The 110,572-nt window shown below is 35.1% G+C and overlaps 10 protein-coding genes and 2 pseudogenes across 10 annotated transcripts; 3 read left to right on the top strand and 9 right to left on the bottom strand.

The window, feature by feature from the left end:
- Nucleotides 1–6,834: 6,834 nt before the first annotated feature.
- LOC120596730 (olfactory receptor 1052-like) lies at nucleotides 6,835–7,773 on the top strand. Its single transcript, XM_039855196.1, has one exon. The coding sequence runs from the start codon at nucleotides 6,835–6,837 to the stop codon at nucleotides 7,771–7,773; it is 939 nt and encodes a 312-aa protein (XP_039711130.1).
- Nucleotides 7,774–12,056: 4,283 nt separating this feature from the next.
- On the top strand, nucleotides 12,057–12,999 carry LOC120596729 (olfactory receptor 5W2-like; annotated as a pseudogene).
- An 11,042-nt stretch (nucleotides 13,000–24,041) lies between these two features.
- LOC120596728 (olfactory receptor-like protein OLF2) lies at nucleotides 24,042–24,980 on the top strand (annotated as a pseudogene).
- Nucleotides 24,981–33,750: 8,770 nt separating this feature from the next.
- On the bottom strand, nucleotides 33,751–34,701 carry LOC120596727 (olfactory receptor 5L1-like). Its single transcript, XM_039855194.1, has one exon. The coding sequence runs from the start codon at nucleotides 34,699–34,701 to the stop codon at nucleotides 33,751–33,753; it is 951 nt and encodes a 316-aa protein (XP_039711128.1).
- Nucleotides 34,702–40,773: 6,072 nt separating this feature from the next.
- Nucleotides 40,774–41,714, bottom strand: LOC120596703 (olfactory receptor 5D16-like). Its single transcript, XM_039855177.1, is given in 2 exon segments — nucleotides 40,774–40,946; nucleotides 40,949–41,714. Coding segments are annotated over 2 exon segments (939 nt in total).
- A 4,828-nt stretch (nucleotides 41,715–46,542) lies between these two features.
- Nucleotides 46,543–54,344, bottom strand: LOC120596726 (olfactory receptor 5L1-like). Its single transcript, XM_039855193.1, has 3 exons — nucleotides 54,339–54,344; nucleotides 49,106–49,110; nucleotides 46,543–47,481 (listed from the first exon to the last, which is right to left on the bottom strand). The coding sequence occupies exons 2-3, from the start codon at nucleotides 49,106–49,108 to the stop codon at nucleotides 46,543–46,545; spliced, it is 942 nt and encodes a 313-aa protein (XP_039711127.1). The 5' UTR covers nucleotides 49,109–49,110; nucleotides 54,339–54,344.
- Nucleotides 54,345–55,459: 1,115 nt separating this feature from the next.
- On the bottom strand, nucleotides 55,460–56,419 carry LOC120596724 (olfactory receptor 5L2-like). The gene has a single exon (XM_039855192.1). The coding sequence runs from the start codon at nucleotides 56,417–56,419 to the stop codon at nucleotides 55,460–55,462; it is 960 nt and encodes a 319-aa protein (XP_039711126.1).
- Nucleotides 56,420–56,422: 3 nt separating this feature from the next.
- On the bottom strand, nucleotides 56,423–64,904 carry LOC120596723 (olfactory receptor 5L1). The gene is made up of 3 exons (XM_039855191.1): nucleotides 63,980–64,904; nucleotides 62,132–62,232; nucleotides 56,423–56,461 (listed from the first exon to the last, which is right to left on the bottom strand). Exons 1-3 carry the CDS (start codon nucleotides 64,902–64,904, stop codon nucleotides 56,423–56,425), a joined length of 1,065 nt encoding a protein of 354 aa, XP_039711125.1.
- A 6,895-nt stretch (nucleotides 64,905–71,799) lies between these two features.
- Nucleotides 71,800–72,750, bottom strand: LOC120596722 (olfactory receptor 5L1). Its single transcript, XM_039855190.1, has one exon. It carries the CDS (start codon nucleotides 72,748–72,750, stop codon nucleotides 71,800–71,802), a length of 951 nt encoding a protein of 316 aa, XP_039711124.1.
- A 13,750-nt stretch (nucleotides 72,751–86,500) lies between these two features.
- On the bottom strand, nucleotides 86,501–87,442 carry LOC120596687 (olfactory receptor 5D18). Its single transcript, XM_039855162.1, has one exon. The coding sequence runs from the start codon at nucleotides 87,440–87,442 to the stop codon at nucleotides 86,501–86,503; it is 942 nt and encodes a 313-aa protein (XP_039711096.1).
- An 8,204-nt stretch (nucleotides 87,443–95,646) lies between these two features.
- OR5D14 (olfactory receptor family 5 subfamily D member 14) lies at nucleotides 95,647–96,585 on the bottom strand. The gene has a single exon (XM_039855175.1). The coding sequence runs from the start codon at nucleotides 96,583–96,585 to the stop codon at nucleotides 95,647–95,649; it is 939 nt and encodes a 312-aa protein (XP_039711109.1).
- A 2,648-nt stretch (nucleotides 96,586–99,233) lies between these two features.
- Nucleotides 99,234–100,165, bottom strand: LOC120596721 (olfactory receptor 5D13-like). The gene is given in 2 exon segments (XM_039855189.1): nucleotides 99,234–99,805; nucleotides 99,808–100,165. Coding segments are annotated over 2 exon segments (930 nt in total).
- Between the last annotated feature and the right edge of the window lie 10,407 nt (nucleotides 100,166–110,572).

The following is a 110,572-nucleotide window of genomic DNA, read 5'->3' as shown; positions in this document are numbered from 1 at the left end:
TAGATAGATAGATACATAGATAGATAGATAGATAGATTGGTGATACATAGATAGATGATAGATAGATAGATAGATAGATAGATAGATAGATAGATAGATAATGTATATAGATAGATTTAAAATACACAAATATTGATAAAGAGTCATGGATGTTATATAGTTGAAAAACAGTTATGCCATATTAATTATTTGAAATAAAGTAACTTTTAAAAATAGGTACAAGGAGGACATGCTGAACTTCTTTTGTTATCCCTAAAATCGGGGAATAAATCTCCCATGAATAAGGTACCATTTCATGTAAAACGTACCACAGGGGCAGAAGGCATCCTTAATACAGAGATAGAGAATTCAGAGCAGGGAAGGCTGTATAAACAAACTTTGTCACTTCACTAATTCATTATTCCAAGTCCAAACACTTTTGTCATGTCAACTCACAAATCTAAAAAGTAGGAAAACTTCTTGCTTTACTCGCTTCTTTAAGTTTCACATTTTTTTTATGGAGTTACCATAGATGCAAAATTAAATTTATTCTTCTCCTGTTAATTTGTCTTATGTCAGGTTAATTAAGTTGTCTTATGTCTTATGTCAGGCAGCCAAAGAACTTAGAAAGGCAGAAGGACAAAGTTTGCCCCCAACACATACAGTTAAAAAAATATCGTAATGAAGGTGGTTCCCATGTACTTGTGGGAAAGGAATCAGACACAACTAATGAAAAAAGCAATGTGTAAGATTGGCATATTTCTGAAAAAGAGATGAAGGAGATGTATCAGAGGTGGAAGAAACAGGTGAATGTTGAAAAGGAGATGAAAATCATTAAGTAGAGGATCTATTTGAATTTCGTTAGACATTTGGTTTCACTGGAGGAGGATGTAGATTCAGATAGCCATAAAGCATAGCATTAAAAGAAATTCTGGTAAATTTTTGACACTGATCATCATTTCAGTAAAAAAAAAGTGAAGAATTAAAAGTTCAGACTTTGCTAGAGTCATTGCAGCGTTCACAGGGGAGAATTCAGAACCAGAAATCCAATTAATTCTGTTTTCAAAATACAGAAGAGTGAAGGCAGAGGCTTTAGAGATTTAAGTCCCAGCTGTCACTAGGAAAGAATAAAATGCAATCTGCCTGTTGTTCATGTACAAGAGATAATGACAGAAAGACTTGCTCATTTCAGGTAAGTTTCTAAATGGGCACAATTTAAAAATATAGGGGGAAGAAAAATCTTGCCTTTTGGACAAATGAACCAAGTCTTGAGAATTCTGTAAGTGAAGCGTTTTCTATCTGCTTACTCAGTTAAATAAACTCTTCAATCTAATTGCCAAACAATGACATTTCTTTGTTAGACCTGCGTGAATTTGTCTGACTTTATTTGTCATTGGTATAAGGATATTAAAGATCTAACTTATTTATATTTTAATCAAGGTTAATAAGTCAACCATTCCTTTTGTATTACTGTGCTAATGATATCATTGAATATGTGAATTTCGAGTTTACTCTTGTATTTTTCAAATAATAATAGAAATAACACATTACAGATACTAATGTATGTTAATCCAAGTCCATATGGACCACATGCCATAGTATATAACCAATAAAAAATGTGAACATCATTTCGCTCAGAGTTTCAAATGTCAACAGACACACAAACACAATGCGTACACAAAGAAAAGACAGAATAGTGTACAGCTCAGGAATATTTATTTTTCCTCTTCCCATTTTCATTTTAATGGCAAAAGCAACTTAAAATACAAACATGTGAAAATGAAGCATTGCAGTATGTTGTTTTCACTTCTTTTTATCACTTCTCATTGGATTTCCAGAAATGTGTCCTTTGGCAACATTCGGTCACGTGAAGTGTTGTCAATGCTGTGGCAAGCCAGTGAGGAAGAGCCATAGAATAGCTCCATAGAGAGTGTTTCAGGTTTCGGTAAACAGTAAAGATGCCACACAAAAAGAAATTACCACGATAATTTTCGTTGAACTTCTAAGAAGTATCATTGTCAGTGACAAAACCAACTTGTTTTCTTTTATAAAATCCTACAAAATTATATATCACATGGGAAGTCTATTTCTGTTAGGAGTCACAGTCTCTGAAATGCTCATTATGTTCTGTCTTGGGGTTGTTTGTTTTTTTCAGGGTTTGTGGCTGGGACGTTTTTGTTTCTGCAAATTAACTGGCTTTATTTTAAAAATAACAAATATATGTATATGCCATCAAAAATTTATCTAGTACATATATATGTTTTTCTAATATATATGTATAACTAAAACTTTTAAATGTTTCTAAAAACAAAAACTATTTACTATCAGATTGTAGACAACTGCAGAATTTTATTATTAATTTATAAATCTCCAACAGTTTATTATATGCAAGACATTTTCAAGATATTCTTGTGAAATTAATAAAGCATACAACTTTCATAGAATATTTACTTAAATGATTAGCCTTTATTTTACTAAAATTCCACCATGCTTATAGAACAGATATTTTTAGCAACCCACAGTCCCTACTTTTCTTCTTTCCTGCAGCAGGGAGACTTACTAAACCTGGTTTTCCCTAATAGTATTAGCATGGCCCTGAATTTGGATGATAATGGTTCAGGCTTCAGGGCCAGGTGACCACTGTTTGGAAGAAGGAGTTTCTGAGTAGACAGTTCTTTGCTTAGTATTATGTTCAGGGGCAGCAATAATATCAGGAAAGCCATGAACATACAAAATTTTTCTCACTCGTTTGTCTCTTATGTCTTAAATTCTACCTGAAGACTTCTTTTTCAATCCATAATTAATGAAAGCCATTTTGTTAAAATGCAAACCCTTGGAAGAAGAATTTAGATTACCTAGTTTTCAGCAATATATTGCTACCCATGCTCCAGTTAGACTGTATGGCTTGAAAGGGATTCCATGTTTATAGAACTGAAGTCGGGATCCTGCCTAAAGGAAGTGTGGCCTCAGGAAATCGGCATCTGTGGGGACAGGGAGCACCTGAGGGGAAAATTAGTATGGAGAGGAATTAGAAGGTGGCAAGGATGCCTCCTCCTCCTCCGAACATGAACCAGAGAAGCAGAGGAAGGCAGTAGAGGTCTTAGATGCCACGATTATAGCATTTTTTTGAGTTTAACTGGTGGAAAATTACTAACAATTTCTCAGATGATTTGAGATTTGACTTAATAATCTCTCCCACGGGAGTACATTTGGTGTCTTAGTATTGCAATCAGCACACTAAACAAGAGCAATACATTATGAAAAGCCATTAAAACTGGTCACTAAAATCACTTTTCTGTAAATTAAAAATATATTAATTATACTGAATTTTGCCTGAGATGATTCTATGTTTAGCAACTAGAAGAAACTTCATAGTATCACATGAGAAAAACAAATAAGCAACAATAGCAGCAAACCCATATTTCTGTTTACTACAGGTGAGGTTTCAGAAGACTTTTAAACTTCCCGATACACTGTAATGCATAAACTGCTATATGCCTTACACATGTCATATTCCTTGTTGGTTACACAAATTTGTAAAGACTTAACAAGTCTTTACAAATCTCTGGCAATTAAATTAACTCAAATAAGACTCAAGATATAGAGCTAGTGCACATGATTATTACACATTTTCTTGGAATTTCAGTCAACACTAAGTATTAAAGAACACAACCAACCTATGTTTGTAATTGTAGTGAAATGATTGATTCACATGATGAAATATTGTTCAATAAATGAGCAATTCAGAGATTATCCCCAAAGCTGCCAGGTTGCATAACAGCAAGGGACACCAATTTCTTCATTTTCCATTTGATTCCTGGAACCGTGCGATGCAGCTTCCCTCTACATCACTCTCTTCACACCAACATTAATTATATTCAATTACCCAGCTAATATAAACAAAGCATATGCTCTCCCAATGTGGCAACCTTTCCCGTTTGCTGCCTTTGCCCTCAATCAGTGTTAGGATCCTGCCTCGGCTATGAAGCAGGACTTGGATGGTCTCAGTTCTCTCAGAAATCTGGGGGTCTATGGGACATTAATTTTGTGAAATTTCAAATGTCACTTAACATAAACACACTTTCACATTCTATGAGACTATTTAAGACCATTATCTTTTGAAACAAATTTGTTTCATTGTACTGTATTCAGGAATGAATTGTGAGCAATTTCTATGAACACAATGAAAATATCTAAGAGACTCTAGGAGTTAACTTATTACCTTTGGTTTTCCAGTTCTGTTTCATGTCATGAGGTTGTTAGAACAAGTCAGAACATGGGAAATATATGAAATATATCATAATATGTGTAGATAATTAGAGAATTTAAACATCTGACTACAGTAAAAAAAGCCAAAATTGCCTTTCTTTTAGGTCAATCTCTTTGCTCTTAAACACCATTTATATAATGTGTTTTAAAGAAACACATGGACATGATAAATTATGTATGTGTAATTGTACTAACATTTTTATGATATGAAAATATTGCATGCATACCAAATAGCCATTAACAGCAGATAGATTGAATAAATTAGTGTACATCAATAGAAATAAATATTACCTGTATTCATAATACGTACACACATATCTAGTATCTTAATTTTGACACCATTTGTGTTTAACAATTAAAAATTCAATGATATAGACAGCAAAATATTTCTATCCATTGACAGTGTGATTTTGATTATTTTTGTTGTTTTTTTTTCAGAAATCTTTATTTTGTGAATATGCTTATTAGAATAATGTTTGTGTATGTGTGTCTGTGCAAATATATCAGCCTTAGTGGGTGTGTATTTGTTTTGTAACAGATGGTGTAAGGGTTGGCGAGCTGAAAATAGAAAATACCTGTTGATTGGAGTCGTTTTAGTCTTTTTAGTAAATAAAATATTAGACAGTAGAGAGGGGCAAGAGAAAAATAATTTTTAAAGGTCTGTATTCCTTTCTAAATTACCTTATATGTATGAAATATCAGATGATGAACCACATTATTATATCTGTCATTTATTCCTGAAAGTCCAATGTTCGATACCCAGGGACCAGACACAGGGTGGTTGTATAATGCAGGTCATTCAGGAGACAGTGAAGTGCTGCCCCCTCCTGCAGGTAGAGCTGCCTGCAAAAAAAGGTCAGGAGGCATGGACAGGTACTAATATTTTTTGCTGTTCTAAAAATTTCATTTTAGATTGTTTAGTTCTTTTATCCTTTTTCAACTGAAAAAATGTTATAAAACAAGATGTATGTATAAAATATTATACAAATTTTTAATTACTTTTATCAATCTATTTATCTAGAATACATATATACATAAATGACAAGAATACAAGAGAAGACAAGCATGGATGGTGAAGGCGGCTAAACATTTTTTGTTCATGTGTTTTTAATCTCTTACTTGTACTTTCATACATTCTTTAAACTCTTTATATTTTTAAGGAAGGTATTTTTTTAGAAGTTGTGTTTCTGAGACTAACATCATAATGAGTTTACGCCAAGGGTTTGGTGACCTGCATATTGATCACCAAATCAATATTCAGATATTCTTTATCTTTATTTCATCTATCTTTACCTTCACTTTTCTTATATTCTCACAGAATAGAGACGGTGATGTATGATATTATATACAACATAATTGGTTTGGGTAAAATAAAACTGTGGGACATAATTCAACTGGCCTCTCAAAGACTAATAGCTTTAAAGCTAAGGGAGGCAGAGTTCAGAGATATTCAAGGGAAATAAAGACTAAAGAAATAAATGAATAAAACAATTATTAAAAATTCTAGGGAATTGGGAGGGGGCACAGTTCAGACAGGAATCACTCTGAGTTTATGGGGCTTAAACATGGGGATTTTCATAATTTGTCTTACACATCTGATTTGTTGGTGAATAGATCATATGGATCCTGGCAGATTAGGATGGAGGGACTCACTCTCTAAACTGTAGTCCCTTTCTTGTCCCTCTGCCACCTCTGCTACTAGTATCCTTGGGCTGATTAGGTCCCAGATGTTATTTAGAATCTCCTCGAAGTAAAAGCAGCTGACAAAGGAAGTGTTTTTGACCCTGGCATATTCTTGACTGCGCGCACTGGCATATCGCTCATGAAGACCCTTGCACCCTATTCTACAGCAAACATCACCCTCCCTGCTTCAGTGGGTCCAGAATCACAGACTGTCTCCATCCCTTATTTCTTGAGGCTGGATAGGATGAGGGGATAATGGGAAACAGCAATATACATCCACGGTATACATTGGTATACCATGGAGCTATATCAAAGATATATCCATGAAGCTGCCATAGTTTTGCCTGCTCCATAATTTTGAATAATGAGAGAAAACAAGAGAATATATTATTCGAACTTCTCGCTTAACTATGCTTCTCTGTTACAGGATATGACAATATTTCTACTAAATTTTAAAAAAACGGGAAGAACTATTTTATCTGAAGACGTTGTTATCTGGAAGAACTAATCATAAGAAGTACTTTCTCAACTCTTGAGGACATTAGTGTCTTTATCTATAAGATAAAAGTAGGAAAAATTATCATATTTGGTAATAACGTAAATCTAGGTATGGAAATAGCATAATTTAATTCCGATGAAAGTGTGTTGTAACTCTATACAATACTATACAATTTTTGGCAGTATTATTATCATTATCATTTTATCAACTTATTGATATATTTGTTAAATTAGATATATTTCCAGGGAAGTCAATTTAAATTTTTTTAAAAGACAGTGTTGTTTATCTCTTTTTCTAATTACTGAGAACGGGAAAGGACCAGTAGTTTAACTATTAAGACAGTAAGACGGTGTTAACCCGCCACTTCCGTTTCTTTCACAACCAGGGGCTTCCAGAACTCAGTGATGGCTGTTGAGAACTGCACCATGTTTACTGACTTCATATTCGTAGGACTTTCTGGCAGACGGGACGTGCAGCTGGGCCTCTTTGTGCTCTTTCTGCTGGTTTATGGCATCACTGTGATTGCCAACGTGGGGATGATCCTGCTGATCAGCTCAGACCCCAGACTCCACACGCCCATGTATTATTTCCTGAGCAATCTGTCTTTCTGCGATGTCTGCTACTCCTCCACGGTCTCTCCCAAGATGCTGGTCGATTTCTTATCTGAGCAAAAGAGAATTTCATATAATTTCTGTGCAATGCAGATGTATTCTTTTGGTGCCTTTGCAGATGTGGAAGGTGTCATGTTGTCTGTCATGGCATATGATCGCTACGTAGCCATTTGCAATCCACTTCTTTATACAATTACCATGTCCAGGAGTGTCTGCACACAGCTGGTGGCCATTGTGTACATCCAAGGTTTGGTAGATTCAGCAATCCACACCTGTTGCACATTCCGATTGTCATTCTGCAATTCCAATGTCATCAATCACTTTTTCTGTGACTTCCCACCCTTACTAGCCCTCTCCTCCTCAGATACAACTATCAATGAGATAGTGTTGTTCACTTACGGTGGCTGTATTCTTGGGTTCAGTATTGTCACTGTGCTCCTCTCCTACAGCTACATCATAACTACCATCCTTAGAATGAAATCAGCAGACGGGAGACACAAGGCCTTCTCTACCTGTGCCTCCCACTTAACCGCTGTGGCTATGTTTTATGGGACAGTCTTGTTCATGTATTTCCGACCCAGCTCCAGTTACTCCATGGACACGGACAAAATAGCCTCTGTTTTCTACACAGTTGTCATCCCCATGTTAAACCCACTGATCTACAGCTTAAGGAATAAAGATGTGAAGGGTGCCCTGAAAAAATCAATTAGCACTAAATTATGTTCTGGGTGAAACTGTGTTTTTACCCCAAAGTGTGTATTGATAGATTCTGAGAGCTCACGTTCAGGTACTTTGACATAGCTTCTTGTAGCATCCCCATACAAACTTCTGGATATTTCGCCTTTGCGCCTAAACTGAGTGCAAGAAGGAGTAACTATTGGTCTTAGTTTTCTCTCCAAACTAAGCGAAAGTAATAATATTTTCTTTCTGCTCTTTTGTAGAGAGGATCTTTTTATGCCGACCTTCTCTGTTCATGAGTAAGGCCCAGTGAGATATCAAAGAAATAGCAACCACGACCTCCCCCACGCCCACCCCTTATCAATTCAAAGTTCCCTCTTTAAGGTTCCTTTAAATATGTATACATATAATGAGGTTAATAAACTTCCTCGGAGGGTTAGTGGGTTAAATTAGGCTACTTGTCTCCTTTCTGTGTACCAATATCACCCTACTTAGAAGTATGTAAGCAATAAATCAATAAATAGAAATATATTGAAAATCTCTTGCCCTAACTCAAAGTTTCATGAAGGCACATTCCTTTTCTGTCTTGTTCACTATCCTTTCTGCTTTGCTATTTACAATTGCCTAGCTCCAGGGTGCCATTTAAAACTATTTTTAATAAATTAATGAATGTAACCTGAAATATGATAAGAAAAGGAATTATCTTTTTAACTTTCTTCTAGAATGTTTATCTTAGATGATATATCTATCTGTACTTCTTGCCATTTGGCTTTGGCTGTGATAAAATTAAGGGAAAATAATCATTTGATATGAAAATCTTCTTAGATCCAATATTCACTAACATGATGGCCCATTTATATCAGCAGTCGACCCATGATAAAAAGTTCTAGATTTGTATTACACCTCACAGTGCACATTAGTCTGTGGATTTCCTTTCTGGTCTTCACTCTGGAGAACAAATATAGTGCTCTAGACAATTGTAAAGAAACTGCATAAATGGAATTTTGGGATAAAGGACCTGGATCTTCTACTAAGGCCAATGGAAAAGAGGACTTTATTTTACTTCGTGTAATCATCCATTCTACTAGTTAAAAGTTAAATGAATTTAAAAGCTGAAAGATCCAACTAATGTAATTTAAGTTAGAAGGAAGATTTATTACTTTAATAATGTTTTCAATAGAAAAAAAAGAAAAAAAAGACCAAATAGTATTTACGTTAGTATTACATTTGTAATGTTCTATATTTGCTCTCCAGGTATCTGTGAAATAAATGCACTATATCGTAAAAAAAATTTTAATAGTAGTCATTGCTCTATAGATAGATACTAGATAAACCTATAACTTATTCCAAAAACCAGATGAAGTGCATATGTTGTTGGCACTCTAATCAATTAAGAATTTATCCACTTATGAAGAGCATAACACAATTTCAGGTTCACAAGAGCATTCATTTTATTTTAGGTTGTTTTCAAGGAAAGAGCACAGAGGAACTCTTCTAGGTTCAAGCGGGCAGTGATGGGATATAGAAAGTTTTTTTTTAAAATCCTCTTCCCTAACTTTATAGATTCCTGTTGTGCAAAAAATGAACTGTTATGTACTTCAAAACATCCTAAGAATCAAACAACACATTAAAAACGTAATTTTCAGCAGGTTCCTAGTATTGAATTACTATTTGAAGAGAGTTTTAAACAAATAAAAATATTTCATTATCTCTTAGACATTTTCTAAAGACTTTGATTTAATAGATTTCACATATGATTAGGATACCAGGATTTTTTATATATTCATTTTAAGAAAATGATCATGATGAAAAAGGTTTAAGATAAAACATAGACTTTGAAGTGACTCTGACCTGAGTTCCCATCTGTATATATCTTTTACTTGTCAGTTCTCTGACCTTAACCAATTAACTCCCTATCAGGGACTACATTCCTAGTGCTGACAGAAAAAACTGGTATTGCTCATGGCATCATGCCTTATTCTGTGGTCGAGGCCTCATTACTCACAGATTTGGGCAACATCATATTAAACTGACTTTTCCAATCAAGAACTAAAGGCCAAAAAATAGACATTGTTGAAAAGTTTTCAGGCTCAGTTTCATCCTTTCTTAGGAAAGCAGTTTTTGACTAATTCCTTTTCTAAAGGCATGTTTGACATCTTTGTTCCTTAGACTATAAATTATGGGGTTTAACATAGGTATAATCAATTTATAGAACACAGTTGTCAATATCCAGCGAATGACTAGTGCTGGGACACAAATAAATGAAGATGAGAGTATCATGGTAAATAGTGACCACAGTCAGATGGGAAGCACAAGTAGAGAATCCTTTTCTTCTTCCCTTGGCAGAACCCATTTTAAGAATAGCTGCTATGATGCAGACGTAAGAGAGAAGAACTGTTAGAAAACAGATACCCTCTACCAAACTAGCAAACACTACCAGAACAATGTCATGCTTGTAAGTGTCAGTGCAGGACAGAGAGAAGAGTGGGGAGATGTCACAAAAGAAATGGTTAATTTCTTTGGAGCAAAAAGACAGATGGAACGTATTGGCAGTGTGAATTACTGAGCTCATGGTGCCCCCCAAAAATGCTCCAATAGCAAGCAGGCAACAAATCCTCTTGGACATAATAGCAGTATAAAGCAGTGGATTACAGATTGCTATAAATCGATCATAGGCCATGGCAGCCAGGAGGAAAGATTCCGTGTCAACCAAAGAGCAGAAAAATACAACTGTGCAGCACAGCCATTGTAAGAAATACTCTCCTTATCAGAAACCAAGTCCACAAGTAACTTGGGGGCAATGACAGAAGAGTAGCATGCATCTACAAAGGACAATATGCAGAGGAAGAAGTACATAGGAGTGTGCAAGTGGGGGTTGGTTGTGATTAACAATATCATCCTAAGGTTCCCCATCAGGGTAACAGAGTAGATGGAAAAAAATACAGCAAAAAGAACACTCTGGCATTCTGGATGGCCGCTAAATCCCAAGAGAAAGAATTCGATTTTCACAGTGCCGTTCTCCGACACCATTCTCTGAAGTTCTCCTGGACTTCTGCAGTTTTGACAGAGTAATAATGGCAATATTAAAAATAACCTCAACATAAACCAAAAAAAAAAAAGAAAACAAAATGAACAAAAGAAATAGAAGAGTAATTCTAAATCTACTTGAGCATCTTAATAACTCTTAGGCATGTCTACAGTTAATGGAGAAAATATATAGATTTGTAATTTTTAGCTATAGTGATAAATTATCACCGATTTCTTAAAGCTATTGTAGTCCACATTAAACGGTGACACCATCAAATCAGTAGTTGAACCGTAAATGTGGGCTTCGGTCTTTCTTCAATTATTTCATCTTTCACCAATATCAAGTAATAGTTAACCAAAGTGTCATATAGCAAACTCTGAATAAATAGCCCCTGTTCCCATTTGTGTTGTTTTTATTTCTACAACAGATAAAGTACTCTGTTCCAAGTGAAGCCTTGTATGGGCAGAGGAACAGAAGTTCTATATTTCTCACCTTGAGATGTGACTTCACCTCTGAGGAACAAAAGAACTCCTTAGAATTGTTTGACATCCACTGAAAAATAGAAAGAAGATTCAGAAGTAGTTATAAATGTGACCGAGTCCTAGCTTTGTCACACAGCACTTGTGAAACCTTGCCAGGCCAATTAATCACTGAGTTTCAGTTTTATCATTTATTACACAAGAACAATAGTTCCTTTCTTATCACATTATGTGTTAAATGAAATTCCTTCTCCAGCCTCCATATCCTCACCGACGTTTGACTTTTATGTTCACAAGCGGGAAACGTGGCAATTCTATTGTAAGTGTCAGTGCAGGACAGAGAGAAGTGTGGGGAGATGTCACAAAAGAAATGGTTAATTCCATCTGTCTTTTTGCTCCAATATAAATAAACTATTTTATTTTATCTGGAATCCAAGCTATAGAATACAATTAGAGAAATCCTCAAGCTTATAATTTATTCAATTCAACCCAGGCAATATGATAATGATAACCAGGAATGTTTCCATATCCTAGTAGTGAAAAATAGTAAAAGATGTAGACTAAGGCTCATCTATCTACGTCTCTGATCTACCTCTGCCTTTTCTTGTCTTTGCCTCACAGTGCAAATCCATAAATTATAGATAACTGATAGCATTTTATGTGACATGTGTCTATAGCTATTCACATTTTTAAAAGACAGTGTTGCTTATCTCTTTTTGTAATTACTGTGAAAGAGAAAGGATCAGCAATTTACTGTTAAGACAGTAAGATGGTGTTAACCCCCTACTTCCGTTTCTTCTTTCACAACCAGGGGCTTCCAGACCTGAGTGATGGCTGTTGAGAACTGCACTGTGTTTACTGACTTCATATTCGTAGAACTTTCTGGCAGACGGGATGTGCAGCTGGGGCTCTTTGTGCTCTTTCTGCTGGTTTATGGCATCACTGTGATTGCCAACGTGGGGATGATCCTGCTGATCAGCATGGACCTTAGACTCCACATGCCCATGTATTATTTCCTGAGCAATCTGTCTTTCTGCGATGTCTGCTACTCCTTCACGGTTTCTCCGAAGATGCTGGTCGATTTCTTATCTGAGCAAAAAAGGATTCCATATAATTTGTTTTCTTCAGATGGTTTTTTTTGGGTTCTTTGCAGACGTGGAGTGTCTCATGTTGGCTGTCATGGCATATGATCACTACGTAGCCATTTGCAATCCACTTCTTTATACAGTTGCCATGTCCACGAATGTCCACAATTTGTATCCAGCTTGTGGTCATTGTATACATCGAAGCTTTGGTGGATATGACAATCTTCACCTCTTGACAATTCGATCGTCATTCTGCAGTTCAAATATCATCAATCTCTTTTTCTGTGATGTCCCACCGTTACTAGCCCTTTCCTCCTCAGACACATCCCTCCCTGAGATAGCATTGCTCATTTCCAGTATCTATATCGTGGGGTGCAGCATCATCACTGTGCTCCTCTCCTACAGCTACATCATAACTACCATTATTAGAATGAAATCAGCAGAGGGGAGACGCAAAGCCTTCACTACCTGTGCCTCTCACTTAACCACTGTGGCTATATTTCATGAGACACTCATTTTCATGTATATCCGTTCCAGTTCAACTTACTCCATGGACACAGACAAAATGGCTTCTGTATTCTACACAGTTGTCATCCCCACATTAAACTCACTGATCTACAGCTTAAGAAATAAAGATGTGAAAGGTGCCTTGAAAAAAGCAATCAGCACTAAATTATGTTCTGGGTAAAACTCTATTGTTACCCCAAAGTATTTACTGGAAGATTCTGAGAGTTGCAGTTCAGATACTATGACAGAGTTTGCTGTAGTCTCACCAATACACCTCCGATGTCTTTCCAATTACTTATCATTATGCCTAAATTGAATGTAGGGAACAGTCATTATTGATCTTAATCTGCTCCCAACTAGGAAGAGTGTTAATAAATTCACTCGTAAAAAAGGCATTTTTATACATCTCTGTTTGTGGGTGTGCCCCAGTGAGATACCATGAGCAGAGCAACCCCTCTAACCCTTCAGTTCCACTTGTCTTTCTCATGTTTCCATTTTTTTAAATGAGTTTAATAAACTTGTTCAGCCCAAAGGTAGTGTTAATGGATTCATTTAGGTTTGTTCTATCCCTCCTATGAAACAGTGTTAGCCTATGAATGTTCCATCATAATACTTAGAAGTATATAAGTGGTAAATTAATGAGAAAAATTAAAAAGCTCCTGTCCTCCCTCAAAGTTCCATTAATGCAAGTCCCCTTTCTCTCTTGTTTACCAATGTTTCTATATTACTATTTATTATGCTCATCTCCAGCATACCATTTAAAAACATTTCTTGAATAAATGAAAGACTGTTCCCTACAAAATTAATGCATTCAAGACTTTGTAAATTTTTTTTAAAACTTCATTTGTTTTATTGTGTTCTAGTATGTTCATCCTAAACTAAACCCTTCTATAATTCTTGTCTTTCAGCCTAGGCTGAATAAGTATCAGAGACAAGATTCATTTGATGTAGAGAACTTCTCAGATCCTCTCTTTCTCATCATTCTGCCTTAATTATATCAGCAAACATCCCCTGGATCAGCAGCTCTAAATTTACATTACACTTTACAGTCTTCACATTAGCCTACAAATTGCCCTTCTCGTCCTCACTCTGATGGCCAGGTATGACGCTGTTGATAGCCGTACAGAAACTGCCTGAATGGAAGTTGGGAGTAAAATACCAGCACCTTCTCTAAAAGTCACTGGAACAGAGGACTCCATCTGCCTTGAGGTGTTTATAGTATTGTATTAGTTAAAATTATGTTTTTTAAAAAACCGAAATTCTCAATTTATATAATCTAAGTTGTAAAAGAATAGTTATTAATAAAAGCATATGTTTAATAGAAAATGAAGAACAAAGTAATATTCACATTAGTACATTGGCTCTCTATCTGTAAAATAAACTGGAATCTTATTTTAATGCAATTTTAATAGTGGTCATTGCTGAGTAAATAGGTGTCAGGTTATCTTAACATTTAGTTGAATAACATAATTGCTGACATTGTTCTCACAGTAATCAATTAACAAATATTCCAATTATGAAAAATGTAATAAAATTTCAGTTTCTCAAGAGTATTCATTTTATTTGAGATTGTTCTCAAGAAAGGAACACAGAGGCACTCTTTCCTGATTCTGGAATGACAGAGTAATGGGTTCTATGGGATTTTCATCTGGATCCTCTTCTCTAATTTAATATCCCCCTTCAGTGTGTAAAAAGCACTAAGTGTTACATAAGTCAGGACATCATAAGGATCAAATAGCGCATTAAAAACATGTAATTTTCAGAAGGTTACTAGACTTTAATTACTGAAGAGAGTTTTAAGACAAATAAAAATATTTTGTTACTCTAAATATTTTCTTTTATAAAACTAAATAATTTATTTGTTGTTCATAGACCACTTCACATTTCAGGACCTCTCACTCATTATCCAAACCACGTCCATGCTAAATGTACTTTATTAAAAACATTAACATGTTCATATCTACAAAAATAAAACCTATTTATGTTATGTAAAATTGAATTCAATGGCCATCTTTCATATCTATGTTTATGGAAAAAACATATCCCTTACATTTTTTTCGTACTTTTTTTTTAAAGACACTTTAATAGCCATTATACATGGTCAGAGAACCAGGATTTTGTGTTTTATTTTCATATTCAAGAAAATGATCAAGATGGGAGACAGTTTAAGATAAAAACTTGATTTTGAAACGAGACGGATGTGAGTTCAAATCATTGTACTGTCTTTTACTTGTCATCTGTGTGACCCTAGATTACTTAATCATTTTCAGCCTCAGTTTCCTTATCTCTTTTGTTGTGTTTAATATGTACATTACCCAGAGACATATAAAAACATGCATATATGATTGTTCAAGAGAGTTTCTAAGATTATACAGAGCCAACTAACTCCCCATCAAGGGCTAAAAGGTGGTTTCCTTTACAGCATCATGTCTCAAAGCAGAGTCTGCAGGATCCATTTTCATCTACATTAGACTCTTCTCACCCAAGGGTCAGATTCCAGTTGCTGATCCTAGCCTCAGCTCATGTTTGGAGCTCTCTGCCACCCAACTTAGGACTTATTTTTCCTGAGCCTACTTCCACTCTTGGTTATAGCTGAGTAGAGGTTTCTTGACATCTACCCATGCTGACCACACCATTCCCATGTCCAGGCCAGATGCCTGAATCCACTCTACTAATCTAAGTTCCAGATCTCACATTGCCAAGAAATGAATTTAGGTAATTAGTCCCAGAGCACCACATTTCATGTTATACTGTTTGTCCCCATCTCAAGAACTGTGGTGCAATGGCATACTTAGCTGCAAAGGAACCAATATTTATCTGTTTTAATGAACTCATGAACTTTGGACACTTCTCGCTCAGTATGAAAGCAAGTATGAAACGTTTGCTTCTTATCACCTTCAGGCTCCTACTCCATTCTTTCCTTTGAAAGCCTACATTGACCAGAGACCTACCTCCCCATGGATCTGGTAGACAAAACCCTTCTCGTAAGAATAGTTTCATTCCAGTAAATGGGACTGTGATCTAGATTTATAACCCAATGCATATTTTCACTATCAGAAGGCTTTTCTCACTGGCTCAACTCTCCCACTATTCATCCTTACCTTAGCATTTTCTTAACCTTTCCAGCCATACCTTCTCTATGGGTGATTCCACAGAAGCTGGTCAAACTATCATAGCATCATCTGTAGGTTCCAGTTCCATCTCTGTTTCCCAGAACATAGCCTCCTTCAATAACTGTTGTAATGAGTCAGTATTATAAGTCCATTTCTTCATCAGTCTTTCTTATTTCTGCTCAGGTATTGGTATCTGTAATAATAAGTGTAGCCATTGATGACAGTTAAGGTCTATGTATAATGATATAAGCAATAAGCTCCATACTAGTGAAAAGCTCATTAGGAAAATTTGTTAAATGAAAACTGTAATAATTATCATTATATCAATAAGTGTGTAGCTCTTGCTTAAGAGGTAGCAAATATCCTAGCTAGAAGTCCTGTGTACAACCATGCTATGAAAAATATAAACATTGACAACAAAACTGAGTCTGAATCTCTTTTTTCAACTCACTATAACTGTGACCTTGAACTACTTTTTCTTCTTGGGACACAGTTTCCACTCTGTCAAAAGAATTCTTAATCTTGGTGGTCTTTATTGCACATCTGGTTACCATATTCTATATCTGTATTGATATGAATCAATACATATACCCATTTCTACTTGAGACGACTGAAATAGTGGGAGATGGTTGAGAATACATTCATACCAATGGAATATATTACATCTATAGGCCAGTTGTACTTGAAATGGAAGTGGCAATAATGACAGGTAGATAGCTAGAATGGGTTTATAATTTCTATGACCATCAAGTTGTACTCATTTAACCGGCCTTCTATTCTGCATTTTTACTTCAAGAAACACTTCATAAAAGTGGCTATCCAATTTTTTAGTCATTGGCGAAATAGTGTTATCTACATATTGGATAAAATTAAAATGAAAGACTACATTAAGTATCAGTAATGATTTAACAGCGAAGACTCACACAATGGTAGTGTGTTGTGGAAATGTGAATTGGCACATGTCATAGAAAACTGTGTAAATTAGTGTATATCTTCTACCAAAAGACATTATGAAAGTGTCCATATTAACATTATTGATAATAGAAAAGGGAAAACAACTCAACCGCCTATCCACATTAAAGAAGACAAGTAAATAATAATATATTTCTATAGAAGAATGCTGGACAATGATGAGAATGAATGTACTGAAATTGAATGCAAAAATATGTATTATTGCACAAGTAACTAGTTGACTGAATGAGTAAATGCTTTAGATGTCTACTTATCATCTAAAGTTCAAAAAAAACATGAAAGCAATCTACTATGATAAAAGCCAAGAATGCATTTATTCCTTTGGGGTTAGAAATTAGTTACTCAATAGGAGGAATCAGAAGGCTTTGATTCTGGCAATGTTCTGTTTCTTGGTCTGGGTCCTGATTACAGGGGTACTTTTTAAAATTTTATCTAGTGTAATTTAAGTATTTTTATAGTACTTTTCACATCATAAAGGTATTCCAAAAGCAAGTCTATGCACTGTTAGATTGTAAGAAACTTCAGAATTTTATTATAAATGTTTTATCTCTAGTCATGCCTTATATAGAATAAAGTTCAGTATATTTTTGGTAAAATAAAGAAGCAACTTTCATAAAACATTCCATGAAAAACTATCTCTTTCATTGTAAATGATTACTTCTTTTTTTTTTAAATAAGAAATATCTTTTTCAACTCATGAACACTTTTGATATTATTTCCAAGAATAAGGAGACTTAGTGAACCTGGTTTTCCTTGGTACCATTATCAAGCACTGAATTTATTCAAAATAGCCCATTCAGGGCCATTCAACTATTTTATGAAGAAAAGGGCTTATAAGTAGAGAGTTGCCTACCTAATAGCACCAGGGCAGTCTTTTATATATAGATTTTTTTTCCTCATCTCTGATGTCTTAAATTTTAAAACATCGTTTTCTTCCATGATTTAACAAAGATCTTTAATTAAATACAATTCCTTTGGAAGTTTAATTATCCAATTTTATCCAATTTTTAATGATAATATAGCCACTAAAGCTCAGGTTTTAATCAAATTAGTTGGAGGGATGTTAGACTACTGCCTAGATGGACAGTCATGCGTAGGAAGTTAAATTTAAGTTCTGCCTCAACTGTGTAACCTAAAGAGTTTGCCATCCCTCGAGACAGGGAAGCACCTGATGGAAAAATGAGTTTGGAAAAGTATTTGAAAACATGACCAAGGACAAATCCCATTCCATTTATATGCTCCAGGGAAGTAGATGTTACTAGTAAAGCTCTTGGGTAATGCAAATACCTCCATGTCTTCTGTTTTTTGGTAGTAAATTATTACAATGATTTAGTTTGAGTCAACCTCCAATATATCTCTTATAGCAGTAAATCTATTTGTATCACCATCGTCCCACAAATAATGACAATAAAATATGCAAAGGTGTCTCTTTTTCCCAAAATCAAGAACAGTTTGTTTTCATGATTTTAGCCTAAGACGTGGTCTAGCTTTCTAGAACCCTGAAAAAAAGGCTATACCTCTTCGTAGCTCCCAGTGAGGTTTCAGAAAAAAATCAAATTGGCTGGAATATTTGTGTACATACAGTGGCTTCTACTTACTACTTCATAAGTTACTTTGTTTATATGCAAATTTTTCATTTATCTGTTTTTAATTAAAAAAATAAATTAACTGCAATAAGTAAACTTCATAGCAGGAATACATTATAATATATTACAATCAGCAACATCATTTAATGAACATAAAGAAATTTGTGCATGTCAACCTCCTGAGATGATTTACATAGCTTAAAATATCACTCAGAACATGGCCAATGCAGTAAGGATCCCCTAAGTTTGTCACATTAAACAAGTTCAGAAACACCATTTTATGTATTTCCTTTTGCTTCCTGGAATTGTGTGATACAGTGTTTACTTGACATATTTATATATTGTAGTATGATTGCTACCATATCATTTACTAACACCTGCATTATGTCACATAATGTTTTTGTGGTGTCAATATTTAAGATCTCTTCTTTTAATAATTTTGAAATATGTCGTACAGTATCGTAACTATAATCATTATGCTGTTAGCTCTTAAGAATTAATCATCTTATAACTGTAAGTTTGTACCCTTTTACCAGTTCTCCCTAAATCCCTCCACCCTCAGCCCTTGGTAAACATTCTACACTGTTTCTACAAGATCAGCTTTTAAAGATTCCTCATGTAAGTGATATATATAGTACTTATCTTTTCCTGTCTGACATCTCATTTATCATCATTCTCTGAAGTTTATTAAACTGTAGTCAAGAGCCATGAAGACCAAATTCTTTCAATTATAAAATAATCATGCCTATGATACTCCAGAAATTTACTGATTATTTCTGGATCTCACTTTAAATACCTGTATAATGAGTTTGCTAGAGAAAGATCATGAAATACGTGATAACAATTGAAATATGTGATCATATATGCAGAGATAAATTAAATAATACATGGAAAGCACAAAACATTTAGTAAGATCTTCAAAATATCCTGTTTAGATCCATACCTTTTGCTTCACAAATTTAGTACTGAATGAAAGGTGTTTAAGAAGCATATTGATAGAAGGATAGTAGAGACATTTTATGGGGTAGAATAACAAGAACACAGGATTGTGTCCTCTGTCCCATTGAAAGATCCTATCAAGTCATCGACCAATGTGGTTGACAAAGATACAAGAAGTTGGAACATTACTTTGGTAGCTGTATGGGAGGAATTTGGGCAGATGACAAATTCATATTTCTAGTACTTGCCAACTTTCAAAATGATAGCACACAAAAGATACATTGGAAATAAACAGACCTTGGCTTTCTTTTTCTGAAAGCATTATTCCAGCACATTTTTTTAAATGAAAGCTCTTCCTTGTGCATTTGAATTTTGTTAGTATAAACAGGTTCCAAATGCTATTTAAACTCTTTGTTGAATATTCACCAGTCTAACCAACAACTAGAAAGTACTTAACACACTATTAATGGGTCATTAATTATGCAAATTGCATACTAAGGATGCTGGGAATGTAGAAAGACATATCTATCTATCTATATATATATAACTAGATAAAATATGTAACTTGATAAAAAGTATACTACTGCAGTGGATGCTATACAGTTGAAGGAGAGCAGAATATGACATCCAAAAGTATGCCACTTTGGAATATTACTTTGAATTTAAGTTTCTTAAGAAAGAACCAACAAAAGGACACTTTCACCTTCCTTTGTCCTCCTGAATGTAGGAAATATATCTCTCATATGAAAAGTACCTTCCCTGTACCAAGAAGGTCTTTTTTATCGCCAGAGATAGGAAATTTAGGGCTGATAAGGCTCTATAAACAAAACTTGTTACTTGTTCACTAATTTCCTCCTCAAGCCAAACCCTGTCTTGTCAAGTCTTCAATTCTTCACAAATTTATTGTTTTCTTGTCTAAAAGGTATAAAAACTGTCTCCGTTGGTCACTTCTTAGAGTATCACATTCATTACGAGGCTCCCACATGTGCAAAATTCAATTTGTTTTTCTTCCGTTAATCTGTCTTATGTAAATTTATTAAGCCAGTCAAAGAAAATAAAACGGAAAAAGGGAAAATTTTCCCACCATACATGTCAAAAAATCATCGCAATGAGAATGCTTGACATGTACCTGTACGAAAGGAATCAGACGTGGTTCATGAAAAAAAGCAATGTGTAAGATTTGCATACTTCTAAATAAGAGGTGAAAGAGATGTTTCCAAAGTGGAAGAAACAGGTGAACAATGAAAAGCAGATGATAATCATTAAGTAGAGGATCTATTTGAATTTCATTAGACATCTGGTTTCACTGGAGGAGGATATAGATTCAGGTAGCCATAAAGCATAGCATTAAAAGAAATTCTGGTAAATTATTGACATTGATCATCAATTCAGTAAAAAAAAGTGAAGAATTAAAAGTTCAGCCTTTGCTAGTGTCATTGCAGCATTCACAGGGGAAAATTCACAATCAGAAATCTAATTAATTCTGTTTTCAAAATACAGAAGAGTGAAGACAGAGGCTTTAGAGATTTAAGTCCCAGCTGTCACTAGGAGGAATAAAATGCAATCTGCCCGTTGTTCATGTACAAGAGATAATGACAGAAAGACTTGCTCATTTCAGGTAGGTTTCTAAATGGCCAAAATTGAAAAATATAGGGGGAAGAAAAACCTTACTTTTTGGACAAATGAACCAAGTCTTGAGAATTCTGTAAGTGAAGCGTTTTCTATTTGCTTACTCAGTTAAATAAACTCTTCAATCTAATTGCCAAACAATGACATTTCTTTGTTGGACCTGTGTGAATTTGTCTGACTTCGTTTGTCATTAGTGTAAAGATATAAAAGATCTAACTTATTTATATTTTAATCAAGGTTAATAAGTAAAGCATTCCTTTTTTTATTACTGTGCAAATGATATCATTATACATGTTAATTTAAGGTTTGTATTTTTCAAATGATACTAAAGATAAAATGTTGCAAATACCAATATATGTTAATCCAAATCCAAATGGACCACATGCCATAATATATTTTTCTAAAAAAATAAAGATTGGAGCACTTCCCAATTCAAATTTTCATATGTCAACAGACATACACATAATATCATGCAGACATAGAAACAAGAGAGAATTCATTTATATTTCCTATATGCATTCTCATTTTAATGGAATAGACAGCTTAAAGTAAAAAGATATGCAAATTGAGGCAATGTAGTCTGTTTTCCATTCTTTTTTTCATGCTCTATTTGGCTTGAAAAAGGATTTATCCTCAGCAACTGTCACTTATACAAATGGGTTATAAATGGGCCCACAAACCAGTGAGGATGATTGAGAGAATAGTTCTATAAAACATGTTTCATGTTTCAGGAAATGCTAAAGACACCATACACTGAAACAGCACCATAAAATCTTGCATTAACTAACATACACATTACCACTACCAGTGAAAAAAATCAATATTTTGCTTTAGTAAAAACATACAAAACTATCATATTGAATATCTATTCACTTAAGGCTCAAGGACTGTCTCTGAAATGTTTGTTATATTGCTTTTGTTCAAGATTTTAGTGCAGTGTTTTCGCTCTGAGATTTTACTAGTTTTTTTTTAAAAAAATGAAAAATATATGTGTATATCTTTGAAAAGTTTTCATATAATAAAACTTTAAGAGGTTTTCTAAAATCAAAAATTATTTACTATCCGATTATAAAGAACTACAGAATTTCATTATTAATTTTTAAAGCTTTAGCAGTTTATTTTATACAAAGTTTTTAAGATATGCTTATAAAATTAATAAAGCTTTTTTAGCTTTATTATTTAAAATTAATACAACTTTCATAGAATATTCAGTTGAATGATCTTTTATATTGCTAAATTTCTACCTTGCTTTTAGACTAGAGATATTTTTAGCAGCCAACATTCCATTCTTTTCTCGTTTCCTACAACTGGGAGACTTACTAAATATGGTTTTCTTAGGTAGCACTGTCATGCCCTTATATGATAATGGTCCAGGCCTCAAGGTCAGACAACTATTGTCTGGAAGAAGGAGAGTATAAGTACACAGTTGTTTACTTTGCATTGTGCTAGAGGCACCAGTGATACCAGGAAAGCCACGTAGATGCAGGTATTTTTATTTATTTAATTTAAACACATATACATAGATATCAGGAATTCAATGAAGTGGAAGTATGGATTGTGGATGTGGTTAGACATTTTTTATTATTTTAAAATATAAACTGTACTCTTTCTAGTTTTTTAAAAATGTATTAATTTTTAGAGAAAAACATATCTTTTGATGATGTGTCTTCAGGAACAGATATCTAAATGAGTTTAGACCAAGGCTTTGGAAACCTGTATATTGATCACTAGGTCATTATATATATACGATCTTTCTGTCTTCATCTACCGTCTACTCCACTTTCCCTGTGTTCTCACAGAAAGAAGGAGGTCACGTATGATTTTATGTACAACATAACTGGTTGGGTAAAATATGGCAGTGGGACATAGAATTTCATTCACCTCCCAAGACCAGCATCACCACCAAAGGGAGGTGAATTCAGCGATATTCAAGTAAAACAGGGATCAGTGAAAACAATCAAGCAATATTATAATTTCAAGGGTCTTGGGATGAGAGCATAGTTTAGACATGAACCTTTCTGTGGTAATGAGACTGTTGGCGCATGAGAACTTTTACATGTGTCTCACAGATCGCTTTTGTTGTTATAGATCATGTGGATCATGGTAGATTAGAGTTGATGGACTCACACAGTAATATATAAGTAATCCCTCTCTGTCACCTGTGATAATAGCATCCTTACAATTAAGTCCCAAATATTTTTTAGACTCTCCCCTGAACACAGCAGCTATCAGAGGGAAGGATATGCTAGAGTGCACAGTTAGGCATCTTCCTAACTGTGCACTCTAGCATATCCTTCATGGAGACCTATCAAAACTCTCTGGCGACCACCACCCTCTCTGCTCCAGTAGGTCCTGTATCACAGATTATCTCCGTCTCTTGTTCACTAAGGCTGGATAGGACATGAGAGGTTAATAAGGCAGTGAGGGAATGTTATACCTAGGAACCTGCAATAGCTCTGCCTGCTCCACAATTGTTAATGAGGAGGAAAAAACAAATGCACCTCTCATTAACTCTCATTAACTCTGCTTTTCTATCACAGGGTGTAACAACATTTCCACAACACTGAAAACAAAAACAATCTTCTCAGAACATGTGAGTTACCGGGACCAAATAATTGTAACAACTATTGCCTAGAACACTGAAGACATCAATTTCTTAATATAAGATAGAGGTAGCAGAAAATATCATAAGTATCATAGGTAGGTGTGAAAAGAGAATGATTTATTTTGGATGAAAGTTCACTACAAACTCTGTACAATGTTATACAAATGTAAGCAATGTTATTAATATTTCATCAATTTATACTAAATTAAATATATCCCAGAAGAGGCATTTTCCCTTAAGCAGATTTGTCATTGTTTATCTCTTTTCCTAATTATTGAAAAAGAGAAAGCAACAGTAGTTTAACTGTTAAGACAGTAAGACAGTGTTAACCCCTCACTTCCATTTCTCTTTTCACAACCAGGGCTTCCACACCTGAGTGATGGCTGTGAAGAACTGTACCGTGTTTATCGACTTCGTATTTGTAGGACTTTCTGGCAGACAGGACGTGCAGCTGGGGCTCTTTGTGCCCTTTCTGCTGGTTTATGGTATCACTGTGATTGCCAACGTGGGGATGATCCTGCTGATCAGCACGGACTCCAGACTCCACACGCCGATGTACTATTTCCTGAGCAATCTGTCTTTCTGCGATGTCTGCTACTCCTCCACGGTCTCTCCCAAGATGTTAGTCGATTTCTTATCTGAGCGAAAGAGAATTTCATATAATTTATGTGCAATGCAGATGTATTCTTTTGGTGCCTTTGCAGATGTAGAATGTGTCATGTTGTCTGTCATGGCATATGACCGCTACGTAGCCATTTGCAATCCACTTCTTTATACAATTACCATGTCCAGGAGTGTCTGCACACAGCTGGTGGCCATTGTCTAAATTTTGGGTTTAGTAGATTCAGCAATCCACACCTGTTGCACATTCCGATTGTCATTTTGCAATTCTAATATCATCAATCACTTTTTCTGTGACGTCCCACCCTTACTAGCCCTCTCCTCCTCAGATACATCTATCAATGAGATAGTGTTGCTCACTTATGGTAGCTGTATTCTTGGGTTCAGTATTGTCACTGTGCTCCTCTCCTACAGCTACATCATAACTACCGTCCTTAGAATGAAATCAGCAGAGGGGAAACACGAGGCCTTCTCCACCTGTGCCTCTCACTTAACCGCTGTGGCTATATTTTATGGGACACTCTTTTTCATGTATTTCCGACCCAGCTCCAGTTACTCCATGGACACGGACAAAATGGCCTCTGTTTTCTACACAGTTGTCATCCCCATGTTAAACCCACTGATCTACAGCTTAAGGAATAAAGATGTGAAGGGTGCCCTGAAAAAATCAATTAGCACTAAATTATGTTCTGGGTGAAACTGTGTTTTTACCCCAAAGTGTGTATTGATAGATTCTGAGAGCTCAAGTTCAGGTACTTTGACATAGCTTCTTGTAGCATCCCCATACAAACTTCTGGATATTTCTCCTTTGCACCTAAACTGAGTGCAAGAAGCAGTAACTATTTATCTTAGTTTTCTCTCCAAACTAAGCAAAAGTAATAATAGTTTCTCTTTGCTGTTTTGTAGAGAGGGTCTTTTTTTGCCTACCTTCTCTGTTCATGAGTAAGGCCCAGGGAGATATCAAAGAAATAGCAACCACGACCTCCCCCGCGCCCACCCCTTGTCAATTCAAAGTTCCCTCTTTAAGATTCCTTTAAATATGTATACATATAATGAGGTTAATAAACTTGCTCGGAGTGTTAGTGGGTTAAATTAGGCTACTTGTCTCCTTTCTGTGTACCAATATCACCCTACTTTGAAGTATGTAAGCAGTAAATCAATAAATAGAAATATATTGAAAATCTCCTGCCCTAACTCAAAACTTCATGAAGGCACATTCCTTTCCTGTCTTGTTCACTATTCTTTCTGCTTTGCTATTTAAAATTGCCTAGCTCCAGGGCGCCATTTAAAACTATTTTTAATAAATTAATGAATGTAACCTGAAATATGATATGGAAAGGAATTATCTTTTTAACTTTCTTCTAGTATGTTTATCTTAGATGATATATCTATCTGTACTTCTTGCCATTTGGCTTTGGCTGTGATAAAATTAAGGGAAAATAATCATTTGATATGAAAATCTTCTTAGATCCAATATTCACTCACATGATGGCTCAGTTATATCAGCAGACAACCCAAGATTAAAAGTTCTAGATTTATACCACATCTCACAGTGCACATTAGCCTGTGGATTACCTTTCTGGACTTCACTCTGGAGAACAAATATAGTGCTCTAGACAATTGTAAAGAAACTGCATAAATGGAATTTTGGGATAAAGGACCTGGACTTTTTGCAAAGGCCAATGGAAAAGAGGACTTCATTTCACTTCATGTAATCATAGCATCCTACTAGTTAAAATTTAAATAAATTTAAAAGCCGAAATATCCAACTAATGTAGTTTAAGTTAGAAGGAAGATTTATTACCTTAATAATGTTTTCAATAGAAAAAAAAAAGACCAAATAGTATTTACATTAGTATTACATTTGTAATGTTCTATATTGGCTCTCCTCATATCTGTGAAATAAATGCACTGTATCCTAAACAAAATTTTAATAGTGGTCATTGCGCTGTAGATGGATGCTAGATAATCCTATAACTTATTCCAAAAACTAAATGAAGTGCATATGTTGTTGACACTCTAATCAATTAATAATTTATCCACTTTTGAAGAGCATAACACAATTTCAGGTTCACAAGACCACTCGTTTTATTTTAGGTTGTTGTCAAAGAAAGAGCACAGAGGAACTCTTCTAGGTTCAAGAGGACATTGATAGGATATACAAGGTTTTTTTTTTTTAAATCCTCTTCCCTAACTTTATAGATTCCTGTAGTGCATAAAATGAACTGTTATGTACTTCAAAACATCCTAAGAATCAAACAAAACATTAAAAATGTAATTTTCAGCAAGTTCCTAGTATTGAATTACTATTTGAAAAGAGTTTTGAAGCAAATAAAAATATTTCATTATCTCTTAAAAATTTTCTAAAGACTTTGATTTAATAGATTTCACATATGATTAGGATACCAGGATTTTTTATATATTCATTTTAAGAAAATGATCATGATGAAAAAGGTTTAAGATAAAAGATGGACTTTGAAGTGACTCTGACCTGAGTTCCCATCTGTAGATATCTTTTACTTGTCCGTTCTCTGACCTTAGCCAATTAACTCCCTGTCAGGGACTAAACTCCTAGTGCTGACAGAAAAAACTGGTATTGCTCATGGCATCATGCCTTATTCTGTGGTCGAGGTCTCATTACTCACAGATTTGGGCAACATCATATTTAACTGAATTTTCCAACAAGAAATAAAGGCCAAAAAATAGACATTGTTGAAAAGATTTCAAGCTCAGTTTCATCCTTTCTTAGGAAAGCAGTTTTTGACTAATTACTTTTCTAAAGGTATGTTTGACATCTTTGTTCCTTAGACTACAAATTATGAGGTTTAACATAGGTATAATCAATTTATAGAACACAGTTGTCAATATCCAGCGAATGACTAGTGCTGGGACACAAATAAATGAAGATGAGAGTATCATGGTAAATAGTGACCACAGTCAGATGGGAAGCAAAAGTAGAGAATCCTTTTCTTCTTCCCTTGGCAGAACCCATTTTAAGAATAGCTGCTATGATGCAGACGTAAGAGAGAAGAACTGTTAGAAGACAGATACCCTCTACCAAACTAGCAAACACTACCAGAACAATGTCATGCTTGTAAGTGTCAGTGCAGGACAGAGAGAAGAGTCGGGAGATGTCAAAAAACAAATGGTTAATTTCTTTGGAGCAAAAAGACAGATGGAAGGTATTAGCAGTGTGAATGACTGAGCTCATGGTGCCCCTCAAAAATGCTCCAATAGCAAGCAGGCAGCAAATCCTCTTGAACATAATAGCAGTATAATGCAGTGGATTACAGATTGCTATAAATCGGTCATGAGCCATGGCAGCCAGGAGGAAAGATTCCGTGTCAACCAAAGAGCAGAAAAAATATAACTGTGCAGCACAGCCAATGCAAGAAATACTCTTCTTATCAGAAACCAAGTCCACAAGTAATTGGGAGCAATGACAGAAGAGTAGCATGCGTCTACGAAGGACAATATGTAGAGGAAGAAGTACATAGGAGTGTGCAAGTGGGGGCTGGTTGTGATTAACAATGTCATCCCAAGGTTCCCCATCAGGGTAACAGAGTAGATGGAAAAAAATACAGCAAAAAGAACATTCTGGAGTTCTGGATGGTCGCTAAATCCCAAGAGAAAGAACTTGTTTTTAACAGTGCCTTTCTCCGACTCCATTCTCTGAAGTATGCCTGGACTTCTGCAATTGTGACAGAGTAATAATGGCAATATTAATGATAACCTGAATATAAAAAAGAAAAGAAAATGAACAAAACAAATATAAGAGTAATTCTGAATCTACTTGAGCATCTTAATAACTCTTAGGCATGTCTACAGTTAATGGAGAAAATATATAGATTTGTAATTTTTAGCTAAATTGATAAATTATCACCGATTTCTTAAAGCTATTGTAATCCACATTAAACGGTGACACCATCAAATCAGTAGTTGGACCCTAAATGTGGGCTTTGGTCTTTCTTCAATTCTTTCATCTTTCACCAATATCATGTAATAGTTAACCAAAGTGTCATATAGCAAACTCTGAATAAATAGCCTCTGTTCCCATTTGTGTTGTTTTTATTTCTACAACAGATAAAGCACTGCTGTTCCAACTGAAGTCTTGTATGGGCAGAGGAACAGAAGTTCTATATTTCTCACCTTGAGATGTGACTTCACCTCTGAGGAACAAAAGAACTCCTTAGAATTGTTTGATATCCACTGAAAAATAGAACGAAGATTCAGAAGTAGTTATAAAGGTGACCAAGTCCTAGCTTTGTCACACTGTAGTTATGAAACCTTGCCAGGCCAATTAATCACTGAGTTTCAGTTTTATCATTTATTACACAAGAACAATAGTTCCTTTCTTATCACATTATGTGTTAAATGAATTTCCTTCTCCAGTATCCATATCCTCACCATCGTGTGACTTTTATGTTCACAAGCTAGAAACGTGGCAATTCTGAGTCAATCCAGACAATTATTTTATTTTATCTGGAATCCAAGCTATAGAATACAATTAGAGAAATCCTCAAGCTTACAATTTTTTCAATTCAACCCAGGCAATATGATAATGATAACCAGGAATGTTTCCATGTCCTAGTAGTGAAAAATAGTAAAGGATGTAGACTAAGGCTCATCTATGTACGTCTCTGATTTACCTCTGCCTTTTCTTGTCTTTGCCCTAACTAACAAATCCGTAAATTGTAGATAACTGATAGCAATTTAAGTGACATGTGTCTATAGCCATTCACATTTTTTCCCATATAGAGACAATTGCTTTTCCTCCACATCATGTTTTGTATCTATATCTCTACTTATTTGTGAATTGCCAATTTTTACTTCTTTGAATTATTTTGTGCCAATGAAATCTACTTAATTAATTAATGAATTAAGTAAAATCATTGGCACATGTTTATTTTACATTTATATTAAAGTCACTATATTGTTATATATATGCATGTCTACATGAGATATATATATTTATGTATATATAATTGTTCTTTAACATTTCATGTTATACACAGCTATTTCCATCATGTAATAGCTATTGCAAACCTTCATAATTCTTTTTGGTCTCATTCCACAGCCTTCGTCTCACTAACAGAAAATGATTTCTATTTTGTGGAGGAAAACATAAAATAGCAAATAAGTATACCCTCAACTTTCTCACTGAGTCATTTTATACGCATTTGAATTCATTGATGATTCCCTCTCTCCTTTTTTTCCTTTTCCAGGAAAAACATGCCTCGCCTCTGAAGCTAATCCTGTCCATAGTACACCCAACTCTATCTATTTACATCAATGAAGATACATATTAATTATTACTATTAATCTTTACTATTACTGTTATTATTAATAATCTTTACCTCAGAAACTGTCAGCACATAGCAATGTTTAAGTCAATTTCATCTTGAAGAATATTGCCCTGTATCTACCTTTGTTAATTGCCCTTCGTTTCAGTGCAGTGTTTTCTTACAGGCATCTACACAGGTTTCCACTTTCTGACTTCAGCTTACTTAACTAAGATTTGTATTCCAACGACCTAAAACCCTTTTAGCTCCACATCCCAAACTACATCCTAGTTGTCAAATCAAAGATTTTTCAGTGTGTAATACACCTTATTTCTCCCATTTCGTGTGATAGCTTTGACATCTCCTTTCTTCTTACAATCCCCTCCGGTAATGCTGAGGATTATTTTTAAAATATTATGTTTAAATGAACATTTTTTGTTGTTGCTGTTTTTTGGGTGGAAATAACTTGAAGATTTAAAATTCATGTTTTTCTAAGTATATTTTCCTCCAAACATCAGTTTCTGATGTTTAAAATGAGTCAGTTTAAGAAGATAAACATTTAATATTGAGCTTTAATATGGTAAGATTAAGCTGATACTTACCAGATCACTCTTTTCATTCACCTTACTACACTGTTGTCAGCATTAGTTCATTTTTCACTGGAAAAATTAATTTCGAGACTTAAAAACTTTTTAATTGACCCATTGCAACATTTTTCATAATTCATTTGGGTACCCCCTCCTAAGCTCATAGAAAAAGTTCTGCCTCCTTTAGGAAAGCTATGGTTCCCTTAGCTAATGTAAGACCTTTTATATTTTGCTTTGAGGCTTTGAGATTAGCTTCTTGATCTCACATCAAATCCCAGGAACACACACTCAGATATACAAATCCCAGTGGAAAAATTTAAGTGGGCAATTAAACAGTTCTACTGAGGAGTTGATTAAGCACAAAATGAAATGACATAATGTGTGTTTCTACATCTTGAGAATATCTCAAAGAAAAATATATATTTGGCTTTCAAAAGAGTTTATTATTGTATAGAACATTAGATTATGAAATTTATTATCTAATTTGACTTCATCTGCTCAAAAGCAACTTATGAAACAACTAATAGAGTATTCTATGTGGTAAAATGATGGAATAAACTGGAAAGAATCAAAACTGCATCTATCTAACTGTTAAGAATTAGAGATCTTGGAGTCAACATGGCGATGGAATACCAATTACAAATAAAGTTAATGACTCTGAGATGTGCTATATGTGCATCATGTTGAAGTGAAGTTCTGGTCATCCAAGGCCAGAATAGATCAGAGTCATAATTCAATACATACTTTTACTCCATGAATAGCTTGTGCCAAGCAGTGTTCTAGGTACAAAACAGAAAATGAGGATGATTTCAGCTGAACATAAAGAATTTTGGCAAATGCCAAAGAGTGAATGAGAGACAGTAGAAGAAACAACACAAGCAATGGAGATTGGAAAGCGTGTCTCATGATTGGAAACTTGACAATGAGATTTAGAGAGAATATTTTACCTAGTGAATATAAAACTGCGGTGGGGATGGATTCTGTATATCTTGGCAAAGAGGAATATGAGCACTTTTGAGCTTCTTTATACCCAGAGGATTAATCTCAGCAGAAAGGAATCCTTCTTTCCTAATAATTCCAGCAAAATCCCATCATTAAGTCACTAGTTCACGTGCATCCACTCAGAATCCAATCATCGGTTCTCTGGCGACTGGCCATGAACACTTCACCAAATCCCATTTGTACAAAAGTAGAGACCCACTAAAAATAGGAGAAACTGGGTACACACCAAGTAATTGAGAGGCAGTAAGTAAGGGAAGGAGAAATACATATCAACCCCTATAGTTTGCAAGTAAGAGAGTAACCAGGTTACATATGTAAATAAAACCACTTAAAGAAATACAAAAGAAACTTGTATTTCTTTTCAGACCTGTCTGAGGAGCACTCAGTGTCCCTTGATTATTCTCAGCCAATCAGCTGTGTTACTTACAAAGTAACGTTGGAAAGAAAATAGAAATCTGACATTCCATGTTTTTGTGAAGCTGAGTATAATGCAGACTTCCTTTGTGCTAATAAAACAATCAGCCTTTAGATATAAAAAGTATACCTGTATCTTAGTAGGATATGGAGACCAATAGTTATCCATGCTAAAGTAAGAGTAACTCGGTGTCCCTGAAACCCTAAAATCAAAGATCTCTGGAACATTATAGATTCTGAAGAGAGATAAATTAGTAACTGGATAAAATGTGAGTGCCTGGGTAGTTATAAAGGCTTCTTAAACACAGGGAAGTTCAATATTGAAGGTTTCTCTGAGTAGACTAGAGCTCTAGTACATTGAAATACTCTAGTCTAGTGACTCCCAGCTCAAGATTTTGCTCTCTAGGGGAGATTTGATAATACCTGAGACATTTTTCTTATCATAAATGTGGGGAAGGGTGGTTCTAGCATGTAATGGGTAGAGGCCAGGGAGGCTGTTAAACACCCCATAATGCACAGGACAGACACCCAGAGCAAAGTATTATCTGTCCCAATATGTCACAAGTACTAAGGCTGAGAAACATTGTTCTAATTAGAGGATCAAGGGTAAAAACCTTTCTCTATTTCATTTGGAATATTTCTAAAAGAACTTTGCACTCAAATGTTTACTTTTTATGAAACATTATTAAGAGTGCATTTTATGGGCCAGGTCCTTGCAGTTTTGTTACAATGAAGTCAAACAAAGTATTAACATTGTAGGAAGATAGGAAAAGTCAATTATGATTTATCCTCTATCAGATGGGTGTGTGAGGTTTGAAAAAGGACCTTCACACATATCAGGTTCTAATTCCCGGAAACTGTAAGTGCCACCTTATTTGGGAAAGGGTCATTTGGAGATGCAATAAGGTTGAGGATAGAGAGATGAGATTATCTAGGACTATCTATCTGGGTGTACTCTAAATGGTATCACAGGCATTTAGAACAGAGAGGCAAAGAGTTATTTCATATACACACACACGCATATACACATACACATGTATGCATGAGAAAATGTAATAAAAATTGAGCAGAGAAAATTTTGAAGATGCTAGGCTTGAAGAGTGAAGTAATATGACCATCAGTCCAGGAATGTCTGCAGCAAACAGAAGCTGAAAGAGATAAAGAAAGAATTGTCCCTTAGACAACCCTGAAAGATTGTGATCTTCGTGACACCTTGATTTTGGCCCAACGATATTGATTTTAAATTTATGATGCCAGAACTGTAAGAGAATATAGGTCTAGTGTTTTAAGCCACCACATTTGCAGTAATTTTTTAGTAAGCCATAGAAAACTAATACATTAAGTTTAGAATATAATACATTTAGAAATTATACTGAATGCTTAAAATAATTTTAGGTAGAGAAAATAAAAAATTAACAAGAACACAACAACTTTAAAAGGGTATGCTATCAAATACATGATCATCGTGTTAATCAAGAATTAAGGTAGAATAACAAATAAAAGGGAAAAGTAAAAATAGCAATAACATCAGATAACTTGTTAATCAGTTACACCATATATTGTGCTAAGAACTTAGTTACATCATGTAATTTTTATGAAAATTTTATTATGAAATTGAATGATATCTCAGTTTTGCAGAAGAGTAGGTTTTAAAAGTTCTAAAATTATAATCTTCCAATAGAAAAGGTAATGCAAAAGACAAGAATCATAACCAACTAAAAAGTAAACCCCCAAATATACATAAACATGTAGGAAATTACTCCAAATTTTCATGAGAAAACACAGACTATGAGATGAATGTATCTTCATCCCATGTAAATAAAAATGAAATCAGTTTAATAAGAATGGTTTTATTCATTAACGGTGATGGAAAAGACATGTATTTCTATGTGCACTTTGTTGGAAATATGTCGATGTTATCTCAAACCAGAAAATTGAGTCTAACAACACCACTCTCAAAATTTATTCCAAGCAATTAGAGACTGGAGAACAGCAGCATGGTGGCATAAATGTCTGAAACAGCCAATAAAAAGAATAAGATATGACTTAAGACAGAAATATGAAAACTAAAAAAGCATGTATCATTCTCTGGCACATAAAATTCTTCCCTATTTTTCACTTTTCTTTCATATCCACCCCCCAAACTCCTCTTTAAGGCTCTCCGATGAAATCCTGATTCTAGCTAAGAAAGGACCTTCTCAAAATGTAATTTGGATCCCAAGACTTTTTTGAGAGCTTCTTTCACGTCCTTGTTCCTCAAGCTATAGATCAGAGGGTTCAGCATGGGGATCACCACAGTGTAAAACACTGAAACCACCTTGTTTGTATCCAAACTGTTGCCTAAACTGGGGTTACAATAAGTGGAAAGGACTGTTCCTTGTAAGATGACGATGGCTGTGAGGTGGGAGGCACAGGTGGAAAAGGCTTTGCGCCTCCCCTCCGCAGAGCGCATCCTCAGGATGGTGATGAGAATAAACAAGTAGGAGGTGAGGATGATCACGATGGTGATGATCTCATTGAAAGTGGCCACAATGAACACCATGCGTTCATTTAGAGTGACATCAGAGCAGGCAAGATTAAAGATTGGAGGCAGATCACAAAAGAAGTGGTTTATCACATTTGACTTATAGGATGTGATCTCAAGCGCTAAACAAAAGTGAATAAGAGAACACACAATTCCACAGAGGTAGCAGCTAGACACCAACACCACCCGCAGTTTCTGGGACATGGTGACCAGGTAGAGCAGTGGGCTACAGATGGCCAAGAAGCGATCATAGGCCATCACGGCCAGCAGGAAGACATCGGTGATGGCACATGTACAAAACAAGTAGAACTGTAGCATGCATGCAAGGAAGGAGATGGTTTTATCCTTGTTGAAGATATTGAACAGCATCTTTGGCACGATGGTCGTGGAATAGCAAAAATCCACAAAGGACAAGTGGCTGAGGAAAAAGTACATGGGAGTGTGGAGTTGAGAGCTGACCTGAATCAGGACAACCATACCCAGATTGGCCAAAACCGTGACCCCATAGATCAGAAGGAACAACAGGGAGAGAAAGACTCTCAGCTCAGGGACATCTGATAATCCAACAAGAATGAACTCGGTCACAATGGTACAATTCTCCTCCCCCATTTCCACCATGTGTCAGGTTGCAAACCAAAGGATAAGTTCTGTGTTTCTTCTGAAATGAGAATAAGAAAGGAAACACACCTTTATATGAACTTAAGAAAAATATAACATTGATATCAAACGGTGTATGTAATTTAAATATAATTGTCAAATGATTCAAGATTTTTGATGTCTCAGCAGATTCCACAGATCAGGGTTAATCTAAGTATCAGAGGAAATCTGTGATTCCCAACTGTTATTTACCACAATAAATTGATGAATCGAATGAAGTGTTTTGATGGACTTTGGAATAGATTCAACTGTATAATGTAAAACCATATGAGATCATCTCCTATTCCCTGAAAAATGTAATAAGTTCCGTCCAACTAGGATAACAATGATTGTGATACGATACCAAATGCACTAATTTATTTTTAGTTCTATTGATAGCATAAATTTGCAACATGCGAAGTCACATACAAATTCCCTTGTTAGGGAGTCTGACAAATTTCTTTGAAATGGGTGGCTCATAAGGACTCCTTAAATTTGGAATTAGAATAAAAAAAAAGATATTTAAAATATATTCTCAATTTTATCATACTTTCACTCATCAAATTAACAAAATGATTTAATTAGTTATAATGATAGTGACCAATATCAATAATGACTCAGAAAGATATAAATCTTGTATAAACCTTTTTGGAGAGCAATTAGGCAACATATAGCCAAAGTCTTAACGCTGATAACAATAAAAGCTATCTGACACTTTTCTTGAGAGATTTTATTCTTAGGAAGCTGTTATAAGAAATGTTGAATTACATTTACAAATCATGAAAACTACATCTAAAGCTACATTGTTTACCATATTTACAAGGAAAAATTAAATGTCAAAAATAGAGCAATCGTTAACTATATATCGTATCTAAAGTAGAAAGTTATCACGTTATTTAAATGACGTTTCGAAGATGGTTATTTTTTTTTAAAATACCTAGTACCCCTGGTGTGTATATGTTGGTTTAAATAAAATGTTGAGGGTAAATACAGATGACAGAAATATCATTTTATCACTTTGTTTGGCTACAACTCTAGAAAGATAAATCTTTTATCCATATTGAAAACGAGGTAAGTGAAAACTTTCTCAGGTTTTCTCGGGTAGTTGTTTGGGGGCGGTGATTACATTGTATGTTGTATACAAGTGAGATTTGCCATTCAGGCCTGTTCCTAAAGAAAAGGCATACGGAGGTTGAGAAATTTTATTCTCTGCCCATCTCCTAGACAGGAGGAGTGTACGCATGATGTGACACAATACATATAGTAATGAGATTTTAGACTGGAAATGTAAGCTGGTATTTTCTCCATGTATTGAGCCAATTTTAAAGAAGTGGAAAAAAAATCACCTTCCTGAGGTCATGGTTTACTCATTACCTGACTAGGAAAAAAAAAATGAAAAACCCTGAATTATTTGCCCACTTCGAAGTAGAATCAGGAAAATCAACTTGGAAAACTATCTTTCTAAAGTTCTAGACTAATGACAAGAAATCAATTTATGATGAACCCAAAACAAATCTTAAAAAAATTCACTTCCTCTACTGAGCAGAAATAATTCACATGTCCTGACTCTCCATTCTCTCTGTCACCATATCTCAGGCATATAATCCAACCCTCAGAATTAGGGTGACAATTAAGGAACACTTCCACGGTCATAATTTCCAGATCCCATGGCAAAATTATTATGGAGAAAGATAGAGAAGTAGGAGAGAGAAAGACAGAGAGACAGAGACAGAGACAGAAACAGAGAAAGAGACAGAGACAGAGACAGAGACAGAGACAGAGACAGAGGATTGGGCTGTCATTTGTTTATATTCTTTCATATATATCATAGTTTGATGTTGCAGAGGAAATTGTTCTAATTTTACCAAAACTGTCTCTCAATATTAAAGACAACAAATTTAAAACAGTAAGTACACAGTTCTCTAATAAAAGAGAGATGAATTAGCTATATCTTTTCAATTATTGTTTGCTGGGCAAAGATATCCATTTCCTTTTCAAGTACGAGAGCCTGATTCTAGCTAACAAACCTGAAGAACAGACGTTTCCTCCCATGTGCTGAAGACATTAGAACCAGTACCGTTAGAGACTTATACTGTAATTTAAGCACAGGGGGAATGGCTCTCTCAAGTTCCAAATCAATCATTAAACCCTAATAATATAAAAACAAGTTAAATTAAACTAATACTACAAAGGAAGAAAGCACGGATAATAATTACTCTCTGTGGAATAACATCACGAACATTTTTTAAATACCTCAATTTGTGAAAGAGTTCTTTAAAATCAAGCATGCTTCCTTCCTGATTCCGTGATGCCATATAACATTTCATTCTATTGTCATATATGTGGGTCACAGCTCATATCATTGTAATGAAATAACACAAATATGCCCTAAATTCTAGATCAAATTATATCTTTTATGGATCTTTCCAAAATTCAAATGCATTAATTTGCTGTATTGTTTTCCATCACTGTATTATTAAGTTATACTCTAGTCTTTATTTTAGACTTACTTTTTATTGTTTTTTATTTTTTTGTTTGCTTTGAGTTCATCATTTATTTTGTAGTTTCTAAATGTGGAAGTTAAGGTTCCAGCTTTGAGCTTTTTATTTTTTTTTCCTTTTCTTTTAAATCTCTAAATTTCCCTCTGAGCACCTTAGAAGCATCTTTTAAACTGTTTTTGATTGTGTTTTTATTTTTATTCAGTTCAAAATATTTTATAATTTCTCTTGTGCTTTCTTCTTTGATCTTCGGCTTCTTTAAAAGGGTATTGTTTAATTTTGAGAGTTCTGTCTGTATTTATTCTGGATACAAATCCTTTATCAGACTTGTGCTTACCTTTTTTCTTTTACATCAGTTGTTCTAATGTAGAGTTGGTTTCATACTTAATTCCACAAACAAACACACAGGGGACATTTAAAAAGGCACAACGCATGGAATATTTTTGATTATCACAACTACAGGTAATACTCCTGGCATCTAGTGTGTAGAGACCATGGATATTGCTAAAGAGCATGTAATGCACAGGCTAGTGGCTCACGACAAAAATTACCCAATACAGAATGTTAATAGTGTTGAAGATGGAAAGGCCTGCTCAATATTCAGTTGACCTTTGAAGAACATGGGTTTGAACGGCACAAGTAAACTTATAAATAGATTTTTTTTCAATAAATACATGTACTATTTTTAAACGTGGAAGTGGATGGGGAGGGCTGACTCTCTGCATTGATCTATGCCATGTTATATAGGGGACTTGACCATCTGCGGATTTTGGTACCCATGGGGGACCTGAAACTAGCAATTACCAATTGTAGTTAAGTTTTGGGTAGTCAAAAGTTATATGCAATTTTTGACTGAATGGGTGTCAGACCCCTAAACTCTAAGTTGTTCAAGCTCAACTGTATAATGATTCTTAAATAGTCAATATTTTCTCTTTTACTTTCCTTCTGAGTGTGTGCGTGTGTGAGATTTCGTTCTACTACTATGTGTTCTCTGAGCTTCTTGGATCTGCATTTTGTGTCTTCCATTAATTTCGGAATATTTATAGCCAATATATTTACATGTATTTCCTCCACCCTGAGCTAATTCTCTTTTATTTGTGAGTTTCAAATGATAGTTATTTTTACTATTTGATATTGTTATCCAGCTCTTAGGTATATTCTTTGGTTTTATTTACTGTCTTTTTTTTTATCTTTGTATAATTTTGGTATTTTCTATGGACCTATATTTAATTTTACTATTTTTTTATTCTTGCTAATTCTCATCTATGTTGAACCTACCATTTGCCTCTTAAAAACATTCTTTTCTCTATTGTTTTTCCAGCACTTTTATTTCATTCAGATTCCGTGAGTTTGCTGAAATCCCTCACGCTGTCTACCTTGATCCCTATAATCTGTAGGAATCATATAAATTTTAGGTTTCCTGTCTGCTATTTCTATGTCTAGGACATATTTGGGTCTATTTCTGTTTATATCATTATCTGTTTATAGTAGATTTTTCTTCTGTTTCTTTGTATGCCATATTTTTTTTCCTTTTTTTTATTTTGCTTAGATATTTATAATTTATTAAGTGATCCACACAATTATTCTACTTCTACACACAACCATTACAATAATATTGAATATATACTCTGTGCTATTCTCTAAATCTCTATAGCTGTTTTGTAACTACTAATTTGTGCTTCTTCTTCTCTTGACCTTTTTAACCCATATAATTTTTGCTTAAGAATGGATATCATTTGTTGAACAGTAGAGACTGAAGTAAATGGTATCTTGCCTGGAAATTAATCCACTCCTTTCGTTGATATCAAATATGGAACTTGAACTGAGCTTCATTTTTGTTGCTACTATGGCTTCTTCAGTGCACTGCAGAATTCACGTTTCTCTAGCATTACCTTATATTAAGGATGGTGGTTGACGTGCCAGATATTTTCAATGTCTAATCCACCTTAAGCTTTGAATCTGCCCTTTGTACATGTAACCTAGAAAGAGGACCTCTCACTTGATTCTCCCGCTGCGCTAGCAGTGGAATGCTATTACTGGTAACACCATGCCTGTTTCTGTCGATTGCCCAGTGATGTCAGCTACCCAGTAGGTTCCACAAATGTTTTAATTTGCAGAATATCTAATCTTTTGTGCTGTAATATTAGGAGCCAATCTCGTTCTAGTTTGCTACCTCCTTAGGCCAGAGGAGTGAAAATATTGATTTAAAGAACATTCAACTAAGTGAAATTATAATATGTATTATAACGCATTATGAAATTCTCACTTAAAAATTCATACCTAAACTTTTTTATAAACTTATCGGAAACTAAGAAAGTGAATTTCTCCAATGACTGCACAACAAATCTATTTCAAAACAAGATTGCCAAATACATCTAAATCAACAAATAAAATAGATATAACGATATTTAGGGAATTATCAAAGTAATCATTAATGATAATGGCTCTTAAGGTTTTTGAATTAAATGTGTGTCATGCTAAAAAAAATCACATTGTGTCCCATTCTTCTTTTCGTTATATGACCAAATACGTGTGCTGAAATCTGTATTATTCTAACAATAAAAACATTTATCCATAGGTAGTTTTATTAATTGAAATTAAAGTATATAAAATTCATCCCTATCAACATCATTAAGACATGCATTTTGAAAGACATTTCAGTTCCTCTTTGAAAATTTTTCAATTTGTGTAATATATTTAATTATTGCATAGGAGTAAAGTAATGATGATTACAATGATAATTCATTGTAGGCAAAGGTTACATAGAACTTTATTAACACAGGAAATAAAATTTACATATATTTTTGTTGCAAAGCAATATGCTAGTGTACAATTCAGGAAAGTAATTGAATTTCAATAGGAATTAAAGAACAAAAGAAATGACACAAAATCTGGTGTTTTACGTATTTCGAATTGATTATTGGGGACATAAAATAAGAATGACATGAACTAAATTGCAGGTTTCTTTTTCTCCATTAATTTGATGATGTGTTGTTTTTGAAGTTAATAATAAATTGCATAGATGTATAGATTCTTAGTGAATTTGCAAGGCACGTGAATTTTAAAATATTGAATAAATAACACTAATATCTATCATTCTCTATAGGAGCAATAAGAGTTACCAAAGATAAGAGTAAGAATATATATTTTGCTATCATCTATTTAAACAAACTTGGTTACTTAATTACACCTACAACCTATCAACTACCAGGAAAGAAAAGATAACAGAACTAGAATTTACTGAATATATGCACTATGTCAGATATATTTTCTTTGGTTTCACACATTATTTATGAATTAAATCTAAATATAATATTTTTTTTGTAGATAAATACTGAGTGAGGACAATCAATCTTCTCTAGTTTATACAATCAGAGCTAAGTATATTCTGGATGACCTAAAACTCATATTTTTTCCATTCTAAACATGTGTTTTCTTTTTTAAAATCTAAAGTGATTTTTTAAATGACTCTTGATACACAGTGCATTAAAACATCAGAAAGGTGTTCCGAAAAAACAGAAGTAACTATTTATCAGTAGATGAATCACTATGAAAAAAATTTGGTTTTCATTACTTTGTTGACTGTATCTTTGACATCTTTATTTCTTAGACTGTAGATCAGAGGATTCAACATGGGAATCACCTCTGTGTAAAACACAAATGCCTTTTTGACTGTGTGCCTGGAGTTTTTATAATTGGGCACAAAGTAGAGGAAGAGGATGTGCCGTGGAAAATGGTGATGGCCGTTAGCTCTGAGGCACAGGTAGAGAAGACTTTGTGGTGTCCACTGGCTGAGTGCATCTTCAGGGTGGTTTCAACAATGAACAAATAAGATATGAGAATGATGAGCAGTGTACTTACCTCATTAAAGGTGGCAACACTGAAAAGAAGCAACTGGCAAATATAAGAATCAGAGCAGGAGAGGGAGATCAGGGAGGACAACTCATAACAGAAATGATTGATTGTATTGAAACCCCAAAAAGATAGTTTGATAGCAGAACATGTGAGTACCAAGGAACATGGTACTCCCCACGCTTAGGATTCAACCACCGGCAGAGCACAGAGTCTTTGGGACATGGCGACTGTGTAGAGCAGAGGATTGCAAATGGCCAAAAAGCAGCCATAGGCCATCACAGCAAATAGAATTAATTCAGTCATCACAAAGGTACAAAAGAAAAAGAATTGCACCATACAACCTGAAAATGAAATAGTTCTGTCTTCTACGAGTACGTTCACCAGCATCTTGGGAGCAATGATGGAGGAATAGCAGAAATCCACAAATGAGAGATGACTGAGAACAAAGTCCATGGGGGTGTGTAGTTTGGGGTTAATTTTGATGATCACAATCATTCTAAGATTTCCTACGACACTGAAGCTGTAGATGGCTAGATACACCAGGAAGAGGGGAACCTGTGGTTCCAAGTAATCTGAGAAGCCCAACAGGGTGAATATAGCCCCAGCAGTTGCATTTCTCCCTTCCAGAACCATATTTCTTCATGGTAGGATCTGAAAATCAGACCTGGAATTATATATTATGGAGAATGATTGATACATGAAGCATGCTTAATTCTCTCCTGTATAGAGTGTGAGGTAAGACAAAATAATCTGTATTAAATCTCGATAGGTGTTAAGGATCCAGGAATATCTAAAGTTGCATACAATGATTAACAGTTAATGTTACTTTCTCAAAAATTTAGAAATTCTGTTCTTGTTCTAAAATATCATTTTAAAACCTACAAATGTAGTAGTTATGAACTTGAGTGATTTAGATGGTAATATGTAATCAAATCCTCATGTAAGATTTTCTAAACACATTGAGTTCTTAAATTTTCAAGGAAACATCTAGAAAAGTGAAATAATGTTTTATTGGTGCTATAATTACTCATGAAAAGTGGAAGCATGTGAAATAACTTCTATAATTAGAGTTAATTTCTGTATAAACATATCTGCATGTATTGTGACATAAAGAAAAATTAGTATACGTTCTTATGCCCATATTTTAAATATGAGTCTAGCACTTTAATCATCATTCCTCTTTTGACAAAATATGTCCAATATCAAAGTAACTAATGACTTACATTTTAATAAAGAATGTCTATTGAATTGAACTGCTTTTCTCTAAGATGAGCACAGAGAAATCTGTAAATGTCATGACTTGTCTAATGACTTATAGATCTTAGATAATCAACCTACAACCAGAACCCATATTCTTACATTTCTAATCATGTACCCCTCTCTCTAGGCCAGGTTTTGATCCATATTACAGTTTTACATATTAACATTTTTATTTTGAAAAAAACACATTTTCATACTTCCTTGCTAATTCTTTTGCATTAAAGACAGACTTCATACTATGAAACTATGGGAACTAGTCCAGAGAATGTGTTGAGGGCCACAGTGATGCTCTGAAGATCTGTGACAAGTTGACACATAGAAAATAAGAGAAACATCCCTGTTAAGGAATGATTATGGTAAGTACCCTTAAGCACTGAGAAAGAGATATCCCTTCTCTAGGCCTCTCTCTTCTCTCCCTGGAAGGACCCTATAAGATTCATACATTTCTCTATTACCTGTCAAGAATACAGATGAGAATTAAGATATCTACATACTCTGAAGACATTTATGATAAAGAAGCTTTTAAAAAAGGGAAAATGTGGGATTTCTCAAATTGGTATCCAAGTAAGACCCCAGGCAAATTTGAACTTCAGAGAGATAATGAATTTTTGCTATAAGTATGTTCAAAATATTGTACTCATACTAAAGAAATATTTATTGTTTATCTGGAGTTCATATCAAATTCAGTGTTCTGTATTTTCATTTCCTAAATATGTCAACACCTATCTAGAAGAACTCAGAATATTATGGTAATCATCATATCCCAGTTCACCTAGAACTTTCCTTATTATAGTACTGTATAGGTCACACATTCCAGAAATTTTCTCCATTATATTCCCTTATAGGGACTATGTCTTTTGCAGACTAATATTTCCAATAAGATCATCTCAGGTTCTGCAACCTTAGAAAAAGATGGTTCTAGATATTCCAGCACCAAAGGTTTCAGGTCCCATAAGACACTGGCAACTCTTGATGGCCCTATATGTTCAGATACCTAAGGATTTACGGATCCATCAGAAGGTAATCTTTTTCGGTCAACTCTCACTAATATAAAATTCTTTCTTAATGTCCTTTTACACAGTTTCTCAACCTCAGCACATTTGATATTTTGTGCTGATTATTCTTTGTTTTGGGGAGCTATGCTATGCATCGTATCCTGTATAGAAGCATCTATAACCTCTAGCTGCTAGATAACAGTATCACCTGCACCCATATTCCCTCTACAGTGACCATCAAAAGTGTTTCCAGACATTGTCAAATGTCCCCTTGGGGATGTGGGTCAGTGTGAGATTGCATAATCGCCAGTATTTGAGAACTACTGCTTTATTTCCTTCATTCTGGCAGATTTTCATGTTTGTTCTGTTTTTCCTAAAACTAAAGTACAATTAAATGTCGTGGTTCCTTATCTCTTGAATTTTCACTATCTTTGAATCTTGGAAACGCTAATCTGAAGAAATCAGCTAAGCCTGGCCCTCTACAAAAAACTCTATAGAAACTACATACTTCCGGTTCTAGATAACATTCTCAGGAGTTCAAAATTTCCTGAAAATGATTTTTCCTATGAAAAAACTGACTGAACTAAGGACATTTTCTAGATATCTTTCATGAAAAAGAATATCCACATGTTCTCAGATCTGCAAACAAATCTGCTAGTAGAAAAGTAGCCTCCTCCTGCCTCTGGAGAACTGGCTTGAGGCAGATGTTAAGACTTTTATATCCACTTCCACTCCCTGTGCCTATTTCAACAGTGGCTTCAAAACAAGCAGTTAAAATAAATTATTGCTTACTGATGCAGTTCTTGTTTTTTGGAAACCCTGAAGGAAAAGCAATCACAGCTTTAGAAACAATTTATATGAAAGTCACCAAAAGTTTAAATGTCTGCTTCCCATGCTTCATGACCATTCTTGTAGTCTCCAAAGCTTTTTGAATAATAAGCCATAGGACAGTTTTTGTTTTTTACTCAACTATTTCTCTTTTTAAGGACATGTTTTTATTCTTTTAAAATTAATTTGGTAGATTTATTGAGGTCTAATTAACCAATAAAAAATTTTATATATTTAAGGTGTTTCAATATACAAATACATTGTGAAAAAAAGTCCAATTGATCTAATTAACATACCCATCACTTCACATAGATACTATTTTCCTTTTTTTTTTTTTTAAGTTGGGAACACTTAATGTTTTGCTCTCTCAGCAAGTATACAAAACAATGTTGTTAACTACGGTCATATTGCTATACATTTTTCCTTCAAGATTTATTTATTTTACCTAATTGAACTTTGTACGCCAAGAATTACATCACCACTTTTCCCCCCTCCTCCAGCCCCTGCAACCACATTCTACTCTCTGCTTCTGTGTCTCTGACTATTGTAGATCACACCTAAAAGGAACATCATGTAGTATTTGTCTTTCGACAAATATTTATTAAGTTTCTACCATGTCTCTGGTCCACATGAGGCATAATTGCCCAGTGATTATACTAACCACACTAAGGAAATGGAAAGATTCTGCCTTCAGGGCCCTCAGCTATTGCATTGTGATCCAACCAAGGGCATTTGGCACAGAGCATCCCCTTATATACACTATGCTCCAACATCAAGTATAATGGCTGATTCCTGGTGTTAATAATCAATAAATTAACACCTATTACCTATCCACTTTTCTCTCTTTCAGGCTTCCAAAATCTAAAACTTTATCTATTACATCCATCCCACAACATGGGACAATTTTGAGTGAATTCACAATTCTTGAAGGTCAACATAGTGCTCTAGGTTCGTGTGGTAAGCCCAACCTGTATACCATTTATTCACCATATTTATTTATTCAATCATTGAATAAAAAGGAAAATAAAAATAACTTGCAATATGCCAGTGACAGTGAAAGAGAAAAGGGTAAATAACCCTAGTCTTCAAAGACTTCATTTAAACACACATTAACTGAGTACTCTCCTGGTCTAAGTGAGCACACATATGTTGTCAAAATTTAATTTCAATATAATGTTGAGAGATTATCAATATTGGCCAATTGTTAAAATTGAAGGAACTAAGAAATAAAAAACTTTAAATTACATATCAAATGAAAAAATCAGTCAATTCACCAAACCTGTTTTTCATAAACTCAAATGTAGAGTTGCTGACATTTTTATAGCTACAAGGAGAGAAGCTTTACTGAACAAGTGAATGTGATATAGAAATTGGCATAAACACAATGAAAGTACAAATAAGTTATCAATGGTGCATATGACACAGGATGGAGTAAAAAAATGTGGTTTATACACACAGAGGAAGAATGAAAAACAGGCCATTTCATCAAGAGCAAAAACACAAAAAAAGAATATAAACAGAGGCTGGAAGACCACCTATATGTCACAGTAAGCATTTGATCCACAAATTATAAAATAAGCATGCTGATAAAAAGGAAGAGATGAAGTGGGGAAAAAGACCAAAGTCAGAAATGCTGCCTCCATAGCACTAGTTATTAAATGTATATATACATAACATATATTATATATATACTATACATATATACACACAAACACACAGAGAGACAGAAACGCAGAACTACACAAGAGACAGAAATAGAGAACTAATTAAGGGCCATGAATTATCCTAAGTTCTGTGCACATGACATGTAATTTAGTATTCCCAAAATTTCTGTGAAATAATTTGTATTAATGTCTCCATTTTTCAGATATAATAGTATGTGAAGTTACAAAGACACTAAACATCACGATAACAAAAAGTAAAAAATAATAAAGAAAGCAGGAAATGAACAACCAGCAAGATATATACATACACAGGAATCTCATTCTGTGAAGAAGTTGGCAAAAGAGTGTTCTTTATTGTTAAATAAGGGGAATTCAATTTTAAAATGAATCATAGTTTCCATAATGGACTAGAAAGTGTGATCGTCCTGAGTTCTTTATTAAGTTTATGAAGGTTTTACAGCAATCTAAATGTGTGTGTTTTCACAGTCCATTACTCATACCCAATTAAAACATTTCAGTTGAATAAAATTAAAGTGATAGGCTTCACATTTGAAATATGCTCAATCTTACTCTGTCAATTGTAGAGACAAAAAAATAACTGAATCAAAACAACTCACTCATAAAGACCTACCTCCTGGCTGGTCTCTCTACTCCAACACTGCGGCCAACCCATTCACCTCTTCACCAGACTCCACTTTGGGCCCCCGAGTCATGCTAAGAAAATATTCTCTGGGAAAATGTGTTGGAGCTCAACACTTTTCTAAAAGCCTCCTTCACATCTTTGTTCCTCAAGCTGTAGATCAGAGGGTTCAGCATAGGGATCACCACAGTGTAGAGTACTGTGGCCACCTTGTCTGTATTCTCACTGTTGCCCAAATTGGGCCGGCAATAAATGAAAAGGATTGTTCCCTGTAAGACGATGATGGCTGTGAGGTGGGAGGCACAGGTGGAAAAGGCTTTGCGCCTCCCCTCTGCAGAGCGCATCCTCAGGATGGTGATGAGAATAAACAAATAGGAGGTGAGAATGATCACAATGGTGATGAGCTCATTGAAACTGGCCACAATGTATAGCATCAGTTCATTCAGAGTGACATCAGAGCAAGCAAGAGATAAGAGAGGGGGCAGATCACAAAAGAAGTGGTTTATCACATTTGACTTATAGGATGTGATCTCAAGCGCTAAACACAAGTGAATAAGAGAACATACAGTCCCATAGAGGTAGCAGCTAGACACCAACACCACACGCAGTTTCTGGGACATGGTGACCAGGTAGAGCAATGGGCTACAGATGGCCAAGAAGCGATCATAGGCCATCACGGCCAGCAGGAAGACATCGGTGATGACACATGTACAAAACAAGTAGAACTGTAGCATACATGCAAGGAAGGAGATGGTTTTATCCTTGTTGAAGATATTGAACAGCATCTTTGGCACAATGGTTGTAGAATAGCAAAAATCCACAAAGGACAGGTGGCTGAGGAAAAAGTACATGGGAGTGTGGAGTTGAGAGCTGACCTGAATCAGGACAACCATACCCAGATTGGCCAAAACCGTGACCCCATAGATCAGAAGGAACAGCAGGGAGAGAAAGACTCTCAGCTCAGGGACATCTGATAATCCAACAAGCATGAACTCGGTCACAATGGTACAATTCTCCTCCCCCATTTCCACCATATATCAGGTTTGGAAACCAAATGATAAGTTCTGTGTTTCTTCTGAAACGAGAATAAGAAAGAAAATGCACCTTTATATAAACTTAAGAAAAATATATCATTAATATCAAACAGTATATGTAATTGCAATATAATGATTCAAGATGTTCAATGTTTCAGCAGATCCTACTGATCAAAATTAATCTAAGTATCAGAGGAAATCTATGATTCCCAACTGTTATCTACGATAAATTGAGTTGAGGAATGAAATTAGGTGTTTTGATGAACTTTGGAATAGATTCAAGTTTATACAGTAAAATCATCAGAGATCATCTCCTGTTCCCTGAAAAGTGTAATAAGTTCTGTCCAAGTAGGATAACACTGATTGTGAAGCTATACAATATACACTGTTGTTGTTTTTTTTTTTTAGTTCTATTGGTAGCATAAATTTGCAACATGTGAAGTCACATACAATTTCCTCATTAGGGAGTATGACAAATTTCTTTGAAATTGGTGGCTCATGAGGACTCTTTAAATTTGGAATTAGGCAGAATGAAAAAAGGTATTTAAAATATATTCTCAATTTCATCATACTTTTAATTATCAAATTAATAAAGCGATTTAATTAGTTATAATGATAGTGACCAATATCAATAATGACTCAGAAAGATAAAATTCTTGTATTAACCATTTTGGAGAGCAATTAGGCAACATATAGCCAAAGTCTTAATACTGATAACAATAAAAGCTATCTGATACTTTTTACAAGAGATTTTAATCTTAGGAAGCTGTTATAAGAAATGTTTACATTTAAAATTGTGAAAACTATATCCGAAGCTACATTGCACATTGCTTATAATATTTACAATTGGAAAAATTAATTCTCAAAAATAGAGCAATTGTTAAACTATATACCATATCTAAAGTAGAAAGTTATCACATTATTTGAAATGACGTTTTGAAGATGGTTATTTTTTAAAAATACCTAGCACCCCTGGTGTGTATATGTTGGTTTAAATAAAATGTTGAGGGTAAATACAGATGACAGAAATATCATTTTACCACTTTTATTTGGCTACAACTCTAGAAAGATAAATCCTTTATCCATATTGAAAATGAGGTAAGTGAAAACTTTCCCAGGTTTTCTCGGGTAGTTGTTTGGGGGCGGTGGTTTCATTGTATGTTGTATATAAGTGAGATCTACCATTCAGGCCTGTTCCTAAAGAAAAGACATATGGAGGTTGAGAAATTTTATTCTCTGCCTAGTCTCCTAGACAGGAGGAGTATACGCATGACGTGACACAATATATATAGCAATGAGATTTTAGACTGGAAATGTAAGCTGGTATTTTCTCCATGTATTGAGCCAATTTTAAAGAAGTGGAAAAAAATCACCTTCCTGAAGTCATGGTTTTCTCATTACCTGACTAGGAAAGAAAAAAAACGTGAATTATTTTCCCACTTCAGAGTTAAAACAGGAAAATCAACTTGGAAAATTATCTTCCTAAAGTTTTAGGCTAACAATAAGAAATCAATTTATGACAAACCCAAAACAAATAAGAAAATTCACCTCCTCTACTGAGCATAAATAATTCACTTGTCCTGACTTTCCATCTCTCCATCACCATATCTCAGGTACATAAATCTAACCCTCAGAATTAGGGTGACAATTAGGGAGCACGTCCATGGTCATAATTTCTAGATGCCATGACAAAATCGTTGTGGAGAAAGACAGAGAGGGTGGGAGAGAGAGAGAAACAGAGACAGAGACAGAGACAGAGAGAGGACTGGGCTATAATTTTTCATATTCTTTCATATATAGCATAGTTCGACGTTGCAGAAGAAATTGTTCTAATTTTACCAAAAGTACCTCTCAATATTAAAGACAACAAATTTAAAACAATAAGGGCACAGGAATGTAGTTTTTGTTAACACATTCTCTAATAGGAGAGAGAGGAATTAGCTATATCTTTTCAATTATTGCTTGCTGGACAAAGATATCCATTTCCTTTTCAAGTAACCAGAGCCTGGTTCTAGCTAACAAACCTGAAGAACAGACATTTCCTCCCAAGTGCTGAAGACATTAGGACCAGTACCGTTAGAGACTTATACTGTAATTTAAGCCCCGGGGGAATGGGTCTCTCAAGTTCCAAATCAATCATTAAACCCTAATAATATAAAAACAAGTTAAATTAAACTAATACTACACAGGAAGAAAACACAGATAATAATTACTCTCTGTGGAATATCATCGCAAACATTTTTTAAATACCCCAAATTGTGAAAGAGTTCTTTAAAACCACACATGCTTTCTTCCTGCTTTTGTGATGCCATATGACATTTCATCCTAGCGTCAGATATGTGGGTCTCAGCTCAAATCACTGTCATGAAATAACACAAATATGTCTTAAGAATTCTAGATCAAATTATGTCTATTTTATGGATCTTTCCAAAATTCAAATGCATTGATTTGCTGTATTGTTTTTCATCACAGTATTATTAAATTATGCTCTAGTCTTTATTTTAGATTTATTTTCAATTTGTTTTTATTATTTTTGTTTGGTTTTAGTTCATCATTTTTTTCCTATTTTCTAATGAGGAAGCTAAGGTTCCAGTTTTGAACTTTTTCTTCCTTTTTTTCTTTTTTTTTAAATCTCTAAATTTCCCTCTGAACACTTTAGAAGCATCTTGTAAACTGTTATTGACTGTGTTTTTATTTTTATTCAGTTCAAAATATTGTATAATTTCTCTTGTGCTTTCTTCTTTGATCTTCGGCTTCTTTAAAAGTGTATTGTTTAATATTGAGAATTCAGTCTGTATTTATTTTGGATACAAATCCTTTATCAGACTTGTGCTTACCTTTTTTCTTCTACATCAGTTGTTCTAAAGTAGACTTGATTTTATCCCAAATTCCACACACCGCCCTCCCCCCAAACAAATACACAGGGGACATTTAAAGATGCCCTAGCATGGAATGTTTTTTGATATCACAACTACAAGGTAATGCTCTGGCATCTAGTGTGTAGAGGCCATGGATACTGCTAAACAGCCTGTAATGCACAGGCTAGTGACCCATGACAAAAATTATCCAATACAGAATGTTTATAGTGTTGAGGGTAGAAGGCCCTGCTCAATATTCAGTTGACCCTTGAAGAACATGGGTTTGTACTACACAGGTCAACTTATATATAGATTTTTTTTTCAATGAATACCTGTACTGTTTTTAAACCTCAGTTGGAAGTGGATGTGAAGGGCTGACTCTCTGCATTGATATATGCCATTTTATATAGGGAACTTGAGCATCTGTGGATTTGGTACCCATGGGTGTCCTGAAACTAGCAGTTACCAATAGTAGTTAAGTTTTGGGGAAGTCAAATGTTATATGCAATTTTTGACTGAATGGGTGTCAGACCACTGACCTCTATGTTGTTCAAGGTCAACTGTATAATGGTTCTTAAATAGTCAATATTTTCTCCTTTACTTTCCTTCTGGGTGTGTGCGTGTGTATTTCATTCTCTGAGCTTCTTGGATCTGCATTTTGTGTCTTCCATTAATTTCAGAATATTTGTAACCAGTACATTTACAGGTATTTTCTCCATCCTGAGCTACTTCTCTTTTATTTGTGAGTTTCAAAATGATAGTTATTTTTACTATTTGATATTGTTATCTAGCTCTTGTGTATTTTCTTTGTTTTTATTCACTGTTTCTTTTTCTTTTTGTATATTTTTTTTTATTTTCTATTGATCTATATTTAATTTTACTAATTCTTTAATCTTTAATCTTACTAATTCTCTTCCTTGTTGAGTCTACTATTTGCCTCTTAAAAATATTCTTTATCTCAGTTGTTTTTCTAGCACTTTTATTTCATTCAGGTTCTGTGAGTTTGCTGAAATCCCTGATTGTCTACCTTGTCCCCTAGAGCACATAAGAATCATATATATTTTAGATTTCCTGTCTGCTATTTCTAATGTCTATGACATATTTTGATCTAGTTCTGTTAATATCATTATCTTTTTATAGTGGATTTTTCTTCTGTTTCTTTGTATGCCATATATATTTTCTTTAATTTTGCTTAGACATTTATATAATTTATGAAGTGATCCCCCCAATTACTCTAGATCTTCACACAACCATTACAATAATATTGACTATATACCCTGTGCTATACTCTAAATCTCCATGGTTGTTTAGTAACTACTAATTTGTACTTCATCCTCTCTTCACATTTTTAACCCATATAATTTTTTTAAGAATGGATATCATTTATTGAACAATAGAGACTGAAGTAAATGGTACCTAATTTTTTTTTTTAGGTGAGGTAACTCTTGGTTGACTTCATAGATTACAAGGACCTTGTCAGCTTACAATCCCTTATTTTCTATTTTTTTATGTATACAGCATCTGATCTTCCTAGGTGGTCTCCCATCCATGTCTACCCAGGCCCGACCCTCCTTAGGTCCAAGATCAGACAAGATCAGGCTTGTTCAGCGTAGCATGGCCATAGACTGAAGTAAATGGTATCTTGCCTGGAAATTAATCCACTCCTTTTGCTGAATATTAAATATGGAACTTGAACTGAGCTTCATTTTTGTTGCTACTATGGCTACCTCAGTGGACCACAGAGTTCACATTCCTCTAGCATGACCTTATATTTAGGATGAGGGTTGGCTTGGCAGATATTTTCAATGTCTAATCCACCTTAAGCTTTAAATCTGCCCTTTGTACATGTAACCTAGAAAGAGGACCTCTCACATGATTCTCCCGCTGCGCTAGAAGTGGAATGCTATTACTGGTAACACCATGTCTGTGTTTGTCGGTTACCCAGTGATGTCAGTTACTCAGTAGGTTCCACAAATGTTTTATGTTTGCAGAATATCTATCCTTTTGTGCTGTAATATTAGGAGCAAATCTCTTTTTAGCTTGCTACATCCTACACTTAGGCCAGAGAAGTGAAAATAGTTGTTTAAAGAACATAAAACTAAGTGAAATTATAATATGTATTATAATGTGTTATGAAATTGTCATTTAATAATTCATACCTAAATTTTTTATAAACTTCTCAAAAACTAAGAAAGTGAATTTCTCCAATGATTGCACAACAAATCTATTTCAAAACAAGATTGTCAAATACATCTAAAATAACAAAAAGATAGATATAACTACATTTAGGAAATTATCAAAATAATCATTAATGATAGTAGCTCTTAAGGTTTTTGAATTAAATGTGTCATGCTAAAAAATATTGAGTTGTAATCCTATTACAAAAGAAATCACATTCTGTTCCCATTCTTCTTTTCTTAATATGACCAAATAAGTACTGAAATCGGTATTATTCTAGCAATAAAAATACTTATCCATAAGCAGTTTTACTAATTGAAATTAAAAGTATATAAAATTTGTCCCAATCAATATCGTTAAGAGATGCATTTCCAAAGACATTGCAGTTTCACTTTGAAAATTTTACAAATTGTGTAACATATTTAATTATTGTTTAGAAGTAAAGTAATAATCATTACAATGAAAATTCAATGTAGACAAAGGTTACATAGAACTTTATTAACACGGGAAATAAGAGGTCAATTTACATATGTTTTTTTTTCAAAGCAACATGCTAGTATGATTATTCAGGGATACAATTCAGGAAAGTAATTAAATTTAAATATAAATTAAAGGACAAAACAAATGATATGAACTCTGGTAATCTACATATTTCAAATTAATTATTGTGAACATAAGATAGGAATGGTATGAACTAGATATAAGGTTTCTTTTGTTCCATTAATTTGATGATGCATTATTTTTGAAGTTAATTATAAATTGCATAGATGAATAGATTTTTAGTGAATTTAAGAGGCACGTGAAATTTTAAAAATTGAATAACACTAATATCAATCATTTTCTATAGCAACAATTGGAGTTACCAAAGATAAGAGTACGATTATATATTTTGCTATCATCTATTTCTCTAAATTTAAACAAAATGTTTGCTTATTTAGCACCTACAACCTATCAACTACCAGGGAAGAAAAGATAACAGAACTAGAATTTACTGAATATATGCACTATATCAGATATATTTTCTTTGGTTTCACACACTATTTATGAATTAAATCTAAATATAATATTTTTTTTTGTAGAGAAAGACTGAGTGAGGACAATCGATCTTCTCTAGTTTATACAGTCAGAGCTAGGTATATTCTGGCTGACCTAAAACTCATAATTTTCCATTCTAAATATGTGTGCTTTTTTGGAAAATCTAAAGTGATTTTTTAAATGATTCTTGAAACATAGGGCATTAAAAAATCAGAAAGGTGTTCCGTAAAAACAGAAGTAACTATTTATCAGGAGATGAATCACTATGAAAAAAAATTTGGTTTTCATTACTTTGTTGACTGTATCCTTGACATCATGATTTCTTAGACTGTAGATCAGAGGATTCAACATGGGAATCACCTCTGTGTAAAACACAGACTCCTCTTTGACTGTGTGCCTGGAGTTTTTAGAATTGGGCACACGGTAGAGGAAGAGGATGTGCCGTGGAAGATGGTGATGGCCGTTAGGTGTGAGGCACAGGTGGAGAAGACTTTGTGGTGTCCACGGCTGAATACATCTTAAGGGTGGTCACAACAATGAACAAATAAGATGTGAGAATGATGAGTAGTGTACTTACCTCATTAAAGGTGGCAACACTGAAAAGAAGCAACTGGCAATATAAGAATCAGAGCAGGAGAGGGAGATCAGGGAGGACAACTCACAACAGAAATGATTGATTGTATTGAAACCCCAAAAAGATAGTTTGATAGCAGAACATGTGAATACCAAGGAACATGGTACTCCCCACGCTTAGGATTCAACCACCGGCAGAGCACAGAGTCTTTGGGACATGGCAACTGTGTAGAGCAGAGGATTGCAAATGGCCAAAAAGCAGCCATAGGCCCTCACAGCAAATAGAATTAATTCAGTCATCACAAAGGTACAAAAGAAAAAGAATTGCACCATGCAACCTGAAAATGAAATAGTTCTGTCTTCTACGAGTACGTTCACCAGCATCTTGGGAGCAATGATGGAGGAATAGCAGAAATCCACAAATGAGAGATGGCTTTGAACAAAGTCCATGGGGGTGTGTAGTTTGGGGTTAATTTTGATGATCACAATCATTCCAAGATTTCCTACCACACTGAAGCTGTAGATGGCTAGATATACCAGGAAGAGGAGAACCTGTGGTTCCGGGTAATCTGAGAAGCCCAACAGGGTGAATATTGCTCCAGAAGTTTCATTTCTCCCTTCCAGAACCATATTTCTTCATGGTGGGATCTGAAAATCAGACCTGAAAATTATATATTATGGAGAATAATTAATGCATGAAGCATGCCTAATTCTCTCCTGTATAGAGAGAGGCGTAAAACAAAATAATCTGGGTTAAATCTCGATAGATGTTAAGGATCTAGGAATATCTAAAGTTGCATACAATGATTAATAGTTAATATTACTTTCTCAAAAATTTAGAAAATCTGTTCTTGTTCTAAAATATCATTTTAAAACCTACAAATAGTATGTGAAGTAGCAAAGACACTGGACATTGTGATAACAAAGAGTAAAACATAATAAGGGAAGCAGGAAATGAACAACAAGCAAGATATAAACATACACGGAATCTCATTCTGTGCAAAAGCTGGCAAAGATATGTTCTTCACTGTTAAGTAAAAGGAATTCAATTTTAAAATGAATCATAGGTTCATTTTAAAATTTTTTAGTTTTAGTTTTAGTTTCCATAATGGACTAGAAAGTGTGATCGTCCTGAGTTCTTTATTAAGTTTATGAAGGTTTTACAGAAATCTAAATGTGTGTGTATTAACAGTCCATTACCCATACTCAATTAAAATATTTCAGGTGAATAAAAGTAAAGAGGTAAGACTCACACTGCTGCAGATCACTCATTCAACCCTCCACCAGACTCCAGTTGGGGACTCCAAGTTCTGCTAAGAAAATAATCTCTGGGAAAATATGTTGGAGCTCAACACTTTTCTGGAAGCCTCCTTCACGTCCTTGTTCCTCAAGCTGTAGATCAGATGGTTCAGCATGGGGATCACCACAGTGTAGAACACTGTGGCCACCTTGTCTGTATCCTCACTGTTGCCTGAACTGGGGCGGCAATAAGTGAAAAGGATTGTTCCCTGTAAGACGACGATGGCTGTGAGGTGGGAGGCACAGGTGGAAAAGGCTTTGCGCCGCCCCTCTGCAGAGTGCATCCTCAGGATGGTGATGAGAATAAACAAGTAGGAGGTGAGGATGATCACGATGGTGATGAGCTCATTGAAAGTGGCCACAATGTATAGCATCAGTTCATTCAGAGTGACATCAGAGCAAGCAAGAGATAAGAGAGGGGGCAGATCACAAAAGAAGTGGTTCATCACATTTGATCTGTAAGAGGTGATCTCAAGAGCTAAACACAAGTGAATCAGAGAACACACAGTTCCACAGAGGTAGCAGCCAGAAACCAGCTCCACACAGAGATTCTGGGACATGGTGACCATGTACAGCAGGGGGTTACAGATGGCCACAAAGCGATCGTAGGCCATCACGGCCAGCAGGAAGACCTCAGTGATTCCATAGGCACAAAATAAATAAAACTGCACCGTGCATCCTAGGAAGGAGATGCCTTTATCTTTGTTCAAAATATTATCCAGCATCTTTGGCACGATGATTGTGGAGTAGCAGAAATCCACAAAGGACAGGTGGCTGAGGAAAAAGTACATGGGAGTGTGGAGTCTAGCGCTTGCCTGAATCAGAGCAATCATGCCCAGGTTGCCCAAAACTGTGACTCCATAGATCAGAAGAAACAGCGTGAAAAGAAAGACCCTGAGCTCAGGGACATCTGTTAACCCAAGGAGAATGAACTCTGTCACAGCAGTGCAGTTCTCCCCCCTCATTTCCACCATCTGTCAGGCTTGGGAAACCAAATGATAAGTTTTGTATTTCTTCTAGAAAAAGTGAGAAAAAAACAGGTTAATATTAACTTCAGAAAAATACAAAACATTGATAATGAACAGGATATTTATGAGCTATAACAAAAACAGCACTGTCATATAATTCAAAATAGCAATTGTCTCAGTGGATCCTGCTGATGAAAATGGACTTAGGTATCAGCAGAAAACTTAAATGATTCCAACTTTATCAATTTATAGATTCAGATGATCGATTAAAGTTCAGCGGTTAGATGGGATTTTTAATAGATTCAATGACATAGTTCAAAGGTTCACAGAAATTATCTCCTGTTCTCTGAAAAAAAATTAAACTCTGCCCAGCAGAGTAACACCTACTGTGATTCTATAAAATATAGGATTTTTTATTTTTAGTTGAATTTCTCAAAAACATAAATTTGAAAGCGAAGTTGTCCACAATTCCATTTTTGAGAAATGTCACAAATTTTTGAGATGTATGGTTTATGAAAACCCTTTAAATTTGGAATTATGAATAAAGAGGATAAAATATTTACTGAGCATGATCAATTTACATATCAAATTGACAAAGTGGGTTAATCAATTATGATAGTAATGATCTGTGCTAGTAAAAACTCAGGAAGATGGAACTCTTCCTTAAATTTTTCTGGAAAGTAATTAGGTCACATACATTAAGTCTTAACTCTGACAAAATAAAAAGCTATCTGCTATTTTTATGAGAGATTTTATTCTTAATAAGCTGCCATAAGATATATTTAATTGCATTGATTAAATTGTGAATAATGACATCCACAGCTACATTGCAGCAGTGTTTATAATATTAACAATGGGAAAATTCAATTATCAAAAATAGAGCAATTGTTAAACTTTGGTGCATCATATCCTGAGTAGAAAGCTACTATGATCTTTGAAATTATGTTTAAGTGATGGTTAATTTTTTTTAAGTTAAATAATACAATATTGGTTATATATAGAGATGTAAAGGAAGATGTACAGGTAGAGGTATAAATACCTACGATAGTGATATCATATGTTATCACTGTAATTGGCGATAAAGGTGAAGATTTTACCCACATTAAAAAAGACATAAGTGAAAACTTTCCCAAGTTCTCCCTACTACTTGGTTGTGGCAAGGAGTTATATTCGTATCCTGTATAATGAAATCTACTATCCAGGCCGGTCGTTAAACAAAATGCATATGGAATTCGAAGAATTTTACTCTGTAACCTCCCTCCTGGACAGCAGGCAAAGCATACCTACGACATGTAGTGAAAATTAAATAAAGAGATTCTGCACTGGAAACAAAATCTTATATTTTCTTTATATCTTGAGCCAATTGTAGAGAAAGTAAAACAAATCACCTACCTGTAGTCATAGTGTTCTCCACTGGACAAAAAAAACCCCTAAAATCCTGAGTATTGCGCAATTCAGAGTTAAAACAGGAATATCTACTTGGAATATTGTCTTCCTAATGTTCTAGGTTGATAATAAGAAAATAGTTTATGATAAACTCAAAACAAATCTCAACATGTTCACCTCATCTACTGAACAGAGATAGTTCACATGACCTGACCCTCCATCTCTCCATGACCAACTCCCAGATACATAAATTAAACCCTCAGAATTAGGGTGACAACTAAGGAGCTCCTCCACTGTCATAAATTCCAGATTTCATGAAAGAAATTATTGTGAAATAAGGGAGGAAAGATGAAAGAGAGAGAAAGAGAGAGGGAAAAGGGTTGGTGAGAAAACATATATCATTTGTTTATTCTGAATTCTCTCATACACATCAACAACGTTTGGTGTTACAGAGGAAATTATCCTAATTCACCATTAATTCTGTCTGGATATTAAAAGACAGCAGCATTTGAAACAGTAAATGCAGAGGAATATGGGCTCTACTAAAACATTCTCTAATTAGAAGGAAGATGAGTTAGCTATATCCTTAAAATAATTGTTTCCTGGGAAAATAAGAATCCTCCATTTTCAAGTACCCAGGGCCTGGTTCTCACTAACAAACCTGAAGGTAGACATCTCCTCCCTGGTGGTGAAGATGTTAGGATGAGTACAGTTAGAGACTTATACTGTAATTTAAGCTCCTGGGGAATGGGTCCCTCAAGTTGCAAACCAATTATTAATCTCTATGGTATAACAGACTATGTAAAAATTAAACTAAGACTACTTTTGATGTAACACAAATAATTATTGTATGGAATAGCATCAGGAAATTTATTTTTTAATTATCCCACTTTGGGAAAAAAGTTTTTAAAACCATACTTGTCTCCTTCCAGATTTTAAGGTGCATTATGATATTACATCCTAGTGTCATATATGTAAGCCACAGCTCAGATTGCCATAATGAAATAAAATGAATATTTCTGATAAATTCTCTTTCTTATGACATCACAAAAACTCTTAAATTCCTGTAAGCCACAGTGACTAAAACTACTCTAGATTTCCTTAAATGCCATAAAAGTAATGAACCTACTGATCAGAAAACTATACAATAGTTCTCATTTTGGGGGCACTTATATTAGAAACTGTTCTAAGTATTACACAAATAGTAACTCCTTTTATCTTCATAGGAAGATATATTAACAATATATAGTCGTTCAATCAACATGTTTAAGAATGCTAAATATAATGATGAGTTGATCCCGTCTTCATTACGCTATCGCCTCTTTATCCTTTGTAACATTTTGTTTTCTAAAGTCTTTGTTTTATATTGATATATCCACACATGTAATATTTTCTCTCCTTTTATATTTAACTTCATGTGTCTTCATCATTAAGGAATTTCTGTAGATAACACAGAATTTTCTTTTGCCTTTGTGTCCAATATGATAATCTCTATCTTTTATTTGTCGGTGTAAACTGTTTATAGTTAACGCAATTATTGAGGTGGTTGAATTAAATATCTTACCTCAACACATTAACTCTATTTGTTCCATCTGTTTCCTGCCCTTCATCCTATTTTCTGTCATACTTCAAAGTGAGATTTTTTAAAAATCTCTATTGACATTATTTTTTCTCCTTTATAAAATTATAATGATTTTCAGGTGTTAACGATAAACATTTAATAAATCATAAGTTTTGTATAGGCCATGAAACAGTGAATTCGTCAGTACTCTCTTATCCTATATGCTGTTATTTTACTATGTTATACAGAGTTTTGTACAGATTATAAATATTTTATTGCTATTGTTTTTATTCCTTAAGCACTTTGATAATATAACTATACTTTCTCCAAGCTTGCAAGGATTTCATTTAAAACAATTAAAACTAAGAAAAAAGGGGGTCAAACGTAAGATGATGGAAGGAAATATAACTTTGGGTGGTTAATATTCAATTTAATAGACATATAATATATTACTGTACACTCAAAATCTATATAATTTGATTAAACGATGGTATCTCAAAAACATTAATAAAAAAAGTAAAATACATTTCAAATATACATTTAATATACAGTTACCTGTGTTTTTTTATTTCTTTGTGAGCTTCAATTTCTGTCTGGTATGATTTTCCTTCTCCCTGGAAAACATATTAAATACTTTTCATAATACAGGTATACTGGTAACAAATTACTTCAGTTTTTGTTAGTTTGAAAATAGCTTTATTTTTAATTTATTTTGGAAGATATTTTCCTATATATACCATAAAACTGTAGTGACAGTTTTTTTAGTTGTTTTTCCTCTTTAACGCTTTTATTTTTTCATTCATTCTTTTCTGTATTTCAGGGTTTCAGGCAAGAAATCTACTCTAATATTCATTTTTTTCTTTATATAAGTTGTTCTCGAGTGAAGGTGGGTTTGTCTCTGCCCATATTCATATATAAGGGACATTTGGCAATAAATTTGTGGAATATAACTAGAAGGAGATGATGAGGGCATCTAGATTGTAGAGACCACAGATGCTGTTTAACATCCTGCAATGCCACAGATGACACTCTACAAGAAAACTCACTCAGAGTCGAGAGTGCTGTTTTGACCCAAACAATAAATTGCATAGAAGAAAACATAGGTACCAAATTCACAAACCCTGGTTTAAGAGAGGATTTTGTGAATTTGTGCTCAAAGGCAAAGGAAATAAAAGCCAAAATAAATAAATGGGACTAGATCAAACTAAAAAGTTTCTGCACAGTAAGAAAAAGCCATCAACAAAATTAGAATTACCAAATGACCCGGCAATCCCTCTTTTGGGTATCTATCTCAAGAATTTGAATACATTTATCTCTTAAGATATATGCACCCTTATGTTCATTGTAGCATTATTCATGGTGGCCAAGACATGGAAACAACCCTAGTGGCCTTTGATAGATGATTGGATGAAGATGATGTGGTATATATATACAATAGAATATTACGTAGCCAGAGGAAAAGATGAAATACTGCCATTTGCAACAACATGGATGAATCTTGAGATTATCATGCTAAGTGAAGTAAGTCAGACAGAAAAAGTTAAGAACCATTTGATTTCACCCATACATGGGATATAAAACTGAAAGCAACAAATGAACATGACAAACAGACATGGACATGGACAACAGTTTAGCGGTTTCCAGATGGAAAGGGGAGAGATAGAGGAGATAGATAAAGATAAAGGGGGTCAGATATAACGAGATTTGACTTTGTATGGTGAACACACAATGCAATATACATATGATGTATTATTGAATTGTACACTTGATATCTATATAATTTTATTAACCAATGTTTATTAAGCAATAAATTTAATAACAAACGAAACAAAACGAATAAGTAAATAAAGTGTGCCATGGCTCAAAATCACTTTTTGATGTATAATGGTTCTTGTAGCAATATTTTCTCTATTACTTGTCTTTTTCCTGTGAGGTGTGTGTGTGTTCATGCGTGTATCTGTGTGTATCTCTGTGTGTGTGTGCAGCTGCATGTGTATTCATTCTGGTTTGTGTTCTCTGAGATTCTCGGACCTGTGGTTTGGTGTCTTTTGTTAATTTTGTTAATTCTTAGCCATTATCTCTAAACATATTTCCTCTGTCCTGATCTCATTTTTTCTTTTACTTCTAATTTTCCAAATAGTTATTTGGAAAAAGTTATTTCCAAATAGTTATTTTTCTACTTCTGATTTTCCAAATAGTTATTTTGGCTATTTGATGCTGTCGTACAATTTAAATATTTTCCCTTGTTGCTTTACTTTTTGCACCTCTGTGTGTATCATGTTGGGATTCTCTATTGGTATAAAAAGTGCAGTTCCTGTGTGGTTGAAATCTCAATTTACTGTCTTCGTTTTGTCACTCACTAATTTTAAAACATTGGTCAGAGCAATAAAACAATATGTATTTTCATTTCCTCAAATAAAACTTAAGGTTTATAGCTCTGATTTCACAAAAATGTAATCATCTTTTACCAAGATAGAGAAAAAACACAAAGACTTATATTTTAAAAATGAATTATTTATCATTTATTCTAATCAAGAACAATATAACATTTTTTATATTTTTCCAAAATCGTCCCAAGTAACGTAAACAAGTTAGTGACACTATGCAAAACAAGGCAATTTATTTGTAAATATATAAAATATTTTTGGTTATGATTACATAGCTAAATTTTTGAAAAAGTTTATTGTAATTTATCATTATAAATTTAAAATCATATAACAGTTCCAAATTACTTTAAGAACAATAAGATCTTTGTCCAGTTTTCATATTACCCTCAAAAAACGGTTAGAATTTATTCTCTCAATAAGTTCTTGAACAATTTGGAATTTCATCAAAAAATAGAGTACAAAATAGAATGATATACAAGAAATTCAAGCAAAATTGATGACAGGAAAAAATTAAACATGTTAGAGAATTTTAAAACTTAGATATTTGTATCAATGAGGGCATTTATAGTAAATATTACTAATAGTAGAAGAAAATTAGTCCTCTCTAATATATATAATAATCTAGATTTCATTTTTTTGGAGTATAATTGAAATGGAAAGTTAACTTAAAACAACATTTAAGTCCAAAGAAAACAATTAACTCTCAACGCTTATGAGAAATCCACTCAGTTCTTTTATGAAAATTGCCTGCAGAGTCCTGACGAGAATTCAGATATGCCCGTGGTCAAGAGGCCATATAATTACATAAATTAGTTACATATTTACATTGTTTGGTAGATGATAAAAAGGAAACATAAAACAGATTATAAATATATTTTCTTTGGTGTTTGTTCTCACTATTCTGAGAAACAAGCTAGTATTTCTGAACAAATTATCAATATTCTCATCTTTCACACTGGAACTTTTTCTGAAGTAATTTAGATTAGTAGGGACATCTTATGCAATTTTTCATTATTTGGAACACCTAACACCTTACAAGATTGTAAGAATATGGTAGAAAAAAGTAGCTCAAAATATTTGTTGACTCATTGACTTATTTATACATACTAATCTCTTGAACATTATTCATTTCCTTTATTCTTGAATAAAATTTGTGTATTTCTCTTTTGTCACTCTTTAAAAATTGCCCATTCTTGTCTACAGCCATGGCACTCTGAACACGCCTGATCCCTTCCAATATCAGAAGCTAAGCAATGTCGGTCCTGGTTAGTGCTTAAATGGGAGAACACCTAGGAAGACCAGGTGCTATAGGCATTAAAAATAAATAAATAAATAAATAAATAGCCATTCTTTGTGGCCAAGATAAAAAAAAAAAGCATCAATTCGAAAGACATCCCTTTGCTATCTACAAATGATTTTTGCACTGTATCTCTTCACCAACCATTTTATGCTATTTGCTAATGCCCATGAACTATAAGGTTCTTGAATGTGAAACTATGTCTGAGCCTGTCATGCATTTTACTAAATTTAAATGGGGCTAGCAATAAATGAAAGGATTGTTCCCTGAGAGGCAATGATGGCTGTGAGGTGGAAGGCACAGATGAAAAAGGCTTCATGCACTCCCTCTGGAGAGCACATCCACAGGATAGTGATGAGAATAAACAAGTAGGAGGTGAGGATGGTCACGATGGTAATCTCATGGAAACTGGCAATGATGTAAAACAACGATAACAGCAAAATAATAAAATTAACAAAAACAAGAAATAACCGCAACATAAAATAACAAAAGAAAAACAAAAAGATAAAAAAGATGCATACGCACATGGAAATCTCATTCTGTGTATAAAGTGTTTGATAAAGATTTGTTCCTCTTCGTAAAATAACAGAAATTCAATTTTAAAAAGGATCATAGTTTCCATAATAGATTCTGAAAGTGTGATTTTCAAAATTCTTATAAACTTTATGAAATTAAACCTTTGAGTCTGAACAGTCTATTCCCATGCCCAATTAAAACATTTCACTTGAATAAAAGCAAAGTGGTAGGCTTCACACTCAAAATATGCTCAATCCTACCCTTGTCAATTACAGAGACACAAAGATAACAGAATCAAAACGAATCACTCATTGAGACCTACCTCCTGGCTGTTCTCTCCAATCAACCACTGCAGCCCGTCCATTAGCCCCTGCACCAGCCTCCACTTTGGATCTTAGAAAGTATTCTCTGTGAAAATATTTTGGAGTTCAACACTTTTCTGAGAGCCTCCTTCACGTCCTTATTCCTCAGACTATAGATCAGGGGGTTCAGCATGGGGATCACCACAGTGTAGAACACTGTGGCCACCTTGTCTGTATCCTCACTGTTGCCCAAACCGGGCCCGAAATAAGTAAAAAGGATAGTTCCATGGAAGACAAGAATGGCTGTGAGGTGGGAGGCACAGGTGGAAAAGGCTTTGCGCCTCCCCTCCGCGGAGCGCATCCTCAGGATGGTGATGAGAATAAACAAGTAGGAGGTGAGGATGATCACGATGGTGATGAGCTCGTTGAACGTGGCCACAATGTATAGCATCAGTTCATTCAGAGTGACATCAGAGCAAGCAAGAGATAAGAGAGGGGGCAGATCGCAAAAGAAGTGGTTCATCACATTTGAACTGTAAGAGGTGATCTCAAGAGCTAAACACAAGTGAATCACAGAACACACAGTCCCACAGAGGTAGCAGCCAGACACCAGCTTCACACAGAGTTCCTTGGACATGGTGACCAAGTAAAGCAGTGGGTTACAGATGGCCACGAAACGGTCATAGGCCATCACAGCCAGCAAGAAGACCTCAGTGATTGCATAGGCACAAAATAAATAAAACTGTACCATGCATCCCAGGAAAGAGATACCTTTATCTTTGTTCAAAATATTACCCAGCATCTTCGGTACAATGATTGTGGAATAGCAGAAATCCACAAAAGAAAGGTGGCTGAGGAAAAAGTACATGGGAGTGTGGAGTCTAACGCTGGCCTGAATCAGAGCAATCATGCCCAGGTTGCCCAATACTGTGACTCCATAGATTATAAAGAACAGCATGAAAAGAAAGACCCTGAGCTCAGGGACATCTGTTAACCCAAGGAGAATGAACTCTGTCACAGCAGTGCAGTTCTCCTCCCTCATTTTCACCATCTGTCAGGCTTGGGAAACCAAATGATAAGTTTTGCATTTATTCTAGAAAAAGTGAGGAAAAAAAACAGATTAACATTAACCAGAAAAAATACAATATTGATATTGAACAGGGTATTTATGAGCTATAACAAAAACAGCACTGTCATATAATTCAAAATATATTTGTTTAGGTGGATCCTGCTGATGAAAATGGACTTAGATATCAAGAGAAAACTTAAATGATTCCAAATGTTATCACAATAGATTCAGACGATCGATTAAAATTCATCAGTTTGATGGGTTTTAGAATAAATTCAAAGACATACTTCGAAGGTGCACAGAAATTAACTTGTTTTCTGAAAAAAAAAGAACTTAACCTCTGTCCAGCAGAGTAACACCTACTGTGACTCTATAAAGTATAGGCTATTTTTAGTTGAAACTCTCAGGAACATAAATTTGAAAGCAAAGTTGTCCACAATTCCATTTTTGAGAAATGTGATAAATTTTTGAGATTAGTGGTTTATGAAAACCTTTTAAATTTTGAATTATGAATAAAGAGGATTAAAATATGCACTGAGAAAGATCATTTTACATATCAGATTAACAAAGTGGGTTAATCAATTATGATAGTAATGATCTGTGCTAGGAAAAACTCAAGAAGTTGAAACTCTTCCATAAATTTTTCTGGAAAGTAAGTAGACCATGCACATTAAATCTTAACCAGTACTACAATAAAAAGCTATCTGCTATTTTTATGAGAGATTTTGTTCTTAATAAGCTGTCATAAGATATATTTAATTGCATTGAGAAAATTGTGAAAAACAATATCCATAGCTACATTGCCACAGTGTTTATAATATTAACAATGGGAAAATTTAATTGTCAAAAATAGAGCAATTCTTAAACTATGGTGCATCTTATCCTGGGTAGAAAGCTATCATGTTCTTAGAATTTATGTTTAGGTGATGGTTAATTTCTTTAAATTTATATAATACAATATTGGTATGAGTAGAGGTATGAATATATATGATAGCGATATCATATGTTATCACTGTCATTGGTGATAACTGAAAGGTGAAGCTTTTACCCACATTAAAAAAGAGATAAGTGAAAACTTTCCCAAGTTCTCCCAAGAACTTGGTTGTAGCAAGAAGTTATATTCGTATCCTGTAATGGAATCTACCATCCAGACCTGACATTAAAGAAAAGGCATATGAAATTTGAAGAATTTTACTCTGTAACCTCCCTCCGGGACAGCAGGCAAAGCATATTTATGGCTTGTAGTGAAAATTAAGTGAAGAGATTCTGCACTGGAAACAAAACCTTGTATTTTCTTTACATCTTGAGTCAATTGTAGAGAAGGAAAAACAAATCACCTACCTGAAGTCATAGTTTTCTCCACTTGACAAAAAATCCGCAAAACCCTGAAATTGCCCAATTCAGAGTTAAAACGGGAAAATCTACTTGAAAAATTGTCTTCCTAATGTTCTAGGTTGATAATAAGAAACTAGTTTATGATAAACCCAACAAAAATCTCAACCTGTTCACCGCATCTACTGAGCAGAGATAGTTCACATGACCTGACCCTCCATCTCTCCATGACCAACTCCCAGGCACATCGATTCAACCCTCACAATTAGGGTGACAACTAGGGAGCTCCTCCACGTTCATAAATTTCAGATTCTATGACAAAAGTTGTTGTGAAATAAGGTAGGAAAAGATGAAAGAGAGAGAAAGAGAGAGGGAAAGGGGGTGGTGGGAAAAGGTCTATCGTTTGTTTATTCTGTTTTCATTCATACACATCAACAACGTTTGACGTTACAGAGGAAATTATCCTAATTCACCGTTAACTCTGTCTGAATACTAAAAAACAACAGCATTTGAAAAGAGTAAGTGCAAAGAATTATGGGCTCTACTAAAACAGTCTCTAATTAGAAGGAAGATGAATTAACTATATCCTTAAAATAATTGTTTACTGGGAAAATAAGTCTCTTTCCATTTTCCAGTAATCAGAGCCTGGTTCTAGCTAACAAACCTGAAGGCAGACATCTCCTCCCTGGCGGTGAAGACGTTAAGACGAGTACAGTTAGAGACTTATACTGCAATTTAAGCTCCTGAGGAATGGGTCCCTCAAGTTGCAAACCAATTATTAATCTCTATGGTATAACAAACTATGTAAAAATTAAACTAAGACTACTTATGATATAACAGAAATAATTATTTCTATGGAATATCATCAGGAAATTTATTTTTTAATTGTCCCAATTTGGGAAAAAAGTGTTTAAAACCATACTTGTCTCCTTCCAGATTTTAAGGTGCATTACGATATTACATCCTAGTGTCATACATGTAGGTCACAACTCAGATTGCCATAATGAAATAAAATGAATATTCCCTGTAATTTCTCCCTTTCTTATGATATCACAAAACTCCTAAATTCCTGAAAGCCACGGTGACTGAAGCCATTCCTTAAATGCCATAAAAGACATGAAACTGCTGATCAGAAAATTATACAATACTTTGGGGGCACTTGTGTTACAACCTATTGTAAATATTATACAAGTATTAACTCATTTTTTCTTCGTAGGAAGATATCTTAAGAATGTATAGTCGTTCAATCAACATTTTTAAGAATGTTATGTATAAAGATGAGTTGACTCCTTCTTCATTATGCTATTGCCTCTTGATCCTTTGTAATATTTTGTGTTCTTAAATCTTGTTTATATTGATTTATCCACACATGTAATATTTTCTCTCCTTTTATATTTAACTTAATATATCTTCATAATTAAGGAGTTTCTTTAGATAGCACAAATTTTATTTTGCCTTTATGTCCAATATGATAATCTCCATCTTTTAGTTGTTATGCATAGACTGTTTATAGTTTATGCAATTATTGATATGTTTGAATTAAATACCTTACCTCAACATCTTAACTCTATGTGTTTCATCTGTTTTCTGTCTCCTTCATCCTGTTTTCTGACATGCTTCAAACTGAGATTTTTTTAAATCCCTATTGGCATTATTTTTTCTTCTTTATAAAATTATAATGATTTTCAGGAGTTAATAGTAAACATTTAATAAGTCACAAGTTTTGTATGGACCATGAAACAGTGAATTCCTCAGTACTCTCGTATCCTATATGCTATTATTTTATTATATTATATAGAGTTTTATACAGTTTATAAATGATATTTTATTGCTATTATTTTTATTCTTTCAGCACTTTGATAATATTACTACACTTTCTCCTAGCTTGCAAAGATATCCTATAGAACAATTAAAACTAGGAAAAAAAGGGGTCAAATATAAAGTGAAGGAAGAAACTTTAACTTTGGGTGGTGAATACTCAATGCAATATACATATGATATATTATTGTATACTTGAAACCTATATAATTTGATTAACCGATGGCACTCCAAAAATTTAATTAAGAAAAGAAAAATACATTTCAAATTTACATTTAATATGAAATTGCCTATGATTTTTATTTCTTTGTGAACTTCATTTTCTGTCTGGTATGTATGATATTCCTTCTCCCCACAAAACATATTAAATACTTTTGGCAATACATGTATACCAGTAATAAATTACCTCAGTTTTTGTTAGTTTGAAAATAGCTTAATTTTATTTTAGTTTTGAAAATTTTTTTATATACACCATTCTCTGGTGACAGTTGTTTAGCTGTTTTTCCTCTTTAATACTTTCATTTTTTTCATTCACTCTTTCCTGCTTTCAGAGTTTCAGGCAAGAAATCTACTCTAATATTTATCTTTCTATCTTTATATAAGTTGTTCTAAAGTGGAGGTGGGTTTGTACTCACCTACACACATATATAAAGGACATTTAGCAATAAATTTGGAATCTATCCCCAAAATTTGAATACATTTATCTGTAAAGACTTATGCACTCTGATGTTCATTATATCATTATTAATGGAGGCCAAGACATGGAAACCACCCAAGTAGCCTGCAATAGATGATTGGATGAAAAAGTTGTGGTACATATGTACAATGGAATATTACTCAGCCATAAGAAGAGACAGATAAAGTTAACCATCTGATTTCATCCATACGTAGCATATAAAACTGAAAGCAACAAATGGACATGATAAACAGAGTCTCATGGACATGGACAACAGTTTGGTGGTTACCAGAGGGAAAGGAAGGAGGTAGAGGAGATAGATAAGGGTAAAGGGGGTCAAATATAAGGAGATTTGACTTTGGATAGTGAACACACAATGCAATGCAATACACGTATGATGTATTAATTTAATTGTCCATTTAAAGTCTATATAACTTTATTAATCAATGTCACCCACAATAAAATTTAATAAATAAACAAATAAATAGGTAGATAAAGTATGCCATGGTTGAAAACCACTTCTTGATGTATATGGTTCTTGAATTCAATATTTTCTCTTTTACTTTTTTTTCCTGTAAATGTGTGTGTCTTTGTGTGTATCTGTGTATATCTATGTGTGTGTGCACAGGCATGTGTGTTCATTCTGTTTGGTGTTCTCTGAGATTCTTGGACCTGTGGTTTAGTGTCTTTTGTTAATTTTAAAAAATTTTAGCCATTATCTCTACATATATTTCTTCTGCCCTGATCTCACTTCTTTTATTTTGAGTTTCCAAATACAGTTATTTTGGCTATTTGATCTTGTCGTATAACTTAAATACTTTCCCCTGTTTCTTCACTTTTTTTACTCTGTGCGTGTCATCTTGAAATTTTCTATTGCTATGAAAAGTGTAGTGCCTGTGTGCTTGAAATCTCTATTTATTGTCTTCATGTGGTCACTCACGAATTTTAAAACACTGATCAAAGCACTTGAACAGAATATATCTTCATTTCTTCAAAGAAAAATTAAGGTTTATAGCTCTGATTTCACAAAAATGTAATCATCCTTTACCAAGACAGAGAAAAAACACAGACTTATATTTTAAAATAAATTATTTATCATCGATTCCAATCAAGAGCAATATAAAATATTTGCTGTTTTTCCACAATTGTTCCAGATAAGTTAAGAAAGTTAGTGACACTATGCAAAAGAAGACAGTTTATTTGTAAATATATAAAATATTTTTGGTTATTATTACATAGCTAAATTTTTGAGAAAGGTTTATTGTAATTTAGGAAAATAAGTTTAAAATTATATAACAGTTCCGATTTATTTATAAATAAAATTGTTGTCCAGTATTCGTGTTACACTCACAAAAAGTCACAATTTCTTCTCTCAGTATGTTCCAGAACAATTTGGAATTTCATACAAAAGCAGAGAATGTAAAACAGAAGAAGGATATACAAGAATTTTAAGAAATTCAAGCAAAATTGATGACAGAAAAATGATAAACCTGATGTTATGGAATTTTAAAACAGATACTCGTATCAATGAGGGCATCTTATAGTAAATATTACTAATAGTAGAGGAAAATTAGTCCTCCCTAATATACACAATAATCTAGATTTGATTATTTTTGGAGTATAATTGAAATAGAAAGTTAATTTAAAGCAACATTTAAGTCCAAAGATAACAATTAGCCCTCCATACTTTTGAGAAATCTACTCAGATATTTTATGAAAACTTCCTATAGAGTCCAGATGAGGAGAATTCAGATATGCCCCTGGTCTCACTGCCATATAAATTAATAACATAGTCACATTGTTTGGTAGATGATAGAAAGGAAACATAAAACAGATTATAAATATATTTTCTTTGCTTTTTTTCTCACTATTCTGAGAAACAAGCTAATATTTCTGAACCTCTTATCAATATTCTCATCCTCCACACTGAAATTTTCTCTGAAATAATTTAGACTAGTAGAAACATCTTATGCAATTTTTCATTTATTCAAGCACCTTACAGAGTACCTTGTAAGCGTATGGTAGAAATAGTAGCTCAAAAATATTCGTTGAATCATTGACTTATTTATGCATACTCATCTCTTGAACATTGTTCATGTTCTTTACTTATGAATAAAATTTGCATATTTCTCTTCTGTTGCTCTTTAAAAATTACCCATCCTTCATGACAATTTTTTTTTCAAAAAGCATAATTATGAAGCAATCCCTCTGCTATCTACAAATGATTTTGCACTGTCTCTTCTCACCAACCATTTTATGCTATTTACTAACACCCTGGAATTGTAAGTTTCTTTAATGTGAGACTATATCATAGCCTGTCGTTAATTTACTAAATTTAAAGGAGGCCGGCAATAAATGAAAGGATTGTTCCCTGGGAGGCAATGATGCCTGTGAGGTGGCAGGCAGGGGTGGAAAAGGCTTAGCGCATCCCCTCTGCAGAGCACATCATCAGGATAGTGATGAAAATAAACAATTAGGAGGTGAGGATGGTCATGATGGTAATCTCATGGAAAGTGGCAACAATGCAAAGCAATAATAACAGCAAAAATAATAAAAATAACTGAAACAAGAAATAACCAATGAACATAAAATAACAATAAAAGAACAAAAGATAAACAAGATGAATACACACATGGAAATCTCATTCTGTGTATAAAGTGTTTGATAAAGATTTGTTCCTCTTCGTAAAATAACAGAAATTCAATTTTAAAAAGGATCATAGTTTCCAGAATAGATTCTGAAAGTGTGATTTTCAAAGGTTCTTATTAACCTTATGAATGTTTCACAGGAAACTAATCCTTTGAGTCTTAACAGTCCATTACCCATACCCAATTAAAACATTTCACTTGAATAAAAGCAAAGTGGTAAGCTTCACACTCCAAATATGCTCAGTCATACCCTTGTTAATTGCAGAGACACAAAGATAATGGAATAAAATGACTCACTCATAGAGACCTACCTCCTGGCTGTTTTCTACACTCCAACACTGCAGCCCACCCATTTGCCCCACCACCAGCCTCCACTTTGGAACCTCGTATATTGCTAAGAAAACATTCTCTGCGAAAGTATTCTGGAGCTCAACACCTTTCTTAGAGCCTCCTTCACATCCTTGTTCCTCAAACTGTAGATCAAGGGGTTCAGCATGGGGATCACCACAGTGTAGAACACTGTGGCCACCTTGTCTGTATCGGCACTGTTGCCAGAAGTGGGCCGGCAATAAATGAAAAGGATTGTTCCGTGGAAGACAAGAATGGCTGTGAGGTGGGAGGCACAGGTGGAAAAGGCTTTGCGCCTCCCCTCCACGGAGCGCATCCTCAGGATGGTGATGAGAATAAACAAGTAGGAGGTGAGGATGATCACGATGGTGATGAGCTCGTTGAACGTGGCCACAATGTATAGCAGCAGTTCATTCAGAGTGACATCAGAGCAAGCTAAAGATAAGAGAGGGGACAGATCGCAAAAGAAGTGGTTCATTACATTTGACCTATAGGATGTGATCTCAAGAGCTAAACACAAGTGAATCAGAGAACACACAGTCCCACAGAGGTAGCAACCAGATACCAACACCACACAGAGCTCCTGGGACATGGTGACCATGTAAAGCAATGGGTTACAGATGGCCACGAAACGGTCATAGGCCATCACGGCCAGCAGGAAGATCTCAGTTACCACACATGTGCAAAACAGGTAGAACTGCACAGTACATCCCATAAAGGAGATGGCTTTGTCTTCTTTCAAAATATTACCCAGCATCTTTGGCACGATGATCGTGGAGTAGCAGAAATCCACAAAGGACAGGTGGCTGAGGAAAAAGTACATGGGAGTGTGGAGTCTAGCGCTTGCCTGAATCAGAGCAATCATGCCCAGGTTGCCCAAAACTGTGACTCCATAGATCAGAAGGAACAGCAGGAAAAGAAAAACCCTGAGCTCAGGAGTATCTGTTAACCCAAGGATAATGAACTCTGTCACAGCAGTGCAGTTCTCCTCACCCATGTCTCCACTTCATTGAGGTTGGAGAATAATAACAGAATTGTTTATTGTTATTATTATATTATCCGAAATTCAGTTTTGATCGTCTCCTGGAAAAGACATGAGAAATAGGTAGAATAGGTAATTTTTTCAACAAGTAGGACATTGCTCTTCTGATGTTTAGGACAAGTCCAAACATTGTGGCACACAAATGCAAAGAGCTCACTTTATTTCACAGATCACACAAAGCACTCACATACATAAGAGCCTATGTGTTTCCCGGACCTACTCCTATACCACTGGGAGCCTGAAAGACCTCAAATATTTTTTAACTAGCCATATTGTTTTATGAAATTTAAATCCCTTTTTATTTTGCTGACTTTTTAGTTAGTATTGGAAATATTGGGATGCAGGAAATAATTTTTAAAAATATATAGTCCTTTACTGTTTTCCACTGAAATGATGAGAAATGTGCTTATTTAAGATTGTTACCCACAAGTGTTTATTTTTATCAATACTTTTTAGATGGAGAAAGTGTCTTTTCTTCATTTTTTTCTATAAAATTAGCATAGTGATTTTGTTAATTAGTATAATGCAAGCCATTATTCAGTGAATTGGTCTCTAGGATTCAAACTTCCTGTAACTGTGACTCTGAAGCATTATAATAACCTATTTGTCAAATAAATTCATTGCTTTAAATCTATTTGAAGAACTAATCAAAGATGTAAATATGAAACTAGTAACAAAAAATGTTTACTACACATTGAAGCATGACGTATGATAGTAAAACTTAGAAATAAAGTGTCAAACAGGAGAGAAATGATCAGTTATGGTATATATATATATATATACATATATATATATATTATAGAAAACTACACAGATATTAAAATGATACTTCTGATGAACTTTTAATGACCTAAAAAGTGACTATGATAAAATGACAAGTTAAAAAATAGTAAGATTGCACAGATAGGATATTATGTCTGTATACATAAGTTGAATTATATATTTAATCCTCGCAACATATATGAAACATAAATATTTTATTCCGATCATTTTTTTAAAAAAGCAATATAGAAATTTGCCTGAATTGTTACAAAATGTAAATGTTATGGGGCGAACTGGGAAAGGGTGTTATTTTTTAAATAAGGGAAGGATATATTTAAGGCCTTTGACCTATAGAAAATATCAACAGAAGGAAAGGACACCCTTGTTTATTCTGTCCCTCCTAACCCTTTGTCAATATATACGTGATTGAAGAGGTGCCAATTGGTTACTTCTGATGAAAAGAAAATATGGACTAAAACTTAACACAGCCAGGCATTTACCTCATTCTTCAAATAATTTCAAAGAGGTGAAAGATACGGGCATAAAGGAATCCTAGTTTAAAAACTAATATTTATCTGATAATATGGTTTTCTCTCTTCAACAGCCACTAAAAGTGAGTTATTGGTCTTTTTCTGAGTTCGAAGTAGTACATTATTTCGAAACGCTTTTTCCTGTTTCCAAGTCTAAATATAAAAATTCAGGCAGCCGATTACTCATAGAGCAGTGGTTCTTAACCAGGAGTGATTCTGATTCCCAGAGGACATGTTGCTATGTCTGGAGACATATTTGTTGTCACAATAAGGAGGGGTGCTATTAGCTTCTAGTAGGTAGTGACTAGGGTTGCTGCTAAATACTCTACAATGCACATGACAGCCTCCCCTCCCCATACCAACACATGCAAACACCAAAATGTAATCTGGTCCAAAATGTCAATACAACCAAGGCTGAGAAATCTGCTATGAAGAGGCAATTTAAAGTATTTTGCTCGAGGCCAAAATAACCCCTCTCCTTTCTGCTTCAGAGGCAGTTCACATGTTTGTGTCCCTCCGTGAGCAGTTCTCAGGGTACATTACTGCTACTTTAAGTATCAGAGTGACTTATCGTCAGGAGAACCTCCATGCAATAGTATGAGAGAGTAGGAAGAGGGAAGGACAGTGAAATCAAACATTCTTTCCAATTTGTTTACTCTCTTCCCTTTGGCATTAAAAGCTGCTACAAGATATTTTGTTCTACAGATTAAATTGTTTCCATTTCTCACTGAGATGGTTTTTCAATATATGAAGAGAAAATATTTTCATAAAAGAGTGTTCAAACGTGACATTTCTGAAAATACTCTATAATTAACAAAAGGCTAATTACAGATTTTTTAAAAAATATGGCTAATACATTTCAATTCTTCTTTATCTTACATGTGGCTATAATAAATTACCCCCAAGAGAAAAATAAAAAGAGAGAGAGAGAGAGAGAGAGAACAAGCTTCCAGATCCCAGAAAATATTCATGGCCACTCCCCCGCCCCCAAAAAAACAAAGTGTAGTCCAACAAACCAACCTGTATGATAGACATTGCTTCCCTGTTTTTGAAGGTTCTATGATAGAAAATGTTATAGGTTTTATGTTTTTGTATGTGTGCGTATCCCCAGGGCCCATGTTTCTTAAGCTTCTCAAAACAATCATTGATCTCTGTGGGATACCAATAAGATATCAAGAAAACAGCACTATCTTGGGAGTCGAACAATTAATGACTTCTATGAGCGTAAAACAGAGGGGAAAACTATCCCAACTTGGTACATTTTATTAAAATCCAACACTATTCCTTCAGAGTTCATGATGAATTGCAGAGCATTGTATGCTGCACCCTGTTGTGTCCAGAATAACCAGACCCAACTTGAGTGCTCTTAACCAGGAGACAGTTTATTAGCCGGCGGCTGTCCTTGCAAAGGAGCAGCCACGAAATACCAAGACACAAGGTCTCCAAGCCCCAAATCCCATTCCCCACTCCGCCCCAAACACAAAGGTCGATCTCTCTCCCACTCACCACCCGCCAACCCACCGGCCAGGCGCGCAAGCGGGAAGCACAGAAGCAGAAAGCCTGCGTCAGAATGCCATGCTCCCACGGGTGACCGCCTATGCTCCCATGGGCGATGGCCAAACAGCAATCCCCAGCTTATATACAACTGATTATTTTCCATGCCACGCAAGCAAGCAGGGTCACACAGGCCAAAACCGGCAGTCAGCGCACGAGCTCACTGCCACAAGCCCCATGACCAACAGAACGCGGTTAGGGGCTCCAGAAACCAGGCCCAAGTCATAGACTTCCCTTGTCCAGCCTCAGGCCCTAATCATTCCCTAACCCTTTCATATTTCAGCAGGCCACCACATTCCCCACTGGTTTTCTTTAGAATGACTCAATCTTCGAGTCAGAAGTCGGGATTTCTGGCCAATGGGTCGGGGCTGACGCTCCTAAAATTAAAATCTTTGCCCCAGTTATATTGGATTGGATTAAACTCTTAACCCATTTGATCAAGCATGGCCCAAAGGTCAGTAATAACAGCAGAATTATCAATGGTCCTGCTATAGCCGACAATAACGTGGTTAACCAAGAGTTTCCATTAAACCAAGATTTATACCAGTTGTTTCCTTGTTTTAACTTCTCATTTCTGTCTTTTACTCTTTGTCTAATTAATGCTAAACTATCCCTAATAATTCCAGAATGATTAACATAAAAGCAGCAAGTTTCTCCTAGTGCTACACACAAACCTCCTTGCTTAAGAAATAAGAGGTCTAAGCCTCTTCTATTTTGTAGTACTACTTCAGCTAAAGAATTAAGAGATGTTTCAAGATGATTAATTGATTTCTCTAGAGTGCTTAAATCGTCATTAATCTGCTTTGTGAGCCAGGCCATACCTTGGTTCCCTATAACCAAAGCAGCAGTCCCAATTGCAGCTGATCCTGCCACTCCTAGGCCAGCTAGGAGCGGCACAAGCAGTGGAACTGCTCGCTTACGCCGAGGATAGTTATATCCTCCCCACAAATCTATTGCTTGTCTTCCTTCTTGTCCGCTCATCATATACACCTGAGGTATAACATGAACCAGCACACAAAATCCAGTATTATTTTTCCAATAGTTAAGATTAATACAGGGAGTTAAACCAGTATTACAAGCAAACCAAGCGCCACTAGGGGCCGCTAAATAAGTAGAAGAGGTGCTATTTACTAAAATAGATGATTTACAATTTTCCTTATACCTAGATTTATTAACTCTATAAGTGCTAGTATACACACAAGTTCCCTTTCCTTGTAAATCTCCCAACGTTACAGATGGGTTTTTGGTTCCCCAAGGGCAAATAGTAACATTCGGAGATGTTACATTCCTAATAGCAGTTTGATCTGTGCCAAGGTTAGCAATGACACCAAGTCCTACATAATAAGGTGGGGCAGGGTTCAGACAAAACCAACAATCCTTTGTAGCATTTGAGTTACTGTCATTAGCAAACTTATAAACATTATTCAGCATGGTCAAGACAGATTCAGGAGTATCCCTGGGGGGTCTATAAGGCTGTCTAGGTCTATGTCCTTTGTTGGCATTATTAGTGCTCCTAGTAATTGCTGACTGTGTAGGAGTTAAGGCGTTTAACCCTCCGTCATTAGGCCTAACAGGACCTAGAACTAACGGTGGCATCCTGACAGGCTTTTTCTGTATTGTTATTAACACTCCAGGATCAGTTCCAAAAACATACAACCTTAATCCCCAGGTTTTTCCAATCACCCAAGATGGATCTTTCCAATTTTTGACAGTAAAAATGACAGGATTGCATTTCCCTGCTGTGGCACAGGAAGACTGACTAGGTCGTGTAAGAGTCAGAAAGGGGTCTGTGTTCTTCCAAGGGGCTATGGTTTCACAACCCCAATGACCACAATAATATTGGTTTAGCTTATGGCAAGTGCTTTGGCCTTCTCTGGGACACATATATAACTCTACCTGTTGAATACCTCTTTCTTTGTCCTCCCTGCCACAACCATACCAGGGGTCAGATAAAAAATTAGCATCACTTATAAAATTAAATTTCTTTCTTAATATATCACACAAATCCACATGAAATGTAGGCTGGTACATAGTCTGATTTACTAATATGGGAATGCCTGTTTCTGATTTAATTAATTCCCATTTAGCCTGTTGAGGTTGATGAGGGTTCCCTTTTACATTATTGATAACAATTAACCCAATTATAATCATTCCCGCGAGAGTCTTATCTTGAGTGGATCCTCTGTGGGTGTTGCCTTCCATTTCTCTGTCTCCGGGGGAGGTTGAGCTGTCTTAAGGCGGGTATGGTGAATCCAATGTCTTTTTCCTGCAACTTTGACAGCCGTTGGTGTGGTCAGGATTACTGGAAACGGACCATCCCACCGGGGTTCTAGGCTAGCAGGCTGGATCTTCTTTATCCACACCCAATCGCCTGGATGATGTGGGTGAGGTTGTGATGTCCCCGGAGTCGGTCTAGCAGCTTTAATCAAGCCCTTGACTTGATTTTGGGTTTGTTGCAAGGCCTGTAGAGACTTAAGGAGACTTGTATTATTACTCATTGTAACCTTTTCAATTTCAATTTTAGGGAGTAAAGGGGGAGGTCTCCCAAACATTATTTCATAAGGGGAAATTCCCATAATATATGGAGTACACCGGGCCCGTAACAAAGCAAAAGGCAGAAGGCTCACCCAATTCTCCCCAGTTTCCAGCTTAAATTTAGTTAAAGTTTCCTTAAGTGTTCTATTCATCCTTTCTACTTGTCCTGAACTCTGAGGTCTGTAAATACAATGTAATTTCCAATTGATCCCTAATACCTTAGCTAACATTTGACTTGTTTGGGCAATGAATGCCGGGCCGTTGTCGGACCCCAATGATAAGGGCAAGCCAAATCGAGGCACTATTTCTGTAATTAATTTCTTAGCTACTACTTGTGCAGTTTCCTTCTTTGTGGGGAAGGCCTCAGTCCATCCAGAATAGGTGTCAATGAATACCAGAAGATATTTAAATCCAAAAGTGCCAGGAGCAACTTTTGTAAAGTCCACTTCCCAATGCTCTCCAGGAGCTTGTCCTCTTAATCGAGTGCCGATATTTTCCTTTGGGATGGGGCGAGAGTTGACCTGTGCACATATTGGGCATCGTACACTTACATCCCGAGCCTTTGAGGTTAGTCCAGGAATATAATAGTCTCTTTTTAGCAGTTCAATTAACTTAGTTCCTCCAAGATGGGTAGCATTATGCATCTGGCTAATTAAGGTGTTACCAAGCGCAGCAGGGAGGACCGGCCTTCCATCTGGAATCCAAAGCCACCCATGTTTAAACTTCCCGTGCAGTTGCTTCCCCAACTCTATATCTTGGGGGCTATAGTTTGGAGCCTGTACCAAGGGGGGCACAAGAAGGGGACCAATTATGACGTTAGTCCCCACTGGTTTTCTGGCTACTTCCTTTGCTGTTTTATCTGCCAAGCGGTTTCCTTTTTCTACCGCTCCTTCCCCTTTTTGATGGCCGGGGCAATGGATAATAGCCACTTTCTTAGGTAGCCAGATAGCCTCCAAAAGAGCCAAAATCTGCTCCTTGTTCTTAATTTTCTTTCCCCCTGATGTCAATAGTCCTCTTTCCTTGTACAGGGCTCCATGTACATGTGCCGTTGCAAAGGCATATCTACTGTCAGTATAGATGTTTACAGTTTTATCCTTTCCCCACCGTAAAGCTTGTGTTAGAGCTATAAGTTCAGCCCTCTGTGCCGATGTCCCATGGCTTAGGGCCTGTGCCCATATCACATCCCTGACTGTTACTACGGCTGCCCCGGCATACCTTACTCCGTCGGATACAAAACTGTTTCCTTTGGTAAATAATACCGCATCCGGATTAGGCTACGGCTCATCCTTCAAGTCTGGCCGTAGTCCAGTTACCTGTTCAAGGTGCTGAACACAGTGATGCAATGGAGCCTGCGGGTCATCATCCGGGAGCAGCGTGGCAGGGTTCAGGGCTGCAGTTTTCAAAAACTGGGTCTGTGGGGGGTTAAGCAACAGTACCTGGTACTGAGTAATCCGGGCGTTGGAAATCCATCTTTCAGGAGGGCTGCGCAGCATGGCTTCAACTGCATGTGGAGCCACAATTTCAATATTTTGGCCCAAGGTCAATTTTAAAGCGTCTTTGGTCAATATAGCAGTAGCAGCTAGTGCTCTCAGGCAACTAGGCCTTCCTCCAGCCACCGGTCTAGTCTCTTTGAGAGATATGCCACTCGTTGTTTAAATAGTGGCTTTTAATTTCTGGAGCAAATCTCTTCCAAGCAAAGGAAAAGGACATTCAGGCATAACTAAAAACGAATGTGTGATGGTTCCCTTTCCCAAGTCAGTAATTTTTGTCTGTGTCCATGGGTATGCCTTCCCTTTCCCAGTGGCTCCTTGAATTGCAGTCTTTTCTTTGGATAACAGACCAGCAGTTTCTGTTAAAACTGAGTAAGTTGCACCAGTATTAGCTAAAAAGTTCACAGGTTTGCCCCCTACTTGTAAAGTTACCTTGGGCTCTCGGGGGCTCATTAGATAAGAGCCCTGACGCCCCTATTCATCTTCCAAAAGAATGAGGGGCCTTTTTTCTTCTGACCTCCTGGTTGCTCCTTTTCAGGGCACTCATTCTTCCAATGTCCTTTCTTTTTGCAAATAGCACATTGGTCTCTTCCTAGCGTAGGTTTTCTATTTTGGCCTTCTTCGTTGCTAGGTCCCCCTCTATGGTTAGGGTTTTTTTTTTTCCAAGGAGGTCGGTTTCCTTGTTGTCCCACAAACATGACCTTTTGCACACCGTCCCTATTGTTAAAGACCTTCTGAGCTATTTCTAATAATTTGGATAAATTTTCTCCCTCAAAACCTTCCAATCTCTGTAACTTCTTTCTAATGTCAGGGGCCGACTGGCTAATAAAGGCCAAATTAATGGCTCTTCTATTGTTGGGGTCCTCCGGGTCAATAGGTGTATATAGGCGGTAAGACTCTAATAGTCTTTCCAAGAATGCTGCAGGTGACTCGTCCTTAGTCTGAATTACTTCACTTACCTTGGACAGATTTATTGGTCTACGTGCAGCAGCCCGGAGTCCCTGCAGCAGAAACTGGCAATACCTTAGGAGAGCCTCCTTACCTTGATCTGTATTTGGATCCCACTGGGGACGTTGAGTCGGAAACACAGCCTGTAACCTGGTTAAGTCTGCTGTGGGCTGCCCATTTGGGTTTGTTACTCCTCTAGCCGCCTCCCGCAAAATTCTTTCCTTTTCTTCAGTAGTGAATAAGACCTGTAAGAGCTGTTGGCAATCATCCCAAGTGGGCTGATGGGTAAAGAAAATAGACTCTAAAAGGGAGGTTAGTCCTTGTGGTTTCTCTGAAAAGGATGGCGTTTGCAATTTCCAATTATATAAATCACTAGTACTGAATGGCGAGTAGATGACAGTAGGCTCACCTCCACCTCCTGGAATCACCTTCAATGGGGCTTGAACAGATACTGGCTCTTTCAGGGAGGTTGAATCAGGGGAAGGTGGCCTACGACCCCTAGACCGGGTTACAGGAGGTTCCGGTCCCTCCGGAGGAGGACGTCTACCCCCATTTCCATTATAGGGTGGCGGATACCAGTCATCCTCCGAGGGAGGTCCCTGCAACACTGGTGGGGGCTTCTTAAAACCTTGGGGTATGGCTGCCATTACAGTAACGGGTGCACGACTGCAATTCTGTAAGTATTTAGGGGCATCAGAAACTACATCAATCCAAACATCAATATAAGGAATTTGGTCAGGATGCCCAGGGTTTCCATAAATCACACCTCGAACCCGGAATGCAGTCTGCATGTTAAATGATCCCTCGGAGGGCCATCCTACTCCGAAGGTCGGCCAATCTAATTGACAAAAGCGCTGCAAATCAAAAGGGGTTACTGAAGCACCATAGGCCCTTGCTCTACGACGAAAATCTTTAAAGTTGTTAAGCATGCACTCTAACGGAGTTAGTTTGCCCTGTGATTGTCCCATAGTTCCACAATAAAGCACACGAAGCAAAACAAAACAAGACAGACACAGACTAACAAACCAGAACAGGACTGAGAAAACTGTCGTCACAGTCTCAGTCGACCGCCGACTTACTTGTCGCGTCCGACGTCCGCACGGTCCCTGGGCCCCCTACCAGAAACTGCCTCAGCACTCCCAGGATCGTGCTCCGCAAAGCGAGAAACCACAGGCGGCGGGCTAGGGCAAGTGCCCTAGAGGCCTCCCCAACCGCAAATGGTCCAACGCTCCGGTGCACTGATCAATTTTCCCACAACGAGAAGATCTCGCTGGGGCCTCCAAATGTTGTGTCCAGAATAACCAGACCCAACTTGAGTGCTCTTAACCAGGAGACAGTTTATTAGCCGGCGGCTGTCCTTGCAAAGGAGCAGCCACGAAATACCAAGACACAAGGTCTCCAAGCCCCAAATCCCATTCCCCACTCCGCCCCAAACACAAAGGTCGATCTCTCTCCCACTCACCACCCGCCAACCCACCGGCCAGGCGCGCAAGCGGGAAGCACAGAAGCAGAAAGCCTGCGTCAGAATGCCATGCTCCCACGGGTGACCGCCTATGCTCCCATGGGCGATGGCCAAACAGCAATCCCCAGCTTATATACAACTGATTATTTTCCATGCCACGCAAGCAAGCAGGGTCACACAGGCCAAAACCGGCAGTCAGCGCACGAGCTCACTGCCACAAGCCCCATGACCAACAGAACGCGGTTAGGGGCTCCAGAAACCAGGCCCAAGTCATAGACTTCCCTTGTCCAGCCTCAGGTTTTAATTATTCTTTAACCCTTTCACATTTCAGCAGGCCACCACACACCCAAGCAATTGCTTTGTGAGCCAGAGATCACACTGACATTACAAAACATATGAATACGTCTTATAACCTTTGCCTGTCTTATATTCAAAAGCTCCATCCTGAAGGGCACAGGGTCTGAAATCACACCAGAGTTCTGTTAAATACCAGAAAGAAGTGGGAATAATCAACCTACTGACTGAAAACAATAATTGCTTATGATTACTGACCACTTCCTATGTGCTAGGTACTGCTATGAACACAGCAATTAAGACATTTCATCTTCATAAAAACAAGTGAGATCAATAGTTACAGACCTTTACAAATGAGGTGACTGAGGCACAGACAAGTGTAACTTGCCCAGAGTCACATGTGGAATAACTGATAGAATAAGGCCAACACTGCTTTTTCATTGTGTCACTAGTATGACTGTGTGAGGAAGAGTAGACTTACTGAACAGTGCTGGCATAGCACTCTCCTTACTCAATGCCAGAGTCCGTTAAATGGATTTGCATCAGGGATCTCTCTCAGGTCTGCTCCTTCTCTCACTGGGTAAGGACTCCTAAATCAATAGTGGTTAAACCGCTATTTGTGTCTTATGCTCTTGGATATACCAAACATTTCAAAATTTCCATGCACGAAACTAGTTACAAGTAATTGGTTTTCAAATTCTCAACAAACTGTATATGTTTTCCTAAAATTGATTCATTTGATAATATCCCAAGTTTGACGAGTGTTTCTGGGTCTCAATAGAAAATCAAAAATATGTTAAATTTTCTAAATGTTTTAATTGCATTGTTTCAATCAGGGTGCCTCTACGTGGAAAAATAACAGATATGCTTAATTGTTAAACGAGACTTGGGAAGATCTTTGTGGTAACCACAGAAATTAAGAAAGTGAGTGGTTCTAATGATTGCATAACAAACCACTCCAAAAAAATATTATTTAGAAACAGTAACTACTTATTTCATGGGTCGCTACTCCATGAGTCAGTAAGGTCTGATCTCGACATAGCTGATCTTGGCCTGGGTTATTGATGTAGATGACATCAGCTTGGTAGATTAGGTGATCTAAGATGGCTTCAAGCTCAGGTATGGTGGTTGGCTAGATGCCAGTTCATGTGATGAGGATGTGAGCTTTGTTTCTCATTGTCCAGTACACTAATCTGTGCTTGTTCACATGGCAGCTTTTTAAAGAGATTTTGTAAATTAAAGAAATTGTGAAAAAGCCACAAGGCCTCTCAGAGGCTTGAAACTGACACAATGTCCATTCAGCTATCTTCTGTTAGTCAAAGCTAGTCACAAAAGCAGCCTACATTCCAGGGATGGAGAAATTGATTCCACCATTTGATCAGAGACAATGCAAAGTGGCAGAGATCCTAGGAAGACTGAAGAATTTTGACCATATTTGCAATTCACCACATTGGGTAATAAATCCCTTTGAAAGATGTAATTTCCAAAACTTTGGTCTTCAACAAAATAAGAAGACAATCTGATTTTGTACAATGCATTATTTTTAAAAATTTTGATGAAAGATCATTGTGAGAAAGTGGCACATAACTTGAATGGAATTGAAAGAGCTGAGTGATATTTCTACTACAGCACAATTTCTACCAGAGTTTGTATTCCTAGTCATCTTTAATATGATGAAATATTCTCAGTATTCTCACCTATTAAAAAATAGAAATAGAAATAGTACTGAATGATACTTGCTTTCTTTAAGTGCTATATTTCCAGGGATACAGTAATTATTTGAAATAAAGAATTCAAACTCATATTTATATTTCTCATAAAAAGAAATATTTCCAAAAACATTTTCCATTTTGATTAATTATATTTTATCCAAATTTGCAATGCAATTATGTTTTTAACTAGTGGTATAATTATTATTGTATCATTACAAGGTTAATTTAATCCAGAAATAAAAACTTTCGATATTGCCAAAAGTGTTATGATCACAAGAAATATAAGGTATAAATGTTATTAATAAAATTATAATGTCCAGTGGGGTAGAATTAAATGAGTTGAGAAGAAGGAAAAACATAAATCTGACTGTTTCAGATGTTTTTATATATGTATTTTAAGTGAAATTATGCTATACAATGGAAATTACACCTTCTGCTGCTATTTAAATTTACAATGAAATATTTTATATGTAAAATTAAATTCTTGGTATAAATACCTTTTCAGAACTAAATGAAAGGCACATGATCAACAAATGTGAAGACTATTAATATATCATGTTTGTATAGAAGAAACAGAATCTACTATGAAGAATCTGAAATGCCATAACTTGAAAATAAAAAAATATATAAGAGTGCACCAGTATTTAGTGGAAAACATGCTTGCCAATGTGTCTGGGGACTTAAATGATGGCTTTAATTCTGTTAACAATTGCTTTTACATACTTGGTCAGGACATTTAAATAATATGGGCCATGGCTTCCTTAGGATAAGAGCTGAATGGGTTGTATTACTTCTACCATGAAATGTGATCATCCTTGGTCTACACAGGACAGAAGTAAAATAAAATTCTGTAAGATTAATATAAATAATTTCCTAATGTCAAGAAATTAGAAATTATATACATACCAGATACAGTGTGAAATACATAAGACATCTAATATCTGAAACACTGTTTCTTACATATTTTATTAACCTGTATACAATGGTTATTTAATTGATTCACTATCAAATACTGCATATGAATAAAAAATTTTAATAATGATGATAAGATCAAAATAATACAAACATTTCAAATAACTTTATTAAGCCCAAATAAAATTCTCCCCCAGGTTATTTTTCTTCTTTACCGAAACATTTGGAAATTTATTTCTTCCAATATACTGATGATTTGGCAGAGAGGAGAACAATGTACAAGTTATTCAAGCAAAAATGATAATATTAAAGTGATCAGATATTTTTAATTTGCCAGATTAAACAGGTCTTTATGCTAGCAAGTATGTGGCTCTCATTTTATTTTGAATAAGGTTATGTCAGCGATTAGTTTTCAAGACTTAGGGCAACTCCAAGCACTTTTTTTTAATGTAGAAGTTCCGTTGAGAAGGATTCAGAGATTAGGCTCATGTTGAGAAAAAAGTTAATTTAATAAAGGACTGATAATGTTTTGGATGTCTTCATAGACAGAATAATAGCATGCAATACAGGTAGAACAGGCTCTAATCATGCTTACTTCTTGCATATAAGATTTTCTGAGATCCGGTATACCATTTTTGACCCTCTGGTGGAGCCTATCACAGCTTATCATACTGCCTCACTAGAGCTTCTTTGAAAACAACCATATTTTATCAACTTTCCATTCATGCCAAGTTGCATATATACACAATACAACACACACACACACACATTATACAGTATTTACTCAATTAAAAATTTGTTGAATTCATTCAGTATTACATTCTGATCTCCTCATTTTTGTCAGGTTTTTGTCTTCTGAATAAAATCTCTACATTGTTGATACACATCTTCTGAAACTTCTGAAATCAGAAGGCCAAGTGCAAACTATACCTATTTTATGAAAGCATCCCTCTAAAGTCCTTAAATAGTTTTGAACTTTTCTTTCTGTCAAATCCTTTATTATATTTATTTTCTACCTTGAACAATGACCACTTTCTTTATGGCTCTACTGTCAACATCAGATTTTGCATTTCTCAAAGGACAAAGATTGTGTGTTATCTTAACTGCTATTTATAATTTTATAAGAGATATTCATGTGTTTATTGAGAGCTTAGTCTGTTCCAGATATGTTATCAAAAAGGGGGGATAAAATTAACATTTCTTAATTTTAATAAGAGATTTTATAAGGAATTCCACATGATATCTATATTATCTTTTAATCTTTACAATCAGATTAGGAGCTAGCTTATGTTGTCTCAATTTTGTAAATGGAAAATTAAAGATGAGAGAGATTTCTGATTTTTTTCAGTAAGTAAGAGACAGAGTTAAGTGTATTCTCTATGAATCAATATCCAAGTCCTTTCCACTATATATTAACTCTTCAATACTTTTAAAGTTATCTTTAGAATCAAAATTTATGAACACACTTTATTTACATGTAAGGGTAAACTCCACTAAATAATATGCTCAAAAGGAAAAGACTTTAATGTCCAATAACTTGCTGACTGTGTCCTTGACGTCTTTATTTCTTAGACTGTAGATCAGAGGATTCAACATGGGAATCACTACGGTGTAGAACACAGACGCCACTTTGACTGTGTGCCTGGAGTTTTTGGAGTTGGGCACACAGTAGAGGAAGAGAATGGTGCCATGGAAGATGGTGATGGCCGTCAGGTGTGAGGCACAGGTGGAGAACGCTTTGCGGCGACCACTGGCTGAATGCATCTTGAGGACAGTCACAAGGATAAACACATAAGACAGGAGAATGATGAATAGCGTGCTGACCTCATTAAAAGTGGCAAAAATGAAAAGCAGCAAGTGGTTGACATAAGTATTAGAGCAAGAGAGAGAGAGCAATGCAGAGAACTCACAGAAGAAATGATTAATTATGTTGAAACCCTGAAATGATAATTTGATAGCAGAACATGTGAGTATTAAGGAGCATGCTACTCCCCATGCATATGACCCGACCACAAGCAAGGCACAGAGTCTCTGGGACATGGCGACTGTGTAGAGCAGAGGGTTGCAAATAGCCACGAAGCGGTCATAAGCCATCACAGCCAATAAAAAGGATTCAGTTACCACAAAGGTGCAGAAGAAAAAGAATTGTACTACACATCCTAGAAATGAAATGGTTCTGTCCTCTATGACTAGATTTACCAAGGTCTTGGGAGCAATGATGGAGGAATAGCAGAAATCTACAAATGAGAGGTGGCTGAGAAAAAAGTACATGGGAGTGTGCAGTTTGGGGTTAATTTTGATTATTACAATCATTCCAATATTTCCTACAACAGTGACACTGTAGATGACCAGAAAAATAAAAAACAAGGGGACTTGCAGTTCTGGGTAATCTGAGAAGCTCAAGAGAGTGAACGTGGCTTCACTTTTATTTCTCTTTGACAGTAACATGGTTTCTATTGGTCAGAATTTGAGTGAGTCCTGAAAAAAAGCATTAAAGAGAGTGAGGATATAAGAAGGTCTGTTAATGCCCCTTACCAATACTAGGTGATGAAGCAAAATATCTCAGAATTTTTCTGTTTATTATACAAGATGTTCTAAATGTCTAATATTTTTAAACATAACTATTAAAATTTTTTTATTTGCATAAAGGAATACAATTACTTAATATTTTAAGTTCTCAATTATAATTTTTAATATTTATAAATAAGATTATGAGATCAAGTGATTTATGGTTTTGATTACATAACACTTTCAGCTTCACTGAACATCACAAGATCATAAAAGATAAGCCTAGCTTAATACAATGACCAATTATATCAGCCCTATAATCAGTAACAAAAATGAGAAATTTCTAAACTATTTAATTTTTGCATCATATGTTCATATTCTGACAATAAGAAGTAACACCCCTTAACACTTTAAGTTTGTATCTGTATTGTTAATTTTCTGTAACATTTCAATCTTTGTTTTCTTTCTGATTTAGTACAACTGATATGAAAATAAATCTTAATTTTTTTCAGAAGGTATATGCCTCAACTCAAGGAATCCTAATTAAGAAATATTAGTTAATATTAGTAATATCAATTATTAATAATTAATAATAGTTTTAGATGGACCATCAGTAAAGATGTCAGATCATATGTGAGACCGAGACAGTCAAGGGTCCTATTTGTTCCTATTCTCATAAATTTGAGTATTAAAGACAACCTCAAAAGACAATCCATCACAAAGCTGGACATTCTGATTTTCACATTTTTTCTTAAAATAATATTTACTTTGTCTATGTTATTTAAAAATTCATTTTAAATTAATGTTATTTTTAATGTAATGGTTTTTGTGTCCCAAATGCTATTATTAAATCGCTCATAAAAATTTTTATATCTTTGAATTCAGGAAATTTAACACCTGAAATTTTCTTCCTTATAATTTCCTCCTTTTTGTTGTAATTTTTGCTCTCCAGTGCCACGTGTCTTGCTTTATAATCTTCAATAAAACTGGTCCCTTTTAATTTCTTTCATTAGAGAATCTATTCAATCTCTCCTTATTTCATTTTGTTTAAACTCTTGTCTATTCTACCTCAACTACACTTTTAAAAATGTAAAGAAGCAAGACAGTACAAATTTCCAAAATTTTCCAAGCTCTTCTTTTCCCCATGCCAGGTCCTGCTGTTCATGGAGCTGTTATTGGGGAGCTCAGCTGAGCCAGGCACTCTAATGCAAAGCTCTTCCTTATATGTTCAGATATGTAACTTCCACAATGACTAAATGTTTCTCAAGAACTGCCTAGATCTAAAGGCTAACTTTCCTCTCCCACATAGTTTTTTAGAAACCCTTTATTGAAATTAATGTCAGTCTGTCTTTAGAATCTTAAAACAAACCTGCTGATGGCAAAGGTAGGACCTCTCTTGGTTGGGTGTGATGCATATATTCTTATATGTATAGTCACAACCTTTGGGATATGAACCCTAGAGACTCTCTGTTGCCTCATGCTCTTGAGGTCATGAAATAAACAATTAAAATTAATCTTCTTGCTCTGATGTAAGTCCTGTGTACTGGAAACCTGGAGCAGCATAAGGGGTACTTCATATGAAAATTTATATTTTAAAATCACTTTCCCCAGCCCCCTGATCACTCTCATACCTTCCTTCAATTATCAAAATTATATAATTTTAAAAGTCTTCATATCAAATATTAATCAAGTGACTACTATATGCCAGAATAGTCCTTTTCCTTCATACTACCCACTCTTTGCCATATTGAGGAAACGTGAGATCCATCCATTAGGTCATCATGGTACATTGAGAGTTAAAGCATAAATATTTACAAAGTTAAATATTCAATTAAGAAAATGATCTAATTCCTTTCAAATATCTTCTATTATGCGTTCCTTCCTCTGTCTTCTCCAGCTAGTCTTACCCCCTTGCTTTTTTTTTTTTTAACTAGTTTTCTCTACACCGAAATCTATTCCCTGAAGTTTTTGTTCAAATGCAGCTTTTTTGGGAAACCTTCAATGATCATGCTATTATGCTTCAGAGCTACTCTACTACCCAATTTAGTGGTTAAAGTACTTATCATGGTTCAAATACATTTCAATGCTTATTTATTGCATTGATTATATTGTTTGTTCCCCCTGCTATAATAAAAATTCCAGGAAAACAAGAATTTTTTTTTTATTTCTTCGTTTACTGTTGTATTTCAAGATCCTAGATCAATGACCAGCATAGATTCCATGAATCTTTACTGAATGATAAATATATAACCTTCCACGGAACTGTGAATAGAGCCAAATGTACCAGAACTGTGAGTAATTTGAATGCAGGGAGGAGATAGTTCATAAAGAGGGATAAGGATGTTTTTATTGAAAAGAAGTGAGTATTGAAATTGGACAGTAAAATAAAATAAAACAAAATAAAATAAAATATAAAATAAATAAAATAAAAACTAATGTCTGCTCTGCTGAATTTCCCTTCACTTGTCAGGTTTATTATAATAGAAATCTAGAATTTTCAAAATCAAATACAGCATGGTAAAATTTCCTGCAGGTAATTTTTTAATGGAAAAGAGTATCTCAAATATTCTCCTTCAGAAAAATCTTAAAAGTAGCTTTCCCAAAGGTTTATAATGTCCCTTCACTCAACAAACATTTTTACATATCCATTATATACAAGGCTATGCTTATAAGAATATTGATATAATTCATAAAAATGGAAATGAAAAAAAAAAACCTGGGGTAGTGATACCAGACAAAATAGACTTTAAAACAAAAGCTAGAACAAGAGACTAAGAAGTATCCAGTAATCCCACTTCTGGATATTTACTTGAAGAAACCCAAAATACTACTTTGATGGGACATGCACATTCATATCTTAATTGCAGCATTTACAATAGTCAAGACATGGAGGCAAATTGGTTGTCTCTCAGTGAATGAATGAATAAAGAAGTGGTACATATACAATGAAATATTGCTCAGTCAAAAATAAATTTAAAGAGTAAAATCTTGCTATCTGAAACAACGTGAATGGAACTAGAGGATCCTAGAGAAAGACAAATACTTTATGATTTCACTTACACATAGAATCTAAAGAAAAAAAATAAACAAAAGAGAAACTAACTCATGGATACAGAGAATATTTTGAGGGTTACCAGATGGGAAGGGGTTGGGAGATGTTTGAAAAAGGGAAGTGATTAAGAAGTACAAATTGGTAGCTACAAAATAGTCATGGGGATGTGAGATAGAGCAAAAGGAACATAATAAATACTAAATAATATTGTAATAACTATATATGGTGTCAGATGTGTACCAGATTTATCAGAGTGATCACTTTGTTAGTTATATAAATATTGTACCTGAAACTACTATAATGTTGTATGCCAACTACAATTGAAAAATAAAAAATTTAGAAAAGAATATTGATATAAGAATAATATACAATATTATTGTTACAGTTCCCCAAAGATATTACTATTGAGGAAAACTATGTAAAGGGTACATAGGATCACTCTGTATTATTTCATATAACTGCATGTGAATATGCCATTACATCAAATAAAACACTTAAAAAATAATACAGTTATTAATCACATTAAAACTTTTATCTCAAAAGATATATATGATTTTAATACTGTTTGGGACAGGAAAAAAGTCGGCGTGGTAAGCAGTTCTTGTAATTACTTGTTTTGAAGCTTGTAACATTGGCCGAAATACAGATTGTTCCCTTGAAAATCTTCAAAAGACTTGAAGGGTTAAAATGACATTGATAAACCTTTTGGTTTTCTAATTCCAGATTATTTCTGCAGACCTGGAATTATTTAACAGTAGTTTCTTAATGAAAATGTACTACAATAGTATTTTACTAACATCAGCTCATGTTTTGTTACTTTTCTAAAGAATATCAACTTAATGGCATAAATACATCTTGAAAGGATACCTATATATACACCAAGATAGGCTTCCTTCTTTTTCTTTCAGTCATAAATAATGTCACTCTAAAATATTTGTGATATGTTTTTGCGAACTGATTTAGAAAGTGCAGATCATCACCAAAAACTGCAGAGTTGTTGGGATCCATAGAAAGCTGTCTATTTGAAAATAAGTTGTATTTGTTGTTCCCTTTGCCCTGAACTCAACACTCTTCCCCCAGTTATCTGCATAACCTCATAACGATGCAGGCTCAGACAGCACCTCACTGTGTTTTTCTCTAACCTCCCTATTTAAAATAATACCTTCATATATATTTAGCATTATTACTGACAGGAAACAATTACATATTTGTTTTTGTAGTCTTCATTAAACATAAATTTGTTGAAAGAGGAACATTTTTTTCTCTATTCCCCCAATACCTAAGATACTACCTGGCTCAGGATAAGCCTATAATAAATATTTGTTTAAGGAATGCATAAATGAATGAATGGGGAATCATGTGTCCTTATTATATACTTGACCTCCTTTCCATGATTCCTGTACTAGAAAGCTAAATTCACAAAATAGTCACCATTTAAATTCTGATCAGTGAATACACAAGCTTCAAAATAAGTAATTACAAGAACTGCTTACCACGCTGACTTTTTCCTGTCCCAAACGTATTTTTGGCCAGGCATTTCTGGAGTAATATTAGAGTTTTAATGTCATTTCATAACAAATACATATTTAAATTTCCCCAATTATCTCAAAGACATATTTTTACAGTTAGTTTGAATCAAGACTCAAATAAATGTAATAATAAAATTGTTACGAATACGTTCCCTTTATTATGAAACTGTTCTCCATGTGTGTGCGTGTGTGTGTGTGTGTGTACACGTATGTATTCAGGTAATTTGGAAAAATTAAACCATTCATAGAATACTGCATATTCTCTTTGTCTAATTGCTTCTTTTGGTGTCATTTAACCTGTTCCTGTACAAATTCTTTTAAATCGATGCATCGAAAATCTTAATTAGTTCAGTTTTGCTCTTTCGGTTTCTTTTTTTTTATTTAAATTAGTTTCAAGTATACAGTACATTGGTTAGACATCTATATAGTTCATAAAAGGATTCCCCCAGTTGCTCCCTCCCTCCCCTAGCCCTCCACCTAGCCATCGTATTAATGCTAACTGCATTCTTTTAGGCAAGAATTCATGTGGTTCTGATGACTGCCATTTGCATCAAATTGTGAAGCATGTTAACTGGTTGTCCGACTTTCAGTGATGCTCACCTGATCTGTGGATTTAGGTAGTATCAACATGATTACTACATTGAAAAATTTCTCACCAACATTTTGCTAATGATTTTAATACTTATCAAATTATATCCTTGACCCATTTTTAATTAAGAGTTCTACAGTTGTGATGTTCTAATTCTACCCTTTTTCTTGCTTTTATTTCTTTTGACTTTCCCCTTATTAACTGTTAGGTAACCCTGAGATACAATTCATAAAGGAAAAATAGAATAAATATTTATCTCTTTGATCAGTTTTCAGAGTAATTATTTGATACTCCCAGCAACCTCTAATAGTAATTAATATTAATTTTCCTCTTTTAGTATCTAGATTTAAATTTTTAGAATTAAGCATCTATATTGCCTTTAAATTAATTACTGTCAATATTCTGATGTTAATCATAAGCCAGTGGGATCCATTTTAAATTGCCTTTTATGTCTCTTTAAAATGATCTAGCTAATTATTAATAGTATTCTTGCTTTCTGGAAAATTAAGTTGCCCAAAGCAACTCGGACTTCGAATCAGCTATTTCTCCCGGAAGCTCTGGTTCTGTTTAGAGGACAAAGATTTCCTTTCAGAGAAAATTTGGGGTATATGCATCTTCATTACTACCGGGGTGTCATTATTAATGGCATTTGTTCTAAGAAAAAATAAACATTTCAAACTAGATTTAAATTAAGATGAAAATTTTTTATTTAGCTCTCTTACTTTTGAGGTGTAACTCTTCTCTTATGCCAATAATCTCAGTTTCAGTGACATTTCAATAATTATTTACTTTATACTAAAATAAACATTGCATAATGGGGACGTACACTCAAAATGTTATATTTAACGTCCTTTTTAGTAAATGTTTTACCCTGTGTGACCATGTTCCATTATACAGATTCATTTGGTTTTTTACCTTTTTTCAATTTTTAGAAAATTTTTATATACTTTTTTATTAAATTTATTGGGGTGATGTTGGTTAGTAAAATTATATAGGTTTTGAATGTATAATTAAATAATATATCATCTGTATATTGCATTGTGTGCTCACTACCCAAAATTATATTTTCTTCTGTCACCATATATTTGACCCTTTTACCTTTATCTACCTCTCCCCTTCCCCTTTTACTTCTGGTAACCACTAAACTGTTGTCTGTGTCTATAAGTTTTTGTTTGTCCTGTTCATTTGTTGCTTTCAGGTTATATCCCACATATGAATGAAATCATATGGTCTCAACCCTTTCTGCCTGATTTATTTTACTTAGCATGACTATCTCGTTTTTTTCTATACATTTTGATATAAATGTATGTTTTTCAAAATATGTTAAATATTACATTTCCCTCAAATCAAAGCTATAATATAAGGCACATTTCTAAACATTTTCTTTCATCTCTTTCTATCTTTATCAGTTTTTGTTTTACCTTTCTCCTAATTTTTACACAATTTATCATACTATAAAAACGTTCCTACTTCATGTAGGAAAGGTGTTCTGGAGTGCACCCCATAGCAGTGCACAGAAACCTTTTTTTCATTTTCACTGTATACTTCTTTATGGTGACACATAGGTTATTCGACCACCTTATTGATTTTATCCAGTCTGTCATTATTATAAAGAATGCTTTTGAATATGTTATTTATACCTTTTACTAATGTATCTTTGGAGTAGATTCCTAAAACTATGAATGCTTTGAAAGAGGATAAATTTATATGTAATGTTGCTATTATTTTGAATAACATGCTATTTTTCTGTCCCAACATATGAAAATATCTGTTTCCCTGTAGATTCACTTACTGGATGTATTATTACATCCATTTGTCATTCATTTTAATTTCTTTTCTGTTGTTCTTGCCAGGAAGTTTCATATATTCATCTAATCTGCTGACTCTTTTATGGTATGTGAAATAAGAAAGAGATCTAATTATATCTTTTTCTCATAGGACCATATATTTGTTCCAATGTGACACTGTTTTAATAATATTGTATTTTAAATTCCATAGGATTAGCCTTCCTATTATAATTTGCATTAATTTTTAAAATGCTTGTTACTGGATATTGGTGCTTATTTAGTCATTCATATAAACATTAGAATAGAAATTTTGAAATATGATTCCTCAATATTGCTAGATAAAATGTATATTACATTCATCCTGGTCTTAATACAAACAACCTGGAATAGATAATGCTTATAGAAATTTCCAGACCTGATAATACTGGGAATACAGCTTTTTGAGAAATAATATCCAAGCATAATCTAAGAATACCGAAATGACTCTAGTGATTGTCATTTCCGAAGGACAAATTTAAATTCTAGGACCTCTCAAACTAATAGCATCAGAGGTGTTATAGTGAAAAGACACTAGATTTGAATCAATGGTTATATTCCTGTCTGAAATCAATTATTTTAGTCATTTCTAGACTAGTTTCTTGACCTTCTGTGTCATCACTTACACAACAGTATGTGTCTTAGCCTACATAGAACTCACACAAGCCAAGGAAAGATGTCAGAACAGAATCATTTCCCCTTTTATCACACAGCCTATCCACCTGGACCTCCCAACAAAGGCATAATGCATCAGTGACACACAATACTAATAAATTTAAAGGCGAGTAACTCATGTTCACATGCAGTAACATATCAGAAAGGCCTTTCTAAGGTGAGTAAAGATTTTCCTCTCAATAACTTTATTCTCCACATGAATCACCTACTGTGCACGTAGTATTTTATGTGTGTGTGTGTGTTTTCTTTTTATAGAATTTGAAGACATAAATGCTTTATAGTTTAAAATCCTGTGGAATTCATCTTAGAATTAACTTCTTTGGCATCTTCAAGGGGTTTGAGCTAACCAATTCACAATACTTTAACGTCACAGTCATCTACAAAAACTACAAACAAATATATGCTATAGGTTTTAGAAGTATTTTAGGCTCTGTGCCTGTTGTTCACTGGGATTTAATGTATCTTTTGAGGTTGGTTCAGTGAGAGGGGAATTTTGTATCTATGAATTTCCGGAAGGCATCCTTCACATCTTTGTTCCTCAAGCTGTAGATCAGAGGGTTCAGCATGGGATTGACTACTGTGTAAAAGACAGAGGCCACTTTGACAGTTTGCCGAGAGTTTTTGGAGTTAGGCACACAGTAAAGAGAAAGGATGGTTCCATGGAAGATGGTGATGGCAGTTAGGTGGGAAGCGCAGGTAGAGAAGGCTTTGCGACGCCCACTGGCAGAACGGATGTTCAGTACGGTCACAAAGATAAACACGTACGAAGTGAGGATGATCAGTAATGTACTTACCTCATTAAAAGTGGCGAAACCAAAGAGCAGCAGGTGAGGGATGCGTATATCAGAGCTCGAGACAGCAATAAGAGCAGTATATTCACAGAAAAAGTGGTTGATTACATTATATCCAAAAAAGTTTAGTTGCAGAGCATAGCAAAGAAGTATCAAAGGGCCAAACATACCCCAGAGATATGACCCAGCCACCAGCAGGGTGCAGAGCCTCTGTGACATGGCCACCATATAAAGCAGAGGATTACAGATGGCCACAAAGCGGTCATAGGCCATCACTGCTAGCAAGAAGGACTCAGTCACCACAGCAGTGCAGGACAGGAAGTACTGCAACATGCAGCTAGAGTAGAAGATGCTTTTATCAGCCATGACCAAGTTCTCAAGAAGCTTAGGAGTAACAATGGAAGAGTAACAAAAATCAACAAGAGAAAGGTGACTAAGGAAAAAGTACATGGGGGTGTGTAACTTGGGGTTAAACTTGATGATTACTATCATTCCAAGATTCCCTATCACTGTGACCATGTACATAATCAGAAACACAAGGAAGAGAGGAATCTGCAGCTCTGGATAATCTGTGAAGCCCAAGAGGACAAAGATTGTCTCCACACTCAGATTTTTTGCAGCCATCACAACATCTTTGAAGGGCGGGTGAGGGGAGAGAGTTACTCCTGTCAAAAGCAAGATTTATGGTGGTGAGTGACAAACATTCCATGATTTTTTTATGGCAGACAAAAGAGTTATGGGTCTTCATTTCTTCAAGACTGAACATGTCTTATGCAAATAACTGCTATGGATAAACCAAACCAACTGAGTCAATAAAATGTCCTCACATATCTGTTGCAATTTGTGTTTTCATAAGAAATACTTCTATTATAGGGTATACACTCATATTAGCAAATAGCATAACAGGCACATAACTGATAAAATATGTTAGCACATAAATTATAATGAAAGTCTATGAAAATGTGAAATGTTTGCCTCAAGGAATATATACTGCTACTGTATTTTGCTTATATGTATAAATTGATGAAAATCCTCAACAGAATATGTTTCTATTCTAAGGATAAAGTAAAATATTGAAGAAATCCAGGGGAAAAAAAGGTATATCAAACCCATTTTAGCACCTTTGTTCACCAAAGATTACTTCTATAGAATACCTTAGTTGCTCAAGGGCTGAGGAGGACAATGGCTCCTTTTGACCTCTAAATCTAGTGTCCATCTAATTAGGGTTAATAGTCTAAGGGTTAACGTCTATAAAAGCCAAGACAGCCTATAGATACTTCTTCAGGGTCTCAAGATTTACCAGGTAGAGTTCTCTCAGAACTAACAAATTCTCATATTTGTGAGAGTTTATATGCCCATTTGAGGTGATACAAAGAAAATATGGATAAATATCAAATTCCAGGTGGAAACTTTATTTTATTTTTTGTGAAGTGCTCATCAATGGACTGGAAGCCAAATATTTCCATGAGTTAATTTCTTTAACATATAATTGAACTCAGAATTAGACAGCATTTACAGTTATTTGACATAGAAAAAGAAAAAAAAAACAGTTATCACATCAGGAAAATATGTTCATGGTTTCAAAGAAAACCTAAATAAACTTACCTGCTACAGAGAAACAGGCCACCACTCTCCTGTTTTTCTGTAAGCTGAGTATAACTGGGACACCAAAGCTCTTACATCTATCTCTGTAGCCCTAAGGACTCATACTCTGGAGAATCACTATCAAGTAATTCCTCACAAGCATCAACACAGGTAATTAAGACAAATGTCAAGTCTCTTGTGCCATTTTTAATGACTGAAATTTTTTTGAAATTGCACAGAAAAACTGCAGCTTGAAATTGCTTACCAGGCTTTGGTGCACATAACTAAAATGCTCTCTGGAATTAATGCGACTAAAATAAAACTAAGATAAAAAAGTATTTCTCAAAACCTGCCTCATCTATGCAAATATTCAATGGGCTTCTTTTTAATTAAAATTATTGGGGTGACATTGGTTAAGAAAATCAAATAGATTTCCAGTATAAAATTCAATAATTCATCATATATATATTGCATTGTGTGTTCACCACCCAAAGTTAAATTTCCTTCCATCATCAAATATTCAGCAAATCTCTTGATTTCACAGGAAGCATATACCAATTTTAAGCAAGTTACCAACCCCTTTTCAAGGTCACCCAGCAGGTTGTCCATATTGAGTGGGTGCCAAAACAGCATGGTAATGGCAGAAGAACAGACACACAGACCAATAGAATGGAACTGAGAGTCCAGAAATAATCATAATTTTTCCATTTTTGGTCCCCTTTGGTAATCCTTCCAAAAATTAATATAAAGTCAGCATTTTTACTTGATATTCAGAGTTATCATGTTTAACATCACTTCTTATACTATAATTAAAGATACAAGGCTTTGGGGAGAAAGAAGCCAAGAGCTTGGCCAGATCTTAGACATAATGCGTCCAGTCTCTCACTGTTAGTTTCTCCATATTCGCACTCTTAGTCACTGATAGCTTTTCAGAATTCTTCTATACCCTGACATTTTCATTGCTTAAACTGAATTGAAGAATGTTTTAAAGAATAATTCACCATACCAACTTATGAGTTAAGAGATATAATATTTTGTGATATGATATTTACTGTTAAATTTCCTAAAGTTGTTGCAAGTAAATTACCACAAACTTGGTTGCTTAAAACAATGGAACTTTATTCTCTCCCTGTTCTCAAGACCAGTTGCCTGAAACCAAGGTGCTAGCAGAGTATGCTCCCTCTGAAAAAGGCTAATGGAGAGTCTTTCTTTACATCCTTCAGATTCTTTGATTCATGGAACCTCCAGTTGGTAATCTCTGCCAATTTCTGCTTCCGTGTTCACAAAGTCTTCTTCCCTGTGGGTCTCTGTGCATCCTTTTTTGTCTCTTATAAAACACACTCATTGGATTTGGGGTCCACCTTAATCCAGTATAATCTCATTGCAATCCTTAATTACACTTGTAAAGATCCTATTCCTAAATAATATTACATTCTGAGGTTCTGGGTGGACATAGATATTTTGGGGGACACTATTCAAACCACAGCACTTATGTCACTTCATTTATGGTTCATAGCTATTTTACTAAACATTGAAGTGACTAGAAACCACCTGATCAAACAACTTGTTTATTGCAATAGATTAAAAAATCTAGTCAATTAATTAAATAACTGGAATTATCATTTCTACTAGAATCATTGAACAATCTTCAACACAATAAATCAAATTCCTTTTTGAAATACAAATCTTCAACAAAATCGTACTGAGTGCTTCATTGATTTCCTGACACTCTCCTTCACATCTTTATTCCTGAGGCTATAGATCAGAGGGTTCAGCATGGGGATGACCACAGTATAAAATACAGAATCTACTTTTACTATGAGCCATGAGTTTTTGGAGTTGGATACATGATAAAGAAACAGGACAGTCCCATGGAAAACGGTGATAGCAATCAGATGGGAGGCACAAGTGGAGAAGGCTTTTTGGCACCCACCAGCAGAAGGCATTTTTAGGACAGTGACAAAGATGAAAATATAAGTAGTGAGAATGATTATCAAGCCGCTCACCTCATTGAATATGGTGATGACAAAGCAAAGCACCTGGCTGATGTAGGGGTCAGAGCAGGAGACAGAAACAATGACAGAGTGCTCACAGACAAAATTATTTATGATGTTAGACCCACAGAAGGATAATTCCAGGAGAAAATAGGTGAGCGTCAGGGAAGAGACTATACCCCAAGTGTAGGGCACTACAAAGAGCTTTTTGGACATGACTATGGTGTAGAGCAAAGGGTTACAAACTGCCACAGCTCGATCATACCCATCACTGATAACATGAATGTTTCTGTCACTGCAAATATACAAGCTAAGAAGAATTGCATGATGCAACCTATGAAAGAGATGGTTCTGTCTTCCACAACCAAGTTCTCCAGAAGTTTGGGTGTGACCGTAGTGGAATAACAGAAATCAGTGAAGGACAGGTGGCTGAGGAAAAAGTACATGGCAGTGTGGAGTTTGCGACTGATCCGGATGGCCATGATCATGCCCAGGTTCTTCAGCACAGTGACCGTGTAGATGGTCAGGAATACCAGGAACAGGGGCCCCTGGAGTTCTGGAAATTCTGAGAAGTCCAAGAAAGTGAATGTGGCTCCAGCACTCTGATTTTATTTAGTTATAAACATAGTTCTTGTGGGAGAAAATCTGAAATAATGATAAAAATAACAACAATGATAATGTTGATAGTACATTTATATAACATTGACACTATAGCAGGCATTGTGCTGAAATATCAATATATATTAACTTCGATCTTATATAACACTATGTATGATAAAACAATAGTTCCATATTTCACAAAAGAAAACAGGCATATGTGAGTGAAGGAACTTCTTTTAGGTTATGCGGCTTGTTAGTGAGGAGCTGGATTTTGAAGTTGATCCTGAGTGTCAGAATTTGAATTAAGTTTAGGGTAGATAGAAAACAAATGTAGAAAAACATTTGTCTTTCACCATTCTTCATTCTGAATATCCGTGCTTTTTAATAGCACCAATATAACAATGAATATAAATTTAGCACTAAAAGTTATCAAGGAAGGGTCAGGAGAAATAAAGCATTCGAGGCAATAACACTTCTATAGTTAATGCTGTTCAAAGTGAAGATCATAAGAAAGGTGGCATTTGTGTCACCTCAAGAATTTTCAAGTTTTGAAAAAATATATGGATATGAAGGAAATATAGCCCTGTATATCTTTAAGCTTTCCATGGATTCCATCCTGATGCTGCAATTATTGCCTTACTGTTCTAAAAGCAATGTAGGAAACCGGTAAAACAATGAGGCTGCTTTTTTGACAAGTCATTCTCTTGCTCCTCTGTTTTCTTTCCTACTTAAATGTTTTCTCATTAAGTGTCACTGATGCTCTCAACATACTCATCTAGGTTTCTTGACCATTATCTTTAACTTTCTATTATTATTTTTTAATCCGATAACTTTACTAAGCCTATTATAACATTAAATACTCGAAGCATCTCTTAATTAAAGAGTAACTTAAAATGTGTTTTCCTCAGGCCTTCCATATTCTTCAGATAAATTCTCTAGAATATGGTAATAATCATCGATGATACATAATCATCCTCAAAATTTCCAGTGATGGGAACATTGTCACTTTAAATATTATTATAGAAGGAATTTTTTATTAATAATATATTTTTTTATTTTTCAGTTATAATTGGCATAAAATACTATATTAGTTTCAGGTATATAGTATAGTGATTAGACATTATATAACTCACAAAGTGATTACTCCAATAAATCTAGTGTCCCTCTGACACTGTACATATTTATTATAATATTATTGGCTATGTTCCTTATGCCATACTTTCTATCTCCATGACTATTTTGTAACTACCAATTTGTACTTCTTAATCCCTTCTCCCTTTTTAACCATCCCTCCCATTTGGTAACCTGAAAAATGTTCTCTGTATCTATGAGTTTGTTTCTGGATTTTTTAAAATTTGTTTTGTTCTTTAGATTCCACATATACATGCAATCATATGGCATTTGTCTTCTTCTATCTGACTTATCCCACTCAGCATGATACCCTCTAGGTCCATTATGAAATATCTTTTTCCATTCCATTATTTTTAGCCTGTGTGTGTCTTTTAATCTGAAGTCAATCTCTTGAAGGCAGCATGTGTAAGGGTCTCATTTTCTTATCTATTCAGCCACCCTATCTTTTGATTGGAGCACTTAATTTTCATTTGAAGTACTCTTTAACAGACATGTAGTTATTGCCATTCTTTATTTAGACTTTTCATACATATTTTTTTTTCTTCTTCTTAAAGAAGTCCCTCTAACACTTACTATAATACTAGGTTGGTGGCAATGTATACCTTTAGCCTTTTCTTATCTAGGAAGCTCTTTTTCTGTCCTTCCAGTCTAAATGATAATTTTACTGGGTAAACTAATCTTGGTCATAGGTCCTGGGTTTTCTTCACTTTGGATATTTTGTTCCAAGCCATTCCGGCCTGTGAAGTTTCTGTTAAGAAATCAACTGCCAGTCTTATGGGTGTTCCCTTGTAGGTAACTAACTGCTTTTCTCTTGTTGCTTTTGAGATTCTCTCTTGGAATTTAACCTTTGGCATTTTAATTATGACGTGTCTTGGTGTGGGCCTATTTCTGTTCATCTTATTTGGGACTCTCTGAACTTCCTGGGGTTGTATATCTATTCCCCTCACTAGGTTAGAGAAGTTTTCCATCATTTCTTCAAATAGATTTTCAGTTCCTTGATTCCTCTCTTCTCCTTCTATGATGCGAATGTTGTTACGCTTGATGTTGTCCCAGAGGAAACTATTTTCATTTTTTTAGATTCTTTTTTATTATTGCTGTTCTGATTGAGCATCCTCTGCTACTCCATCCTCTATATCACTGATTCAATCTTTCGTTTCATCCACTCTATTGATTCCCTCTAATGTACTCTTCATTTCATTATTGTATTCTTCATTTCTGACTGGCTCTCTATTATGTTTTCCATCTCCATTTATTTATATATATATATATATATATATATATATATATACATATATATATATATATATATTTTTTTTTTAATCTTTTTATCAGAGTTCTCACTGAGCTAATCTTCTCATAATTACCTTGAGCATCCTTATAACCAGTGTTTTGAACTCAGCATCTGGTATATTGCTTGTCTCCATTTTGGTGAATTCTTTTCTGGAGCTTTGTTTTGTTCTTTCATGTAGGACATGCTTCTTTGTCTCTCCATTTTGTCTGCCTCCTGGTGTCTGTTTCTATATATTCAGTAGGGCTCCTTAGTCTCCCAGTCTTAGTAGGGGGGCTTTATGTAATAGATGTACTGTGGGGCCCCTTGGCACAGACCTGGCAGGGGTTTAGCTGCAGGCCAAGTTCACCTTCAGCCTGTGCACCTCTGGAGACACCTGGTAAGAGTCACCAAATGATCCACATATGGCTGCCACTCATGCTGGGCTTAGAGGTTCCTCAAGAAGCCAAGTCAGAAACCGAGGCAGGCTGCCACTGCTGCGAGGCTTGGGGCTGTTCAGCAAGAAATACAGGACAAGCTGAGGCCAGATGCTGATTCTTTGGGTTTTGTGAGCCTTTGAGAGATTTTATGAAATTTCACAGCAGGAGTCAAGACAGTCCATTTGTATGGAATAAATCACTGAAAACAGCTTGGGTGTGCCCACAAGTTAGGAGAGGTGAAGTCTCAGGGAATTCCCTGGGCGGAGCAACCTGTGTTATCTAGGTTGATGGCTCCTGCATCTGCAGGCTAGGAGGTGATCCAACTCAACAAAGGAATAATGGCTTCTCCTGCACCTCTGCCCCAGAGCAAGCCACCCCTCCAGCTCTTGCCCTGAAGCCTGACATCTCAGTGCCTCCTTGTATGTCCCTGAGTCTCCTCAAGGAAGTGTGCCAGCTCTAGAGCTCAAAGCGATGGAGTCTGTCAGCGAGTAAGGCTGGGCCCCACCCTTTAAGAGGAACGGTCTCCACTTCCCGTATCCTCCGGCTTACTCAGCCCCAACCTCTGCTGGTTTCACAGCCAGAGGTTGTGAGGACTTCTCTTCCCAGCACTAGAACCCTAGGCTGGGGATCCCAGTGTGTGGCCAGGACCCCTCGATTCTCAGGTCAGGGAGGTGGCTCTGCAGCCAAGATAGCCTTCCCAATTCTCAATTGCCACTTGTGGTTGTGGGACCAGGACATTTTGAATCTTCACCCTTCCTGCTCTTCTGAGATGACCCGTTATTTGAAGTGACCTAGTTGTAGGACTTCTGTTCAGCCAGACCTCTGATGACTTCGTGTACTGGTTGCTCTGTAGTTTTGTTGTAATTTTGGAGTCGTCACTAGAGAAGGCATGCACAGCCACTACCATCTATGCTATCTTGAGTACTAAAAAAGGATTTTGATTAAAGCTACACATATGATTATTTTGCTGGATCATGCAATCTTTGTTATATTTGTAGATGTCATTTTGAGAAAACAAAAGCATCTCATATTCATAAGCAATTCATAACCACAGAAATATCCTTAATCATTTAATAATGATTTTAAAAATAAACTAGCCAATAACAAGCACATGTCTGAAATGTTCAAGTTAATAAAAGGCAATTACTATAAATCTCATAAACAAAGACACCTTTTCAGTTTTATCTGACCTGATCAGGTTAGAAAGAAACTATTATCCTCTTCATAGCTAAATGCCATTTTTTAGCTAAATGCCATTTTTTGACACTCAAAAATATGCATTTCCTACATTAGGAAAAGGGACTCAGTAGGAAAGTGGCAAAGAGCTAATGAGAGATCAGCATCATTAAAGAAACATGGGTTTGAAAACCTATATTTAAATTCATTTCCAGATTTTATTATTTACAGTGTGATCTTTGGTGAACTACTTGAATTTCCTAAACCTCAATTTCCTTATCAATAATATTGACATGATAATATATATGTCATAGGTATATAAGAATTAAGTTAGGAAACGATGTTGATAAACTTAGTACAGAGTCTGATGATCATGGAGTCCACATTCCCCCATCCTCCATCCTTTTCATTCTGAATGCTATGATTAATTGGTATTCTTTTTAAACCCTTATATTATTTTTAAAAACGTAGGAAACATTATGAAACAAAATGGACAGCAATGGACATGTGGGCACAATTGGGAACATCAAAGGCTAGCTCGGCTCTCTTTCCTGGGTCTTCTCTTGACCCTGTTTGTCTTAACTCACCAAATGAATTGTCTATTTTCCCTTGCACTTTCTTGTTATTATCTGACTCTTTCTAATCTCAGTTGGTGCCTTTGGGACACATAGCAAACTGCAATCATAACTCAGGTATATGATCGTAGCTGAGGTCCAGACAGCTTCCCTGTGGTGCTGCTAGCCAGCACTGTGAGAATGTTAGTTTCTTCTTCCCTTGACTACTGTGGTTATTACGACAGCCTTTGGCTCTATAAACTTTAATTTCTCCCTATTTGCTAATTTTTCAAATCTAAATTTCCCTGCTGTTTTACCCTAAGCCTCCAGTATTCAACTTTCTTTGATCATGCCAATAATTCTCAGCTTACAATAAATAACACATACTCATTTATACCTTAGCTGATTTTATTTTTCTTGTCTTTTACGTGGAATATCACCCTTTTGCAGTGTAGTGATATATACCTTGCAATAGGCAAAGTGTTAAATGAAACCTACTCCCACAAAAAAACTTTCCCTTTTCACTCCAGCAATATTTTCCATATTCTGGGTATTCCTACAGACTTTACTTTCATGAAATCAAGATTTCATGATCTATTGTGTTCACTATTACTTTATATATAACTATTCTCATTTTCTTTCCATAAAATTTTATGATGAGGAGGAAAGTCTCAGGTAAAAGCAAAACTAAGGATGATACCCTAAAGAAAGAAGAAGAGATTATAGCTGAGGAACGTGAGCCTTCAGGAAGATGGACTCAGGAGTTATTATGGCAGTTAGACTACCAGAGTTCTCCCTGCCTCAAAGGTTGCAAGACTGCAATGGCCCCATATAAGTGAGTGATAACACAAGCTAGATCACCCAACCTGAAGCCAACTCACCTGAAAATCCTGTTCCTGTTATTAACAACCTCCAAGGAAGTTCCTACTCAGAATTCAAAAGTATTAAAAATATTAAGGAGCTGGTAAGTATAGCAGGAATTCATAATAAATTTTAATGTGATGGCAATATATTTCTTTCTTGATATCCAGGAAAACTCGAAGAAAGGTGAGAGAGAGAGAGAGAGAGACAGAGAGAGAGAGAGAGAGAGAGAGAGAGAGAGAGAGTGTTGGGAGCTAAATCTGACCACTAGGAGCAAAAAGTTGGGCTTATTTATATGCCTCCATGACCTCAGGGATTTAGACCCTAGAGAATCTTAACTGAATTTTTTTTTTCACATCACAAACTCAAAAATTAGATTGAATGCTCTCTTATGTGTCTTTTAACTAGAATGCAATTTCTTCTAAATCGCTGGAGACAATGCTTCATCAAACTTACTATATAAATTTATTTTTAAAATGTAACTATGGAAAATAAACAAATTGACTCAGAAAACATGGTGACTAGTAAGCAGCAAAAGGAAAGATAAATCAGCTTAAATGTAACCATTTAGAGATAAATACTGTTGACATTTGTTGTATGATTTTTCTGTCTTTATCTGTGTATTATGAGTGTGTGTATTATTTCTGTGTCTTGAGATGTATAAACAATATAACTTGGATTCTGGCTTTTTCATTTAGCATTACATAATTATTTTTGTCCTTGGAGATATTGATTCACTTCATTAAAACTAATTTGTGTTTTCTTCCAAATACGGGCAATCTACTCTTCCAAATTTATATTAATGCAATTGAATAATATTATCTCTTTGTGTCTATACCTTCTTAAAAATGACAAATGTATTTTGGAAGTTTTTTCACTCTCTAAAACTACTCAGTGCTATCCAATCCATAGATTTCACTACACCCAAATAGCACCCCATTAGATCCACTTATGCTTTCTCTGGGCCCCTGACAACCTAACTATCCCTTGCTAGAATCTCTACCAGGAAGCCCTAACACAACAGAGGCTATTTATCACATGGCATAAAATTATTTATTGTAGATGACATGGCCTTGCTCTAGAATCCTAGGAATCTGCATTGTTATTCTCCCGTTGAGATTGGCTAGAGTTCCACCCTGCATCTGCTTCCCACTGTTGACACCTCTGCACCCTGGACTAACTCTGGACCAAATTCCTGCACCAGTCACTCAAAGCTAGCAACCTTGTGTGTCACCTGGTATATGAGTTTTCTATGCTTTATAACAAATATACCACCTACTCAATGGCTTAAACTAATACACATTTTTATATCATAGTTTCTGTAGGGCAGCAGTCTGGGCACCACTTAGTTGGGCTTTCTGGACTTACCAGGGTGTCATCAGGCTGCAATTCAGGTGTCAGCAAATCTGTGCTCTCAAGCAGCTCAACTGGGGAAAAACTCCCCATCTAGGCTCCTCGAGTTGTTGGTAGACTTTATCTCCTTGCAGATATACGACCTAGATACCCATTCTTTTGCTGGCTATCAAACAGCAACTACTCTCAGATCCTAGAAGCCATTCACAGTTCCTTGTCACATGGCTCTCTCCGGAGGCCCTCTCACAACATGGTGTCTTCTTCAAAGCCAGCAATAAAGATTCTTTCTAATGTCATGGAGGGTCCAGTCCCTCTTAACAAGGCTTCCACTGATTGAATCAAAGTCACCCAGGTTAAAATCTCACTAAATAACTCAAAATTAACAGAGTTTGGACCTTGCAGAATTTTGGACATGCAGAATTTTTCACCTTCCTACGTAACATAACATAACCAAGGGAATGGCATTCTATTAGCTTTGTCACATTGTATGAGCTAGAAGCAAGTCACAGGGCTTTGCTGCACACAATGGGAGGTGATGACACAGAAATATACACACCAGGAAGTGGTAATCAGTTTCCTTAAGGACTGTCTATCACATCTGTTATAAGGCTCAGAGCAGAATCCCTAGCTGTGGAATGTGTTGCCTTTGAAACCTTAAAAGAAGTCTTCTAAGAGCTATGCCTCCTCACTTCCAGTAGGGGATACAAAATGCAATAATTTGGCTTTGATTTTGGAGAGGACACCCTGGAATGCTTCTGATTACTTCACCCCCTAAACACATCATTGAAATGGCAGGTCCCTGAATCTCTTTGTTCCTCTGTGTCTAACTAAGGCCTTCAGCATACTAGGCACTTCCTGTTTATTTTGTATGGTGAGTATGATGCTATCAATGTTATGGACTGGTGTGTGATCTGTGACATGTTCAGGTGGTAGAGGTTTTTTCAAACTATATCATGACAGAGGGCTGTAGAGTTGGCATAACCCTAAGTAAAACCTTTCACCTGCTTATGGGCTATTTGGTTGAGTTTTCCATAGTCTGCAGTCTTCATCTGGTTTCCTTCTGTTTGAAAATTTCTCTTATTATCTCTTTTACTGGAAGTCCACTAAAGACATTCCTTTAGCTTTTTAACCTTGAAAACACTTTGCTCCACCTATATTTTCAAAGAATATTTCTTAGGTATAAGATCATAGTTCTACACTTATTTTCTTCTCTAATTTAACGATGTCACTCATTGACTTCTACCTTCCTTTTTCATCGGAGAGTCAGTCATGGTCTTTTGCTTCAGGTAAGATACAGAAGATCACTACAAACTGACATTTCCCCTGCGATAACTTTTTTAAAAAGATAAATTGTGAAATGATATTTTAAAAGACATCCATGGAAGCAATTAGGACTACAGAATTAAAATTTCAGAAAGGAGAGAGACCTTTCTTCATCAGCTGACAGCCACCAGCTGTTTCACTGCACGAGTTTTCTGATTTGAGATGCAAATTGAGTTTCCAGTTTGGCCCTTGCAAAGAGACACTATTGGGAAAACAAGGAATCCAGCAGTGCTTTGCGGGCACACAAGAATTTAATAATAAATTGAAAATTAAGGAAACCCCAAATTCACAACCAATTTTCCCCACAAAGCATTTGCTGAGTTCTGGAATGGCATGCTGGGAGCTAGATATCTGAACCACAAAGGCAGATCAAAATGCCCCAAATGTTATGGTGCTTAGAAGGAAACATTTACTAGAGTATTGAGAACTTCCACAAATCTTGACCATCTCCCCTTCATATTTGTCTGGTTATTAAGCTGCAGTTGAAAGAGCTAAACTCATTTCAGAAGGATGGAACTCAATCATTTATATTAGCCTTTCAGATCTGAGGGAGACACATACCTGTCAGTTCTCAATTAAAACCCCAGCCACACAGGTTGGGTTGTGAATTATAGGATGGCTGAGCCTTAAGAAAACTTTTCCCTCCAGCTCAGTGATGTTAATGGCTTCTTCACTAATCTCTAGAAGAACTCTTCTCCCCGCTTTATTCCAACAGTCCTTCCTGTACTTTTATTACAAATCACTTTTCCAAGTTCCTCTGTTTAAAAGCCAGGACAATTACATGACAGGACAATTATACATCAGCAGTGTAATTCTCAAAGGCTTGGTAATGTAGATATTATGAGAAGATCATCAAAGGCACAATGCTGAAGATTTAGACATTAACAAGTACATATACATATATAATGTTATATGTAATTATATATCTACATGTGTATAATATGTATGTCAATTTCCCTATGTTAAAGTAACACAATGTTTTCATATCTTTTCTATCATCTTTCTGTTTACCATTGATAGGTCTATACCAATAGCCTTTCATGAAAGAAAATCCACCTCTTTTAAGAAAACCACTTTTTAAAGAAACATAATCCAAAAGTTCATAAAAGGACAAAAATATCCCACTTACCATTCTCTCTACTCTTGTCTCTCCCCTATATTATTGTATATACCACAGAGAACATTTTCTCCTAAGTTAAAAGATTTGATTTCATTTCTCATGGATGAATACTTAAGAAAGAAATTATGAGTTGTATGAGAGTGTTTGCTCCACATTTTCACCAATATTTTGTATTTAAATCTTATTAATGCTTAGCAATTCTAATAGGTGTACAGTGGCATCACATTGTAGTTTTAATAAGAATTTTATTGATGAGTAATGATGTCTGGTATCTTTCCACGTGTTTATATGATTTATGTATCTGGTCAAGTGTCTGCTCAAATATTTCACCATTCTTTTATTAGATCATCTTATTGTTTTGAATATAAAGAGTTATTTATATGCTTTACATACTAATCTTTTGCCAAACATACATATTGAAAATATTTACTCACTGTCTGTGACTTATATCTTCATTTTCTTAATAATGTTTTTCATCATTAAGAAACTTATACCATAAGTTTTTGATGTTGATTTGGTTCTTTTCATCAATTTTTGGTGGTCCATTCTTTTTGTGTTGTATCTAAATTCCCACTCCAAATATTAGAAGGTTTTCCTGTTTTGTGCTAAAATTTTTTGTAGTTTTAATTTGTATGCTTAGATCTATGATCCATTTCAATTAATTCAAGTTAATGGTTGTCTATGGTGTGAAGTAAAAGCTAAGTCTCATTTATTCCTATGGATATCCAATTATCTCAGTATCGTTTGTTGAAAATTCTCCTTTTTTTTTCACTAAATTATAATGACATGTTTATTGAAACTTAAATGACCATATGTTTGAATCCATTTTGAGACTTTTGCACTAATATCCTACTACCTTGATTATTCAAACTTTTTAAATTAAAGAAGATATAAATTTAGAGAAAGGAGAACAATACTTTATTTAATTTTATTTGTTAGTCAACAGGCTATAATTTTAATGAATAAAAGTCAACTGCTGCCATTCAGCACAAAAATAGCAAAAGGTTAGTTATTGTACAAGATACAGTAAGCTAAAGCATTTATCAAAGCCGTGTCTGGAGTGTGAGCTTCTTGATTGCAATTCTAAGGTCTAAGGAACCGTCCTAAATCTGCATGTATTTGACTAACTGGGAATTAATTTTACTCTGGAAACGCACATATAAAATTACACTATGAGATAATGCATTTAAAAATAATTGACCAATATT

This window comes from Pteropus medius, unplaced genomic scaffold (genome assembly GCF_902729225.1).
Source record: "Pteropus medius unplaced genomic scaffold, Ma_sr-lr_union100, whole genome shotgun sequence".
In the NCBI taxonomy this organism is placed as follows: domain Eukaryota; kingdom Metazoa; phylum Chordata; class Mammalia; order Chiroptera; family Pteropodidae; genus Pteropus; species Pteropus medius.
The sequence above is the reverse complement of the archived record's forward strand: the minus strand, read 5'-3'. Positions and strand labels throughout refer to the sequence as shown.

Excerpts from the sequence above, each read along its gene's own strand:
- LOC120596724 (XM_039855192.1), bottom strand. The coding sequence starts at position 56,419 with ATGGTGGAAATGAGGGGGGAGAACTGCACTGCTGTGACAGAGTTCATT.
- LOC120596727 (XM_039855194.1), bottom strand. The coding sequence starts at position 34,701 with ATGGGGGAGGAGAATTGTACCATTGTGACCGAGTTCATTCTTGTTGGA.
- LOC120596687 (XM_039855162.1), bottom strand. The coding sequence starts at position 87,442 with ATGTTACTGTCAAAGAGAAATAAAAGTGAAGCCACGTTCACTCTCTTG.
- LOC120596730 (XM_039855196.1), top strand. The coding sequence starts at position 6,835 with ATGGCTGTTGAGAACTGCACCATGTTTACTGACTTCATATTCGTAGGA.
- OR5D14 (XM_039855175.1), bottom strand. The coding sequence starts at position 96,585 with ATGGCTGCAAAAAATCTGAGTGTGGAGACAATCTTTGTCCTCTTGGGC.
- LOC120596723 (XM_039855191.1), bottom strand. The coding sequence starts at position 64,904 with ATGAGGGAGGAGAACTGCACTGCTGTGACAGAGTTCATTCTCCTTGGG. Across the intron at positions 62,233-63,979 it reads AAAAGTGTTGAACTCCAAAA|GAATTTCTTGTATATCATTC; the intron begins TATTTTCACAGA and ends TCAATTTTGCTT. Across the intron at positions 56,462-62,131 it reads ATTCTAACCGTTTTTTGAGG|AAGAAATACAAAACTTATCA; the intron begins GTAATATGAAAA and ends CACTTTTTCTAG.
- LOC120596722 (XM_039855190.1), bottom strand. The coding sequence starts at position 72,750 with ATGGGTGAGGAGAACTGCACTGCTGTGACAGAGTTCATTATCCTTGGG.